The following is a 144,179-nucleotide window of genomic DNA, read 5'->3' as shown; positions in this document are numbered from 1 at the left end:
GAATAACAACAATTTAAGCTTTCCAAAGTTCAACCCAAAAACAGATGGAAAAAATCCAAAATTGGCATTAGAATTAACCTTTGGAAACAAGAGAGAGTTCATGCATGCTGTAATAACTCATGAAATTAGTCAAGGAAAATACATAAAGTGGAAAAAGAATGACAAGAAACGAGTTAGAGCAACTTGTACACACTCAGATTGCAACTGGGAGATTATGGCTTCAAGAATGCACAGGGATAGGGCATTTCAGATCAAGACATACAACGCCGATCATAAGTGTAAGGGATGGAACCATTCTAACAAAACCATCACTTCTTCCTATATTGCAAGAAGATATCTTGATGCCACTAGCAAGCACAGGAATTGGAACGTCAAAGAATTTAGAGATCATGTGAGTGTGGAGCTAAGAGCTCATGTGACATTAAATCAATGTAGAAGGGCTAAGCAAAAGGCGCTCAAAACTATTGATGGAGATCTAAATTCTCAATATAAGATATTGTGGAACTATTGTAATGAAATTGTGAGGACAAATCCGAATACTTCTATCTATATGAAGTTGGTTGAAAATGAGGTTCCTAATAAGCCGAATAGATTTCAGAGAATCTATATTTGCTTTGCAGGTTGTAAGGAGGGATTCAAGAGTGGCTGTAGAAAGATAGTTGGAGTGGATGGTTGTTGGCTTAAGGGTCCAATGTATGGGACTCAGTTATTGACAGCTGTCGGAATTGATCCTAATAACAATATCTTTCCAATAGCATATGCAGTTGTAGAGAAGGAAAGAACGGACTCATGGGCTTGGTTTTTGAATCATTTGAAGCGTGACTTAGAAATTGATGATGATTTTACTTGGACTTTCATGTCAGATAAGCAAAAAGGTCTGATTGAAGTATTTAATGAGGTGTTGCCATTTGTTAACCACAGATTTTGTGTGAGGCATTTGCATAATAACTTTAAGAGTGCGGGATTTAGTGGTATCTCGTTGAAGGATGCACTTTGGAAAGCCGCAAGGGCTTCAATAGAGAAATGGTTTGATATTTGAATGCTTGAGATCTTTGATTTAAACCTGAAGCTGCTAATTGGTTAAGAGAGAAATCACCTAGTGAATGGTCTAGATCTCACTTCTCCGAAAACGTGAAATCTGATATCCTACTTAATAACATGTGTGAATGTTTTAATGCAATGATTATTGAAGCTAGAGACAAGCCAATTATCACTCTATTGGAAAAGATAAGGTATCTTCTTATGGCTAGGATGCAGGCAAATAGGGATAAAAGCGCCAAATGGGACATCAATGATGTTTGTCCTAGGATAAAGGATATATTGAAGAAAAATCAAAAGACTGCAGCAGAGTTCATTCCTAGAAAATCTAATGAGTGGAACTATGAGATTATAGGGGCAAACATAAATAATAAGAGGGTTGTGGACTTGCTAAATAAGATATGCAACTGTAGAAAATGGGATTTGACAGGAATTCCTTGCAAGCATGCCATTGCTGCAATTTGGGCTAAAAAAGATGAGATTAATTCCTATGTCCATGATTGTTATAAGGTGGAAACATATAGAAGGGTCTATGACTTTGCTATTTTACCTATGAATGGACAGGATATGTGGCCAAAGTCAAATAACATTGCTCTACTGCCTCCCAAATTAGTAAGAACTAGCACTAAAGGAAGAAAGCAGACAAAAAGGAGAAAAGAACCAGATGAAGTAGGAGCAAGTAGAACTAAAATGAAAAGGAGACAGACTTCTTTGGATTGCAGCAAATGCCATAATACTGGCCATAACAGAAGAGCATGCAAACTATATGTTGTTCAACCGGATCTCCAAGTTAATGAGCCATCATCTTACGCTTCGGGCTCATCAACTCGCGCAAAGCTTCCGGTATCAATAAATTACAGTTGAGCTCCATTTTTAAGTTATGTTATGAAAAAAATTAATAATACTATGTATTTTGTATGCAGGTTAGAAGAGGACCTGCGGCGCGGAGACATATGCAATCAACGCAAGAATTTGACTGTTAATTATGTTGGTATCTGCTGAAATATAGCTACTATATTGGTTGTTTTGCTGCTGAAATGTCATGAGAATGCTGATTTTTGACTGCTGGAATGTTGTTTTTATTGCAGCTGAAATGCTATTTTTTTGTGGTTGGAATGCTCTTCTTTTTTTTTTTGCTGCTGGAATGTTGTTTTTTGTTGCCAAAACACTATTTTTTTTGTTGCTGGAATGCTGATTTTTGCTGCTGAATTCTTTCTGCTAAATGCTGAAACTTGCTGCTGGCGCGTTGTTTTTTAGCTGCTGAAATGCTATTTTTTTTTGGCTGCTGGAACGCTCCATTTTTCTATTGAAACACTATTGGAACACTATTTTTTTGCTGTTGGAACGCTGAAGTTCGCTGCTGAAATGCTAAAAGTTTTGTTACTGATGTGCTTATTTTTTGCTGCTGCGAGGCGCATTTCCCTGCTAATGGAGATGCTTGAAGTTTGCTTTTTTTTTTTTTTTTTTTTTTTGTCTATGATGATTGTTAGATTTGATTTACTGGACTTGAAATTGTAAAGATCTGTGAACTTCATTTTGAAACCTACAATGTTTAATGAATCAGTGATATTTAGTTTCAGCCAACTTTTGTCATCACTTCTACCTTTCTTTACTTTAAATTTAATATTAAAGATATTTTGAAATTCTGTTAGTTTTCTAACAGGATGTGAAGTTCTCTGTTAGTGAGACCAAAAGTGCTCAAGTTTTGCAAACGTAAAGGACATATAGTGCTCAAGGTTATATTTAGAGGACAAAGTTAAGCCTACCCCCAAAGATAAGGAATATTTTTAGCCAAAAACTTCTCTTTCCTCTATCCCTCACCTCTCTCTACCCACACACACCACACCTCTCCCTCTCCTCTCTACCCACACCACCAGCCCACCGCCCCACCAGCCCAAACACTCAACCCACTGCCTTTCCGACCACCGCCAGACCACCGTCGGCGGCGAAGCCAATTATTTTCAAGTACGTTTTTTTTTCCAATGTCATGAACACTTAGCAATGCATTTCAATCTCATGTTATTAGTTACATTACCTTATATATTTAGTAGATTTGATAACTTTATTTAGTGTTTAATATTTGTTTTAGGGTTTATATTATGTTTTTTTTTTTTTGGATTTTGAATTGAAATTGACTTAAATATTGATATTGAATGTTGTGTTGAAATATTGATATTGAATGAAATATTGATCTAATAGAATCTGTATATTCCTTCTTTCAGCTTTTCTTCTTATGGTTTTTTTTTTTTTAATACATTAAGATTAGAGCTTGGAACATGGAGGATGTGGGTGACAGCTAGATGATGAATTGTCCTGTTCCTTTTTTTCTCCTTCTTTATTTAAGCTAAAGTAGAAAAAAAAAAAACTCCAAGTGATATGAATCATTTAAAGTCTTTAAAAATTTAAAAATTTAAAGCAGTATCTTTTGGTTCATTAATTAGTTATGCCAGGATAATAATATAAAAATTATTACACTTAAATTAGTAATATTATGATTTCGGCAATTAATTTGATTTCATGCTATACCAAGTACAAGAGAATAGCTAAAATCAGTATAAGTTAGGGAAAATTACAAGTATAAAATCAATTGAGATAATCTTATAGTGACACAAATTGATTTGATTTTTTTCTTTGTATTTGGGCACCAACCAGTCTAATTTCACCTCAAATATCCCTCTAATTTTTACTTTTTTTTTATTTATTGTCTTTGTCTTTATACTCAAAATTCTTTCTTATGTTTTGGTCCAATCACTTATTTAACTCAACTAATTAAGTAGCAAATCAAATAATATTTCCAGCACTTAGCAATACCAAATCAGTTTTGGTACCACTATTATAATCAAACATGAGACTTTCAATAAGTCATGATGTAAAATTCAAAAATAAGTCTTGTCATGTATTCACAAAACAGTAGGCTTTATCATGAATTTAATTTTACCAATACTACTGTTCACAAGTCTATCAAAAGGGGTTGGACTACAAAGGTTAGCACAGATTTCTCCAATTTGCATACTAATTATTCTATTCAGTCTCATGCTTTAAGGAGAACACTTTACATTGGCCATGTTTTGGTCCAATTTTTGGACTGTTTTGGTGTATTTTTGGTCCAAGGAGATTTCCACAAATAGACATATTTAAAAGAAAGTACACATTTTTCTTCGTTAATCAATTACACAACGAACATTTGAATCACGATAGAGTAGTCAAAGTTCCAAAGTCTAAGCAACATTAGCCAAGATTAAGCATATATAATCTTCAGTCCTATACAATTTTACACCAAAATTTCATTCAGCAGCAGAGAGAATAGGTCATTTCCACCATTTCGAGTCTTAATGTATTGGAAAAATAGCAGAGACAAATTAAAGGCAGCTTCTAGGCCTCAGCACATGTGAAAGACTGAAAGCATGAAACTATTTATAACCTGTCACCAAAATAGAAAAGTCAATGATAGTTGTCCTCTTTTTATTTCAAAATGCATGTCTGCTTTGGCATTTTTCTCCTATAAAGCTTTCAGACAGCATTAACAATATGTTAGTTCCTATATTTATATGCTTATGATGTTGATATTTTGATAATGAGCTTCAGCAGGGTCACATGCTAGATTTTATGATGTTGAGACATGAATATTAGAACAAGGCGATAAATATACTTACCAAGTTACCACATACGTTGCGACTTATAATTATATATCAATGATGCGAGAATAACTTCCACTGTTGGCCAAATCTAAAAAGAAATAAACATAAGTGTCATCCAATGTAAACAAATAAACTATTTGCAATATCAATATAGAGCTCATTCAAACGAAATATTCTTACCAAGTTCAAATTGCTCCAAATGATCTAAATCTTCCTCGACTCCAACCCGGACGTGAGTCCTCTCGAATCCAATCTTGAGAGCACACAAGAGCTTGCACCAATTTGGGAGTCAATGAACTCCTAAATGAATCAAGAATACGCCCTCCCGTATTAAATGCACTCTCTGAAGCCACACTAGAAACGGGAATTGCTAACACATCACGAGCCATTTCAGCAAGAATAGGAAATCTAGGTGAGTTCATTTTCCACCAAGGCAAGATATCAGTACCATCACTTCCATTCTCACTTGCTTCACCTAGATACTTGTCTAACTCTATTTTAGCATCCAAACTACCACTCTCAGCTTTATGTTTCTTGAATTGTTGCGTAAATGTTGCAACTGATTTTTTAGATTGACTTTGATGACTACTTACACTTGGTGAGTCCAATGTGTTACCAGATGAAGATGATGAACTTTGAGACTTTTTTGAATGTTGTTTTGCATACTCATTAAACAAAGAAATCATGTACTTTTTCACATCACCTATTATTTTTTCTCCCTTTTCTTCTCCATACATGCTCACTAGTGCATAAGTAACATACTCATCCTTGTAGCGCGGATCCAAAATACAAGTAATAAAAATCATTTTATTCATCTTTTCCAGTTCACCCCAATATTTGTCAAATTTGTTTTTCATGTTGGTTGCCATTGAACTCAAATCAGAATCTTCATTTTCTATTAAACCTTTCAGAACATAATGAAGCTCACATATTTCAATAAAGTGAACATTTGATGTAACATAAAGAGAACCTGAGACCTTCAAGGTAAGTTCGTAGAAAGTTTCAAGAAATGTTACCATATGCCTTATATTTTCCCAATCAGTGCTTAAAAGTGAACCTGTAGATTTTCCATCTTCACAAACATGAGTAAGAAGATAATGCAACAATCCACGATCAAGAGCACCATAACTTACAAATGCATCCTCTAATTCTTGTGCCACTTTTAACATCAAATAGGTGGAGTTCCACCTAGTTGGAACATCTAGGCATAATGATTTCGTACATATTGTCTTTTCAAGTTCACAACATTCTTTAAACTTATTCAACCTTGCCGGGGATTGTCTAATGTATCTTACTACCTGTCTAACACGTTTCACAGAATCGCCCACTTCTTTCAAACCATCTTGAACAACAAGATTGAGAATGCGAGCCATACATCTCATATGAAGGTGATTACCGTCCATCATATTAGTTCCCCATTTACTAAATTGCTTAGACAATTCTTTCACTGCGATGTCATTTGAACTAGCATTATCAACTGTAACAGTGAAGACTTTTTCTAAACCCCAATCAAGTAAGCACTTTGAAATAACACATGTTATATCTTCACCTTTATGACTAGCAATTGGACAAAAGTTTATTATTCTTTTACGCATAGTCCAATCTTTATCGATATAGTGAATCGTGAGACATATATAATTAATTTTTTGCAATGAGGTCCATGTATCTGTAGTAAGACAAACTCTTTGTCGTGTTTCAGTCAAAAGTCTCTTCAGTTTGTGTTTCTCTTCAACATATAGGTCAAAACAATCCCTAGTTATTGTTTTACGGGAGGGAATGTGAAATTGAGGTTGCGCGCCATTCATGAAATTCTTAAAACTTTCCTTTTCAACAAAACGAAAAGGTAGTTCGTCAACGATTATCATCCTAGCTAAAGCAGCCCTACACAATTCCTGATCAAATTTCCAAGGGACAAACATTCCCTCACTCGACTTTTTACCACCTTGAATTTTTTGAAAGCCTAATAACCTTGGATTAGTTTCAAAATTATGGGGAAATTTTGAGCACCTACCCATATGATCATTCAATCCCGAGGTACAATTTTTAATCTTAAATTTTGGATATGGAAAAGCACTGTACTTACATTTTACAGTCAGTTCCTGATTAGGACCATAGATCTTTTTGAAATGATCCCATACAACAGATCTTTGCATTATGGATTTCCTTCTCTTTGAATCAGTTCCACTTGTAGCTGTGATTTCATTTGAACCCCAACTTTCATCTACTATAGCTTCAAGCTCTTCCATCTATATGAACAAAAATAATCAGCAAAATCATCAACAATTAAGCGAGAGAAAAGAAGAGAAACGGAGAAGAAGATTTAGAGTGAGAAATGGAGTTTACCTGGAATAATATATATTGGAAACACCAATTGAGCAGTGAAAGATCTCAGTCTTGAAAGTTCAAATTTTGTGTTATGGACCAAAGACGATTAAAGAGAAACAAAATAGAGAAGAGTGCTTTGGAAGTTTGATGACTTTCTATCTATCTCTGTAGACTTAAGTCTTAGACCTTGCACGAAATGAAAGGACTTTGCCATGACACAAAGCTACTGTGCCTAAGAAAATTTAGTACTTTTGGATAAAAGGTTAGCTTTGATAGTACAATTTTCTATCAGATACAAATTGGCATTAAATGAGATGTGATGTAATTTTTTCTACGAAATCTAGTCTATATATTTAGCAGTAGTAAATATAATATATACAGATTGTATATATGTAGTATAAACTTCGGTACGGTAGACGGTATCTCGGTATCCATTTTATAAATACCAAATACCGTACCGAATACCAAAGAAAATTTATATTCATACCAAATACCATAATATCAAAACCGCAGTATTAAAAACTTCGGTATCGGTATGGTATTCGGTATATACCGTACAGTGCCCACCCCTAATTAAGGTAGGAAAGTTATACTTTGAAATAAATTCTTTTACTAATCATATAAATTAAATATGGTTTAACAAGTTCAAAATTTATGCAATTTGTGTAGATGGAATCTCGTAGTTGGATGTATGGTAGAACTAATCCTGGTCGATTTGGGTTGAAGAATGAATTTGTAGCCGGCGTTTATGATTTTGTTGACTATGCTAAAACACTTGAGGATTTTACAATTCATGGTGTGGTTAGGTGTCCTTGTTCTAAATGTGAATGTATGAAATTAAAGACCCCAGAGATTGTTAGGCGACATCTAATGGAAAAAGATTTTAAAAGTAATTATACAGTTTTGACTAGTCATGGAGAAACGTGTAACAATTTGGGTGGATTTCAGAACTTTGTTGTCGGTGAAAGTAGTAGGATGGTAGAACCTAATGTCCAGAATTCTAGAATGTACGACATGGTTTAGGATGCTTATGGCATGAATTGGTGCTTTGAATCAGGTGGTCATGTTGAAGAACCTCCCAATGAAGAGGCCAGCCGTTTTTATAAAAAGTTAAAAAAAAAAAGCTAGTAAGGCCCTTACATGATGGTTCTACCCACTCTCAATTATCTATCGCTGGTAGACTATTGAGTATCAAAACAGATAAAAATGTTTCCCAAGGGGCAATGGATTCTGTGATTGACCTCATGCATGAATTGGTTGACCCGACTCTAGAGATATCCGATAATTACTATAAGGCAAAGATATTGGTATCTAAGTTGGGACTTCACGTATCTAACTTTTGCACATGATTGAACATGTCATCTTTATTAAATTTCCTGAATATTGTGCACGTCTACAATTAGGTAGTATATGTGAGTTAAGATTTCATTGTTTAGTAGGAGGAGTTAAATGAGAATCAAGTTTGCTAGTTGAATAAAATGGTGCATAACAAAACTGAAAAACATTGCTTTCCAGTTTATTCTTGGTCCTCACTAACTCTTGAATAATTAGTCTTGACAAAGAAATCTTGTGTATACTCATTCCTCCCCTTGTCTCTTTTTTGCAATCTCAGGAAGAACTATTATGTAAATGGTGCATGAATCATGGTACATAACATAAAACTGAAACACATTACTTTTTTAGTTGTTAATCTTGATTTGTTTGCAGGAGCTCCAGAGCGGTCAGGCAGTACCTCAAGATGAGATCTTCAAGATTACTCACACAAGGAAGGAAAAGAACGTCAATGGTACAGATTGATGGGTTGAGCCAAGGGCTGAGCGAACATGGGTAAGTCGTTAGTTAACAATAGTAATATATTTTTTGTACTAAATTAGACTATTAACATTGTATCGTTCAATTTTAGAACGAATTTCAACAACACTTTGGGGAGTTTTGAGCCACTCAGCCAAATAGCACGCCGATTACTGACGAGTTAATATAGCAACAGTGGATTGAGAAGGTTGCTCCCCCAACAAGGCATAGGACAGTTTATGGGATGGCTAATCGAGCCTTTCGTCGATACCCGTCTGCTCTTGAAGCCATAGGTGTTACTAATGATGGGGCAGTTGATCCTAAGGAGTATGAAGCTATGAAGCATCAAGTTGACCTGCTATCAAGAACACTTAATTCCTCGGAGGCCAGGACGTTGGGTATGCAAGCCCAGATTAATAGCTTACTTAATTCGCGGCCGTTTTCGATTCCCCTGTGTCCTGGGGATGCTCGTAGGTCACATCCCCCTAGCCAACCCTGACCTTCCCAAGGTAGACGACGTAGGTCACAAGCTGACATAAATCATACTCTTGTCGATGAGTCTAGTGGGGAGGATACGGATCATGTCTCTAACACCGAACGTTGATCTTTTTTATTAGTGTGCTTTTGGATTCTAATTCTGCTATGTTTAAATGGATATGTCTATTATGTTTAAGGGTTTGAATGTAGTTTTAATTTGAACTAGAAGTACTTTTAATTTTAAGATGTGTAAGTGTTTGAATGTAGTTTATGATGTTTAAGTGTGTGAATGTAGTTTATGATGTTTAAGTGTTTGAATTTGATTGTTTATAAGTGTTTGAATGGACAATGTTTAAGTGTTCAAGTGTTTGAACATTGTTTATGCTTGTTGTGTTGCATTGTTGATGAATTGGATGGCTGTTTTGGTTGATGAATTTGTTATTTGGAAATTGGCTAGTGGGCTGCCAAAAGCAGGCAAATGCTGGAAAAAATATTCCAGATTTTCGACCACAGGTGGTCAAAAATCAGCACAGATATTTCACAATTTCGACCATATGAGGTCCAAATTGTACCCAGAAAATACAATTTCAACCACGTGTGGTCGAAATTTAGCAACATTGTTGCCAGATTTCGACCACATGTAGTCGAAAATCTGGGCCCAATTTACAATTTCGACCACATGTGGTCGAAATTGTGAAAATAAATTTATTTTTATATTTAATATAAATAATGTTTTCGACTACACATAGTCGAAAAAGTTAAATATAATTTAATGTAAAAATAATTTTTTCGACCACAAAACAGTTTTTTCCTTAATTCGGGTAGAATGTGATTTCGACCATATGTGGTCGAAAAAAAATTCAACCAACCTGTTAGCGACCTACGCCTGTGGTCGAAAAATTGGTCGAAATAAAAGTTTTTTCGACCTTGTGTGGTCGAAATTTTTGATCGCAAATCCCTATTTTTTTAGTAGTGAGCAAGCTACCACAATATGTTATTTCCTTTTCTTCTCCCCCTATAAATCTTTGTAATATGTGAATCAAATATAAAGTCTATATTCTTCGAAAAATCTAGTGATACGATTTGATCCGTGGGGTGAACAATTTCAACGAAATTTTCACTTTCTTATTTTATAATATATGTTTAACTTTATTGTGTTCAACTTTTATATACTCAGAACTTAGGCTCAAAATGACTCCAATTTAAGAAAATCACATCAAGCACATGAATTAACCACTACTAAAAAAACAGGTTTTACCGACCTCAAAAAATGGCTATTTCCGACCTCATGAGGTCGTTTTGGCCAAAAACCGACCTCAAAATCAGGTCGGAAAATAGTGGGTCGGAATTATTACCGACCTCATGAGGTCGCAAAAAACCGACCTCATGAGGTCGGTAAAGTTTTTTTAGCCGGGTATTAATTAAATAAAATACCGACCTCATTAGGTCGGTAAATTATATTAATTATATAATGATATGATTTTACCGACCTCATGAGGTCGGTAATTTATATGAATATATGATATATTTTGCATAAAACCGACCTCATGAGGACGGTAATTTGCAATTTCTAGGAATATTATGCATAAAACCGACCTCATGAGGTCGGTAATTTGCATAATTTTGCAGAAAACCGACCTCATGAGGTCGGTAATTTGCAATTTCTGGGAATATTTTACAGAAAACCGACCTCATGAGGTCGGTAATTTTCCATATGAGGCCAGAATATGCAGGTTGTAGTTTCCATATGAACAACAAATTGATATACACAGATATACCAGTGGTATACATGGTACACAGATATGTTAGTTTGCCTCAATAGGATTAGTAAGGTAAAATTCTACAAAAGGGAAAAAATCATAAAACGTACCACTACACCGTCAAGATTGTCAAGTGCATTACCACTCTTAGATCTCTAAAATGTCGAAATGGCTCAAAAAATGTCTTCGTTGAGGTATCTGAAAGGAAACAAAAGAGAAAGAAACAACATAAGGATGCTTTTAAGAGGCTAAGGAGGAAAAATAAAGACGCACAAAAATGTAATTTCATAAAAGTTGCCAATTTCAAAACACTGATAGTATTCGAAAATCGAGTAATAAAGCTAAACCATTCCAGATAGATGTAACGACCCGTTTGGTCGTTGAGCACCTGTGAACTCGTTTTCGCTAAAATGCCCTTTTCGTAGTTTAAAGGGTATTCTTGACTTGCGGGGATTGGTGGCACAGTGATTTAATTGGCGGGTATTTTTTTTTAAATATTTTTTTATTTAATATGTGTGAATAGTTTATTTATAGGAATATGAGTTTCACACATATAAGGTCTAAGTTGGTAATTAAAGTATTTGGCGGAAGAACTATATTTTCCACAGATGGTTAAATGAATAAGTAAATTGTAGGAATTAATGGGAATATTTGCACATATATATAAGGCATGAGGTGAGAGTATTTATTTTATTTTATTTTGTTTGGATAATATGCTAATGGATTGGTGGACTAAAGTGAAATTGTTTGGTTATTAAATGGTAAAAGAAGTGGGTCAAGCCCATCATTCGTCTCTTTACGTCATGGGTATGTATTGAGATATAACTGAACTTTTGTTTTCTTTATACCTAGTCTGCTAATCAAAAAGAAAACCTACACATATTCGGCTAGGCTACAGAATAATAGTACTTCAAGAGAGAGGGACCACCATAGCATCAGGTAAGAGAATCTTAGTAATAAATCTAAATTTGGGTCTAGATTAATGCTTTGAGACAGCTCTCTTGGCTTTGAATATTATAATGTTTTATTGGTGGGGAAAGAAGTCAACTCCTACTTATTTGACATTTCATGATCTGTTTTGTTATTGGTATCATACATGGTCATATAAATTTCCTAGATTACATGAAGTGTGGAAAGCTTTCTTTTTATGAAATTTAATTTCAGGATCAATCCGTTGAATGTTTGGATACAGAAGTTGTGTAGCTTCTCCAATTAATTTGAGATTGAAATGTAGTTGATTGAATTTGTAAATCATGACTTCTCATTTCGGTTCAATAGTTTAAAGTTCCTGCATTAAGATATAAGAAAAGCATGTGATAAACTATTAAAATCAAGAACTCTTTTTACTGTTCAATGTCATCCTTTGAAATCTACATGACAAAGAAATCCATGACAAGTTTTAAATAAAATGAGTAGAAGTTTTATGAGAGAATAAAGTTGAATTGAAAAGTTCTACTTGGCAATCCGGTACTTAACCAGATTCCAATGTCTGCAGGTCCTTTTCCAGCATTCCCCAATAGAGAGACAGTTGGGTAAAAGTGGAGTGCTTGTACATTATGATCTAGAATGATTTCAATTTAACGTTTGTCTTAAATTGATAAGTTATTAGTGATTTATTAGTATTATAATATAGGAATTTGTAGTAGTTTATCCATAATTATTAAACATTGAAAGTTGATTAAACATTTTAAACCATCATTAGTCTTGTTCCACATAAATCAACACGTGTATTTTTGGACTAAGTAAGGTTAAGATTTGTGTTTGGAAAAAAAGAAGGGATGTTTGGGTTGCTGAAAGGTACCAACACGAAGTTTAGAGAAATATTACATATATATTTAATGCATTAGAGATGGTTGACTTTGCAATTTGAAGTTTTATTCTTTTTGTTAATTTTATATATATTGTGTAGATGTAATGGAATATTGAGTGTATTGGATTTTATGAAAACCTTCAAATCCATGGTATTTGAGTTGTGGAAAGTGAGAATTAAATTCTAAGTTAGGATTTAGACTCGTAATTAACGTAAGTTATATATTTGATAGACACTGTCCGTTTGGAAGCACTTCGGAAGGGAAAAGCTTTGGTGTGAGAGTTCGCGGCACCTGTTCAGCATTGAGGTAGGTTATGGTCTACTTTAGTTAGACTCTGATTAGAGAATCATATGTAGTTGTAGAAAGTGACGGGGATAGCATGATAGGCCTTCGGGCATGAAGTGGAGGTGAATTCCAATTAGGTTGATTTTGTCAGCTGTTATGTGGGCTTGTCGCCAAATGTGTTATTTCTGTGATTATCACTTGTTTGTATCTCCGTCACATACTAGTTCACTCATCACATGAAAAGGAATGGTAACATTGATAATTGAACAGTGGACAGTAATATGACTTGTACTTGTTGATTTATATTGGTGATATTGTTGAGACTGATATCATGCATGGCATGCTTTCCATATTATTGTTGTGATGATTGGTGAGGTGAGTGATTGAGAGACTCCGAGGTCTTTGCCAGAGATGGAGAGTGACAGAGAGACTCCGAGGTCTTTGCCGGAGATTGAGAGTGATTAATAGCCTCCGAGGTTTCTGCCGGAGAGCACGGGTGGTACATGGACTTCGCGGGTCCCCCATGGGTCATGGCTTTGAGGCACTGCCCTTAGCATGTGTGTACGAGAGTGGAGTGAGAGAGGTGACTGTTGCATTGCATTGCATTCATCCACTCATATATTTGACTGATCATTTGGTGAATTATATCTGTCTTGGTTGATTTCATGATCCCTTACACTTTACTTGTATATGATACGTGACCATACCTGTTTGCTCTATATGCTACTTGTTGGTTTCAACTTCTTCATGCGTTGTCTAATCATTGTCAGCCTATGATGCTTACCAGTACAAGTGTTGTACTGATACTACTCTTGCTGCACTTTTGTTGAGTGCAGACTACGATCCAGGTTCTAGTTTTACACCCCGTGGCTGATACGCGAGGGTGACATCTTTCAGTCATTCAGGGTGAGCTACTTGGTCATCCGTGTCCCTTGAAGGACCTCCTCTATTTATTTCTGTTTTTGTATTCGACAGACAATATGTAGCCTTCGGGTATTTTCAGACTTATATTCCGTACTATGTTAGCGCTCTTGTACCTTTTGACCAGATTTTGGGGTTGTCGTGACATTTCTAGTTTTGATAAGTATTTAAGACTTGATAACTTATTTTTATTTAATTTTCCGCTTATTTAACTTGTTATTAGTAATGTGGTTCGCCTACTCGGAGGGATAGTGTAGGTGCCACCACGACTCGCTAATTGGGTCGTGAAAAAAAGCGTTCTAAATGTTCCAAGGGGGCAGCAACATTAGGATTTAAATCGAGGAAGAAGATGTGGGGCAATTGGTGCAAGTGATTATAGGATCTGCCCTAACTATATTAAGGTAAGAATCCTCCTCTCCAAGATATATTTAAATTCGTCCAGGCCATAGGTAAATTGTGAGATGAGAAATACCGGATTAATGGCAGGAAATCGTATAACTTGTTGTTGTTGTCATTGATTATGTGTTAACAGTGAAGGAATCTTGATATTTAAAGCTGTAGTTGTTTATATGAAATTGTTGAGATATGAATTGGATTTTGTGGAATTATGAGGATTGTTATGGTGCTATGTTCTTATGGATTAGATGTACATAAGGTTGTTGGTGTTGTTGTTGTGATTTGGAACTAATTTGGAGTTCGCATGGGGTGAATTATTTAGAGGAGATGCCGCCCGAATTATATGATCCTTAGATAATGGGTGAAATTATTTTTCAATAAAATTCCAAATCTGCCCTTTGTGGGCCCAAGGCCACTTTTTTGAGTGCGTTTTTGGGTTTCGAATATAGGTATAGCAATATGGGCGCTCTTAGATTCGTATTCTAACGTAGATTATATATTTGATAGACTTTGTCCGTTCGGAAGCACTTCAGAAGGAAAAAGCTTTGGCGTGAAAGTTCGTGACACCTGTTCGGCATTGAGGTAGGTTACGGCTTACTTTATGTCTAGACTCCGGTTAGCAAAACGTATATAGATAGTAGTGGTTAACGGGAAAAGCATGATAGGTCTTCAAGTATGGTCTGGAGGTGAATTCCATCTAGGTTGGTATCGTCAGTTGTTATGTGGGCTTGTCGCCATTATTGCGATATTGTTATGTGGGTTGTCACCATGGTTGTGATTGCATGTACTTGATATAATTCCCTCTCTCTTGTTATCTCACTTGTCATATGGAAGAGGAAGGTTATTACTGAGAAATTGAATATTGAATTGCACTTCCTAGTATGAATCTATGGAACCTATGACTGCGGTGATTATTGAGGTTGATTTCATGCGAGGCATGCATCCCATATTCTATGTGTTATTTGATGTGATTATCACCTAGTTGTATCTTTATCACATACTAGCTCACTCACCTTATGAAAGGGAAGGGTAATATTGATGATGGAGCCATGGACAATAATATGACTTGTACTTGTTTATTGCACATTAATGATATAGTTGAAACTGATATCATGCATGACATGCTTCCATATTACTTTTATGTTGTCCTAATGGTGAGGAGAGTGATTGAGAGACTCCGAGGTCTTTGCTAGAGATTGAGAGTGACAGAGAGACTCCGAGGTCTTTGCCGGAGATTGAATATGATTGAGAGACTCCGAGGTCTTTGCCGGAGATTGAGAGTAATTGATAGCCTCCGAGGTTTCTGCCGGAGAGCACGAGTGGTACATAGACTTCGCGGGTCCCCATAGGTCATGACTATGAGGCATTGCCATAGCATGTGTGTACGAGAATGGAGCGTGAGAGGTGACTACTGCATTGCATAAAATTTACATAGCACGACATTGCATTGCATAGCACTCCATTTGAATTGCTATTCATGTCATTGCATGGCACATTCTCTGATTGATTCTTGATTTGTGAATTATTGAGTTGTTGTTTGTAAGTACTTATTTTAGAGGCTTAATGGACTCGAGGTTTAGAGATTTCCCCCTAGGCTTATAACCTGAGATATTGAAATCCCTTGTGACTATCATTATTGCAAGACTTTCATATGTGCTAGAGTTGTGACTGTGTTTGACTACTTATCTGCTTACTTGTTAGTCGCTTCTGGTTTATATGCGTGAACTAACCATTGTCGGCCTATGATACCTACGAGCTTTGTGTTGTGCTCATACTACTCTTGCTACACTCCTTGCTACTCGAAACGGTCGTGAGACTCCGAACATCACCTGAAAATAACTCTACACTCTACAAGGAGTGTAGCAAGAGTAGTATGAGCACAACACAAGGCTCGTAGCTATCATAGGCCGACAATGGTTAGTTCACGCATATAAACCAGAAGCGACTAACAAGTAAGCAGATAAGTAGTCAAACACAGTCACAACTCTAGCACATATAAAAGTCTTGCAGTAACGATAGTCACAAGGGATTTCAATATCTCAGGTTATAAGCTGAGGGGGAAATCTCTAAACCTCGAGTCCATTAAGCCTCTAAAATAAGTACTTACAAACAACAACTCAATAATTCACAAATCATGAATCAATGAGAGAATGTGACATGCAATGACATGAATAGCAATTCAAATGGAGTGATATGCAATGCAATGTCGTGCTATGTAAATGTTATGCAATGCAGTAGTCACCTCTCACGCTCCATTCTTGTACACACATGCTATGGCAATGCCTCATAGTCATGACCTATGGGGGACCCGCGAAGTCCATGTACCACTCGTGCTCTCCGGCAGAAACCTCGGAGGCTATCAATTACTCTCAATCTCCGGCAAAGACCTCGGAGTCTCTCAATCATATTCAATCTCCGGCAAAGACCTCAGAGTCTCTCTGTCACTCTCAATCTCCGGCAAAGACCTCGGAGTCTCTCAATCACTCTCCTCACCATTAGGACAACATAAAAGTAATATGGAAGCATGTCATGCATGATATCAGTTTCAACTATATCATTAATATGCAATAAACAAGTACAAGTCATATTATTGTCCATGGCTCCATCATCAATATTACCCTTCCCTTTTATAAGGTGAGTGAGCTAGTATGTGATAAAGATACAACTAGGTGATAATCACATCAAATAGCACATAGAATATGGGATGCATGCCTCGCATGAAATCAACCTCAATAATCACCGCAGTCATAGGTTCCATAGATTCATACTAGGAAGTGCAATTCAATATTCAATTTCTCAGCAATAACCTTCCTCTTCCATATGACAAGTGAGATAACAAGAGAGAGGGAATTATATCAAGTACATGCAATCACAACCATGGTGACAACCCACATAACAATATCGCAATAATGGCGACAAGGCCACATAACAACTGACGATACCAACCTAGATGGAATTCACCTCCACACCATGCCTGAAGACCTATCATGCTTTTCCCGTTAACCACTACTATCTATATACGTTTTACTAACCGGAGTCTAGACATAAAGTAAGCCGTAACCTACCTCAATGCCGAACAGGTGTCACGAACTTTCACGCCAAAGCTTTTTCCTTCTGAAGTGCTTCCGAACGGACAAAGTCTATCAAATATATAATCTACGTTAGAATACGAATCTAAGAGTGCCCATATTGCTATACCTATATTCGAAACCCAAAAACGCACTCCAAAAAGTGGCCTTGGGCCCACAAAGGGCAGATTTGGAATTTTGTTGAAAAATAATTTCACCCATTATCTAAGGATCATATAATTCGGGTGGCATCTCCTCTAAATAATTCACCCCATGCGAACTCCAAATTAGTTCCAAATCACAACAACAACACCAACAACCTTATGTACATCTAATTCATAAGAACATAGCACCATAACAATCCTCATAATTCCACAAAATCCAATTCATATCTCAACAATTTCATATAAACAACTACAGCTTTAAATATCAAGATTCTTTCACTCTTAACACATAATCAATGACAACAACAACAACAACAAGTTATGGGATTTCCTGCCATTAATCCGGTAGTTCTCATCTCACAATTTACCTATGGCCTGGACGAATTTAAATATATGTTGGAGAGGAGGATTCTTACCTTAATATAGTTAGGGCAGATCCTATAATCACTTGCACCAATTGCCCCACATCTTCTTCCTCGATTTAAATCCTAATGTTGCTGCCCCCTTGGAACATTTAGAACACTTTTATGGAATTAAAATTCCCTTTCTTTCACCATATTGGAGCTGGCCGTGAGCCTGGCAGCCATGGTTATTCATAATTCTTTCTCCAAATCAAGATGAAGATTAACAATTTAATTGTGTGGAGGAGGGCTGGACGTGAGCTTTCATGGGCTGCCATGGTTGTGAGCTTTAAGAGCTGCCATGGCCTTGAGTTGCCATGGCTTAGGAGCTTCTCTCTCTTTAAAAATATTTCAACGTTGCTGCTTAATCTTCTTAGGAACTAAATGTATAGTCCAAGAACTAAAAGGTCATTAATATTGTAAAATAGATGTTGCCTAGGATTTCTTAAGTGAATGATTAATTTTTAAGAGAAGTTGCTGCAAATACGTATGCTAGATGTGGAAGACTTAAAATCTGAAAGTGCTACCATATCATTGTGTCTCCTTTATTTGGACGTGGGGCCCACCACTAAAACATTCATAATAGTAAAGTTACTTTAAGATTGGCACCAAATCTATATATAATCAATGAGTCATTTCTACCTTATAGAATGGCTCCCACGAAAGTTCCCACTTATTCCCTTAATTTATTAGCTAATCCCTTTTTGTCTCCCACTAACTCATATATTATTACTACAAGTTGTTTTATTCCCTTAACTCTCGTGCAAGGAGAAAAAAGTTGCTGCATAATACCTTTGTAAGTGAATTAACTCACTTCTAATGAGATATGAAAAAGAATCTTCTCATAATGGAATGTGGGGTCTAATTCTTTAATTAACTTCAACAATACACCTATATTCTGAATATGCCACCTAAATATATAATACATGAGTCAATTGTTGCTGTCATTCTAAGGATCCACGTGGGTCAGCCACCTATCACTTATCACTCAACTTTTAATTAATTCATTTATCCCACTACAATACAATATTTAGCCAATTGCACACCTAGCCACTTTATTTACTTACTCACTAGTTCCTGCCACGCACAGGGTCATGATGTCCACCTTAATCATTAACCATAAGCTACTTATAGGTAATTAATCTCCTGTTAAAATTAAACATATAACCAATTATCCACTCCGTCAAATACCATATTTACCCACTTACACCTTATATGTGTGCAAATATTATTTCTATGAATAATCTATACACACACATTAAATACATATATTCTAAAATTTACACGTCAATTAAATAACCGAATCACCCGTTATCGCAAGCTATAGACACCAAAATTAGACCACGAAAAGGGTGTTTTAGGGATATTAGGCCTAAAAGTACTAAACGACCAAATGGGTCGTTACATCAGATACCAATTAAACAATCGCTCGTCCTCGAGCGACAAGAGAGAATGAACGCTGACGGTAACTAAAGAATCTTTAATAGGACAATGCGGGAAACCTCTACGGAATACGCCATAAACACTGCTCTCTCTCCTTACTAGCCAGAACTCCCTCTAACTTAGATAAAAGACCTAATTTTCATATTTCCAAATTCAAATCTTCCCCCATCCTCGGTTTCCAAATATAAGCACTGCTTTTGTCCAAATGTTCTAATCCTATATAACCAAACCTATGAACGTTATCGATAGGCCCCACAATTTTCCTTAGAACCACACCAACCTTAGACTAAGACACAAACCTTGCTCGCTCTGAACTGGTAAAGTATTCTGATTCCACTAACCCTTCTTTCACCCTTCTTAAATTTTCTTCGTACCACGATTTCTTAGGAACACATGAAGACCAACCTGAAACCACAACTTACTCTTGCCAAGAAAGACTCCTTGCTTTAGCGGAGCAACCTTAAGCGATCCCAACAAACTGATCCACTCATAACTGACCTTGCTAATTCTAAGTCTTACTCACACCTCCAAATCACAATGCAGGAAGCATACCACTGAATACTCCGCAGAGCCAAGTCCGTAGGACACCATCAGATCACCCTATAACCTCTTGCGACCATAGTACCTTAAATCATTACCAAGTACGAACGTAACCCATTAATTAAACCATACTTTAACTCAACGGAATCCACAAACCCACTTATCATGGATAAACCTCAATTTTCTACTTTAGAAATCCTGGATTAAAGTTTAAACTAGTTTAAACTAAGGAATTGAATCAAGGGGAAATACTTATATTATGGTTTAGACCTTACTCCATTGAAGGAACTTGGAGAATGCCTTTGAATTCTCCTAAGTCCAAGCTTTCAATATTATGAGAAACCCCAAAGCAACATTAATAACAAAAATGCCCAGCTGTTCCGCCTCGTTTCTCATGCCAACTGATCCCAAAACTCGCTTTTGATGCTTCCAACAGATTCCTTGTGAAATTTCACTCAAGTTAGGCTTTTGAATTACTCAATTTGACCTTATAATGAATGAGATATGGTGGTTTCAAGTTTTGGAAAGAATGCAGATTTTTAACACGAATTTCAGTAGCAATTTCGCAACTTTTAAGCAAAATTACACCAGAAAAAACAACAGTGAATTCCTTTAGTAAAATTGTCATATCTCCCTCATACAATGGCGAAACGCGAGGAGACTTGTTGCTACAGCTCCGAAATTACGATACGGATCTAACGGTTCAATCGAAACACGTTTCCCCAAAATAAATAATTTATCCAAATAATTGAATTCCAGAATTTTCATAGTGAAGCCTTCTTCCAAAGTGAATCAAATGATATCCGTTGACTTCAACTTTTGCAAGCAGGTCAAAATAAATACTACGGAGCTTCTAGAATGGACGATACGCCAAAAAGAGAATCGATTTTCAAAACGACTGATCGCTGCTCAAACCTGTTAATATTCTCATATTCTTTCGTCGAAGTACCCTTGCCAAAAATCCTTAATGGAAATAATTCCCCTTTTACCTTAGTTCATAAGTTCACTAACGTGATCACCGATATCTAAAAGTCTTTCACCATTAGTACTAGTCACACCATCATCATTCTGTTACCGTAAATAATTCCATTGACCCATGCCTAATTCGATAGTCCTCAAAAAGGTGCTCACATATGAATAACCAACCCTTACTTAACTATACCGAACCATACACATCTAACTAACCGTGTATTTTTTTTTTTTTTCGCTGGCCTTTGGTCAACCCTAAGTCATTGTATTCAAAATCAAAGAAATCCTTAAGATTTAACCTTTGCACAACTTTCCCCTAATTCTCATTCGAAAACTTAGATGCAGCACCCGATAATCCTTCAACTATACCTCCATTACCAACCCACTATGAAAATGCCCACGAATCAACACTCTTGGCTTCAACAATTCCTTCCCTCTATCATCACTAACCTCGAAGATGCTAAGTGAACCCACGAACACACTTTACAAGTGAATGAACACTACTATCTATTCCACTAGACTTCCCTTATCATAAGTAACACTGCAACCTGATTTCTATCAGAAAACGATTCCCGAAAGAACTCACAACCACTAATTCTATTATGCTATCACAATACTAATCAAATTTAAGCCAACTCCACATTTCATAGCCTATACAATATGCGCACACGCACACTTTGCAACTTAACTCATAAACGCGTCAATTACCAATTATTCCGTTCCTATAGTGGAGATTGATCTATCTGAGTATTTTTTTTTACGCCTTTGTCACATCATCACAATAACACTCTTACCAAAATACCATAAGAACTTTTACTTTGCTATACGCTTCCCAAAACCGATCATATCATCGAACAAATCGCTCTTATTAAGCCATAAATGCACCTTGCCCCTTTCGAGAAAACCCAATACTATAAATATGGAGATCCTATGACCCTATGAATCACCTCTCCCATCTCTTCAACCAACCTCACAATAACGAGCCTAATCACGACTCCACACAGCTGAAACCTCAAGTCATAGCTAGAAACCGAACTTAATCACGCATCTAAAATAGGACAACACAGCTCGTATTGTACCACAACATGTCGGAAACAACCGTTCGCTCAAGAATTTAAGGACGAGCTCCCATCACCCGGGAGAAGGTAAAACAGAGAAGTTCATATACCAATTGGGATCAACTAGATACCAATTTGAATGAAGTAGCACGAAATAATGAAAGAATCTGAAGTTTCCTAGATGTCCCATAGCCTCCCAATTATAAGTGTGGCGCGCAACGCACCCATAAGTAGGACTCTACTAGACATTGCTTTTGTACTTATAGACCGGGTAACCTAAGCTCTGATACCAACTTGTCACGACCCAAATCATGGATCATGCGGGCACCCACACTAACCCTCCCTGGTGGGCGAACCCTTCAGGTAACTACCTTAATTTGATACAACATGCGGAATAAATACTCTTATTATAAGAAATTCCCAAACCTGGTCTAGACTCATACAAGAGCTTCTAAGAAGTTTACAATTTGAAGTAGATAACAGATTCAAACTGGATACGACTTCTGTTTAAGGATAGAGAATAATAGAAATCTAAGAGACTCTGGGTTGCAAGATCTCAAATAGCTCACTCAAACGCCTTTGACGAATGCCTCGAAACGGTCGTGAGACTCCGAACATCACCTGAAAATAACTCTACAATCCACAAGGAGTGTAGCAAGAGTAGTATGAGCACAACACAAGGCTCGTAGGTATCATAGGCCGACAATGGTTAGTTCACGCATATAAACCAGAAGCGACTAACAAGTAAGCAGATAAGTAGTCAAACACAGTCACAACTCTAGCATATATGAAAGTCTTGCAGTAACGATAGTCACAAGGGATTTCAATATCTCAGGTTATAAGCCTAGGGGGAAATCTCTAAACCTCGAGTCCATTAAGCCTCTAAAATAAGTACTTACAAACAACAACTCAATAATTCACAAATCAAGAATCAATCAGAGAATGTGCCATGCAATGACATGAATAGCAATTCAAATGGAGTGATATGCAATGCAATGTCGTGCTATGTAAATGTTATGCAATGCAGTAGTCACCTCTCACGCTCCATTCTCGTACACACATGCTATGGCAATGCCTCATAGTCATGACCTATGGGGGACCCGCAAAGTCCATGTACCACTCGTGCTTTCCGGCAGAAACCTCGGAGGCTATCAATTACTCTCAATCTCCGGCAAAGACCTCGGAGTCTCTCAATCATATTCAATCTCCGGCAAAGACCTCGGAGTCTCTCTGTCACTCTCAATCTCCGGCAAAGACCTCGGAGTCTCTCAATCACTCTCCTCACCATTAGGACAACATAAAAGTAATATGGAAGCATGTCATGCATGATATCAGTTTCAACTATATCATTAATATGCAATAAACAAGTACAAGTCATATTATTGTCCATGGCTTCATCATCAATATTACCCTTCCCTTTCATAAGGTGAGTGAGCTAGTATGTGATAAAGATACAACTAGGTGATAATCATATCAAATAGCACATAGAATATGGGATGCATGCCTCGCATGAAATCAACCTCAATAATCACCGCAGTCATAGGTTCCATAGATTCATACTAGGAAGTGCAATTCAATATTCAATTTCTCAGCAATAACCTTCCTCTTCCATATGACAAGTGAGATAACAAGAGAGAGGGAATTATATCAAGTACATGCAATCACAACCATGGTGACAAGCCCACATAACAATATCGCAATAATGGCGACAAGCCCACATAACAACTGACGATACCAACCTAGATGGAATTCACCTCCACACCATGCCTGAAGACCTATCATGCTTTTCCCGTTAACCACTACTATCTATATACGTTTTGCTAACCGGAGTCTAGACATAAAGTAAGCCGTAACCTACCTCAATGCCGAACAGGTGTCACGAACTTTCACGCCAAAGCTTTTTCCTTCTGAAGTGCTTCCAAACGGACAAAGTCTATCAAATATATAATCTACGTTAGAATACGAATCTAAGAGCGTCCATATTGCTATACCTATATTCGAAACCCAAAAACGCACTCCAAAAAGTGGCCTTGGGCCCACAAAGGGCAGATTTGGAATTTTATTGAAAAATAATTTCATCCATTATCTAAGGATCATATAATTCGGGCGGCATCTCCTCTAAATAATTCACCCCATGCGAACTCCAAATTAGTTCCAAATCACAACAACAACACCAACAACCTTATGTACATCTAATCCATAAGAACATAGCACCATAAGAATCCTCATAAATATGTAACGACCCGTTTGGTCGTTTAGCACCTGTGAACTTGTTTTCGCTAAAATGCCCTTTTCGTAGTTTAAAGGGTATTCTTGACTTGCGGGGATTGGTGGCACGGTGATTTAATTGGCGGGTATTTTTTTTTTTTGAAATATCTTTTTATTTAATATGTGTGAATAGTTTATTTATAGGAATATGAGTTTCACACATATAAGGTCTAAGTTGGTAATTAAAGTATTTGGCGGAAGGACTATATTTTCCACAGGTGGTTAAATGAATAAGTAAATTGTAGGAATTAATGGGAATATTTGCACATATATATAAGGCATGAGGTGAGAGTATTTATTTTATTTTATTTTATTTGGATAATATGCTAATGGATTGGTAGACTAAAGTGAAATTATTTGGTTATTAAATGGTAAAAGAAGTGGGTCAAGCCGACCATTCCTCTCTTTACGTCATGGGTATGTATTGGGATATAACTGAACTTTTGTTTTCTTTATACCTAGTCTGCTAATCAAAAAGAAAGCCTACACATATTTGGCTAGGCTACAGAATAATAGTACTTCAAGAGAGAGGGACCACCATTGCATCAGGTAAGAGAATCTTAGTAATAAATCTAAATTTGGGTCTAGATTAATGCTTTGAGACAGCTCTCTTGGCTTTGAATATTATAATGTTTTATTGGTGGGGAAAGAAGTCAACTCCTACTTATTTGACATTTCATGATCTGTTTTGTTATTGGTATCATACATGGTCATATAAATTTCCTAGATTACATGAAGTGTGGAAAGCTTTCTTTTTATGAAATTTAATTTCAGGATCAATCCGTTGAATGTTTGGATACAGAAGTTGTGTAGCTTCTCCAATTAATTTGAGATTGAAATGTAGCTGATTGAATTTGTAAACCATGACTTCTCATTTCGGTTCAATAGTTTAAAGTTCCTGCATTAAGATATAAGAAAAGCATGTGATAAACTATTAAAATCAAGAACTCTTTTTACTGTCCAATGTCATCCTTTGAAATCTACATGACAAAGAAATCCATGACAAGTTTTAAATAAAATGAGTAGAAGTTTTATGAGAGAATAAAGTTGAATTGAAAAGTTCTACTTGGCAATCCGGTACTTAACCAGATTCCAATGTCTGCAGGTCCTTTTCCAGCATTCCCCAATAGAGAGACAGTTGGGTAAAAGTGGAGTGCTTGTACATTATGATCTAGAATGATTTCAATTTAACGTTTGTCTTAAATTGATAAGTTATTAGTGATTTATTAGTATTATAATATAGAAATTTGTAGTAGTTTATCCATAATTATTAAACATTGAAAGTTGATTAAATATTTTAAACCATCATTAGTCTTGTTCCACATAAATCAACACGTGTATTTTTGGACTAAGTAAGGTTAAGATTTGTGTTTGGAAAAAAAGAAGGGATGTTTGGGTTGCTGAAAGGTATCAACACGAAGTTTAGAGAAATATTACATATATATTTAATGCATTAGAGGTGGTTGACTTTGCAATTTGAAGTTTTATTCTTTTTGTTAATTTTATATATATATATATATAGTGTAGATGTAATGGAATATTGAGTGTATTGGATTTTATGAAAACCTTCAAATCCATAGTATTTGAGTTGTGGAAAGTGAGAATTAAATTCTAAGTTAGGATTTAGACTCGTAATTAACGTAAGTTATATATTTGATAGACACTGTCTGTTTGGAAGCACTTCGGAAGGGAAAAGCTTTGGTGTGAGAGTTCGCGGCACCTGTTCAGCATTGAGGTAGGTTATGGTCTACTTTAGTTAGACTCTGATTAGATAATCGTATGTAGTTGTAGAAAGTGATGGGGATAGCATGATAGGCCTTCGGGCATGAAGTGGAGGTGAATTCCAATTAGGTTGGTTTTGTCAGCTGTTATGTGGGCTTGTCGCCAAATGTGTTATTTCTGTGATTATCACTTGTTTGTATCTCTGTCACATACTAGTTCACTCATCACATGAAAATGAATGGTAACATTGATAATTGAACAGTGGACAGTGATATGACTTGTACTTGTTGATTTATATTGGTGATATTGTTGAGACTGATATCATGCATGGCATGCTTTCCATATTATTGTTGTGATGATTGGTGAGGTGAGTGATTGAGAGACTCCGAGGTCTTTGCCGGAGATGGAGAGTGACAGAGAGACTCCGAGGTCTTTGCCGGAGATTGAAAGTGATTAATAGCCTCCGAGGTTTCTGTCGGAGAGCACGGGTGGTACATGGACTTTGCGGGTCCCCCATGGGTCATGGCTTTGAGGCACTGCCCTTAGCATGTGTGTACGAGTGTGGAGTGAGAGAGGTGACTGTTGCATTGCATTGCATTCATCCACTCATATATTTGACTGATCATTTGGTGAATTATATCTGTCTTGGTTGATTTCATGATCCCTTACACTTTACTTGTATATGATACGTGACCATACCTGTTTGCTCTATATGCTACTTGTTGGTTTCAACTTCTTCATGCGTTATCTAATCATTGTCAGCCTATGATGCTTACCAGTACAAGTGTTGTACTGATACTACTCTTGCTGCACTTTTGTTGAGTGCAAACTACGATCCAGGTTCCAGTTCTACACCCCGTGGCTGATACGCGAGGGTGACATCTTTCAGTCATTCAGGGTGAGCTACTTGGTCATCCGTGGCCCTTGAAGGACCTCCTCTATTTATTTCTATTTTTGTATTCGACAGACAATGTGTAGCCTTCGGGTATTTTCAGACTTATATTCCGTACTATGTTAGCGCTCTTGTACCCTTTGACCAGATTTTGGGGTTGTCGTGACATTTCTAGTTTTAATAAGTATTTAAGACTTGATAACTTATTTTTATTTAAGTTTCCGCTTATTTAACTTGTTATTAGTAATGTGGTTCGCCTACTCGGAGGGATAGTGTAGGTGCCACCACGACTCGCTAATTGGGTCGTGAAGGAACCTATAAATAGGAAGTAAACAATCAGCTACTAATTTTAAACATGTAAAGAAAATATGTAAGTCTAAAAAAAATACTTACTAATTGCTATTAATCCTCATCCCCATCTCCATCTCCCTCTTCTGACCATTCTTCCTCATCAGTTGTTTCATTTCCATTATTACATTCGTTCACCTCTGCATTAATATCTTCTGCATTTATTTCTTCCAATATGTGTTCTGCATGCTCTAAATCATCTTCTAACTCATTGTCAACTGTTTGGTGAACAACTGATATGTCGTCATCCTGGAACGCAACAGGAAACACATTCTCCACTTCCACTCGACCCACAGGCTTGACTTTAATTACCACCCACCAAGCAGACTTATCTAGACGCAAGGGATAAGGAGCATAGTACATTTGTCTAACATTTTGTGCAATAATGAAAGGATCATAAGCCGCATACTCCCTCGTGTGATTTACTTCTATGATGTTATACTGCTTGAGTACCCTTGTACCTCTATTTGGGGTTGGATCAAACCACTTGCACCGAAAAAGTACAATTCGTTTTTTGTCACCACCAGAATATTCCAGTTCTAGGATCTCCTTAATTACACCATAATAATCGACCCCGGCTTGGTTTCCATCGCCACCTTTAACCCAAACCCCACTGTTTTTAGTTTTCGTATGCTTAGATCGTTCTTCGGTAGTAAATTTGAAACCATTTACCACATATTTGTCCATAGAATAGACCATACCGGGTCCCCAAGATATGTCCTTTAAAAGTTGGTCATGGTAACCATACTCTGTATTGTAAACCTATTAGTAGTTAAGAAATAGTAAGTTAGCAATAATATAATGCGCACTTTTTAAATTATATTAGCTTTGTGAAAAGGCCGTAACACTTACATAATTGTTAAACCACTTCCCAAACTGGTCGTACACTTTTTCAATGCCATTTAGATGCACAAAGTATCTGTCCGACAAAATGGAGTTTGAGTTAGTTGTTATGCTTTGTACTTGGATATTTAGTGCAAAATAATAATAACTTACTCATAATATCGTTGAACTTCCGGGCAATTTAGCAAGACATGTATCGATGCAGATTTAGACTCCATATCATCAAATTGTCTTGTACGTTTTTTTGAACCTGAACCCGGTTGATTGAAGATTGATAGTGGCTTCGCTAAAGCATCATTCTCACCTCCTTCATAATGCCGATTGGGTCTGTTTCGCAAGCATGGCACATCATTCCCAAAGTAGTAAGAACAGAAATGAGCTATTTCCTTAGCAAGGTAGGCTTCGCAAATTGATCCTTCAACTCTATGTTTCTGCTTGATACCCCGTTTAGACTTGCCAATAGTTCTGCATAATATTATTTTAAGCCTGATTTTTTAAAAATAAATTAGTAGAGAGAAATAAATAAAAATTTACACCTGTTACCTCTCGAAGGGATACATCCAACGACAATGAACTGGGCCTCCAAGTCGAGCTTCCTCCGCAAGGTGAATTGGAAGATGTTCCATCACATCGAAGAACCCCGGTGGAAGAATTTTCTCCAACTTACTTGTTATTACAGGAATATTCTGATGCATCCGATCCAGGTTGTCTACCCTCAATGTACTGGAACACAAGTCTTTGAAGAACAAACTAATTTCTGTCATAGGCTTCCAAATTCGGGCAGGCAAGCTACTAAATGCAATGGGGAGTAAAGTTTCCATGAAAACATGACAATCATGGCTTTTCATCCCATGTAACTTTCCTTGCGCCATATCAACACATTTTTCTAAATTTGATGCATACCCATCAGGCATCTTCAAGTTCTTAACCCATTCACAAATCTTTCGCTTATGATCCATTGTGAATGAATAACTAGTCTTAGGCTTGAAGACCCTGTTCCCTTTGTCCTGCAACCATAACTCTTTATGCATACAATATTCCTGTAAGTCCAATATTGCCTTTGGATTATCTTTTGTCTTGCCCTTGACATCCATTACTGTATTGAATAAATTATCAAAGTAATTTTTTTCAATGTGCATAACATCAAGATTATGTCGGAGAATATTATCCTTCCAATATGGTAACTCCCAAAATATGCTCTGTTTGGTCCAGTTATGTGCAAGCCCATACCCATCGAACTTGTACGGTGGTTCTTCAGTAACTTTTGGAAAGTTCTCAACCCTCTCCCAAATTTCCTCTCCTGAAAGTCTTGGAGGTGGATAGTTTCGTTCAATTTTGTTCTTCCTAAATGCATTTTTCATACTCCTAAACTCATGATCCATTGGCAAGAACTGACGGTGACAATCAAACCATGAATTATTATTTTTTGCCATGCTTTAAAGTGAACGATTTAGTATTGTCTATGCAGTAAGGACATGCTAACTTTCCAGCAGTCATCCACCCAGATAACATCCCGTAGGCAGGAGAATCATTAATAGTCCACATTAAAGTGGCCCGCAAATTAAAATTCTGCTTAAGAGAAACGTCAAACGTCTCAACCCTTTCTACCCACAACATTTTCAACTCATCAATCAAAGGTTGCAAGTATACATCAATCAAAACTTTTGGATTACGTGGGCCAGGAATGATGCAAGTAAGGAATATATATGGACTAGTCATACACAACTCAGGTGGAAGATTATATGGTGTTAAAAAAACAGGCCAGCAAGAATATGGTGTAGCAGAAACAGAATGTGGAGTGAATCCATCGGAACATAAACCCAACCTAATGTTTCGTGGTTCAGCTGCAAAGTCTGGATTGTGTCAAAATGTTTCCAAGCCTCTCCGTCTGATGGATGACACATAACACCAGGCGGCCTTCTATTTTCACTGTGCCATCTCATATGATGAGCGGAGCTATTTGATGCGTACAACCTCTTTAACCTTGGTGTAAAAGGTAAGTAATGCATCGCCTTAACGGAAACCCTCTTCCCGCTACGAGTCCGCTTAAAACGAGCTCTTCCACAAAACTTACAAGATTCTAGACCTTCGTCATCCTTATAGTATAACATGCATCCATTTTCACAACAATCAATTCTCATCGACGAGAGTCCTAACTTAGACACTAGTCTCTTTGCCTTATAGTAATTTTCAGGTATCTCTAAATTCGGGTCAACTAATTCATGTATAAGGCCAATCACAGCATCCATTGCACCTTGAGGAACATTCCAATCTGCTTTGATGCTTAATAATCTAACATCAATAGACAATTGAGAGTGGGGACTCCCGTCATATAAAGGCTGACTAGCCTTTTTCAACTGTTCAAAAAAACAACTAGCTTCTTCATTTGGAGCTTCTTCACCATGGTTACCGGATTCAAAATCGAAATGCATCCCATAAGCATCTTGAACCATGTCGTGCATTCTAGAATTTTGGACATTAGGTTCCACCACCCTACTACTTTCACCAACAACAAAGTCTTGAAATCTACCAAAACTACTATTCATTTCTCCATGACTAGTCCACACTGTATAATCTTTTTGAAAGCCGTCTTTATAGAGATGAAGCCTAACAATCTCTGGATTTTCTCGTAATTCCTACATTGACATTTCACATAAGGGCACCTAACCAAGCCATGACTTAGAAAAGTTTCAAGTGTCATTGCATAGCCAACAAAAGCATCGACACCATCTACAAATTCTTGCCTCATCCCCCCTCGGTTTTCGTTTGTCCTATTATACATCCAATTACGAGATTCCATCTACACAAATAACACCAAATTTGAAATTGTTAGGGAACAAATTCAATGTTTAATTTAATTCAATATTCAAAACCCAAATCACCAGTTGCCCTAATTAGCAAATTAAAGCTTCAGATTAGGAAAAACTAACTAGGACAATTTAATCTAAGAAAACTTCAAAATTAATTATCATTTATTTACCTTTTCCATCCTTTACCGACTAATCTTTTTGGAATAGTAAAGAACGTCATGATTCTGGACTTATTCTTGAATTTTCATAAAGAAAAGAATCATACTTGTAGACTACTTCGGTACTCCATTCTTTTCTTTACAATTCAACAACTTTAATATCCTTCATTAATTATTTTCTTTTTATATTTCTTTTTTTGTCGAAGTCCTACAAGAACTTTACTAATATGACAAAATGGTCTACTGTTTTGGCCAGTTAATGATGCCATCATGCCCCAAATAAAGTTGTACAAAACAATGGAAGACAAAAGACAGCAACATAACAATTACGGTGTTTCTAATTCCAAATTACATGATAAAAGACAGCAACATAACAATTATGGTGTTTCTAATTCCAAATTACATGACGAAAGACAGCAAGATAACAGTTACAGTGTTTCTAATTCCAAATTACATTAAGCATCAATTCAACAATTAAAATAGAGAAAGCACATTTTCAGATAGGAAAATACACTCCAGAAAGATTAAGGAGGCTCTCTACTAATCGTCAAAGCTGTCAATAGAGGCAGCAGCACAATGATCTCCTAAATCACTGAGAAAAGAAAAGGAAAAAAAAAATAAGGGAAAGACTAGGTCAATTCTAGCCAAGGCTTTAACATTTTAGTAAGAGTAACAAAAAAAGGGGAAGTAACTTTGGGAATTAAAATGAGAAAGGAAATTAGTGAATCAAAGGAGAAATTAGGGCTTACCTAGAAGATGGAAAATGAAGGTGGAGAGCATTGGAAAAAGAGAAGGGCGTGAGACATGGTTTCAAATGAAGTGACGAAAGTTTGATAGCGTAGAAAATGGGGGAGAGATCTGGAAGAAGTAGTCTTTTTCAGTTGGGTAGGGACGGCGGCGGCGTGGGGTGACCAGCAGGAATGGTGGTGACGTCGCCAGAGTTAGGGTTAGAGAGAGAGGGGGAGAGAACAGTGAGAGGAGAGAGGCAGAGACACGGGAACGAGTTTAACTGGGTCTGGGTGTATTTTAGTTGAGTGATTATACCGACCTCATGAGGTCGGTATATTTAATAATTTTATTTTTTATTTAAAATAAAGTTATAATATTTATCATGAAATAAATTCCCGACCTAGTGAGGTCGGTATATTATTTTTTCAAATTTTGGTACAATATTACCGACCTCATGAGGTCGGTTTTTTTTTCCGACCTCAACTGAGGTCGGTTTTTTGAGGTCGGGAAAACCTGTTTTTTAAGTAGTGAACAATTAAGTTGAGGTCGGTTTTTTGAGGTCGGGAAAACCTGTTTTTTTAGTAGTGAACAATTAATCGTATAGTTCAACACTTCCAAAATGGTCAAGTTGAACACATATGTAAAAAAATGCATGCAAGGTAAATGCAGGGTAAGAACTCTAGCTAGCCACTTTTCCCAGTAAGAACTCTCGCTAGCCACTTTTCCCTTTGAGTACAAACTCACAATATATTCCATTATTATAATTCCAAATTGTGTATTTTTTATAACTTTTGAAAGTGATACTCCATTTAACATGTTTTACTGGTGATGTTCAAAATGTTTATTTTTAATGCAAAAGTAGATATAGAACTAGCCATCTTTCAATGTTATCAGAAAATATTGATTAATTTTACCCTAAATTATAAAATGACTCGTTTAATTTCAGACAACCAACAGTAATTGAAAAATGGATATGACGAGGCGGAGGCGGCTCTTCGGCTTTATATTATAGCTTGGTTTATAATTCATGTTATTCCAGAGTTATTAATAACTTAAACGATCATTAAAATTGTGAAATAGCACATAAATTATTTTTAAATTTTTCGTACTAATAAAATCAACCAACTTAACCCAATATTTTTAAAAAGATATTTCAGATGAAAATTAACTTTTCACTGTCGTAAAGAAGACCTGGAATGCCTTGTCATTCACTAAACATGCAATTTCTCAAATAGTCAGCCAAATTACAAATTTACAAAGTTTTTATTTTATTCTTAAATAAATTCCGTGTCAACTTAATAATATTACAAAAAAATAAATCTTTCATCAAATTATTTTTTTTATTTGTTTCTCTAGTTAAAATATTCTCTCATTTATACACAGAAAACTTACTCAAAAATAGATAGTCAATAAATAAATAAAAAATTAACCAAGTAAAAAATGCAATGATTTAAGGAATAAAAGGCGTGTAAAATTTTACTTGGTAAAACACGGAAATTTTGGAATATGTTCATGTTAGTGGTGACTCACTTTTTTCTTTCATTTCATTTTCTTTTTGTTTTTTTAGGTAGATAGCTTAGACATAACAAACTAACAATATCTATCATCTTATTTTCTTTCTTAATAGGTACATGAGTATATCAACGTACAGTTTTATATATATATATTAACGGAATGGTTCTTCTCTTCCTATTTTCACATGAAGTAAGATTTTTTGTATATTCTAATGAGCCAATTGATGTCGTATTATTACGCCCCGTAACATGCATTGCTCCTAACATTTTTTGTCGCCTATGAAATTGGAGTCCGGAGCTAAAATGGGTTCATTTTGCAGTCATTAGACAAAAATGGTATGTTTTTTTTTTTTTTAGACTAAAATAGGCACTTCGTGATCTATGGAACGAAATAGGTGTTTTTTTTTTATTTATTTCGTGAATTAAATGAAGAAATTAATTTATTTATTTTTTTCTATGCATTTCGTGAATCAATTCACGAAATACCTCTTTTTTTTTTTATTTCGTGAATTAAAACGAAACTGAATAGCTTTTTTTTTTTTTTTTGCATTTCGTGATCTATGGAACGAAATAGGAGTTTTTTTTTTTTTTATATATTTCGTGAATTGAACGAAATAGGTGGTTTTTTTTTTCTTGCAATTCTTGAAATTAAAGAAAGAAACTTTTTTTTTTTTGCATTTCGTTGCCCAATTCACGAAATAGCCTATTATTTTTTTTTTTTGCATTTCGTGACACAATTCACGAAATAGGTGTGTTTTTTTTTTTTTTTGCATTTCGTTGCCCAATTCACGAAATAGCCTTTTTTGTTATTTCGTTTGGAAAATATATATATATATTTTTGCATTTCGTGTATTAATGAACGAAATAGGTTTATTTTTTTTTAATTTTTCTTTTTTTTGTATTTCGTGTATTAATGAAGGAAACTGATTTTTTTATTTTTTTTGCATTTCGTAATCTAATGAACGAAATAGGGTTTTTTTTTTTGTATTTTGTGAATAAAAAAACGAAATAGGAAATTATATATATATATATATATATATATATTTGTATTTCATTTATATAAAAACGAAATAGGAAAATAATTTATTTATTTTTCATTTATATACCAACGAAATGTTTTGTTTCATTTCGCAGGTATATAACGAATGTCACACCCCTTTTTAACCGGATTAAATTAGAAGTACGACATGTTGGTGATTCCTATTCTATTTATTTTAAGGAGTCGCCACCTAATTATTTATGGTGAATTAGGACACCTAAATTTATTAAATTTATTTTCTAAAGTTAACTCTGTTTAAGGTCTGCGATACTTAAGATTCTAGGTAAGGGTTCAATTAGTCTAAAGGGAAGGTATTAGGCATCCTTTAAGACCCATTAACAATGGTTGACCGATCGGACTTAAAATTTAATTAGGCTAAGTGTAAATGTAATGTTTAAATGTTTAAGAAAATATCTTATAAGTATTCCTAAAGTTATTTAAAGTAAAACTTGTAGAAAATAATAGTTGCATAAAGAGTTTAGTTAAAATAAACTAAAAGAAACAGGACATGTGATGTTTATATGTATTTGAAGAAAAGTGAGTTATGCCGACTCATAAATTAAAAGAGTTATTGTAAGATTAATGTTAAATAAATTTTAAAGGTTTCATATAAAGACTAATAGTTTAATATATATATATTGTGCTAAAGTTGTTTCAAACAAATATGTATTTCAAGTGTTGGAAAGGAATTAAAGTGAAAAAAATCTATCCGTTAAAATTAATTGGCTTTTATTTTTTAGAATAAGCTAACGTTAGTGTAAGATTTGTTACATTTTAAAACTTCTAAGATAGTAAGAGTGAATCTTGATTCTTTTAGCTTGAAAATATGTAGGCATACCATTTGAAAAAATCAATTACTCCAAGTAAATGTTACAGATACTATAAATAGTTTAGGAAATAGAAATGAATGTAATTTGTGGAATTAACTACCCATTACCAAACTAAAACCCCTAACGTCACTAAGGTTTACCTAAATTAGCAAACAAAATGTTAATCATACAATACACGTTAAATGCACATAAAAAAATAAAAAAATAGAGGAATAGGAATGATGCAAATGGGCTCATCCCATTAAAGAATGCTGTTGTCCGCTACTGTTGTTGTTCACGTTTATTGGGCTTTGGCCAAAATTTTATTTCCTTGTTTGGCTGTAGGTTGGCTGACTTGAAAGATAAATTGCGTTGGATTTTTAGCCCAACATCGAATGTGGGAGATGACGGGTCGCTTGGACTCGTATGCGATAGTCATGCATAATAATGAAAGAAAAAGAATTAGTGTCTAATCAATGAATAAAGTTAAACACGTAGAACATAAACAAAAAAAGGGATCAGTAGATTGCGTATATTCTGTGTATATCTGAAGTATACCTTGTGCATACATAAATACGCAACCTCACTGCCCTAACGGCATTAAAGCATTTATAACATATTAAGGCACACAATCTGCCCAGCAGTGGCAGTGGACATTGCAAGAAAAATTACATAAGATACTAAGGCAAACGGCATCTGCATTAGCAGTGGCAGTGAGCAACATTAACTACAAAACATGCTTAGAGGATAGCAGCTGCTAACATCGGTATTGAACTTCACCAAATTGGCCACGAAATACGCTTAAGACACAGCAAAACAGGGCAACATTCGAACGTAGGCAGAACCAACAGTGTAATGTTTGTCATACATAGACGTACATAAAGCTCGGACAGATGCAATAGCACATAATATTCAGAGTATACCTGGTCTATGGATGCTACTAAAAGAATCATAAATTGCTAACATATACATTTGGGCATTTAAGAACAGCAAGGAAACTGGGGACAAACACATATATAAACTGCACAACTATGGTCAGTACCAATGCATTACAGACCATTACATATTGCAAATGAGCTTACTAGCACATAAAACTTAGATGTTTAATAGCAGAGTGCAAGCAGTCCTAAGTATGCAAGAGAGATGCAGGAGGAGATGACAATGCAAAACTTTTGGATGCATAAAGATGGCACGAGAAATGGCCCTTTCAGTTAAAATTAATGAAGTGACAATAGTATGTGGAAATATGCAGAATTCATATGAGGCAAGCAAAGGAAGAGGCAACAAACAGTAGTGGCAGAATTAGTACAGGGGATTGATTAATTTAGGTTGTTAGCAAGGCAAGGCACAAGTAGCAATTGTAACATGTAAATTGGCAGAAATTTGAGAGTATAATATGATCTTAAGGTCCAAGGTAAACTGTAACAATCAAGCAACAAAATTACAGATAGCTCCTACTATCGCGACACAGCTCAAAACATATATAGAATTTAAAACACTAGAATTCATATTCAAACAACACACGTAGATCTTTTATAATATTGCTTAGGCAGAATTTTAATTCAGCAGAACCAAATTAGCTACTGAAAACCAGCAATCCCACAGTAACATGTCAAACACAATCAACATATATTTCTTCAGAACAAACATCTCTCAAAAAAAAAAAAAACAGCAGAGCCGAATTTCACTATGTGAATTTAAAATCACACATATGCATATTAGGACTGTTGGACATCCATTTATATTTTAAGGGATGCTTCAGAACCATTGAGGCCAAAACAGACCTATATCCCGTTGAGATAGACTTAACAAAGTTCAACTCGTATTGTAACTTGAAATCTGGATGTAAGTTAAAAGGCTATCTCAAAAAAAAAAAAAAAAAACCAACTCATAAGATCCCATTACTTCACTCTCAAAACTGATTTCACAATTTTGAAGCTGTGATTAAAACTGAATGCAGAGGGGATGGTTATTGAAGAAAACATGACGACTGAACGAAAGGGGGCTGCTGCCATCAAACAGCAGCTGAAACCATATTTGTTTTTTCACCAAGTCAACACGACATTTTGGTATACTAAAAGAACCCTTGTGCAGATATTTAGCTAAACATGTATTTAAAAATATGAAAAGATCATTTAAACTTAACATACAGTGCTCGGGCCAGTATTGATTTAGAATTCACAAACAATTTATTGATTCATCCATGCTTTAATACATATATAAATCTTCTCTATCAATTATATCGTAACAAACAGTCCTTATGTGTTACTACATGTTTTAATGATACACACAATATACCTAAGATATACACATCACGATGTGTATATCAGATGTATATCGAATGTATACCTTCTTCTTACCTTGGTAACCCACTGTATATCCTATGTATATTCGGTTTTAAATGTGTCCTAAGTCCTGGAAATTCAGTCTTAAGCATCCGAATTACAATAGACATCTTTCAAATTCAAATAGCGATTAATATCCTATCCTATCAGCTCCCAAACATCAAACAAATAACGCGACGACAATGAAACTACATAACCACTAAACATACAACAGAATAAACTAAGAATCTTAACCAAAATAGAAATTAAAGCTTATGAGTGATAAGGTATCGAAGTTTACCCCTTTTGTGTGCAATGAACTGAAGTCGTCGGGGCCTCGAATCTACGCTCGAAGACGACGAACAGAGGGTGCTCCGATTAAACTCGAAATTTCGATGGTATGAAAATATAGTGATTTAGAGTAATATCCGGCTAAAGTTCACCGGAAAATTGAAAATCGTGGTCGAAATATGGTGAGTGTCCCTAAACACTGAATCAATTCCCAAAATCTGAAAATCGATCCCCCTCCTTTCGGCCGAATTTCAAGAAAATGTTTTTTTAAACACAGTTGATGAAAACTGCTCGTTTCTCGGAAATTTGGGGTGGTTAAAACTTGTGTTTTGTCGGGAGATTTTATTTTCAGACCTTCCGCCTTTTTTCTTTTCTCCTTTAACAGAACAATTCGCCCCAGATTTATAGGGCTTCGTTTGGTTTAAGAAAAGAGAGGAGCGTATGAGAGAGACGAAGGAGCGGGGGACAGACGTGTGTGGAGGCGGCAGAGAACGTGGGGAACAGGGGAGTGTGGAGGTGCAGAGAGAAGTGGGGGGAACGTGAGGAGGGAGACGAAAGAGGGGGAAAGGAAAGGGGAAGAGGAGGGTGGCGGAGAAGGTGGGGAACATGGGAGTGTGGAGGTGCAGAGAGAAGTGGGGGGAACGTGAGGAGGGAGACGAAAGAGGGGGAAAGGAAAGGGGAAGAGGAGGGTGGCGGATGAAGAATGGAAAAGAGAAAGGGAAATTAGGTTTTTTGGGTTATAAGTTTGGGCCGGGTAGGTAATTTAGGATGGGCTGGACCGGGTCGGTTAGTTGGTGTAAGAATTGGGCTGGTCTGTTGAAAACACGGGTAATGGGCTGGTCCGTTTGGGCCATTAATTGGCTGAAAAATGTTGATCTCTTCTCCTCCATTTCAATTCTTTTTTGGGTTTCTAATTTAATAACTAGTACCATGTATACCAATTTAGTGGTAATATGTAAAAAAATAAAGTATAATTATTTAACGAATACCGAATCCTACGAAATAAAAATGATGACAAACCCTTTAAAAAAATTGTGATAAAGTAATGCTAGTAATGTTGATAGTAAAAATAGTGAAAATAAAGTGTTTAGCTTGTCAATAAAATTAGAAGTCCGTGTAAATAAATTGAAATAAAGGAGGGACAAAATTGGGTGTCAACAACGAAACCTCCCCCCCCCCCCCTTTGTTTTTACCCTTTTTCTGCTCTCCATATCGCTATGGTTTTAATTTTATTTTTTGTTCATTTCTGTTGGTTCAATCAGTTTCAGACGAGCATTGAATACTTGTCAAAATAATATCTTTTACATTTCGTGACTTAATCTGCGATTTTTTTTACTTTTCTTCATTTATAAATATTGTCCTATCTTTACTTATGGTATATCCTTAGTCTTTCAATTTTCTTTTATCCATCTCATATCTTTCATCTATTGTTTTCTCTTATCTGTTTCATATCGTTCAACTTTTATTTTTTCTCTCATATATTTCATAAAAAAAAAAAAAACACACCTATTTCGTGAATTGTGTCACGAAATGCAAAAAAAAAAAAAAAACAGTTTCTTTCTTTAATTTCAAGAATTGCAAAATAAAAAATAAAAAAAATAATAGGCTATTTCGTGAATTGGGCAACGAAATGCAAAAAACAAAAAACAGTTTCTTTCTTTAATTTCAAGAATTGCAAAAAAAAATAAAAAAAATAATAGGCTATTTCGTGAATTGGGCAACGAAATGCAAAAAAAAAAAAAAAAAAAAACAGTTTCTTTCTTTAATTTCAAGAATCGTAAAAAACAATAATAGGCTATTTCGTGAATTGGGCAACGAAATGCAAAAAAAAAAAAAAAAGTTTCTTTCTTTAATTTCAAGAATTGCAAAAAAAAACACCTATTTCGTGAATTGTGTCACGAAATGAAAAAAAAAAACAAAAAACCACCTATTTCGTTCAATTCACGAAATATAAAAAAAAAATAACTCCTATTTCGTTCCATAGATCACGAAATGCAAAAAAAAAAAAAAAAAAGGCTATTCAGTTTCGTTTTAATTCACGAAAAATAAAGAAAAAAAAAAGGTATTTCGTGAATTGATTCACGAAATGCATAGAAAAAAAATAATAAATTAATTTCTTCATTTAATTCACGAAATTAAAAAAAAAAACACCTATTTCGTTCCATAGATCACGAAGTGCCTATTTTGGTCTAAAAAAAAACATACCATTTTTGTCTAATGGCCGCAAAATGAACTCCGAACTCTATGAAATTGTGCAACTCAATAGGCTAGTATTATAGTATTTAATTAATATAATACTCCCTCTGTTTCAATTTATATGAACTCATTTGACTGGACACGACATTTAAGAAAGAGGGAAGACTTTCGAAACTTGTGGTTCAAAATAAGCCTTGAAAATTTGTGTGGCTGTAAATCATTCATAAAGTGAATTTATTTTTTCAAATTAGGAAAGAGGTCATTTATTTTTGCACAAACTAAAAAGGAAATAGATTCAAACAAATTGAAAGAGAGGAAGTGCTCTATTTTCATTTACTTAACTTTTTACTTATCTATCACGTCCATTTGTTGCTCCCAACTTTTTTTGAAGTTGTCGTATTTGCATAATTGTGCAATTGTAAGACCCCACTTAACACGGAAAAGGACAGGAAAATTAGTATAGTTTCAACATTTGATTAAAAAGGGAAAAGCCGAAAAGGATAGATATGCGAGAAAAAGATAGATTTATTTGTTTCCTTTCTAGAGCCCAAATTGCTTTAGTTTTTGGGGGCAGCGTAACAAGCAAGCAGGAAAGTGAAAGACATATATTCGAAAGAATGCGATTAGCTACATAATTCGTCGGTAATTTCCAGTTAATCCATCACTAAATAGCGTTTAGCTAATTGAACTTTTTTATAATCGGTCATTAATCCATAGTTAAATGGGATTAACATGAAATTTTTGTTGTTTAGCTACAAAAATTTATCCATTGCTAATTCCTTGTTTTCTAATAGTGAATTGTATTGGGTATACAATGATGAATGAAGGGATAAAAGTGTTGGTTTTTTTTTTTTTTTTTTTTAAATAAAGGGGTTGCAAATTGCATCAAAGATTTCGATCGAACTTCATATACAAGAAGTCTAAACAAGAACTCGAGACTTGAAATGAATCCAAGTTGAGATTCTTTCTCGGGACGTATGGAATAGCACACAAAAGACAATCTGGAAAGATAAAGACAAGATTTCAACAAAAAAAAAGCAATGAATGAGCTGTGATGGCTGGGGAAGCGGCAAGTAGAACCTTTTGTTCTCAGTTCGTGAAAATTATTTCTATCATTAACTAGCTCAGCTCGGTTAGTGAGCTTTTGTGTTCAAACCTTGAATTCAGACTTGATAATTATATATGAATCAATAAATTAATGCCACATATTTAACTAAAAAGCTTATATATTTCACATCATCTTCTACTAAAAAGAAAATAATTTTAGAGTAAAATTTAACGTTAAGGACAACTGTGATTAATGGGTAAAAGGAGCGCAATTTTGATCTATTTTAATTTACAAAAGGTCTTCTACGTAAGGAATAAGCGACCGCCTTCAACCTTACCATACACAATACGCCGCTTCTCTTATTTCAGTACTAGTAGAAATCAAATTCTTTTCCAGCACAAAATATCATTTCTAAAAATTCACTTTTGCGCTTAATAATATTTCAATAAATTTTTCCATAGAGTGCCACAAATAAACATTCATAGGCCTCCATAAGAATCTTACAATTTTCTGTTCCTGTTTTTACAAGGATTAAGAACCAACAATTTTGTGTCCACGCAGACGTTCCAGCCCAGTTACCTTACATGTACATATTGACCCAAAGCCATCCATGCAAAATGAAATACTATGGCCAGCTCCTATATTTAATTACAAGTACTGTATTTGTTTTATCATGCATGATTATACATGAATCAACAAGAATGATGGTAATATTTAAAATTGGTCTCGGTGTTAAATTAAAGTGCACAATCGTTAAGAATTAATATTAGTGATAGAAGAACTGATCTACTCCCTGCATTCCAATTTATGTAAAGGTGTTATTATTTGGGGAGTCAAACAATTAATTTTTTCTTTGACTATTGACTTGTAATACTTTTCCTTTAGTTCTCAAGTATGTAAATTTAAAAAAAAAAAAAATTGAAGAATCTATACCTGAATTGGTGATGAAAAAGTAAATGTTTTGACCCTCCTACTGTAAAGAGCTTCACATAAATTGGGATAGATGACATTTTTTTTAAAATATATTATTACATAGGGGTAGGGGAAGGGGAGGGCATTACAAAGTCGGAATCGAACCCTCACCAAAAAGGTGAAAGTTAAGGTAGCAAACTAACTGAGCTATTAAGATCCCCGGAGATTATAGATTTTGACATCTCAATGGGAGAGAGGGAGTATATTTTTTGTTCATGCATTTCTTTCGTGCCACAATTTCGAGCCCTTAAATAAAACATGCTAATCGTGAAATTAGATGCAAACATAGTAATATTAGAAAAACAAACGAATGCACGCCGTGTCTGGAAGGTGAGGGAAACGACAGTAATTTCATAAACACACGTTGTTCACATTAGAAGAATACTAAGGCACATCTTCTCTATAAATTCAAGGTTAACAAGAACGAAAAAAGCATCCAAAACAAATTAAAGTTCTTACCAAATTAGAAATAAAAAACAAAGATGAAGACTATTTTACTCTTGTTTTCTCTTGCATTCCTAATTCCTTTGTCTGCCTTGGCAACTTGCACCACTGATATTACTGATACAAACCAAGTATTACCAGTTATACGTGATACAGAGGGTAATCCCCTCTTGACAGGCAAGAGGTACTTTATACTTTCAGCTCTTTCTGGAGCTGGTGGTGGTGTACTGCTTGCTAATATAGGAGATCAAGAAGAAAAAACTTGTCCCACAGCTGTGGTGAAATCCCACAATGACCTTGACAATGGTATTCTTCAATTATGGAGTATTTTTTATTTCTCAGTTTATGTGTTTTCTTTTAGCCTGTTTAAAAAAATTAAAAAAAAAGTTAAAATTTTCATTCTATTCTAATTTGTCCCTGACTGCTTTGATTTGTTTTTCTTTAAGCCGAGGTCTATCAGAAACAGTTTCTCTATCGCTCGTGGTAGGGGTAAAGTCTACGTGCATTCTACCATTCTCAGACCCCACTTTGTGGGATTACACTGAATATGATGTTGTTGTTGTTGTATTCTATTCTTGATGAGATAATTAATAGTGCTTTTTCAAAGAATGTTTTGAGAGAGTAGCAATTTGTGTTTGGCTAAGTCATTTGAGAAGTGTTTTTGTTGATAGTTTGTTATTTGACCAATAGTTTTACAAAAGTGCTTTTAAGTTGTAAAGAAAAGGTTGTTACAGGTACATATTAATTTGGTAAAGATTGATTTTTGATATGTGTAATTTTATCCTTAAAATATCAAATGCATTTATTTTTAGAAGAAGCTATTTTTTCCAGCTCATGCTTAAAAGCTAAAAACTAGCTTCTACTATTACTTAAAAACACTTATTTTATTAATCAAAATCTTACCAAAACACATTTATTTTATAAAATAAGTATTTTTGTTAAACAAGTAAAAAGGGTATTTTTGCCTTCAAAAGCTTGGTCAAACAGGCTATAAGACTTGTTTTGGATCACAAATTTTAAAAGAATTCTCTTTCTTTCTTCAACTTTATCCCCAGTTAAACGATGTCACAAAAATTACGTCGGAAAATATATTAAATTGTGCAATATATAACACTAAAAGAAAAGTAATTTTTAGCGACCACTTCTAACGAAGAGATAGCAACCCAAAAAAATTTCGATCTTTAAATCAATTCTTAATTTAAGATAACGAGGAGATAAAATCCGGTTTTAATAGTATAATATCCGGTCGTTAAAACTAAAATAATAACGAAAAGGGCGCCATGTTCTCTCTGTTGTGATTTTCCCCAACCCACCATTCGCCATGGGCACCCAAAACATAAGGGTTCTTAGAATTACATGTTTTCCAATTATATAATTACTTCCAATGATCAGTTTGCAGGAGTAGACCCTTATTGTTGTTCGCTCTTTTTGACGGGACAAACTGTGAAAAGAGTAGATGGAAGGAGTATTAGTCAATTGACACTTTTATTACTTTAAACTTGTTGGGTTACCACAGAAGACGTTCTTGCTCGCAGTTGTTGCTCTTGTTCTGGCGTATCATATTCTCTTGCTAGGTACTTGTTACTTTTGATTTTATTTTGACGTTTTTTCTGCTCTTTTTTGTTTTTATGGTGTATGATATTCTACTCTCATGTGATAGTTCTTTTATTGCAGGGGTGCTTATGGCGGGTACCAGATGCTTTAGGTGTATGATATATTTTTTATGGTGTATCATTGATGTTCTTGGTTAGGATAAATTTCCTGTCTTTTATCAACTTTTTTCTTTTCGCAGAGTTTTTTCCCTTGTTTCACGTGTTGTGAACTGTAAGCTTTCCTACTATCCTCTGTTCGGTTGGTCTCGTGTAACTTTAGAGTAAAGACATGAAATTTAAATATTGTTTGTTTACTCTTTTTCTTTAAATTACTTGCTGTATATATAATGTAAATGACCATTTCAAGATACTGAGGTGGTTGTAAGGGTATTATCAGGAAAAAAGACTCTGATGAGCTTCACAAATTGAATTATACCATCCCTGAAAGAGCAAAAGAAAAATAAGCTCGACTTGCGAAGCCTTACATCTTTATCTACTATATTTTGGCCACGTGCTACCTGGAACAACTTTAAAAAAATGACTCGTTTGGATGCAAAAAATGACCTGCTAGGATCTGTTCACTGAAAAGAAATACTAAAAATAATCAGTCTGAAATATTCATGTTGATTTGGAGAGTTTTTATGTGTGTTTTTTAGCTTTTCCTAGGAGATGGAGTTTTAAGAAATCACACTACATGGGTCAGAAGGAACAAATTCAGATGGAATTGCTTTCAACATAAACACTGGTATATTGGCGAAAAAAGGTATGTCTTCCTTTATTTATATGTCAATGGTTTGTGGTGCCCCATGCTTTCTTTGTATACCTGGTTCATAGAAGAGCTACCAAGATGTTTTGTATATACAATTTAAAAGTTATTGTGTGAGATTCCAATGAATTTGCTTTAGTATGTGATTATGACTCCATTACTTGATCAATATACTCTTGAACTAAGTTTGAGATATTTTGAATAAATGTGAATATATAAGTGTATGATTTTCTGTATCACTGGTTTTAACACAATAGAGTCTTAGAAGAATCAATTGAATGTAAATCTTTCTAATAATCAGCAAAACAGATTCACCATTGGATTTTTCTACTACCACTACCAGTGCACAATGACACATGGTTTGAAATCATTTAGATAGTTCAATAGTAGATCTTACCCCCAGAATAATTAACTCACTTCTGACCAAATTTGCGTAGTAGTAGTAGCACTGGTGGTTCAAGAAACTTGACCATAAACTGTTGAGCTTCTGTGCAATCTGTAGACCTTCATTTACTGCTAGGTCCATGATCATTTGATCCAAATTATTTGGATGTCATTTATAATCTTTGAATTGAAACTGATAACCTTGCTTCTCTGGAACTATGTCGGACTAATTTGATCTTAATATCATTTTATGGCTTTGTAGTGATTTTGATTTTAAGACCAATCCGTGCTACATAAGTTTCACTTTGACTATGAATTATCTGATTTTATGTAGGTTTGGAGAACAAGGACATTAAAAAGAACAGGATAACTAATACGAACAAGCTAATACGTACCTAGTCCAAACAATTAGCTATTAGTTGGTTTATGGTGTACTTGAGAAAACCAATCATGTAAAGTAAATGAAAAGAAAGTTTGTTTTGAATGTGATTATTCGGTTTTCTTGTCCAAAGCCTTAATATCTTCTCCATATTAGTTTTTCTGTTTAGTTTATTATAAAACGTCCTCTAAATCCCAGTCCCGAATGGAGTCTGAATGTGAAGTCAACTTATACACAGAGCGTGGAGGTAAGATACACTCTTCACTAAAGTAATGCTTCATTTTCCTCCACCTTCTTTCTTCATCCTTTTCTCTCATCCTCATAGTTTAAAAGTTAAAAGAATGGCTTATTTATCGTATTTGATAAACTCGCTGGTAGTGCCTAATGATGTACCTGGAAGAGATCCAATCTGCAAAGCAGTACTATCAAATAGAATTACTTATTTGAATTTATAAGAAAATGCTACAATGCCTAAGAAAGTACATAACTATTAAACATGTCATTGTATTCGATAAAGAAATTCGTCTGAGAGATTTGTTCTTAAGACTGCAAAACCTTTTCTCAGGAACTCCTTATTCTTGCTGCCTAGCACAACCTTATTGCTCTAAATGCTCAATTTTCACAAGTTGACTACTTTGAGTTTTTTAACATTGACATTAAAATGCTTAGATGTCTTAATTTTCTTTTCTCACTTAAATGATGTGTCATGTATAATGTAGTGAATAGTTGTGTCTTTAGACCACTCTATTTAGATAAGCTGGCTCTAGGTTGTTATTCTTGGAGAAAATTGGGCAAAAAATAGGCCTTGATTTTGTAGAAAGAAAAAGAGAAGAAGGTCGCTATTAGGAGTTTTGTTATAAACTAACATAACTTTTTCTTTCAACAGATCAAGAATCGAAAGTCTGAAGAACTTATCCTTGAGGAAAGTGTAGCGCAAGTTGAAGAATACGGGAATGTATTTTCTGTTTTATTAGGATTTAAAAAGGAAAAAGATGTTTTCATTTGTACATGCTATAGGTGTTTTTTTCTCTTTTTTTCGGAAGTGACAAATGTGATGTCATACAATTTGGATGGATATGTATGACTTTTGTAATGTGATGTTTTAATTCCTTGTAATTATTTGTGAAAGGTATATGAATAATGATTATTCAATGAGATCAGGGTCAAAAACATACTCCAACTATCATTTTTTTTTTAGTTTCATACCTAAACTATTAGAAGGTTGAGAAAAATACCTAAATTATCACCTAAACTATCACTATCTAGTTTGCAAGACACATCTGAACTAAATATGTGAACTCACTCTCCAAAAGGCAAGTGAAGCTGAAATTTTTTCAAAAAAATTGTCCACATGGCATAAGTAATGCTATGGTGGCACCTACATGGAAATTAAAAAATAATATTTTTTTATAAAAAAAAAAACTGTATATTTTTTTAAAAAAAACTGCATTATTTTTTTAAAAAAAATCAGCATTTAAAAAAAACAAAATATGGATTTAAAAAAAAAATATCAAAAAATTTAGAAAATCAGAAAAAATGATTTAAAATGGAAAAGTTGATTTATTTATTTTTAAATGTGAAAACTAAATAATCAGTTTTTTTTTTTTTTTTAAAAAAAACTTTTCCATTTTCAAACTATTTTTTTTTCTATAATTTTTGATATTTATTTATAAAAATTAGTACTCCCTCTATTTCAATCTATGCGAACCAATTTCTTTTTTAGTCCGTGCCAAAATGAATGACTTCTTTCTTAATTTGGAAACAAATTCACTTTATGAAATGATTTATAACCACACAAATATTCAAGACTTAATTTGAACCACAAGTTTCAAAAGTCTTCACTCTTTCTTAAATGTTGTGCCCAATCAAATGGGTTCACATAAATTGAAACGAAGGGAGTATTATTTTTCAGTTTATTTTTAAAACAAATAGTTTTTTTTTAATTTCCATGTTGGTGCCATTGTGACATTATTTATTCACGTGGACAACACTTGACAACATTTTTATATAAAATGGAGAGTGTAGATCACATGCCATTCAAGAATAATTTGAAGTGTGTTTTGCAGACTAGATAGTGATAGTTTAGATAGTTTTCTTAACCTTCTGATAATTTAGGTATGAAACTAAAAAAAAAAAAGTGATAGTTGGTGTGTGTTTTATACTCTTATCTCTTATTCAATTTGTATTTAGATGTTTGTATGTATGATTACTAATTGGTTGTTGAAATTTAACAAACAAACGGTGAAATTAGAATTGATTGCCGAAAGCACTTACCATGACTGGATTTAGTGCCTCCATTAAAAGTTTTTTAACGACAGGAATGATGATTAGCGAAGGGAAAAACTGGTCGCTAAAAGGAGATATAACGACCGGAATTCTTGTCGTTGCTAAATGATTTTTAACGACCGGATTCAAATTCTGGTCGTAAACTTTAACATCGGGGCTTTTACCGACTGGTGACGACCGGAATAAATCCGGTCGTAATTGATATATAGTGACCGTATTAGGACTTTTAGCGACGGAATTTCCCCTCGTTAAAGGCCTTATTTCTTGCAGCATCTCAACTGAATATTTAAGCTATTAAAGATAGGGCACTTTTAATCATTCTAATAATATTTGTCTCAACAGGTAAAGCAGTCACCCCTAAAGATAACTGGAGGACCATTAGGGAGAACGCTGTGATAAACATCAAATTCGATCTTGACACTCATTCTTGTGCTAACCTAACCGTGTGGAAGATCGACAACTATCCTAAACCGGTGGAGCCATACACTACAAGCACAGGTAGGGGCAGAGGTAGAAGGGTGCAATTGAACCCCTTTGCATATATATATATTATTGAATTCTCTTGGCATTTTTTTTTTTTTTTGAATTATGATCTTATTTGAACTCTTGGCTCCATCATTGAGCACAGGTGCAGAGTTGGGAAATCCGCTAGACGTGAACAGCTGGTTTCAAATTTGGCCTCTCGTCAGCTCGATGTATAAGATAGTATTCTGTCCAGAGAAGTTCCATTGCGAAAATGTTGGCGTCTCAGGGAATAGTGTTGGATATTGGCGTTTGGCTCTCCAAGCTAATCCAAAGGCCTTTGTGTTCAAACGTGATAAGAGAATTGGGATGGAAATTGTGTAATTAATCTTCATAAGCTTTGGTTTTTATGCAAACTAAATAATGTAAAATATGTAATGCAGGGCTTATGTGCTCATGCATCCTAATGTTTCTTATTGATGAAAATAAAATAAATAATGTAACGCAAGCAGTGGCGGATCCAGAATTTTCACTCATGAGGTTTGAAAAAAACAACAAAAACTAAATATAAAAAACCATATTGTCCTTGGGGATCAAACCTAGGACGCTAGAGACAATTTTGAACATCCTGGACCGCTTGAGCTAACCTTTTGCATTTGTTTAGGGTGTTCAAAAGTTAATATATGTACATAAACACTAAAAATTTACCCTATATATACACTGTAATTTTTTGCCAAGGATGTTCTGGTAAATCGGTCCCTGAACGCAGGCTTAAGTGACTGTGCATGCTTTGTTGAATTTTTGATCAAAGTAATCCATTATTTAAACTAATTAACGAAAATAATACAGTTTTTTTAAAATTTTCAAAACTAGAATAAACGTATTTCACAGTAATGTTTTAGGCATTATTTTATTCAAAAATTCTAACGGACAAAACTAACGGTTGATGGAGTAAACGGAGGGTATAAAATGTTACTACCAATAACGTTTTCTTAATTCGTTACTCATAGTAACGTTTTAGGCCTAAAAAGTTACACTGAGTAACGACTCTATGGCAAAATTACACTTATTGCTAAAATCCTTCTGATTTGAGATTTTCTCAAGCTTCAGCCGGTATGGAAGATATTTTATGTTAAAAATAAAATATATTTTTTCAGAGAAGCTGTCATTATCATGCCGGGGAGACCCAAATACTAATTATAATGGGTAGAAAATGAATGAAATTGAAAAAACATAAAAGATCATCAGAAACTACATAAACACATTGCAAAAAATGTGCTATTTGTTTGTGCCTTTCATCAGTTTAGAATTGGCAACCTTTAATTCCATCGTTCCCTTCTTTAGACCAGTCCAACATGAATGGTATTGTTTGCTGTTAATTGAGATACTAATCTAAGTAGACCGTAGACATAAGCAAATAGCACATTTTCAGGTGAAAGGTAGTTATCTAATGAAAGGTACAAGCAAATAACACATTTTCTGCAACGTGTTTATGTAGTTTTTGATGATCTTTTATACTTCTTCATTTTCATTCATTTGCTACCCGTTATAATTAGTATTTGGGTCTCACCGGCATGATAGTGATAGCTTCTCTGAAAAAATATACTCCTGTACTTTTGATTTTAACATAAAATGTCTTCCATGTTGGCAGAAGTTTGAGAAAATCTCAAATCAGAAGGATTTTAGCGTTAAGTGTAATCTCACTATAGAGTCGTTACTCAGAGTAACGTTTTAAGCCTAAAACGTTATTGTGAGAAACGAATTACAAAAACATTACTGGTAGTAACGTTTTATACCCTCGGTTTACTCCATCAACCGTTCGTTTTGGCCGTTAGAATTTTTGAATAAAATAATACCTAAAACGTTACTGTGAAATACGTTTATTCTAGTTTTGAAAATTTTCAAAAAAACTATATTATTTTCGTTAATTGGTTTAAATAATGGATTACTTCAGTCAAAAATTCATGCTTTGTTCCATGAGATCACTAATGTTGTACCGTTACACTTCCTTAATTTCAATTTATGTGAACTAATTTGACCGGACACAAAGTTTAGGGAAAAAAAAAAACTTCTCAAATTTATATGTGGTCCGTCAATTTATTTGTGATGATTTCTTGGGTAGAGCTGAAAACCCGCCGTAATGGAGAAGTGGGGTGTAGTTTCTTTTGATAGGAAAAAGTAACCAAAACAACTTACAATATGACTAACTTTCGCTTATTATTGCGGCTTCTATTGTTTATATTTTGCTCTTCTGAGCTACAAGTTGTTAATTAATCCTTATATTATTAGAGGAAACTGGTATTTAATCTCTTTCATTGTTCTTTTGGGGAGTCTACTAATACCTTATGTTTATGTCTGCTTATGAAAATTATTCTGGTAGCTTTAGCAGTCAAATTTCACTATAGTAGAAAATTTATCTTTTGAAACAAGAAGGCGCAAAATTATTTGGTTTAGCGGAATAGCCTATTTTAAAAAAGTGATAGTTGTTTTCTTTTACAATATAGATACAATATAATAGTAGGTATGTCACTATATGTCCACTGATACATCGGACCTACAAATAAATACACCTGACATACAAAATACATATATACAACTTATTGCTCCTCTTCTCTCATCGAGTTTAAATTTGAAATTTCAACCAAAAATCAACTCTAATCTTCACTAAACTACCTTGAAATTGACATATAAACTTCGAAGGATATTCTCAATTAATCCTTTGCAACAACACCCAATCCAGACAAATAACAATTTAGCAAAACTTGATTTTCTAATTCAAAGCTTCGAAGCTTTTAATGGTTGTCAATGAGCATTTTATGGAGTTCATAGCTTTGAGTATGTTTGATTAGAAAGCGAGGAGGGAGAGAAAATGAGAAAGATTAGAGCCTAAAATGGGAAAAATTAGAGCCTAATCCTTCATTTTTTATATTATTTAATTTGCTATAATTAGTAAAATGTTGTTATATCAAATGTAGATACCCTAAATATTGTAACTAGGACTTAAAATAGCTTATCCGTATAAAATTCTCTATATAATTATTTGTGCGTAAAATTGAACGCATAAACTAAAAATTAAATAGTAAGGTAGAAAATGATCACCCATGAAACTTTATGAGAATAACCATAAATTAGTGTTGTTTGGGAAGAATCCCAAAATTCTTTAAAAGGATGTAGAGATGAATGGAACTATACCTTGGGGCTTGGGCTATGATTTGGAATAAGTCAAAGAGATACTTGGGTTGGACTAGTTACAGATTGGGCCCGTTTGAGCAAAGGTTTATAATTGATTCTCATTGATCAATGAAGTTCATCATTGAGCTTCAATGGATAAATTGCACATAACCTTCATTGTAGTTCAAATTTTGACTCATACGAAAATTTAGAGATTATGTACGAAATTCTTCAATAATTTGTAGCTAAATAGCCCTTAGCTAGTAGAACTTTTTTTATCATCAGTTGCCAATCCATCATTAAATAGGATCAGCAACAAACTTTTATTGTATAGCGATAAAAATTGTTGGTCGCTAATTCTAGTTCTTTTTGGTAGTGAATTGAATTGTTTCATTATAGACAGAATGGAATATTGCATGTACATAATAGACAATAACCAGTAAAAGGATCCAAGAACTTTGAAATTGAATAGCATATGGCCTTTTATTTCTTTCTCAAAGTATTACAAGTTTAAAAACAATCAAGATTTCACTCACCATATCTTTGACTTGCCATTAAACCTGTCAAGTGGGCTGGGCCTGGCCGTTTAAATGTGGGCCACACGGGGGCTGAGTTGGGGGCCGAGCTTGAGGAGGGAAAGGGGTGTTCGGCCCAGCCCTACCCGGATAGGGGGTACCTCGTGGCCTAATCGGGCCAGGGCGGGTTTTAGGAAGTGGGTCGGGTCGAGTTTTATTTTTTTTATTTTTTTCATTCTTATACTAAAATTAACATTTACATCGAATGATAAATTTGCTAAACTAAAAAAAAAAATGAGTTGTTGTCCAATTAAAGAAGCTAGTTGTTGTAAATGCAATTCAACTTCCAACAGATCAAACTTCAAATGGTAGTATCACAAATCTATATGCTCTGTATAATAGTATATAATTGTTATATGACGTAAGATTTATTTGGCTATTAGTTGCTAATTTTAGGTTCTTTTTCTTAAAAAATTGAAGTGGGTCGGGCCAGTGCCCCGATGGGCCATCACCCGGGCTCACTGGTGGTCGGGCTACCAGGCTGCCCACCTTGTCCAGCCCAGCCCCCTAATAAATCCAACCTAGCCCAGTCCCTTACCCCCTTAGCTAGGTCTATGATATGGTGAGAGAAATATTAGCTACAAATTAGTGAAGAAATATTGGAGAGATTTTAGGGGAAGAAATGAGAGAGAGGGGAAAATAGGAAACAAATATATGTGGGGGCTATTTTATGCCAACTTATTAAAATTTAGCTAATCTATGCCAATTAGGTCTAAGAGTTAGCACACCATGCCAAATTCCCTTTTAATTAGGAGAGTACCTAAGTTATTTGATGTAATGTTGATGAACTAAACTTTTAGATTTATATATGGGGTTGATATGCTCACCTTGTATGGGGAAAAATCAAATAAAATATTATTAAATTTTTTAATTTGGGTTAGAGTGTCACATTTCGGATGAGAAAATGAGATGTGATCTACTTTTGAGGTTGAGTAACGTCATATATATTTTCATTTTAAAGAAGTCTGAATATATGGATCATTCAAATTTCAATCCATTAATTACAATATTTTTTCTTTGGGATTTTGACGTTGAGAGTCAACCGGCCCAACACTCTAATAATAATTGTCCAATAATTTTTATCCTTACTTGGTATAATTGCATTTTTTTTACGTGGATTGCCCTTTAAAGGCGCTGGTCTTTAATTTTTGCTCCTTAAATTGCTAGTTTTTAATTTTTGTCATTCGCTTACAAAAGTGATTGAAAATACAAGGTCCTAGGTTGGAACACCCTCTCAGACAGAAAAAAAAAAAAAAAAAAATCGCAAGGCAAGACTTTCGCCAAACCTCTGTCTTAAGGACTAACATTTTCCCAAAATTAGGCCTATTCAGGCAAAAGTTAGGTCTATTCAGGCAAAAGTTAGGTCTTGGATGTCTGTCTTAAGGCCTAACTTTTGCCCAAAGAGTCCTAATTTTGCTACAAAAATTAAAGACCAGCAATTTGAGAGGCAAAAGTTAAAGATCACCCTTGAATAAGATGAGATAGCATTGTTCAAGCAATGTTTTTATAGTTTTTTTAACATCTACTCCCTCCGTTCACTTTTACTTGTCCACTTTGAACTTTCCACGCTGTTTAAAGAAATAATAAATGGAGTACATAATTTACCAATATACCCATATTAATTGATGCATATGTTTATTGGATTTGAAAAATGATTTGAAGTGAGTAATTAATACTATGGGTAAAACAGGAAAAAATAAATTGTCTTCTCTTGATATGCTAAAAGTGACCAGTAAAAGCGAAAGTATATTTTTAGGATAATGGACAAGTAAAAGTAAACGGAGAGAGTACAAGTAATGCTTAAATCTGGTAAGATTCTATACTCTCTCCGTCTCAAATTATTTGTCGTTTTTTTGGTTTACATGCTCCTTTAAGAAATATAAATTAGGAGGGGTACTTGACTAACTTTACCTTTATTTATGTCAAGTTATAATTTCTCCCCATTAAATATTTCTTCTATTTATGTGTCATCTCCATTAATGACAAAATTTTACTAAAGGTAAAACTGAGAAAAAATAATTAATTGTGTCTTGATCTTCGAAAACAACAAATAATTTGAAACAACTATTTTTAATAACCACGACAAATAATTTGAGACGGAGGGAATATTTTCTTAAAGAAATAAGCTTTTAAGAATTTGACATGTATATGGATAAAAATACAACAATTGGTATGTACTCCAATGGTAAAATTTCATGTCTGTTAAAGCAAGTCAGAGGAAAAGGGAGAACATTCCTAGTCCAAGTTCAGCACTAAATTTATCAAGATAATAAATGGAACAAACCTTTTCATTTCTGAGTACAAATTACTAAGGGTCTCTGCCATAAAAAAGATGCATAAATTTACTTTAGAGAATATGTATTCAACGCACATGTTAATGCAAATTGGTAAACACACACTTACCAATTAGTCTTGGTAATTAAGTTCAAAGTAGTTGTGACACACGAATTAAGTAGTCTTTTTGAAATAGAGAAGACACAAACTCCTAAAATTTTGACAGTTATGAAAGTGGAAGAAGACTAACCAATTTTCACCTATAAAATCAGAGTATTTGCTTCTGTTTCTCATTACAAATACTTGGCTACTACTTAATTAACAAAGAGATATAATGGCATCTACTGGTAAATGTTTAAACAAAATGGTTAATGGCACTGTTCTGCTTATGAAAAAGACACCGTTGGACCTTGGTTCATCCGAATTAGCTGCTGCACATCAAGGTTATGAAATTATTGGGCAGAAGGTCATCCTGCAGTTAATTAGTTCTGTCCATGGAGATCAAGGTATCAACTTTTTAGTTTTCCATAATTGTTAAGTACAGTCAAACCTCTAAAACAACATCGTTTGTTCCGATATTTTTTTGTTGCTATAGCGAAATGTTGTTATACATAACATACAATAATATAACATGAATATTTTTGTTCTATGGAAGACCTGGTTGTTATAGTAAAATGTTGTTGTAGAGAACATATATTAATATAACTTGAAAGATTTGAATCATGGAAAACATGGTTATTATGGTGAGATGTTGTTATAAAAGATGACTGTTATAGAGAGGTCAGTCTGTAGTGTTTGATGGTCTAGTTAAATGTGCGTGTATGCATTTTCTTGAATGTGTATCATTTTGTATTCTTGAAGGGAAAAAATTGAAAGGGAAACTTGGGAACCCTTCACATTTAGAAGATGAGAACAAATCAGGCAGCGACTCAAAGTACAGTGTGACATTTGAGTGGGATCATGAACGGCTTGGAGTTCCAGGAGCATTCATCATCAAGAACTCGAACCCAAGTGAATTTTTTCTCAAATCACTAACTCTTGAAGTTGCTGATCCAAATCAGGGAAGTTTGCACTTTGTTTGCAATTCTTGGGTTTATCCTGCTGAGAAGTACGAGTCCGACCGCATTTTCTTTGTGAATCAGGTACACGTAAAATGATATTAACTTTAGCCTTATAGTTCGCATGCTCTATCTTCTTTTTTGGATGAGAGTTATTTTTTAATGATTTGCAATAGGCTTGGCTTCCGAGTGAAACTCCAGCAGCATTGCGGTGGTACAGGGAAGATGAGTTGCTTCATTTGAGAGGAAATGGAACTAGAAAGCTTGAGGAATGGGACAGGGTTTATGACTATGATTGTTACAATGATCTTGGTGATCCCGACAATGATCCTCTTCTTGCCCGACCAGTCCTTGGTGGCTCGGCTGAGTATCCTTATCCACGAAGAGGAAGAACCGGAAGGTCACCATCAAAGACTGGTGATTAGTTTTTCCAAGAAGTACTAGCACTCTTTTTCTCACGTAGTTACTGATTTTTAATCCTTTTTGTAACTGCTTGGACAGATCCAAAGAGTGAAAGCCGGCTGCCCCAGATTGCAAGCTTTGCAATTTATGTCCCAAGGGATGAAAGATTTTCTCCCTTAAAGATGACAGATGTCCTTAGTAACACACAGAAAGCCATTGCACAGCTCTTTGCTTCTCAGGGAACCTTACTCTTAATGAATTTAACAACTTCGAGGATATAATGAAAGTTTATGAAGCAGGTGCTCCTGGATTTCTCAAGTATCCAACGCCACATGTCATTAGAGGTATATAGTGTCTTTTTTGCTTCATCCCTCTCTCCATGCACTTTTTTGCTGAAATGTCACACTTTCGAAACAGAGGAGAACTCTGCTTGGATGTCTGATGAAGAATTTGGAAGAGAAATGCTTGCTGGATTGAACCCCGTGTGCATAAGTGGCCTAAAAGTAAAAATTTCTTTGTTTTTTTTCAAGTCTTCTCTTGGTAAGTAATTTACGTTCTTTGCATGTTTGTTACAGGAGTTCCCTGCAACAAGCAAGCTGGATCCAAAAATTTATGGAGATCAAACAAGCAAAATTACTAGAGACCAAATGCAGAATCAGCTAGGTGGACTGACCATTGAGAAGGTAAGTGGCTGTTCACTACTTATTTTTTCCAAGTTTTGCGTGCAATGTAGGTTCCCCTGATCTGTGCTGAATAATTTTTAGGCCATAGAGGCGAACCGACTTTTCATTCTGAATTACCATGACATTGTGATGCCTTATGCGAGGAAACTTAACATGTCACCTTCAAAGATTTATGCCTCAAGGACCGTGCTCTTTCTGCAAGAGGACGGTACTTTGAAGCCACTGGCCATTGAACTAAGCTTGCCTCATCCTGATGGAGATCAATTTGGTGCCATCAGCAAAGTGTTCACTCCGGCTGAGACAGGTGTCGAGTATGCCTTATGGCAAATTGCAAAAGCATTTGTTGCAATCAATGACTCGGGAGTACACCAGCTCCTCAGCCACTGGTACCTCAACTTAGCTGGTATTCTTTAATTCTTGTCCGTTTTATTTCTTTGTAACATGTCTAATTTTGCTACTCAGGTTACATACTCATGCATCAGTTGAGCCTTTTGTGATAGCGACTCATAGGCAGCTTAGTGTGCTACATCCTATCTATAAGCTTTTGCATCCCCACTTCCGTGATACAATGCATATCAATGCCTTGGCTCGACAGGCTGTACTTAATGCTGGAGGTATTGTTGAGAAAACTGTTTTCCCTGGACCATTGTCAATGGAGTTGACTTCAATTGCTTATAGGGATTGGGTTTTCCCTGATCAAGCCCTACCTGCCGAACTTGTTAGTAGGTTAGGTCTGTCTGCTATGTAATGATTTCCAAAAGAAATAGTATGTTTTTTTTATTTATTTGTTGTGTTCGTTCAGAGGAGTTGCAGTTAAGGATCCTGCATCCAAACATGGTGTAAGCCTTCTGATTGAGGATTATCCTTATGCTGTGGATGGACTTGAAATCTGGTCAGCAATCAAAAGTTGGGTTCAGGAGTATACAAGTCTGTATTACGGATCAGATGACGTGGTTTTGAAAGACACTGAACTCCAAGCCTGGTGGAAGGAACTTCGTGAAGTAGGACATGGTGACAAGAAAGATGAGCCTTGGTGGCCTAAGATGCAAACACGTCAAGAACTGATTGACTCGTTGACTATCATTATCTGGATGGCATCTGCTCTTCATGCAGCTGTTAACTTCGGTCAGTACCCTTATGGAGGCTTTGCCCCAAATCGTCCTGGTATGAGCCGAAGACTAATTCCTGACCCTGGAACAATTGAGTTTGAAGAGCTAAAGATGAACCCCATAAAAGGATATCTGAAGACAATTACACCCCAGTTCCAGACTCTGATTGGAATATCTGCTCTCGAGGTTTTGTCAACACATACTTCAGATGAAATTTATCTTGGCCAGAGAGACGCCGCTGATTGGACCAAAGACAAAGAAGCACTGAAAGCTTTTGAAAAGTTTGGAAAGAATCTGACTCAAATTGAGGAAAACATTTCAATGATGAACAATGATATGGAGCTGAAGAACAGGACTGGGCCTGTGAAGATGCCATACAAATTGCTTTATCCTACTAGTGAACCAGGACTTACTGCCAAGGGAATTCCCAATAGTATTTCTATCTGATGTTACTTCCTATAATATTCTAGTGTTATCAACACTAGGTTTTAAAATTTAAGTATGATAGGCCTGCTAGCTAAGTCGGGTCTGTCAAACTATTGCTTAGCTTTAATATTAAACCAGCTTCAGCTCTGGTAATTTAATTATAATATGAGATATAATCTCTTATATTGTGAATTTATCCGTTACCTTTATCTATCTATGAACTTAAATGCAGCACCAACTAACTTTAGTTCCTCTCGCGTACCATGGTTGAGGTTTATCACATCCATCTTAACAAATAATAGTGAAAAGAAAAAAACTCTACTATAGTTATACAATACAAAGTCAACTAATGTGAAGTAAATAATCTAGTGAATGGAATGATTTATCCTTGTGAAACCTAGCTCATTTTTCTGTTCGATTGTTTATTCATCTCTTGATATTGTTACTTTTGGTTGTACTCATAATGCACTAGTTTAAAAAGTCAAAATCATGCTTTAGATGTTTGTATAGTTTACTTATGCTGGAAAAAGTTTACTGAAAAAGAAAAGCTTTGTGTCTATTAGGTGAAAGTTACAGCCCACTAATGTTGAAAATTCAGCTATAAAAAGTTTTGAAATGTTATGTCCTGCTCCACTTCTAATATTTTACAGTATAATCCATCCATTACTTTCTTCCACCTGGTCTAAAGTAAAGTCGTTCTAGTGAGATTTTGTTCCTTTTCAAACTTCTGCCTTAGAGTTTAGCTTACGGATTTGATCTCTGTCATCTTCTATGTATAGTTCAAGCTGTTTCGTAGCTTTAATAAGAAACCAGTTTCGGCTTTGGTAATATAATTATACTTATATATGATCTACTTGTGATTTTATTCGCTTCCTTCATTTGCTTATTAACTCTAATGCAGCACCAGCTTCAACATTAATTCTTCTCTGGTACCATTGTTGAGGTTTACCACATCGTTAACAAATAATAATGAAAAAATACATAATTTATTATTTCAAATATGAAGTAACTCATGCAATATAAATCATCCAGTCTTCTTATTTGGCTCATTAGTGAATAGAATGATTTATCCTCGGCTAACTTAACTCGATCAACTTGTTGTTGAACTTCAAGGAAATTCCACTTGTTCTACAAAAGGATGATCATGAGAGATACCCCTACAAGTAGCTAAATAGCTCTGTCAACTTTTAGTTATAATTGGGTCGCATGCTGCTTTGTGTTTCGTAGAGTTAGATCTAATTACTTTTCGATTCAATTCTCAAACTTCAATTTGTAATTGATGTATGTGTCCCCAGTTTGTGTAAGTATAATTAAAGAATTTTCATTACTACAAGTTAGATGTTTGTGTGGATTTGTAGCATTGCTTTTTTGTTTGTCGGTGGCTTTGATATTTAACTCAGATAATTGGGGTATTAACTACTATTATTGGTTCATGTTGGTGATTGATTGGTGTTGTAACTTACACTTTCATACACTACTAGAAAAAATTGAATTACATGGGAATTTTACCTGGGAATCTTTTCCGCATGTAATTCCTGCGGATTTTCATGCGAAAATCTAAAAATTCCTAATTTCTAGAATATTTATCTGCGGATACGATTTCCCCAGGTAAATCTACGAGTAAATTTAGCGCCAAATTATTACCAGGGGATTTTTATGGAAAAATAATCCCCAAGTATCATTTTTGTCGGTAATTCTATAGGTAAACAACCAAAAATCTAAAAAAAAAAAAATCTTTGTGAACTCGTAGGAAAATCCCCAGGTATTGGTACTTGTAGATTTACATGGGGATTTTTTTTTTTGGGAGGAATTTACCTGGGGATTTTATCATATAGGGAATTACTTGAGGATTATGTTCCTGCGAATTTAGCTTGTGATTGTTTCTAGGGGATTTACCAAGGAGTTTTATTACCTAGGGAATTACTTAGGAATTTTATTACTGCGAATTTAGCTTGTGATTGTTTCTAGGGGATTTACCAAGGAATTTTATTACTTAGGAATTTTATTGCTGCGAATTTAGATGAGAATTATAACTTGGAGATGTACCTGGGGATTTTATTACCTAAGAAATTACTTGAGAATTTCATTAATGTGAGTTAGCTGGGGATTATTTCTTGGAGATTTACCTGGGAGTTTTATTACCATAGAAATTACTTGGGGATTTATTGCTGTGAATTTAGCTGGAAATTATTCATTAGAGATTTAAGAAATTATGTATTTTTAGACGTTACAAAAATTAGTGATTGTATACAAATTAAATAATTTACCCGCGGATACGATTTTGGATTTCCAAGTGGATTTTCAAGTGGTCCTTTTGTTTGAAGATATCATTTGCTCAAATAGAACATTAAAGTATATATCAAGGATTACCAATTCAAAAAATACATAAGCTTATTCACTTTTATGTTAGAATGAACAAAATAGTAATTAAAGGAGAGCGGCTATGCATGCCCCCTTTCGAAAACCATTTCAGTCATTCCGTGTTACATCTTCCATTAAGAGATCAGAATTTATGACTTTCCTTATGCTTCCTGCAGATTCTGTCATCTTCTATTGATCAACCATAAGGCACTGAAGTTTTATTACCATAGAGATTACTTGGGGATTTGATTGCTGTAAATAAATTTCTTGAGGATTTTATTGTTGTGAATAAACTCTCACGTAATTAATTTCTTGGGATTTTAAGTGGATTTTCAAGTGGTCCTTTTGTTTGAAGTGGATTTTGGATTTTCAAGTGGACCTCTTGTTTGGATTTTCAAGTGATCCTTTTATTTGGATTTTCAAGTGGTACTTTTATTTGAAGATATCATTTGCTCAAATAGAACATTAAAAATATATATCAAGGATTACCAATTCAAAAAGTACATAAGCTTATCCACTTTTATGTTAGAATGAACAAAATAGTAATTAACGCATGCCCCCGTTTAGAGATTTAAGAAATCATATATTTTTAGAAGTTACAAAAATTCGTGATTGTATACAAATTAAATAATTTACCTGCGGATACGATTTTGAATTTTCAAGTGGTCCTTTTGTTTGGATTTTCGAGTGGTCATTTTGTTTGAAGATATCATTTGCTCAAATAGAACATTAAAGTATATATCAAGGATTACCAATTCAAAAAGTATATAAGCTTATCCACTTTTATGTTAGAATGAACAAAATTAAAGGGGGGCGGATACGCATGCCCCCTTTTGAAAACTATTTCAGCCATTCCGTGTTACATTTTCCATTAAGAAATTAGAATTTATGACTTTCCTTATGCTTCCTACAGATCCCGTCATCTTCTATTGATCAACCCTAAGGCACTGAGGTTTTATCACCATAGAAATTACTTGGCAATTTTATTGTTGTTAATAACTCCCAGGTAAATTTCTTGGAGATTTACCTGGGAGTTTTATTACCATAGAAATTACTTGGGGATTTTACTGCTGTGAATTTAGTTGGAAATTATTCATTAAAAATTTAAGAAATTATATATTTTTAGAAGTTATAAAAATTAGTAATTGTATACAAATTAAATAATTTACCTTGCGGATACGATTTTGGATTTTCAATTGGTCCTTTTGTTTGAGGTGGTCCTTTTGTTTGGATTTTCAAGTGATCCTTTTGTTTGGATTTTCTAGTGGTCCTTTTGGATTTTCAAGTGGTATTTTTGTTTGGATTTTCAAGTGGCCCTTTTGTTTGAAGATATCATTCAAATAGAACATTAAAGTATATATCAAGGATTACCAATTAAAAAAGTACATAAGCTTATCCACTTTTATGTTAGAATGAACAAAATAGTAACTAAAGGGGAGCGACTACGCATGCCCCTTTTGAAAACCATTTCAGTCATTCCGTGTTACATCTTCCATTAAGAGATCAGAATTTATGACTTTCCTTATGCTTCTTGCGGATCCCTTCATCTTCTGTTGATCAACCATAAGGCACTGAAGTTTTATTACCATAGAGATTACTTCAGAATTTTATTGCTGTGAATAAATTTCTTGGATATTTTATTGCTGCGAATAAACTTCCAAGTAAATTTCTTGGGAGTTTAAGTGGATTTTCCAGTGGTCCTTTTGTTTGGATTTTCAAGTGGTCCTTTTGGATTTTCAAGTGGTTCTTTTGTTTGAAGATATCATTCAAATAGAACATTAAAGTATATATCAAGGATTATCAATTCTAAAAGTGCTTAAGCTTATCCACTTTTATGTTAGAATGAACAAAATAGTAATTATTAAAGTCTTTCTAATTTTTATAAGAAATGAACTGATGTAAGGGGGGCAGCTACCCATGCCCCCATTTAGAGATTTAAGAAAATATATATTTTTAGAAATTACGAAAATTAGTGATAATATACAAATTAAATAATTTACCTGCGGATACGATTTTGAATTTTCTGTAACGACCCGTTTGGCCGTTTTGAGCTTTTGACTTCTTTTCCCTAATATACCCTTTCTGTAGTTTTAAAAGGTATTCTTGACTTGCAAAAATCGGTTGCACGATGATTTAATTGGCGGGAAAATTTTGAAATATATTTATTTAATGTGTGTGAATAGTTTATTCATAGGAGTATGAGTTTCACCCATATAAGGTACAAGTTAGTAAATAAAGTATTTGATGGAATGACTATATTTTAAAGTATAAGTTGATGAATAATGTAATTGACTAAGTGGATCAATTGCTAACTTATACATAGTGGCTTATTAAAAAGGTTATTTTGGACAATTATTTAGTTAGTAATTAATAGGCCAGGTCCACAACTCTTTTAACACCATAGGTTACACGGCCCATATACAAGAATGATTTAAGTTAATAGGTTTGGACATTTTTTTAGTATTAGCACAAAAACCTTGAGACATCTACTCAAAACCTACGACGAAGAGGAGAAATTGAGTGCCTCAGGTTAGAATCTGGATAAAAGCATTAGTTTGACTTGAATTTATTGCTATGAAATATCTCTATTGCCACTGATTATTTGTCACGACCCAAATCATGGATCATGCGGGCACCCACACTAACCCTCCCTGGTGGGCGAACCCTTCAGGTAACAACCTTAATTAGATACAACATGCGGAATAAATACTTTTAGTATAAGAAATTCCCAAAACCTGGTCTAGAATCATACAGGAGCTTCTAAGAAGTTTACAATTTGAAGTAGGTAACAGACTCAAACTGGATACGACTTCTGTTTAAGGATAGAGAACAACAGAAATCTAAGGAGAGTTTCTGGGTTGCAAGATCTCAAATAGCTCACCTAAACGCCAATCACGAACGCCTCGAAACGGTCGTGAGACTCCAAACATCACCTGAAAATAACTCTACACTCCACAAGGAGTGTAGCAAGAGTAGTATGAGTACAACACAAGGCTCGTAGGTATCATAGGCCGACAATGGTTAGTTCACGCATATAAACAAGAAGCAACTAACAAGTAAGCAGATAAGTAATCAAACACAGTCCCAACTCTAGCACATATGAAAGTCTAGCGGTACGATAGTCGCAAGGGATTTCAAATCTTAGGTTATAAGCCTAGGGGAAAATCTCCAAACCTCGAGTGCATCAAGTCTCTAAAATAATTACTTACAACAATAACTCAATAATTCACAAATTAAAATCAATCAGAGAATGTGCCATGCAATGACATGAATAGCAATTCAAATGGAGTGTTTTGCAATGCAATGTCGTGTTATGTAAATGTTATGCAATGCAGTAGTCACCTCTTACGCTCCACTCTCGTACACACATGCTATGGCAATGCCTCATAGTCATGACCCATGGGGGACCCGCGAAGTCCATGTACCACTCGTGCTCTCCGGCAGAAACCTCGGAGGCTATCAATTTCTCTCAATCTCCGGCAAAGACCTCGGAATCTCTCAATCATATTCAATCTCCGGCAAAGACCTCGGAGTCTCTCTGTCACTCTCAATCTCCGGCAAAGACCTCGGAGTCTCTCTGTCACTCTCAATCTCCGGCAAAGACCTCAGAGTCTCTCAATCACTCTCCTCACCATTAGGAAAACATAAAAGTAATATGGAAGCATGTCATGCATGATATCAGTCTCAACTATATCACCAATATGCAATAAACAAGTACAAGTCATATTATTGTCCATGGCTCAATAATCAATATTTCCCTTCCCTTTCATAAGGTGAGTGAGCTAGTATGTGATAAAGATACAACTAGGTGATAATTACATCAAATAACATATAAAATATGGGATGCATGCCTCGCATGAAATCAACCTCAATAATCACCGCAGTCATAGGTTTCGTAGATTCATACTAGGAAGTGTAATTCAATATTCAGTTTCTCAGTAATAACCTTCCTCTTCCATATGACCAGTGAGATCACAAGAGAGAGGAAATTATATCAAGTACATGAAATCACAATACAGTGACAAGCTCATATAACGATATCGCAATAATGGCGACAAGCCCACATAATAGTATCACAATAATGGCGACAAGCCCACGTAACAGCTGACAATATCAACCTAGATGGAATTTACCTCCACACCATGCCTGAAGACCTTTCATGCTTTCCCCGTCAATCACTACTATCTACATACGTTTTGCTAACCGGAGTCTAGACATAAAGTAAACCGTAACCTACCTCAATGCCGAACAGGTGTCACAAACTTTCACGCCAAAGCTTTTTCCTTCTGAAGTGCTTCCGAACAGACAAGGTCTTATGTGCCAAGAAATATTCTTCTTCCACCTTACTTCACTTCGAAGAAAGCCCGAACTCAACAACACGACAAAACAAACGACGAGATCGAAGCGGTGAGCGAAACCCGTCATAAAATTATATAACGTTGCTGCTTGCTTAATATTTTAAGTACTGAGCCTAATGTTTATGGAGTAGTACGTTGCTGCTCACTTCTTTTTCATTTGTTGCTCAAGAGAAAGAAAATTGAAATAAAGTCACTGCCTATTTTCTAGTGTGGCCGACGTTAGAATGTTTGGAAAAGGAAGTTGCAGCATATTTCCTTCTCAAATCTTTGGTTCAGCCAAAGTGAGATATATGTGTATATTTTCTATTAATGGGTAGTGGGGACCGCACATGTGAAACATAATTAGTTTCCCCCAAGGTTCCACACAGGACTAATAATGATCCTAGTCAAAAGTTGCCTCATTTTTATTTAAATGGTGCTACTCTTTTTTTTTAATTGTTTATTCCTCCACTCTTAGTACTACTAAATATTTAAACAACTTCCTTTGCCTTCTCTGGAAAAGCAAACACTAGAATCCACATTCCTCTACTCAATAATCCTCTTACCAATGAATTTGAAGGACCATGAAAGAGATGACTTGTCTCTAATCTTTTGCTAGCCACCAAAGCAACGGTGCACCCACACTAAAATCATTATCCAAAATAATCTTTTTACTCAACCATTTTGTTTTATTTAAAAATTATCCACTCCGTCAAATACCATATTTACCCACTTACGCCTTATATGTGTGCAAATAATATTTCTATGAATAAACTATTCTCACACATTAAATACATATGTTCTAAAATTTACTCGTCAATTAAATAACCGAATCACCCGTTATCGCAAGCTATAGACAGCAAGATTAGACCACGAAAAGGGTGTTTTAGGGATATTAGGCCTAAAAGTGCTAAACGACCAAATGTGTCGTTACATTATTATTATTATTATTATTATTATTATTATTATTATTATTATTATTATTATTATTATTATTATATTTGCTACTAGAATGAAGTTAATACCTAATATTAATCGGAAACAAATTGCTGGTGCTTGGTTCCTTTAAGTTGGGAAATAAATTTGTAGATATCTATTATGGTTTAATGATGACCAAATGATTAGAATGGATGTATTTAAATGAAAAAGTTTGGCTGCCATAATATTTGATGTAGAGAAATCACTGGGCATTGAACGTATATATGCCCAATTTATAAATTTCATTTCTTTTGGACTAATTTAGTGACCAAATCCACAGTACTCCTCACGTTTCCTCTAAATGGGTATGACTTAATGTTAAAAAGGATCTACGGAAACAGAATGGATGCTGGTTTTTTTTTTTTTGTGTTGACGTTTTCTATAGCAAGTCTAGGAAAACTGAAGGGGTTATACGCATCAGGTCATTTAAGCATTAGGATAATTATGTCTGTTGGTTTAGTAAGAACCGCTGTTGAAACAAATTGTTTGTGCTTTGTTAGCGGCATTAAGAGAGCAAATGGATTGATAATTGGTTTCTTTGCTTAGTAATTTTGCTTGCCCGATTGTGGATAAAGAGAGGCAGAAGGTTGGTTTGTTTATGGAATGGAACGAGAAAGTAGAGTAAAAGTCTGCTAATGTGAAATTTCAGAACTACGAGAAGATCGGGAACATTCAGAGACGCTCAGGAAAGGAAAGACGACTTTGTGAGTTCGTTGGCTCGACTTTGAGGTAGGTTACGGTTTACCTCATAGTGAGACTTCGATTAGCGAAGCATATGTTTAGATGATATTGTTGGAGAATGCATGTAAGCCTTCGGGTGCGAAGTTGGGATGGATATTGTCTTAGGTTGAGCCTTGTATGATTTGGGGCTAGCCACCTCGTTGTGTTGCTAACTCATCTTGATCTATTTATTTGTTGGCTCGTTGACACGTTGAGATATTGATAATTGTGACTAGTGATAGTTCATGGCCATGATATTGCGGTACTTTACTTAATTGATATTGAGATGAGAATGGTGATTCCATTATGGCTTATTGTCTAGCCTTATTACTGATATTACTTGTATGCCATGTGTGGTACCGTTTCGGATTGAATTGGTTGTTAACATTACATTTCATCATACTCATATGCACTTCCATGATACATTGATATATGCATGGTTATGGCACTAATGATGATATGTGAGAGAGTGTAGCCTCCGAGGTCCTTGCCGGAGAGCGTAAAAGAGAGATGAGTGTTTGTTGCCCGAGCTTTCTTGCCGGGAACGATGGAGTGTCCGATGCCCGAGGTCTTTGTTGGGATCGTGAGAATGTGCTCGTGATCCGAGGTTATATTCCGGAGCGAGTGGTACATGGACTTCGCGGGTCCCCCATGGGTCATAATTGCCGAGACGTGGAGTTACTCCGTCCGGGACATGTTGTACAAAGCTGCATATGCATTGCATTCATCCTACATACATTATTGCATTGCATTGTATCTTGGTTCCTGTTGATTGTTGTGATACTACTGTGATGTACTGATTCAGATTGATTATACTGAACCTTGGCACAAATGGGTTTAGATGCTATAACATAAAAGATGACTTGTTCTGTGGATATGGATTCATGTTGACTTGTACTTGTTGGTTTATGTGTTTATCTTGTTTGTTGTCTTTATATACGTTAGCTAGTCTTAGTCGGCCTATGATACCTACCAGTACTTGTTGTTTGTACTGACCTGCACTTGCTGCATTCTTTTATGAATGAAGAGTACCAGCTGAGATCGACTTCTACTCTTCGTGGCTAATATTCGAGGATTGCTGATTCGAGCCCTTCAGGGTGAGCATGAGGACGTTCGCTGCCCGAAGACTCTTTTTATCATTATGTCTTTATTTTCATTCTGAGACATGATCTTTGAGGCTACTATGTATTATTTTGATTCAGACTTGTAGTATTTAGTTAGATGCTCTTGTATGACCAGACCAGATACTGGGGTGGATTTCATTTACTTCTGCATTTTTTTTATATATTATGATTGTGAGACTTACGCTATTTTCTCTTATTTGTGAATGTTGAGTTAAGGGTTCGCCTGGCCGACTTGAAAAAGGTAGGTGCTCACATGACCTAGGCAAAAATGGGTCGTGACATTTTCAAGTGGTCCTTTTGTTTGGATTTTCAAGTCGTCCTTTTGGATTTTCAAGAGGTCCTTTTGTTTGAATTTTCAAGTCGTCCTTTTGGATTTTCAAGAGGTCCTTTTGTTTGAATATTCAAGTGATCCTTTTGTTTGAAGATATCATTTGCTCGAATCGAATATTAAAGTATATATCAAGGATTACCAATTCAAAAAGTACATAAGCTTATCCACTTTTATGTTAGAATGAACAAAATAGTAATTAAAGGGGGGCGGCTACACATGCCCCCTTTTGAAAACCATTTCAGCCATTCCGTGTTACGTCTTGCATTAAGCGATCAGAATTTATCACTTTCCTTATGCTTCCTGCATGTCCCGTCATCTTCTATTGATCAACCATAAGGCACTGAAGTTTTATTACCATAGAAATTACTTAGGGATTTTATTGTTGTGAATAAACTCCCAGGTAAATTTCTTGGAGATTTATTACCATAGAATTACTTGGAGATTTTATTGCTGTGAATTTAGTTGAAAATTATTCATTAGAAATTTAAGAAATTATATATTTTTAGAAGTTAGAAAAATTAATGATTCAATACAAATTAAATAATTTACCTTGCGGATACAATTTTGGATTTTCAAGTGGTCCTTCTATTTGGATTTTCTAGTGGTCCGTTTGGATTTTCAAGTTGTCCTTTTGTTTGGATTTTCAAGTGGTCCTTTTGTTTGAAGATATCATTTGCTCAAATAGAACATTAAAGCATCTCTCAAGGATTATCAATTCAAAAAGTACATATAACACGTGTGTTTCATTTGAAGCAGAAGGGATTGTTAACTCAATTAGTTGTATTGTTGGAAGTCATCCGAAATTCCCAAAATGCCCTTGTTGGTTCTACGCCATTCCAAGCCCAAAGTACAACTTTTGTAAGCTGTGTTCGTCCACCCAAAGTGTCATTTCTAATATATAGTAAAGTAAAGTTTAAGAGTTTCAAAAGATATATATTCTAAAAAAACTATTTTTTGATCAAATAAATTTTTTCAACTAAAATAATTATCCTTTTTAATTCCATAAAAAGTAAATACGTTATAATTCTAATTTATCTATTTTAATATACTTAATTATGGATATACCTCACATGAGATGTAAGCATATGATTTTCATAATATATATATAAAAAAAAAAATTAAATGCATAAGGTGTATTCAAAATTAAATCATATTATAAAAACGTTTAGTGTCATTAACACAAAAAATTATAGAAAGAAATGAATATTTTTACCTCTTTGATTTAATAGACGAGAGAGAATAATGTGGTACTTCTTGTACCACATCTGGCAAAAACAACAAGAACTTGCGGTTTATTAGGAACAACTACCGATATATCTAAGAAGATAACTGGCACGTACACATCTTCTAAGAGTTAAAACTTGCTACCAAGGTTGGGTAATGGTGTTTACTATATACAGTTGGGTGTATTGTAGTCAACTGTACATTGTAGTCAAGCAAATATGGACAAATTAAATTATGAATTAAAATGAAAAATTTAAAGATGGGTTAATAAATTAAGAATTAAATAATGTCTACGACAAATTAGACATGGATAAATCAAATTAAAATAATTAATCCTCTCTTCCACAATTTTGCCAAGAAATTCCTTGTGGATTACCTAGGATTTTTTCATGCGGATTTACTTGTGAAGCAAATATGGACAAATTAAATTATGAATTAAAATGACAAATTTAAAGATGGGTTAATAAATTAAGAATTAAATAATGTCTACGACAAATTAGACATGGATAAATCAAATTAAAATAATTAATCCTCTCTTCCACAATTTTGCCAAGAAATTCCTTGTGGATTACTTAGGATTTTTTCATGCGGATTTACTTGTGAAGCAAATATGGACAAATTAAATTATGAATTAAAATGACAAATTTAAAGATGGGTTAATAAATTAAGAATTAAATAATGTCTACGACAAATTAGACATGGATAAATCAAATTAAAATAATTAATCCTCTCTTCCACAATTTTTCCAAGAAATTCCTTGTGGATTACCTAGGATTTTTTCATGCGGATTTACTTGTGAAAAAATTCGCAAGAAAATTCCTTTTTTCATGATCTTTTACCAAATTATTTTCCGAACAGTTAGTATTTTTGGCAAGAAATTCCGCAAGTAACTTACTGCAAAATCAAAATCCCCAAGTAAATTAGCTGGGGACTTTTAAATCCTCAGGTAATAATTACCCAAGAGCTTTTTTCCAACGGATTTTGTGTGGCCGAAAAATTCGCAAGAAACTTATTTACCTGCGAATATTTCTTCAAAATCAAAAAGAAAATCCCCATGTAATCTGAGTTTTTCTAGTAATGACAAGTACCTACTTTGACTTCTAAAAAGGCTCAGGACCTTCTATCTTATGTCATTAAAAGAGAGTTCCTTGCTTTAATTTGTCTTTGAATACCAGCAAATTTTTTATATGTTCTCACCTATAATTTCTTTAGTTGAAGTAAAAAGAGGATTTAAGCTAAGTTGCCGGTGAATTAACTAATAAATGATTATGTAAACTGCAAACCAGATAGACTTAAAAATTAAGAACTACAGATCATATTATTAATAGATCTGAAAACCAAAGGTTATTCAAGGTAAAAGGACCACAGTTCCCGTTGTTGTTCAACAGCAAGGTGACATCTTGTACTGAGTAAACCATTTCAAGAACTGCCACATGACTCTGAATGCCCTGCCTTCAAAAGGGGCTTTCAAAAACAGCTCGCTCGATATCCTGCAAGATTAAAATAAAAATAAAAAAATAGGATGATTTTTTGTAGTCCAAGAACTGGATTTTCTATAAGGTTGAATCAAGGGGCAGAACCACAGTGGCGGTTATGTGTTCAGCAAAACCTAGTAACTTTGGCTCAAACCTTGTATTTGTGTTAAACAATCATATGTAAAAATATGTCGAGTCTGAACAGAGACGGATCTAGGATTTGAAGGTGGCGGGTGCCACAATTTTCTTCAATATACATCTTGTTAGGAACGTATATTTGGGTCGGTCCATCTCTTTTTAATTTATTTGAGTCAACTTAATAGGTTTTTTTTTTTTTTTAATTTGCAAATATGAAAATTACATTTTAAAAATCAAGAAACGAACATAATTAACATCTTAAATAAGGAATCACACTCATTAATACCCATTAACAACAGAAGTAAAATCAACTTTTTCATCAAGGACCTTGCATCTCTTATGTATATTAAAAAATGACTTTGCACAAGTAAAATAACATCTTCAATACGGGAATTACACCAATCAAAATAAGAAAAATAATAGAAAAAATCTTCAATAGGTAAATACTCCCCATAAGTAAATGTAGAATTAGATAAACTACAAAGTTCTAAAAAATAAATCATAAATTTCATGTTTTTTGTAAGCAGTGCCTACAAAATTTCCATCACAATTTAAGTAGTAAAGTGATTTAAATTGAATTTAACAATTATAGAATAACATAAATTTTTATAATACTCCCTCCGTCCATTTTTATTTGTCTATTATACTAAAAATATATATCCACTTTTACTTGTAAGTTATATAGTTGGGAAAATCAAGACATAATTTACCATTTTATACTTATTATTAAGTACTCCAATTCATTTATCATTTTATTTATTGCTTATTAAGAGTGTCTCAGGTGAAAAACCTCTCTCCTCTCTCCTTGTTTGGCGCACGGTAGGGTGATTCTAACCTACGCCTCCACCGGAGATGGCGAGAGGACGACCTCGCAAAGATGAAAACAAGAATCAGGTACAGAACAACAAGATACTCGAGAATTTGCAAAGAGATTTGGCCATCGCGTGCTCACAATCCCCAATTCGAAGCAAGACGGTAGCGAAAGAGGGCAGTAAAAACCAAGCAAACACTATGACGGGAAGTGCTACCACGGGTGGAAAGGCGACTGCAACAACTGGTTCAGTCAGTACCCCTACGGTAACGGTTGGTCAAGGTGAAGCGAACACCGGCGGCAACACTACAGTTACTACCTCGATAGCGGTGAACTGTGGTCTGGGTCCTACAGGTTCCACACCAGAAAAACAAGTGGAATCAGATCCACAACCTATCAACCCTGAGAAGAAGACATGGGCTACTCTTTTTAGCAATAAACTAGCAGCACGTGGACAGTGTTTGAAATTTATTGCTCCGCAGATTCAAAATGGGGAGAAGGTTGCTCAACTTCAGATGGTTGATGTTGCCAAAGAAATAGAAAAATGGAAACGCGCTATAATACTATATGTGGTTGGAGACGCTCCTTCAATTGGTGCAATAGATAGGTTCTTATCTGCGCAAGGGAATTTCTCCGCCAAACCGAAGATCTTCTATCACAACGAGGGGTATTTCATTGTGCGCTTTGCTACTATTGAAGATTGCAATGAGGTATTACTGTCTGGTCCTCATACATTGAATAACAAACCTGTTATTGTGAAGGCATGGTCTCCCGTATTTGACTTCACCACTGAGGTTCTCAAGACAATTCCCTTATGGATTAAACTCCATAATCTGCCTTTAAGCTGCTGGGGTACTGAGTCCTTAAGTCGTATTGGGAGCACAATTGGTACACCGTTATATGCTGATGATTGTACGTCGAGGTTGGAAAGGATTTCGTTTGCAAGGATGCTAATAGAGGTGGACATCACCAGGCCACTTTCGAGCAAGGTGAAAGTGCAGGACCCTATGGGACATACCTTTCAGCAAATTGTCACATACGACTGGAAACCTGAATATTGCCAAACCTGCTTGATGTTGGGGCATAATTGCCATCCCAAGATAGCACCCAAGCAGTAAATTCAACAGGCCCCAAAACAGCCAGCAATAACACAGCCAAATCATGGCCAAAAGGGCAAAAAGAAGTCTACCAGGCAGGAATGGCATGACAAAGCAACTGCCCAGTCCAATATCACAGTAACTGTCCAGAATGTGGATAAAGAAAATTGCTCTGTGGAAGAGGGATGGCAAGAAGTTTGTGGCAAGTCGGCTAATAAGAATGGTAAGACTGTTGAATCTCAGGACAAAATGGCTATTGGTAATGGTTTTAACCCATTAAGGGATGAGACAAGGGGAAATGACTTGCTGCCTTGTAGCTCAAATAGTGGACAACGTGAACGTAGAGAGGGGCTTCCCAATCATAACCCTACGCATTCCCTATGAAAGTGGTTGCTTGGAATGTAAGGGGTTTGAATAAGGTGTATAAGCACAAGGAGATGAAGGTGTTTATGAGAGAAAATAAAGTCGATGTGATGGCCATCACAGAACACAGAGTTAATGAGAGTGGTGCCGATGCTATAATTGCCAAACTGTTTCCAGGATGGAATTGGTTTTCCAATGCATCACCAAACAACAAAGTTCGAATATGGCTTGTATGGAACCCGAATACAATTAATGTTCAGGTTTTAGTAAGCCATGCTCAATGCATACATAGTTTTCTGAAATGTTGCACGAGTAGTTTGGCATTTCATTTTACTGCCGTGTATGGGAAACATACTATTGTTGATAGATGCGAAATGTGGAGTGAACTAGGAGGTATATCTTCTTCTCAGCATGGACCTTGGCTGATTATGGGTGATTTCAACTCTATACTACATACTGAGGACAGAATGAATGGATCAGAAGTGCAGGAAGCTGAGGTTAGGGACTTCAAACAATTCCTAACTAACAATAGTATGGCTGAACTACAATCCTTTGGCAGAGACTATACATGGACTAATGGGCATGTCATGAGCATTATTGATAAGGTCATAGTTAATGCAGATTGGATGACAAGTATGCCCAATATACACGTACAACTCATGGAACCTCATTTTTCAGATCACTCCCCACTACTCATTGATTTTGGTAATGGATCTCACTCTGGTCCAAAACCATTCAAGTTCTTAAATTGTCTGGCAAAGCATCATGAGTTCCTTAATCTAGTTGCAGAGAAGTGGCTGATCCCTGTCAATGCTGTCCATTTAGAAGGTGTTTGGCTGAAACTAAAACATGTTAAACAGGGGCTCAAACAGCTCAATATGACAGAATTTGCTGGGGTGACGGAGAAGATAGCCAATATTAGAAACAATTTGAGGAACATACAAGCTCAAATGAGAGATCATAGCCTGGTTGAAGAGTTGTTTCAGGAAGAGAAGACTCTCAGAACTCAACTAGAGAATTGGAGCAAAGTCGAGGAAAGCATCTACAGACAAAAGTCTAGAATTCAGTGGTTACAGCTTGGTGATTCCAACTCAGCTTATTTCCATGCTAGCATGAAGGGGAGAATAGCCCAGAATCACATTAACTCCTTAACTGGACAAGATGGATCTATTATTCAAACCCCCGAGGGCATTAAGGAAGAAATTATACACTTTTACAAGCAATTACTTGGCTCTTCCAGTAGCTCTCTGGCCACTATTCAGCCAGACATCCTCAAATTGGGACATATACTTACTAGACAACAACAAATTGCTTTGATCAATCCGTTTACTGCTGAAGATATATACAGAGCATTGATGGACATCGAAGATTCTAAGGCTCCTGGCTGTGATGGACTAAACTCTCACTTTTTCAAGAAAGCATGGCCAGTAGTAGGTGAGGAGATTACTCAGGCGATTCTACATTTCTTTGAGACTAATACTATGCATCTGCCCCTAAACTGCACTTCAGTGGCCTTAATCCCAAAAATTAAGAATCCTTCATCTATAAAAGAGTACAGACCCATATCATGCTGTAATACGGTGTACAAGATTATCTCTAAACTGTTGACTGGGAGAATGCAGGGAATTATGGACTGGTTGATTGATAGCAGCCAGGTAGCTTTTGTTCCTGGTAGAGTGATGTCCGACAATATTTTGCTTGCGCATGAGTTAGTGAAGGGCTATGGAAGGAAAGGTATTTCACCTAGATGCATGCTCAAGATAGACATGCAAAAGGCATACGACTCAGTGGAATGGACTTTTCTTGAACAAGTTCTTATCGGATTGAATTTTCCTCAGAAATTCATTACCTGGATTATGGTATGTGTCAAGACTGTCTCATATTCCATCACAATAAATGGTACTCCTACTCCCCCCTTTAAAGCCAAGAAAGGTGTTCGACAAGGAGATCCCATGTCACCGTTTTTGTTTGTTCTTGCCATGGAATACCTTAATAGGTTGTTGAAGACTCTAACAAACAAGAATGGCTTCAAACACCACCCTAGGTGTGTGAAGTTTGGCATCATTCAAATTGGATTTGCCGATGACCTCTTACTGTTTAGTAAGGGCGATGCTAGATCAGTCTCACTGCTTTTTGATTATTTCAAGCTGTTTTCTGATGCCTCAGGCCTCATAGCTAATTCGGGGAAAAGTTCTATATATTTTGGTGGTGTGCCTGAAGAGGTTCAGCAGGAGACACTCCATATACTAGGCTTCTCGGTTGGTACTATTCCATTTAGATACCTAGGTGTGCCCCTCAGTTCTAAACGACTCTCCGTCATGCAGTGCCAACCTCTCATGGATAAAATGCTAGGCAGAATCACAACTTGGACTGCCAGGTTCCTCTCTTATGCTGGCAGGCTTCAGCTAATTAAAAGTGTATTGGTGGCTATTCAGTCATTTTGGTCTCAAATCTTCATTCTACCAAAGAAAGTATTGGAAAAAATTGTAGCAACTTGCAGAAGCTACTTATGGACAGACGGTAAGGACATCTCAAGAAAGGCCATGATATCGTGGGATACTTTATGTCTTCCTAAGACTGTGGGGGGACTAAACATTACCGATTGCATGATATGGAATAGGGCTGCCATACTTAAACATTACTGGAATTTATGCCTAAAAAAAGACAAGCTTTGGATTAAGTGGGTGCATATTTACTATGTAAAAGATAGACCAGTTTGGGAAACAGAGGCTAAACAATCATCTTGGATGATTAACAAGATTATCAAGGCCGAGAAGTATCTAATAGAAGCAGGTATAACCCCCGACACCTTGCTGCATACACCCACATACTCCATGCGACACACATACAACATGCTAAGGGGTGTCTTACCAAAGGTTTGGTGGCGGAAAATGACATGCAACAATGCTGGCTGTCCTAGATGGGTATTTGTGCTTTATCTCATAATTCAAGGCAAGCTTTATACTAGGGATAGATTGCTAAAATGGGGCATGATCAACGACCAAACCTGCCCAATATGCGAAGCTACGGAGGAATCAATTCAGCACCTCTTCTTTGAATGTCCTACCTCTTCTTATATCTGGTGCAAAATTCTTAAATGGCAAGGATATACTAGACAGGCAATGAGCTGGCAAAATGAGCTGCAATGGGCTGTGAACTTTGCTGCAAACAAGGGCTCGAAGGCAGAGGTATATAGGATGGCGTTGGCAGCCACTGTCTACTACATTTGGCAGCTCAGAAATAACAAAGTCTTTCAGAATCCATCCAGGACTGGTGATCAAGTTGTGAGGCTAATTATACAGGACGTTCTCTGTCGAGCAAATACCTTTCCTAGGCTGGCTAGAATGATGGTCACTCTCAATTTTTATCCCTAGCTGTCTAGATAGTATAGGTGATATTTTGGTAGTGTTTGATTTCAAAGGTAGAAGTTGTTGCTAGGTGTTGTTGACGTTCTGCTAAGACTAAAACTGGGGCTGTCCAGTTTTAGAGGGTATGGTTTGGTTGTACATATTATTTCCCTGGTAATAAAATCCTTAATTACCAAAAAAAAGAGTGTCTCAGGTCAAATATAGACAAGTAAACATGGACGGAGGGAGTAATAAACAAAAGAAATTATTCAAAAAAAATAAAAATTAAATTTTGATCTCAATCCAAAATTCCCATTGAGACCCAAGTTTTTCGATTTAAATACTCACAGATTTGAGATTAAGAGAAATACTTAATTTAAGGGATTTTAAAGTTTCTATTTGTGTGTTCTCGCTAGAGATCACAGATAAAATAATAGAAAAGAGGAAAATCAATATAAATAATAAAAATATAAATACAAAATTGGGAGGGCCGAAAAGGGAATTACTGGTACAAAGGAAGTAAAAAGCCCAAAGAAAAACAGAAGTCGGAAAATGTTCAAAATAGATTCAAACTTGTGTCTATCAACCGTGTCACCTCTGTCTAATTCACAACTGGGGGTGGCAAGATCAAATATTTAACCTAATTTAAGCAAATTACAATATAAGTATATAAAAAATTTATTAATTGAGGGGGTGCCATGCCACCCCCATCGTAAAGGGTGGATCCGCCCCTGAGTCTGAAAACAAGTCCATAGTTGAAAGGAAGTAGTCTGGATCAAAGTATTCATCTGTGATGCTCCTGCATATCGAATCTCCAAAGCTTGCTCTCCAATATTATCTGTAAATGTTGGTTTAGCTGGCAGATTGCACTGCTACGAGTTTATAGTGATAGTACAAATTTTCATGGTCTTAGGTGTAATTTTACGTGAAATGGAATCCAAATTCTAGTACAACCAGGAAACCATGGAAATGTGTCTCTGATATAAAAACATTTACAATGCTGATATTTCATCCTCACATTATTGTTTTAAAATCATATGTTACGTGCAGCATGCATCGTCAACTGCTTACATCAATTATCAATTTCTAGGATGCAGTTTCCTCACATTTTTACATCAAGAAACAATCAATTTCATTATGGATTTCATTACATCAGCTTCGAAATACCAATCTGGAAGTCAGGCAATGGGCCTAAATGGCCTAAATCGCTAGTTGACCTAACAAAAAGTTCATATCTTTCATTTGTATTTCTCTAGTATATTTTTAAATCAACCGCGTCAAAAAAAAACTATAGCTCAGTAATTGTTGAAAATTGATTTTATTAACTTCAGTCAACAGAAACTAAAAACATGTTGTTATAGTTTGACCTACCTTCAATCATTTTCACTCAGTATCTCATCAAAAGCAAGATTTGCATCTCTTTCATCCTCCTCATTAATATACGTGCTGAGATTGTTCCGGCAAACAAAAAACTTTTAAAATCGCAAAAAAGAGAGAGAGAGAGAGAGAGAGGGGGGGGGGGGGGGGGGGAAGACATGAAACCAACATAAACATGAGCAATTACAACAACATCTAAGTAGCAAGAGACTAGTATTAACCAAAAAAAAAAAAGTTTATAGAAGTAGCAAGAGTCTAGTATTAACAAAGTATTTTAGTTTATACAAGATTTGGGTTTATATCGATGTTTATATTTATTAAATTGGGAGGAGAGCTGCGGTTCTAGTTTCTTCCAATTATATAGCATTTCTATATCATTCAAGCTCAAAGTATGTTTTATCACAAAGATAAGATTGATTAGAGCATAACAACACTTTTATTTCAAATCAAACTAACAACATCAATTTTTTTTTCTTTCAATTCAATATATTTTATAGTTCAACTTAAATCTATCAACAAAAATAGTATTATCTAGAACTGTAAATAATTTATATGCAAAGAAAGTTCAGTATAGGTACACCATGAACTTTTATCTAGCTTCTAATGTAATTTTCTATTTTTGATTTAAGGTAAATGCTTCCATGATACCTGCAACAAAACAACACATACATAAAACTCAAATTATATATGGTGGCAACTTAAGTGAATAAATCTAGACTTCCCTGTTAAAAGATAAGTCTGCCTTATCAATGAAAATGGCAATATATACTGATCTTCATGCAGTAGAATTCATTCTGGCCAGCACTCATTCTCTCTCTTAATCTTTTCTCTGACTTCTCTCTAAAAAGGCATGACTTTTATTGAAATAAGTGGGCAAACTAATGCCCATCCACCAGTGATCCCACCTGACCCACCAAATAATTTAACCCCAAATAGTACTTACAACCCCAACGTTAACATTGAAGTCCCAATCAACACCACCAACAGTCAAATTACAGGTGAATCAACCACCACCAACAATCCAAACATGGCGGAAACAACTAATTCCTCCTATAAGAACAACAATCAAGAAGATACAAACAACAATGAAGCTGAATTCTTGAAACATTTTGAAGAAGGTGGTGAAGAACAAACTCAATCTCCAAAAGAGGATTATGTTGAGGTTTCTACCACAGATGAAGAAGAAGCTGCTGATAACAACCAATCCAAACACCTAAAATCAAAATACGAGAAACCCACTCATGCCCCTGCAAAACCAAAAGAAGCTTTCCCGAAAATTTCTTCGAATTTTGATAACCCCAAGCAGTCCATCACCCACAAAGAAGACACTGTAATGGGAGCCAAAACCAAAGAGGAAATCAAGATCGTGAAAACTAACCCAGTGTTGAACAAAAAAACCGACGAACAAGTGATATGTAAACCAACTTTTGCTGCTACAGTGGGGATGAAAATTGCAGAGGAGGCCAAAGACATCACTCCGGTGGAAATAAAATATGGGACTCACCTCGGTAAACCAGCTGTTTTCTTTAATGCGCAAGATTATTTCGTTAATCTTGCTGAACAATGTAAACTCACTATAGTTGGAAAATTCATTAAAGGAAAACCGTCTATGGAAGAAATTAGGACGGTTTTTAGAACTAGATACCATCTCAAAGAACCTGTGAAAGTAGCTTACTTTGACAAAAAACATGTGTATTTGGACCAGACTCATAGGGAAGACAGTAGTAACAACAAGAAGATACAGGGCAAGGAGATCCAAGAAAAGGTCCCAACTCAACAACAAAAACAGGATATAACACAAGGAATGAAAGAAACCAACGACAATAACAAAGGGAGGACACAAAAACAGCAAATTCAAGAGCAGCAGGAAACAGTTCACCTTAATACAAAAGCTGAAAATACAAGGAAAGCAAAATCTAAAGAAAATACCAACAACAATGCGGAGGTTAGGAGACAACATCAAGATATCACCAACAACACCAAGAACAATATGTTTCAAAAGGAGGGGCACAGGGTCAGTAGCATCAATAACAATACCAACAACTATCAAAATGAGGGAGACAAAAGGACACAAGACAGTAGCAGAGCTGACAAATACAGAATTAATCACAAGGAATTGGAAGAGGAGAAGAACAACAACAACATGAGCAAGAGAAAGATCAAAAGAATAGAAAAGCAAAAAAGAAAAAACATCAGGGACGTTAGTGAGATGAAGAAAAGTGAAGAACACAGTGAATCAGAATCGGAGGGACAAATAATTAAACAACATCAGGACAAATACAAAAGGGAGGGGAACAAAAACACAGAACAAGGCAGAAATAACATCACAGAGGAAGACATGGATGACATTCTCAGTGATGAGTATGAGGATGACATAGGACAAAGAGAAGAGGAGTCATATTATAATTCAGCTACTGATTCAGAAGAGGATGAAGGCCAAAAAGACTCTGACAGTGATGCAGTTACAGATAGTCTATCGGAAGCTTTTACTGACTACCATCCAACAGATGAAGTTGATGAGGCTTTTGGAGATATAACTGATAGGGTCAACTTATCACCAAGAGGGGAAACATCAACATATAGAGGCAGAGGGGGAAGAAGTTACAAATATGCAGGAATCTCAACTAGGAGGGTTAAGGCTATCTCAGATATCAAATGATCAGTGCTCTATCGTGGAATATCAGAGGCATGAAATCTATGGGTGCCTTTGAAAGACTAAATCAACTCAAAAGACAATATAAAATCACTTTCATGACTCTTCAGGAACCTTTCTGCAGAAACACCAAAATTGACAAATGTAGAAGGGGTTTGGGGTATCAATTTGCATATGCCAATTGCTCTAACAAGATATGGATCCTTTGTGATGAATTCTTGGAGTGTAACATTATACATGACACTGAGCAACATCTCACATGCACTATCAACACTGGTAATGGGAAAATTACAGTCACTGCTGTGTATGCCAAGTGTGAGGCTAACTTAAGGGAGGAGCTTTGGGATGAGTTGAGAAACATGGCTAGTAGTTGTAATAACCCCTGGATGGTGATTGGGGACTTCAACTGTATTATAGATCCTAACGAAAAAAGAGGGGGTAATCAACACAGAATGTCTGAGAGCATGCCTTTAATTAATTGCATGATGGATTGTGAATTAGCAGATGCAGGTTTTATAGGCTCAAAGTTTACTTGGTGTAATGGTTGGGCCCCAAGAGAGAGAATCTGGAAGAGATTGGATAGGGCATTGATAAATCAACAATGGAGTCAACAATATAACATCACCACTATTACCCATCTAGTGAGGACAGGGTCTGACCATGCCCCTCTTCTGATAACAGTGTCTAACAATAACAATGTCCCTCCAAAATACTTCAAATTTCTGAATTTGTGGGTGGATGAACCAGGTTTCATGGATGTTGTTCCAAATGCTTGGAATATAGAGACTGAAGGTAGTAAAATGTGGCAGTTTCATGCGAAACTCAAAAACACTACCAAAAATCTATCTTGGTGGTCCAGGAATTGCATTGGAGATATATTCAATAACACCAAGGAAAAGGAGAAAATGGTGGCTGAGCTGGAAGATCAGTGTCAGCAAAACAATAATGAAGAAAACAGGATGAAGCTTAATCAGGCTAATGCCAACTTGATCAGGCATTATAAAGTGGAAGAAGCCTTTTGGAAACAAAAATCTAGTATCAAGTGGCACAATGAAGGTGACTTGAATACTAGATTCTTCCACTCTGTTATGGCTTCCAAGAAAAACAGGCTTCTACTCACCAAAATCAAGAATGATGAAGGAAACTGGATAGAAGGAGTCAATGACTTAGCCAAGGAAGCCATTATGTTCTTTGAGAAACAGTTCACTAGAGAGAACATTGTTATGGAGGATTCTATTTTAAGCTGTTTACCAAGGGTGATTGATCCAGGAGATAATGAGGAGCTGTGCAAACTTCCTACTCTTCAAGAGATTAAAGAAGTGGTTTTTAGCATGAACTCAGATAGCTCACCTGGACCAGATGGAGTGAATGGGACCTTTTACAAGAAGTGTTGGGATATTATTGCAACTGACTTGTATGAGATGATACTGGAGTTTTTTTCTGGCAGTGACATACCAAGATCCATATCCCACTCTTGCCTGATTCTTATTCCTAAAGTCAAGCAACCACAGAAGCTCGATGAATTTAGACCTATCAGTCTAAGCAACTTTTCATGCAAGATTATATCCAAGATTTTAAACAACAGGCTAATCCCATACATGAATAAGATCATCTCCCCCAATCAAACTGGTTTCATCAGGGGAAGGTCAATAACTGAAAATATTATTCTGACTCAAGAGATGGCTCACAACATGAAGGGTAAATATCCTAATGACAATGTGATATTAAAGCTGGATATGGCAAAAGCTTATGACAGAGTGTCATGGGACTATTTGATTAAGGCTATGAAGCAGATGGGGTTCTCTGAAACCTGGACTAGTATGATATGGAGGCTGATATCCAACAACTGGTACTCTATCAATATTAATGGAACTAGACATGGCTTTTTCAAATCCAGCAGAGGTCTCAAACAAGGAGATCCCCTATCCCCTTCACTTTTTGTAATTGGAGCTGAGCTACTGACAAGGCTCCTTGATGGTCTTGTTAATCAAGATTTTATTCCTTTCCAGGTGGATAAGAACAGTCCTACTATGACTCATCTATGCTATGCAGATGATACTATCTTGTTTTCATCTGGTGATCCTCTTTCTCTAGCTATGATGATGAACAAGTTGGATATTTATGAGAGGATTTCGGGACAGCAAATAAACAAAAGCAAATCTGGATTTATCATCCATCCCAAAGCTAATGATAACTTCAAAAATAATGTAAGAGTTGTTACTGGATTCTCCCATATCAAGCTCCCTTTTACATATCTGGGAAGCCCTATCTTTGTTGGAAGGAAGAAGATTTGTTACTTCAATGACATGGTAGTGAGAGCTACACGCAAAGTAATGGGATGGCACACCAAGACCCTCAGCATCGGAGGCAAAGCAGTGATGATCAAATCTGTTCTATCATCCTTGCCTCTTCACATCCTTTCAGTCATGCAACCTCCTAAGACTACAATTAAGCAAATAGAGATGGTGATGGCAAATTTCTTCTGGGGAGATACTAATGGTAAACACAAGCACCATTGGATCAAATGGAATGAACTATGCTATCCTACTTTGGAGGGTGGAGCAGGATTTAAAAGCATTCAAAGTTTTTGTGATGCCTTTTCTGCCAAGAATTGGTGGAACTTCAGAACGGGGAATTCTCTTCTCAAACAATTCCTGGAAGCTAAATATTGCAAAAGGATGCACCCGGTTGCCAGGAAAAGCAAGCCTGACCAGTCTCAAACTTGGAGAAGGCTCATGAATATTAAAGATAGATGTGAACCTCATATGATTTGGAGTATAGGTGAAGGAAATCTATCCTTTTGGTGGGATAACTGGACAGGGAAAGGTTCCTTGGCCAAATATCTTCATCTTCCTACTAAATCCAAGAAAACCAGAGTTATGGACTTCATGATTGAAGGAGAATGGTACATGAGCAAGCTTAGATCTGAGCTTCCGGTTAACATTGTTGATGAAATCATGAAAATTAAAATTCATAATGGGCAAGTAGACATGATCAATTGGACTGCTGAACCTAATGGCAAGTTCACTTGCAAGTCTGCTAGCAAAGTATTGAGAAATGCTAGAAATACCACCATGACGGCTCAAAAAATCTGGCATCCAAAGATTCCTTTTAAAGTAGCCTTTTTTATGATGAAGCTACTAAAGGGAAGGATCCCTACAGATGAAAAAGTGAGGAAATTTAAGGTGCATGGCCCTTCGATGTGTAATTGTTGCAAGTCTAAAAAGGAGGAGAATATCCAACATCTGTTTGTGGAAGGAGAAATTGCTCATCTATGGAAGAAATTCGGTGACTCTTGTGGAATCAAACTCCACAATGGATCCATCAGAACTATTGCAGTACAATGGTGGCTGGCTAAGACAAAGAACAAAATTCAACAAACCATGTATCAATGCTTACCAATTATCATGTGTTGGGAGATATGGAAGAGCAGATGCACCGCAAGATTTGAAGGGATTAAGGCTACTAAACACATAATTGCAGACCAAGTGATCAGACTGATGATCCTCATCCTCAACAAGCAATTCCCTAGCCTCAATTTCAGAGGTAGCTGGCAAGATCTATGTAGCAAGATTGATAGAGCTAAGCCTATGATAACTACCAAGATCATCAAATGGCAAAAACCACCTGATAACACTCATAAGTTGAATACTGATGGATGCTCAAAAGGGAATCCAGGAGAGGCAGCAGGAGGAGGAATTCTTAGAGATCATCAAGGTAATATGAAAATGGCCTTCTACTCTTACTATGGCAAGTGTAGCAATAACATGGCAGAGGGTCGGGCTATTCTTAATGGGCTTCAGTGGTGTGTTAGTAATAACTATCATGTGGTTATCATAGAATCGGACTCTCTGATGATGGTGAACATGATAAATGGGAAAAACAATACCATGTGGCAAGTTCATGACATTGTTATGCAGATTAGAAAAATCATGGAGAATGGCAATTTTCAGATCCAACACTGCTTCAGAGAAGCAAATGAAGTTGCTGACTTAATAGCAAACATTGGAGTTATGGAGAAACATGAAACCTTCTTCACAGAGACTTTTTCTTTGCCTAGACAAGTGAAAGCTGCTTTCAGGAATGACAGAGAAGGCATCCCTAATTTCAGGATCAGAATAAAAAAAGGGCACTTCAATTTCTTGACATGAGTAGCTGGGTTTATTTCTACTTCCTTACCTTATGGGTACATGCTAGGCACTTAGCTTATGATATATACTTTTATATAGGCAGTCCAAAAAGTTGTAACAATAGCATAGGGCACATTTTGTTCAAGGATGAATTATTTATTCTCATTATCCCTCACAGAGGAAAGGACTATCTTCCCCCTCTTGTACTCTTATTGCAGATGAAATGAACTGGTAGGGGTCTGCCTAACCCCCCACCACTGAGGTGGCTTAATTAAAAAAAAAAAAAATGCAGTAGAATTTGATCTATGCAAAAGAGAATTTCAGAATTAAAAATTCAATTGAATGAAACAGAAAAAGATATAAAGAAAAGTTAAAGTAATAACACAATGCATACCTTCCAAAATTATTTCTGCGTAACTTTTAACATGGTTTACATATCTTGTATCTCGACTCTATTGCTTATTTTAGTACATGAAAACAGAACCATTGGAACTATAAGCGATAAAGGTGATTGGGAAGTTAGGGAAATGGGAAGTAAGAGATATGTGGGTGAGGGGGGTTGGTTTAGGTAAATTTGTTTGGGTCTTTTTCTTCCTTATCCCTTTTTTTTTCTCTTTTAAAATAACAGATATGCTATCTTTTCAACAAATTTTCACCATAAATGTATGTAAAGCTGTGAATTGTGATGACCTAAACATAAGTTTTTTTTTTTATATGTCAATTCAAATGAATAAATAAATAAATTAACACAACCAGTTGTAATAATCCTAGGCCACACTCCCTTTTATTTAAAGAATAAAATATAGTTGTTCTTATTGAAATGTGAATGGTTATTCACCTTAAAACCTCCAAAAAAGAGAGTCCAACGTGCCTTGGATTATGCAGAGTTACCAGTTACTACAATTCAATTTAAAAAAATTCCAGAAATTTAAATCAAATTCTAAATTTTAAAATTCAAAAGTTATATTAATTACAAAGATAGTTAGCTTTGTCCAAATATATAACAATTGCCTTCTATTTGAGATGCCACTTGGACTTTTTAAAATTAGTTAATAGAATTGGTTTTCTGTCCTAAAATTATACATGTGTCAAGATCTAGTTAAGCCACTTATCACAATCCTATGACAAACTATTCTCTTTTTAATAATATATAAATCATTAATATACGTGCTTATATTATTCCTACAAACAAAAAACTTTTTAGAATCGAAAAGAAAAGAAGTTACATGAAACCAACATAAACATAACCAATTAGAACCAAATCTAAGTGGCAAGAGTCTAGTATTAACAAATAAAAAAAAAAAAGTTTATAGAAGTAGCAAGAGTAGTATTAACAAAGTATTTGAGTTTATAGAAGATTTAGGTTTATATCTATGTTTATATTTTTTAAAATTGGGAGGAGAGTTGCGGTTCTAGTTTCTTCCTATTATATAGCATTTCTATATCATTCACGTTCCAAAATTTAATTTGTCAGCTCAAAGTATGTTTTATCATAAATATAAGATTGATTAGAGTATAACAACACTTTTATTTCAAATAAAACTAACAACATCAACATTTTTTTTTCTTTCAATTCAATATATTTTATAGTTCAACTTAAATCTATCAACAAAAATAGTATTATCTAGATATGTAAATAATTTATATTCAAAGAACTTTCAGTATAGGTACATCGTGAACTTTTATCAAGCTTCTGATGTAATTTTCTGTTTTTGGTTTAAGGCATTTGCTTCCATGATACCTGCAACAAAACAACACATACATAAAACTCAAATTATATATGGTGGAAACTTAAGTGAATAAATCTAGACTTCCCTGTTAAAAGATAAGTCTGCCTCATCAATGAAAATGGCAACATATACTGATTTTCATGCTGTAGAATTTGATCTACGTAAAAGAGAATTTCATAATTGAAAATTTAATTGAATGAAACCGAAAAAGATATAAAGAAAAATTGAAGTAATAACACAATACATACCTTCCAAAATTATTTCTGTGTAACTTTTAACATGGTTTACATATCTTGTATCTCGACTCTATTCCTTATTTTAGTACATGAAAACAGAAACAGTAGAACTATAAGCAATAAAGGTGATTGGGAAGTCAGGGAAATGGGAAGTTAGGGATACGTGGGTGAGGGGGTTGGTTTGGGTTAATTTCTTTTGGTCTTTTCTTCCTTATCCTTTTGTTTTTTTGTTTGATTTTTTAAAATAGCAGATGTGCTGTCCTTTCAACATATTTTCACCCTAAAAGTATGTAAAGATGTGAATTGTGATGACCCAAAAGTACTTTTGTTTTTTATTTTTTATATGTCAATTCAAATGAATAAATAAATAAATTAACATAACAACTTGTAATAATCCTAGGCCACACTCCCTTCTATTTAAAGAATAAAATATAGTTGTTCTTATTGAAATGTGAATGGTTATTCACCTGAAAACCTCCAAAAAAGAGAGTCCAACGTGCCTTGGATAATGCACGGTTACCAGTTACCACAATTCAACTTAAAATAATTCCAATGAAATTTAAATCAAATTCAAAATTTATATTAATTACAAGGGTAGTTAGCTCTGTCCAAATATATAACACTTGCCTTCTATTTGAGATGCCACTTGGATTTTTTTAATATTAGTTATTATAATTGGTTTTCTATCCTAAAATTTTACATGTGTCAAGATCTACTTAAGTCACTTGTCACAATCATATGACAAACTATCCTCTTTTTAATAATATATAGATCATTAATATACGTGCTCAGATTATTCCTACAAACAAAAATCTTTTTAAAATCTAAAAAAAAAGAAGTTACATGAAACCAACATAAACATAGCCAAATCTAAGTAGCAAGAGTCTAGTATTAACAAAAAAAAAAAGACTTTATAGAAGTAGCAAGAGTAGTATTAACAAAGTATTTTAGTTTATAGAAGATTTGGGTTTATATCTATGTTTATATATTTAAAATTGGGAGGAGAGCTGCAGTTCTAGTTTCTTCCTATTATATAGCATTTCTATATCATTCACGTTCAAAAATTTAATTTGTCAGCTCAGAGTATGTTTTATCACAAAGATAAGATTGATTAGAGTATAACAACACTTTTATTTCAAATAAAACTAACAACATAAACATTTTTTTTTCTTTCAATTCAATATATTTTATAGTTCAAATTAAATCTATCTACAAAAATAGTATTATCTAGATATGTAAATAATTTATATGCAAAGAACTTTCAGTATAGGTACATCGTGAACTTTTATCTAGCTTCTGATGTAATTTTCTATTTTTAGTTTAAGGTAATTGCTTCCATGATACCTGCAACAAAACAACACATACATAAACTCAAATTATATATGGTGGAAACTTAAGTGAATAAATCTAGACTTCCCTGTTAAAAGATAAGTCTGCCTTATCAATGAAAATGGCAACATATACTGATCTTCATGCTGTAGAATTTGATCTATGCAAAAGAGAATTTCAGAATTGAAAATTCAATTGAATGAAACAGAAAAATATATAAAGAAAAATTGAAGTAATAACACAATACATACCTTCCAAAATTATTTCTGCGTAACTTTTAACATATTTACATATCTTGTATCTCGACTCTATTCCTTATTTTATTTAGTACATGAAAACAAAAACAGTGGAACTATAAGCAATAAAGGTGATTGGGAAGTTTGGGAAATGGGAAGTTAGGGATACGTGGGTGAGGGGGTTGGTTTGGGTTAATTTCTTTTGGTCTTTTCTTTCTTATCCTTTTGTTTTTTTGTTTGATTTTTTAAAATAGCAGATGTTCTGTCCTTTCAACATATTTTCACCCTAAAAGTATGTAAAGATGTGAATTGTGATGACCCGAAGGTACTTTTTATATTTTTTTTATATGTCAATTCAAAGGAATAAATAAATAAATTAACATAACAACTTGTAATAATCCTAGGCCACACTCCCTTCTATTTAAAGAATAAAATATAGTTGTTTTTATTGAAATGTGAATGGCTATTCAGCTGAAAACCTCCAAAAAAGAGAGTCCAACGTGCCTTGGATCATGCACGATTACCAGTTACCACAATTCAATTTAAAATTATTCCAGTGAAATTTAAATCAAATTCAAAATTGTAAAATTGAAAAGTTATATTAATTACGAGGGTAGTTAGCTCTGTCCAAATATATAACACTTGTCTTCTATTTGAGATGCCACTTGGATTTTTTTTCAATATTAGTTGTTAGAATTGGTTTTTTGTCCTAAAATTATACACGTAGTCAAGATCTACTTAAGCCACTTGTCACAATCCTATGACAAACTATTCTCTTTTTAATAACATATAGATCATTAATATATGTGCTGAGATTATTCCTATAAAATTGAAAAAAAAAATGACATGAAACCAACATAAACATAAAATTAGAACCAAAGCTAAGTAGCAAGAGTCTAGTATTAAAAAAAAAAATGTTAGTTTATAGAAGTAGCAAGAGTGTAGTATTAACAAAGTATTTTAGTCTATAGAAGATTTGGATTTATATCTATGTTTATATTTTCTAAATTGGTAGGAGAGCTGTTGTTCTAGTTTCTTCCTATTATATAGCATTTCTCTATCATTCAAGTTCAAAAATTTAATTTGTCAGCTCAAAGTATGTTTTATCACAAAGATAAGATTGATTAGAGCATAACAACACTTTTATTTCAAATCAAACTAACACCATCATTTTATTTTTCTTTCAATTCAATATATTTTATAGTTCAACTTAAATCTATCAACAAAATAGTATTATCTAGATATGTAAATAATTTATATGCAAAGAAGGTTCATTATAGATACATCATGGACTTTTATCTAGCTTCTGATGTAATTTTCTATTTTTTGTTTAAGGTAATTGCTTCCATGATACCTGCAACAAAACAACACAAACATAAAACTCAAATTATATATTGTGGCAGCTTAAGTGAATAAATCTAGACTTCCCTTTTAAAAGATAAGTCTGCCTTATCAATGAAAATGACAACATATACTGATCTTCATGCTATAGAATTTGATCTATGCAAAAGAGAATTTCAGAACTAAAAATTCAATTAAATGAAACAGAAAAAAGATATAAAGAAAAATTAAAGTAATAACATAATACATATCTTCCAAAATTATTTCTGCGTTACTTTTAACATGGTTTACATATCTTGTATCTCGACCCTATTCCTTATTTTAGTACATGAAAACAAAAACAATGGAACTATAAGCAGTAAAGCATATCATTCAAGTCCTTCCAATTATATAGCATTTCTATATCATTCAAGTTCAAAATTTTAATTTGTCAGCTCAAAGTATGTTTTATCACAAAGATAAGATTGATTAGAGCATAACAACACTTTTATTTCAAATCAAACTAACAACATCAACTTTGTTTTCTTTCAATTCAATATACTTTATAGTTCAACTTAAATCTATCAACAAAAATAGTATTATCTAGAACTATAAATAATTTATATGCAAAGAACGTTCAGTATAAGTACATCGTGAACTTTTATCTAACTTCTAATGTAATTTTCTATTTTTGATTTAAGGTAAATGCTTCCGTGATACCTGCAACAAAACAACACATACATAAAACTCAAATTATATATGGTGGCAACTTAAGTGAATAAATCTAGACTTCCCTGTTAAAAGATAAGTCTGCCTTATCAATGAAAATGGCAACATACATTGATCTTCATGCTGTAGAATTTGATCTATGCAAAAGAGAATTTCAGAATTGAAAATTCAATTGAATGAAACAGAAAAACATATAAAGAAAAATTAAAGTAATAACACAATGCATAAATTCCAAAATTATTTCTGCGTAAGGGATACGTGGGTGAGGGGGTTGGTTTAGGTAAATTTCTTTCGGTCTTTTTCTTCGTTATCCTTTTTTTATTTGTTTATTTTTTTAAAATAACAGATTTGCTATCTTTTCAACAAAACTTCACCATAAATGTATGTAAAGCTGTGAATTGTGATGACCTAAACATAAGTTTTATATTTTTTTATATGTCAATTCAAATGAATAAATAAATAAATTAACATAACCACTTGTAATAATTCTAGGCTACACTCCCTGTTATTTAAAGAATCAAATATAGTTGTTCTTATTGAAATGTGAATAGTTATTCACCTTAAAACCTCCAAAAAAGAGAGTCCAACGTGCCTTGGATTATGCAGAGTTACCAGTTACTACAATTCAATTTAAAAAAATTCCAGAAATTTAAATCAAATTCTAAATTTTAAAATTCAAAAGTTATATTAATTACAAAGATAGTTAGCTTTGTCCAAATATATAACAATTGCCTTCTATTTGAGATGCCACTTGGACTTTTTAAAATTAGTTAATAGAATTGGTTTTCTGTCCTAAAATTATACATGTGTCAAGATCTACTTAAGCCACTTGTCACAATCCTATGACAAACTATCCTCTTTTTAATAATACATAGATCATTAATATACGTGCTTATATTATTCCTACAAACAAAAAACTTTTTAGAATCGAAAAGAAAAGAAGTTACATGAAACCAACATAAACATAACCAATTAGAACCAAATCTAAGTGGCAAGAGTCTAGTATTAACAAACAAAAAAAAAAAAAATAGTTTATAGAAGTAGCAAGAGTAGTATTAACAAAGTATTTGAGTTTATAGAAGATTTAGGTTTATATCTATGTTTATATTTTTTTAAATTGGGAGGAGAGTTGCGGTTCTAGTTTCTTCCTATTATATAGCATTTCTATATTATTCACGTTCCAAAATTTAATTTGTCAGCTCAAAGTATGTTTTATCACAAAGATAAGATTGATTAGAGTATAAAAACACTTTTATTTCAAATAAAACTAACAACATCAACATTTTTTTTTCTTTCAATTCAATATATTTTATAGTTCAACTTAAATCTATCAACAAAAATAGTATTATCTAGATATGTAAATAATTTATATTCAAAGAACTTTCAGTATAGGTACATCGTGAACTTTTATCAAGCTTCTGATGTAATTTTCTGTTTTTGGTTTAAGGTATTTGCTTCCATGATACCTGCAACAAAACAACACATACATAAAACTCAAATTATATATGGTGGAAACTTAAGTGAATAAATCTAGACTTCCCTGTTAAAAGATAAGTCTGCCTCATCAATGAAAATAGCAACATATACTGATTTTCATGCTGTAGAATTTGATCTACGTAAAAGAGAATTTCATAATTGAAAATTCAATTGAATGAAACCGAAAATGATATAAAGAAAAATTGAAGTAATAACACAATACATACCTTCCAAAATTATTTCTGTGTAACTTTTAACATGGTTTACATATCTTGTATCTCGACTCTATTCCTTATTTTAGTACATGAAAACAGAAACAGTAGAACTATAAGCAATAAAGGTGATTGGGAAGTCAGGGAAATGGGAAGTTAGGGATACGTGGGTGAGGGGGTTGGTTTGGGTTAATTTCTTTTGGTCTTTTCTTCCTTATCCTTTTGTTTTTTTGTTTGATTTTTTAAAATAGCAGATGTGCTGTCCTTTCAACATATTTTCACCCTAAAAGTATGTAAAGATGTGAATTGTGATGACCCAAAAGTACTTTTTTTTATTTTTTATATGTCAATTCAAATGAATAAATAAATAAATTAACATAACAACTTGTAATAATCCTAGGCCACACTCCCTTCTATTTAAAGAATAAAATATAGTTGTTCTTATTGAAATGTGAATGGTTATTCACCTGAAAACCTCCAAAAAAGAGAGTCCAACGTGCCTTGGATAATGCACGGTTACCAGTTACCACAATTCAATTTAAAATAATTCCAATGAAATTTAAATCAAATTCAAAATTTTAAAATTGAAAAGTTATATTAATTACAAGGGTTGTTAGCTCTGTGCAAATATATAACACTTGCCTTGTATTTGAGATGCCACTTGGATTTTTTTTAATATTAGTTATTAGAATTGGTTTTTTGTCCTAAAATTATACACGTGTTAAGATCTACTTAAGCCACTTGTCACAATCCTATGGTAAACTATCCACTTTTTAATAATATATAGATCATTAATATACGTGCTCAGATTATTCCTACAAACAAAAAACTTTTTAAAATCGAAAAGAAAAGAAGTTAAATGAAACCAACATAAACATAACCAATTAGAACCAAATCTAAGTAGCAAGAGTCTAGTATTAACAAAGTATTTTAGTTTATAGAAGTAGCAAGAGTAGTATTAACAAAGTATTTTAGTTTATAGAAGATTTGGGTTTATATCTATGTTTATATATTTAAAATTGGGAGGAGAGCTGCAGTTCTAGTTTCTTCCTATTATATAGCATTTCTATATCATTCAAGTTCAAAAATTTAATTTTTCAGTTGAAAGTATGTTTTATCCCAAAGATAAGATTGATTAGAGCATAACAACATTTTTATTTCAAATCAAACTAACAACATCAACTTTTTTTTCTTTCAATTCAATATATTTTATAGTTCAACTTAAATCTATCAACAAAAATAGTATTATCTAGATATGTAAATAATTTATATGCAAAGAACTTTCAGTATAGATACATCGTGAACTTTTATCTAGCTTCTGATGTAATTTTCTATTTTTTTGTTTAAGGTAATTGCTTCCATGATACCTGCAACAAAACAACACATACATAAAACTCAAATTATATATGGTGGCAACTTAAGTGAATAAATCTAGACTTACCTGTTAAAAGATAAGTCTGCCTTATCAATGAAAATGGCAACATACATTGATCTTCATGCTGTAGAATTTGATCTATGCAAAAGAGAATTTCAGAACTAAAAATTCAATTGAATGAAACAGAAAAAGATATAAAGAAAAATTAAAGTAATAACACAATATATACCTTCCAAAATTATTTATGCGTAACTTTTAACATGGTCTACATATTATGTATCTCGACCCTATTCCTTATTTTAGTACATGAAAACAAAAACAGTGAAACTATAAGCGATAAAGGTGATTGGGAAGTTAGGGAAATGAGAAGTTAGGTACACATGGGTGAGGTTGTTGGTTTGGGTTAATTCCTTTTGGTCTTTTTCTTCGTTATCTTTTTTTTTTTTTTTGGTTTTGTTTTTTAAAATAACAGATGTGCAATCCTTTCAGCAAAATTTCATCTTAAATTTATGTAAAGCTGTGAATTGTGATGACCCAAACGTAAGTTTTTATAGTTTTTTATATGTCAATTCAAATGAATAAATAAATAAATTAGCATAATCCTAGGCCACACTCCCTTCTATTTAAAGAATAAAATATAGTTGTCATTATTGAAATGTGAATGAATGGTTATTCACCTGAAAACCTCCAAAAAAGAAAGTACAACGTGCCTTGGATTATGCACGGTTACCAGTTACCACAATTCAATTTAAAATTATTCCAGTGAAATTTAAATCAAATACAAAATTTTAAAATTCAAAAGTTATATTAATTACAAAGGTAGTTAGCTTTGTCCAAATATATCACACTTGCCTTCTAGTTGAGATGCCACTTGGATTTTTTAAAAATTAGATATTAGAGTAGGTTTTTTTCCTAAAATTATACATGTGTCAAGATCTACTTAAGCCACTTGTCACAATCCTGTGGCAAACTATCCTCTTTTTACTAATATAAATATAAATGGTTTGATAACTCAATAGGATTGGTGAACCAACCACAACCTTGAAATATTCATCTCTATATGTTAAATCATAAGCTTTGCACTCTAGTTCTTGACCATTTGTTAGTATAAGTTATTCAATTTTACATTTTTATCGCCGTTAATAATCACAATCACTTCTCAGAGAAAAATACTCGATTAGTGTAATTAGTAGGTGTTTAAGTCTGATAACCATTGATTATAAGTCTTTGTAGGTCTGATAACAGCAATCGCGGTGCCTTGTGCGCAAATGCGCTGTCCAATTTTCCTCCAGGTCTTTATTCTTCCAATTATGTAGCACCAAGAATTATTTTTGCAAAACTTTCTTAAATGGGACAAACTATAAACAGTAGTTTCAAATGATCATATTTGTGAAAATCTTATGAGTGTTTTTGTACTGACTTGATCAACAAATTGGAGTCTACTCCAATTTTGCACAGGAACTATTAATTTTTTTTTTTTTTTTTTTACAACTCGTATTGGATTGGCAGAATTGGTACAATCTATGAAAGAGGTCGATAAGTCTTCATGCTCCTCAAGAAAAACGAAATTGAAAAAAGTTTTCTACCAGTGTATGTTGAGAAGCCATGGCCCTCCCTGCTCAAATTCTCGATATTTTCCAGCAACTTGCTGAAATTAACATTGAAATACAAAATGTGAAAAATTATCTCGAAATATTTGAATAATGTTAAATGGTTTCTAGAGGCATCTTTTCACCGTGAACCCCACCGCTATTGATGACCGAGTGGAAGCTTTTGATGTCATTTTCTGACCCGTAACATCTGTTCTTCCTAATTTTCTTTAACATCTTCGAAAAATTGTGCAATTGAATAGAGTTGCAATCATAGACACCCTGTTATTTGGATACTTGTGCAATCATAGACACCCTATTATTTGGAATTTGTGGACGTTAATGAATTGGCGATAAATCATGTAGGGCTGCAAGGTTAATCTTTTTTGGTCTATTACAGATCCCACAACCTCTTTTGATATTTTTGGCCCAAAAACGTGCCATTTAGGCGCCATCCACATCCCTATGAAAAAACTTGTATCCGTGCTACCACCAAATATGTTACTCACTCCCTTTTTTTGGATGCCAGTGGATTCTTAATCTGATGGTTCATTGAGACCAAGAGATGTTTTTTGTTCAAGTGGTAAATTAATATTCATTTTCATTTACCATATGTTCTCTTCGTTTATCGTTTAAGAAATACTCATATCATTTCAAATTAGGCGTAACATTTTACTTTGATACAATTTTATGGTTGTAGTGGTAAATATTGTCATATCAGCTAGGAAGTTGTTTGTTTGTTTGTTTTTTTTTTTTTTTTTTTTTTGTGATAGAGGTGATTACGATCTGTGTACTATTTTGTAGCGAAAGATATATATGTTTGTCTTTACGCATTTATTTCATGCCACGATTCCGAGCCCTGTAATAAATTTGGAACTGATGATCAAAGACGCTAACATATAAAATTAGGAAAAAAACAATAATGTCATAAAAATGGAAAAGGTTCAAAAATACCTCTGATCTATTTGAAATAAGTCAATTTTGTTCTCCATTACGTTTTGAGCTCAAAAAATGCCCTCGCAGTTACTGTTTTGGTTCAAAAATGCCCTTCAACTAATAAAATAGCTCAAAAATACCCTTCTTACTAACGGATACTCAAACCAAGGGCAAATGAGCCAATTTTGCCCTTGCACTATTCGAAATGAGGCAGTTTTACCTTCCATTTAAAGTTCAGGAGAAGTGCTCTTAATTATAAAGACTTGAGCACAAACTTGTATCGAAGATTAGTATAAGATCACTTTGACTATTCTATATTATAATTCTTATACAATGCAAAATTATGTTTTATATAAATTTGAATTACCAATATTAATTTTTCAACTAAATATTTACTCGATTGTTTCCTTTCAAAATTATTATACCGACCCTCAACTAATATTTACTCGATTGTTTCCTTTAGAAATTATTATACCGACCCTCAACTAATATTTACTCGATTGTTTCCTTTAGAAATTATTATACCGACCCTCAACTGAAACTTGGGATGAGTTAAAGTAACAATAAGCAGTATAACGTTCTAAGGTATAATTGACACTACTAAAACATAGTCAAAAACCAACGGCCAAAACTAACGGCCCCCATCAGTTTTAAAATCGACGCAACACGGTCCGTCGGTTTACATTACGTCGCTTTTCGAAAATCGACGGACAACGTCAGTTTCCTATTTTATTTATTTATTTATTTATTTATTTTCCTTCAATATTTTATATTTAAAAAGAAATAATATAAATTTTATTAAAAATTGACGGATTGCGTCGATTATATATTTAATTTATATATTTTTTTTAAGAAAAACGACGCAGTCCTTCGGTTTTCCGGAAATTATACAGAAATAATTTTCAGAAACCCGACGGACTGCATTGGTTTGTCCGTCGATTTTCTGGAAAAAAAACCAGCAGTAAATTGCTGCATTTTCTGCAGCCACACCAGCACAAAACCAGCTCAAATCCAACACTAAAATCCTTCCAAATCAATTATAAAAGAGCTACAACACATAAAATCACCATAAGTAACAATCAAACACTATCTAAACACATCAAATACGATCTAAAAAGACCATCAAAGTTCAAAATAATCAAATGATTCCACCAAGAGTACCATTAACTAGTTCTACATAGTTTTAACATAAGTCCATAAAGCATAAAACATAAGTCCATTATGAAGTCCAAACTAAGGCATCTCTTCATCCGTTGTTCGGACTACGAATTCACCGTCCTCATCATCTTCTGGTTTAGAGGTCGGGGGAGAAGGGGGCACACCAAATCGTCCACATGCAATTTGGCTTTTAACTTGTGCCTGGAGCGATTCGAGGTTCACTTTCATTGCCCTACTTTCCGCAACTCTTTGTGCCTCGGTCCGAGCTAATTTCTAATTAAGTTGTTCTATTTGTTGTGCCATAGTTGTGACATGAACACCATTAACTAGGGGTGGGCGTTCGGTTTTTCGGTTTGGTTTTATGAAACTTCAGTTTGGCTATCTCGGGTTCAATTTTTTGAAAGTGGACACCGAACACCGAACCCAACTAGTTCGGTTCGGTTCTTTCAGTTTCGATTTTTTAAAGTTCGGTTCGGTTCGGTTTCGGTTTTTTCAATTCGGTTTTTTTTATATGATATTAGAAGCGATTCCCTTGACACTAATTCATATTCTCAAAAGCAATAAAACATAAAACTGATAAATTGAAATCAAAATCAAACAAATAGGATATACAAGAATAGAAAAATATAACCATGATATAGGATTACAAGGTGTTATATACATACCGTAAGAATAATTAAGAAAACACATAAAGGACATACATTAATCCTAAAGACACATCCTAGTTGCCTTCCTTAACGTATTTGATTTTCTCAACTGAAGTAGAAAATTAGGGATCCAAATGCAAAAGAGGGCTTGTTACAATTGGTTTTTTTGGCTTTAAACTTAATGGGCCTGGACTATTTTAATATTTTTGGGTAATGTATTAAATTTCGGTGTGTGTTCGATTTTTCGGTTCGGTTTTATCAAACTTCGGTTCGGATATTTCGGTTTCGATTTTTTGAAGGTGGACACCAAACACCGAACCAAACTAGTTCGGTTCGGTTCGGTTTGGTTCGATTTTCGATATTTATGCCCAGCCCTACCATTAACTCCCTCAGCCTGTCGATAAGACCCTTTACCTCGCAATCCTGACTTAATGAGACTTAAGTTGTTCCTTAGGCCTTGAGCATACGCTCTACTCTTTTGTACTCGGCCTTGAGCATACGCTCTACTCTTTTGTACTCCCCCAACTACTCTACACCAAAATCCTGTCTCTAATACCGGTGGAGGACAACTCGGCTAGCCTTCAGGCTAAGTTTGGTTGTACTGCTCCATTTGTTGCCTAAATTGATTATGTATATTTAAAAATGAAAGTTAGTAAATAACGAATATATCATATTTAGACATATATAATTACTTAAATAGTAAAATTATCACTTACATAAGAATTCTCAGCCCTGTTCTCGGCCCATTTGATCAGATCTGATTCTGACTTCTTCTTTTCTGTGTGGGTCCTTAGGAATAGCTCATCCTGAGTTGAAATTTGTCCCGTCGCCTTATTCTACAAACAAAAAAAAAGTTAAAGATATAATTAATTACTTAATAATGACATAATCAAGATGGTGGCCCTAGCTCTAATGGCTCGAAGACTAAGACCATACTCCCGGTGATGACCTGATCTGTGCGGTGGTGACGTTCCCTTCATAGGTCACCCAGCACGAACCCAGGAGCCTTGCGGGGGCAAGCTCAAAACTAGCTGGAAGTTCTGTGCCAGGTCATAGAAACCGCTGAAGAGTAACTCGCCGGTTCGGCAACAAATTTGAAAGGGAATTGAAGAACGACTGGAACACCACTCGCCTGGAAATATTCTATCTTTGAAAGTGTGTTCCTGAGCTTCGATACTCCTTATCGTTAGTTATCTTGCTTTCTCTCCTATACAGAGACTGGTCTTGAGGTCGAGATTGCATCATCACCCGGAGGGACAGATAAACATATAAGCTGTGACCTTTCTTGGCAAGGTGGTTTACAAGGCCACAATTTAAGATCTTACCGGCTCGTACCCCGACACTTGCATCCTCGAGATTTCACACCCTAATACCGGGGGAGGGGGGAGGGCAAGTGTTCAATGAGGTCTCCCAGAGGACGATTCCAAATAGACTGGGACTGTTAGCAATCGCTGCACTTGCCTGGTCCCCGTTTTGCTGTCATTTGTTTAAAAACCTCGGGAGGATATTATGTACCAATAGGACGATTCGTCCCTCATAATCGCAGAAATGAAATAAAAATCTCCACTTATTTTCGATTATTATTAACAAGGCCTTCCTTGCTTAAATTTATGAAAAGGTTCGGGGAAAAATCAGACTCGGAAGCCATATGGCTCTGCAAATTTCTTCTACTACATAACATGGCTATAGAGCCTCTGAGTGTGAAAGTTCCATGAACCTTTGTGCCATTAAATGGGGTTGAGACATCCTCCCCATCAGTACTGAAAATTGAAGGCCCTCCTTCATTCTGAATTGGATGATGAGATCCCTAATATCTCGAGAGTGTTTCCGGAAGTGACATCCCCGAATTGGGTTAGGAATGATGACCTCAAACACAAAACGCAAAAATATAGGCGTACACCAGTCATCATGCCTCAACTTAAACAAAACACACTCGAGTATTACTATAGTTTCGATAGACGGGCGTAGTGGTCACGCCTCAACGGTTAAGTGCAAAATAAAAAGCCAACAGGTCATTTTACGATCACAATTGTTGCAAAAACAAAGCTTATATAAAATCATAGAAGTTAAGACTGAAAAGAGCAAACTTGTGATCGTCATTAAACGGGGAGCAAAAAAAGCTTATATACAAAAATGCTTAAGGGCACGCAGGCCTAAAAAATTCCAAAAGAATGAAGCACGAGAGTTCAAAACTAAAAATTAAAAAAGGGACACAGGCCCTAAAGTATCCACTAAGAAACAACGTGAAGTATCCACTAAGAAACAACCTAAAAATCCGCAACAACGACAGGTAGTTATCTTCCAAAGGGATGCCAGATAAAGCCTCCGAACCAACGTCTAGTGGCTCAAGACTTACAAAGCTAAGGCACTCCATCATGAAAATTATTCATATCCGCCACAGCTGCGCCCAAATCCACCTTTGTATCTATCAGAGGGGAAGAAAGCTGCGCCTAAATCCACCTCCGCATCTATCAGAGTCGAAGAAACATCAATCCTTCCCTCCTCGATGCCTTGTAAAACATTGTGCCGGGTCTAGAGGACGGCATGATTCAGAAGCAGGGAGGCTCTCTGTCGGTCGGCCTTTCGATTTTGAGCGGATACTCACGAGCGTTGTTCCATTGCTCTGATAGAGGGCTGCGAATGGGATCGTGAAGGCAGTCGGTACATATCATCACAAACCATTTGGACCATGCCCGGTCGTGCCTCAGCACTAGTAATGAGGCCTCGAAAACTGTCGAAGTGACCCCTATCTGCTCTCGTATGCTTGCAAGATAAGGTCAAAAGATTTAAATGAAGATGTGGACGATGAAAACATTGCGAAAGATGAGGTTTAGAAGGTAACAATGCTAGGCTTGCACAAAGGTGATGAGTGAGAATAAATATGGGAAATGTGGGTGTGATCACCAGCTTAAATAACCAGTGAAAGTAATCATTAGCCTCGGGGAACGAAGTGGCGTTCCGAGTCAGTCAAGCGTCAATCGGCATCTCTAAAAGAGTGCCATCGAATAAGTCACTGGATGCATTAAATGCCAACCTGACGAAACATCTGATCAAGGGAAAAGATGTAATGCCTCGATTCCCATGAAAATTTTGAGGAAAGAGCGAACTGTTCCACTTCCCAGGCTCATGAAATGAAGGGCCCAAAAAGTGGGGGACTATCTATATTGGGTAAAAGATGACACCAGGTGAGTTGGCATATCCAGAGACCACAACGACTCGGGCACATATTATAGCTGTCTCCCTTTTTTTTTTTTTTGAAATCCCGTCTCATCCACCCACTCCAGTCAGAGCGCCATAATGCACGTGGGCATGATGACATCCGCATAGTCTTGTCATCATGACTTGTAGGGTAGGATAGCCTAGTGTGGGTCTTTATATACAAAAGGCTGAGGATAAAAGAGGGTCAGGCAAGACTTGGGACTTCCCCCACCACTTTGTAATACTGTCACTAGATTATTAATGGAGAGATTCATGGAAGATAGTCCGGGGGCATTCTTTAGGTCAATTTATGTTATTCTTATTCCTTATTCGTTGTGTTTATACTTGTCATTACTCCGAAATGGACTCACAGATAAGAGTTCTCGGGATCGGATACGACTCACTTGTCATCTAACCCTTAGAAGAAAAAAAAAAATCTCTAACTGATTTTTTGGTCAAACCCGATTTCACTAGAAAACGTTTTCTACCAGTGAATATCGAGAAGCCACGATCGTCCTGCTCTAATTCTCGACATTACCCAGCGACTTGCTGAAATTAACATTAGAATACAAAATATTTGAAATTATCTTCAATACTCAAATAATGTTAAATGGTTTCCTGACGCATCTTCACTCCATGAACCTGCCTGCTATTGAAGCCCGAATGGAGGGTTTGGATGTCGTGTTTTAAGCCGTAACATCCGTTCTTCCTATTTTTTCTTGTTATCTTTAAACAATTGTGCAATTGAATAGACTATGATTAAACTGAAAGGGATAGTTGTACAATTATAGAGTACTTAACAAGACTTTATTTCCAATTTATTAGCTATTTACTTTCTGACTAGTTTAACTATATATAAACATGTAAGTGAACAATTCTGAGATGTAGCAAAGCATTTCAGTCAAACTTCTCTATAATGACAGCGTTTGTTCGAAAATGTCGTAGCTACCATAGTGAGGTGTTGTTATATATGTATACTTTCATTTGATGTTTAGATCTCATTTAGCTGTTATAAATAAAAGAACGCAAAAACTTATTTTCTGTAAGTTTTATAACTAGTTGTACCGTACCGATAAATAATTAAAATCTAAGGACCATATGCATTTAAAATTAATTAAAAATTTAAATATTTCAAGTTTGACGTAAGAATTCTACAATTATAGGTTGTTAAGTAAATTCTAGTCTCTTAGTGGTAATATAACACTTGAATTAGATTTTTGTTCAAACTTTCAGCAAAAAGGAATTCAATAGCTTTTCCCTTGATGATTATCGTAAATATTTTCATATTTTATTTTTATACATAATATATTTCTTACAAAATTTATTGCACAATATTTGAGTATGACTGTTATAGAGATGTAATTAAAGAGTATACCACTATAATGAATGTCACTGTTGTTATAGGTATAATGTGGTTATAAAGAAGTTAAATATGACATGAAAAATCAGTTCCGAAGAAAATCAGGCCGTTATACTGAAATGCTATTATAACGAATGACAATTATAGAGAGATTTGACTGTACCATACAATTTAAAAGGAATCTTAGTAATAGTAGAGAGGAGTCTTAATAATTTTCAGATCCGTCTGATTTATCATCATTTTACGGTCCAAATGAAGAAGTACTCATACTTGCGCGGAATTTTATATTATTGGATTTATATAGGTTTACTGTTTTATGTGAAAACCTGGTTGTGCAAAATAATTGACCGTATCTGAGATTATTCATTGAAATTGCCATATAAATATCATTGTTAATATAGAAATTGCATGGTTTAGTTTATTGTATTTTTCTTGGTAAAATCTCTTGTTTTTGTAATGGATCTATATTTCTCAACGTCATCAAACCTGTTAACCACTAACTTGAGAGGAATTTAAACTTTAGAATATCGCATATTCGTAGAAGAAAAAACGCATTAATATAATGTTCTAGTATCATCATTTACTTTATTTTATTTAAGGAGACGCCGGCTTGATAGTTAAAATATATATATATAGCTTGATGTTGAGAAATTTTAGTCTTTTATTAATGACCGTGCATTTGGTTTGCCCAAATGTATCCGTGCTACCACCAAATATGTTACTCGGATGCCAGCGGATTCGATGTTAATCTGATGGTTCATTGAGACCAAGAGATGATTTATGTTCAAGTGAAAATTACGTAATATTCGTTTTCATTTAATATATGTTTCTTCGCAAACTAGGTGTGCCATTTACTTTGCTACACTTTTTATGGTTGTAGTGGTAAATAATTTGTCGTATCAGATCAAAAGAATTAGTCGTTTGTGATAGAAGTGATTATGATCTGTGTACTATTTTGCAGCGAAAGTTATATATTTGTCTTTGGGTGAATTTTCACCCTCCAATTTTGAATTAAAGATCAAACTCCTTCCTTAACTATGAACGATAATCATTCTCCTCCCTTTCTCTTATGCAATGTCTATTTTACTCTTGACATTTTTACTCCTTCATCTATGTAATATCTTTTATATATATATATATATATATATATATATATATATATATATATATATATATATATATATATATATATATTTTTTTTTTTTTTTTAAAAAAATAAACTATTTTATTACATAGGGAGTAGGGGAAGGGGAAATGGGAGAGGAGATTACACTATAGGGATTTGAACCCTCACCAACAAAGTGAAAGTTCAGGTAACCAACCAACTGAGCTACTAGATCCCTACTAAAATTTATTATTTTAAACTAGGTATGTATAGGTATTTTTTTTATTATTGAAATTCATGTTACAAGTAGAATAATCCTTTTATGAATTTATCACAAAATCTAACGTTATTTTTTATGCTTGATGTTTTAATATTGTATGGATTAAGTATATATTATGTATGTACATGCATGAGCCCGCACGCACACACATATTACCTATTATTTTATATATATATATATATATATATATATATATATATATATATATATATATATATATGTATACTTAAGTTTTACTTCTCTGTTATTCTCTGTTGTCAATATGCAAACGAGTTTTGGTTGTCATTATTGGAATATTTTAATTTATAATTTAAAATTCATTTATAATATAAATAGATAATCTTTTAGGAATTTGTATAGAACATACTTGTATTTTTATTAATTATCTTGTATTACCTGCATTGAAATATATTTATAAAGTTATCATTGCCTGTTATTTATATTTGTATAAATAGATATCAGAATTTTGATTATGATTAATAAAAAAAATCTTATTCTTCTCATTTATTTCATTATAGAATGACATTAAATTATAGAGTTAACTAGTATTTCTCACTTTTTTTTTCTATCTCGAAAATAATATTTAATTTCTTAAAAGAAAATTTGTTACATAGATTAAAGAGATAAAAAAAATCATGATTTTAAAAAAGAAAAAGAAAGACAAGTTGATAATGTAAGGGTAGAATAGGAATTTAAGAAAGTCAATTAGGATAAAGGGGGAAGAATGACTATTGTTCAAAATTGAGAGGGGAGTTTGATTTTTAAAGCAAAATTGGGAGCCATTTGTCTTTACGCATTTATTTCGTGCCACTATTTCAATTTAATAAATTTAGAACTTATAATCAAAGACGCTAACACATAAAATTAGGAAAAAGACAATAATGTCATCAAAACGCGTTGTACACATAGGAAGAGAAATCATGGCAAATCTTCTCTATAAATTCAAGGTTAGTAAGAAAGAATAAAGCATCCAAAACAATTTGAAGTTCGTATTTCAAACCCAATTAGAAACCAAAAAAGCAACGATGAAGATCATGTTGCTCTTGTTTTCCCTAGCATTCCTTTTTAGCTTAACAACTTCCACAAATGATGCTCCAAACCAGCTATCGAGTGTTGTCCGCGATACAGATGGTCGTCCCCTCAAGAGCAATACTAGGTACTCCATTCATGCAGCTTGTTGGGGAGAAGGCGGCGGAGGTCTACTGCTTTTTAATCTTGGAGATCAAGAACAAGATCGTTGTCCCACATCGGTGGTGCAAACCCTTACTGACACCTACAATGGTCTTGGAGCCTACATCAAGCCTAAAGATAGCAAACAAGACAAGATTCAGGAATCCTCCCCGGTAAACATCAAGTTCAATCCTCGTGGTTCTTTATGTGATGACTGGACTGTGTTGAAGGTCGACAGCTACCCTGAACCCGCGGATAAGTACACCATAAGCACAGGTGCAAAGTTGGGAAATCCCCTTGACCAGAACAGCTGGTTTCAGATTAAGTCTCTTGGTGGCTCGGCCTACAAGCTAGTCTTCTGTCCCCATGACGAGGAGAATTGCAAGGATGTTGGCCTCGTCGATCAACGTGGATATAGGCGTTTGGCTATTACAGAGGATGCCTGGCCCTTTGTGTTCATAAAGGAGGCCAGTAAATATGGAAAGGCCCTTTCCGACGAATAACCACTTCGCATATGCTTTATAAAAACTAAATAGTGCAAAATATGTAATGCAAGGCCTGAGTCCCCTGCATGTCGTGTTTTTCGGGATGTAAGAATAAATAATGTAACTCAGGCCTAATAAGTACGTGCCCTATGTATGCTTATTAATTCCCTGGAATACTAATATTGCACTATTAATTTTATTATTATATCTTTGCTGCTTATTTTTTACGCTTCGATCTCCATAAACGCTACAAAATAAAAAGGAAAAACATTTATATAACTTTAACGTCAATATATGTACTGCGATCGCACATGATCTTAACGAAATTTTCAGGCTTTCCGAGATCAGGAGTTGTAACAATGATGCATGTAGTTGCCTCCTCGACTTAGACGCACACAACAAGCTTTGTAAGGCCTATTATTCGAACTTAGTTCTCCAACTTTAATATGTAATGCAAGGCCTGAGTCCCCTGCATGTCGTGTTTTTCGGGATGTAAGAATAAATAATGTAACTCAGGCCTAATAAGTACGTGCCCTATGTATGCTTATTAATTCCCTGGAATACTAATATTGCACTATTAATTTTATTATTATATCTTTGCTGTTTATTTTTTACACTTCGATCTCCATAAACCCTACAAAATAAAAAGGAAAAACATTTATATAACTTTAACGTCAATATATGTACTGCAGTTGCACATGATCTTAACGAAATTTTCAGGCTTTCCGAGATCAGGAGTTGTAACAATGGTGCCTGTAGTTGCCTCCTCGACTTAGACGCACACAACAAGCTTAGTAAGGCCTATTATTTGAACTTAGTTCTCCAACTTTAACCCATTTCAAACCAACCCACCAACACACTATTTCGATCGAGATGTCTTGAAGTTGGGCTATCAATAATTCTTTAAAAGTCAACTGAACCAAACAGTATCAAATCGTTTTGAGTTTAACTAATATCCACCGACAGCGTAAAAAAATTTTTACACTAGGTAATTTGATCGGCAATAACCTGTTACCAATTTTTACCGTTCTAACTTTCAGTTTTTCTATTATTTTCTTGTTTTTTATTTTTTAAACCGTACTCCTTCCGTAATCCTCTTTCTCTTCTATTCGAACTCTTCTGTATTTGCGTCTATCCTATCCCCTCTCTCCCAATTTTTCATCTATTACTTCATATCTAACCCGTTAAAATATTCAAACTTAACCCTTCCAATTAAAAGTATGTTCTTATAATAGCGACAAATTAGAATCTGTAGTTAAATGTTGTAAGTTGACTATATTTAATTGTGACCTTAGTTTTTGTCACTATAATATAAATAATGAGTGACAAATAATTTATTGTCTCTAATCAACCTGCGACTTAGTGACAAAAAGTTTTGTCACAAAATATGCAACGTTTTAAATAGTGATGACTTCTAATTTGTTGTTGAATAAATTCCACTATTTGCGATGAAAAAAATTCATAGCTAAATAGAAATGATCTTTGGCTACGACTGTTTATGGCGTGACAAGTGACAAATACTTTTCCAAGTGCTCTTCATAGGAACCAGAAAGACGAAACCATAGAATAATGTGGTAACGACAGGGGCGGCTCAATAAAATTTGTGGCCTAAAGACAAATCTTAATTAGAGACCTTAAACTTAATTTTTAACAAAATTCATATATACTTTTATTTGAATTTAGTCTTCTAATTTTTTAGATAGAAAGTCATTAATTATTTTAATCAAATAATTAATTAAAATCAATGACAATATATTCAGTACACTTAATATATCTTTATTTGAGAAGTTTTTGATATTAGGTAAGACGTTATGAAATTTAATTTTAAAATATTGGTTCTATTAAGTTAACAATATACAAAATTGTACTATAAACAAATTGTGTAGATCAACTATTCGCTGATATTATACAAACAAATACTTTGATTCTATAATCTCAAAGGACTTACTCTCTGACTTATGAATAAATCAAATGTAACAAAGAAAAAATAATTGTTAAAAAAAATTGAAACTAGAAATTGAACTCATTTTAAACAGGATAAATGAATTGATGTATGAGGAGGAGTGAAAAAAAAAGAGAAGTAAATGCACTAATTAATAAAAGATAAAAAATTATTTTAATTTTCTCACTTACTCAAAAAATTTAAACCAAATGCAAAAAAAAAAAAAAAAAAAAAAACTTAAAATTTAAAACCTTCTAATAAAATAGATAAATATAAAATTTTGGGGCCTAAAGCTAAAGCTTTAGCGGCTTTATGTTTTGGCTGACCCTGGGTAACGACATCTACATTCTATGATAAGGCAAGTGTTAATGCAAACATAAAGCATAATGTGAAGCGAGGTTGTGATTCCACAAAGAGAAATTATTTGAAGATAACATGGACTTGCAAGCCTATACTTGGTTAAGGTGTTTAATGTTTTATGTATCTTTAATTAAATATTTACCACGAATGTGAAAATCGAAATATATCAGAAAACACTGATGAAAGAAATTAACCAACTATGATTTCAAATAATTATGATAAAGGCACTATAGTAGTCAATAATTGTACACACCGAAGCGTGATTTTAATCTTTTCAGCGTCGGTGGATTCTCAAGATGTCACGCCCCAAACCCGACCCTGAATATAACAAGCATCCGATGCTGTGGATAACACCGGAAGCACCTTATGAATCAAAATGCATCATGTTCCTTTTTAATAATCCTTCGTCAATTACTTCAACAAGTTATCCATAGCAAGTTAACTGATAATCACCATTATAAAATGACATCAGCAGAAGTGTAATATAAATTCATCATCAAGAAACATAGCAATACTCAATGAGTCAACAATGACTTCAACGACTATCCACCATAATAACGTCTATCTATGAAGCTTCTAAGATAATGAAATAAATGTCTAACTCATCGTGATGCAACCCGGAAACTAAAATACGTAAGATAAAGATACAATGGTGCCCTACGAACAATCATGTGGGCCCACCGAATAGTCTCAAAAGCAGCAAGTTCTCATAAGTCGCACGTGTCTAGTGAACCTGCTCTTATGTGTTACCTAACACACCATAAAAAACAATAATGGTATGCATGAGTACCCAATGCCGGAGTACTGGATACTCAGGGAATGTCTAAGGGGAAATAGTTAATAAAACCAAAGTAAGGTAGTAAAAGCAATAAAACAATATCAAAAGAACGGTTCAAACTCCAAAGAATAAGTAAGCAATAAACTAGGGAAATCACCAATAAGAGTCAACATACAAGAAGATATCAAATTTCACAACACATTTGAAACTTCAGTCATCCCATAACGGGCAAAACGTGTTCATTGGAAGAGTTTAATTCATTTAAGGTTCGATGTGGGCTTGACCCTATACGCGCATGACCTTTTTCAATTGTCATCTTTTAGTTCGAAAACAAGTTCAACAAAGAACAATCACCAACCTATGGTTTTAACTTACACAAACAATCAAGGAAGGATTCTCAAATACAAACATGCTTTCACAATATAAACGTACTTCAAAAGTAGACATACTTGAAAAGACGATTTTTTAAATATAGAAATACCTCAAATCCCACTCAAACGTAATTCCCAAGGTTTTACAATTACACTATAATGGTTTTAGATGAGAAAGATTAGAGCTTTAATCTAATTCTACCCATATACCCCCTTCATAAAAAAAAAAACTTGGGTTTTCATGTCTAGAACGTGTTCTTGAACACTTCATGAATCATTCATGGATTCTAATCCCATAGGATAACTTACACTAGTCTAAACCATTTCAATAAAAAAATTCAAGTATTATACCTTTTTGAAGGAATCGCATATGCCCCCAAGCGTCCCTTCTTCCTCTCTTTCTTGGGTTTCAAGAATCTAGGGTTTTCTGAAAATAAATTAGTGCTAATTCTTGTTTCGTTGATATAGTTTAATCATAAGATGATTAGAAACTCACCTTGTAAGGTTTGGAGAAGTTATATGGTCTTTTATCCTCAAAAAGTCGACCAAGAGTGAAGTGGGTTTGGAAATTTCAAGAAAATCATGTTCTTATACAAAACTTTCTGGTTGAGTATGCGACAATGTGTATGCGGTCGCATCTCCAGTTTGCGGCCGCATGCGGGCCACAGTATGAATGAAAATTCGCTCTAGAAACTTTCAAAATTTGGCCAATATGCGACGTCGCATCCTGAATTTGCGACATCGAATTCTGAGTTTGCGGTCGCATCTCAGCTGGCGTCCCAGACAGGCTTCAGTAAAACGGGCATAACTATTTGCTCACAACTCCGTTTAAGCTCCACCTTATATCGTTGGAAATGTATTTCAAAGATCTGAAACTTCTACTCAAGGAAGTATTCCTAAATGCTCAACGGATTTTCACAAAATTGGCCTACAAATCAGACCTACCAAAACTTAAATGAGTTTGAGAACTCTTACGAACTTTACTACTTGGTCTTGATTTTAAATCAACTATTTCCATCTAAACTTATCTTGATAGGACTTCATATGCCTAACATGTCACATTACTTCTCATTTAATACATTCACACCTAACTAGGATTTACGGAGTGTTACATTATCCCCCCCCCCCCCCCCCCTCAAGATCATTCGTTCCCGAATGAAAGTCATAGCTTAAGATATTCACTAAGCCTCAAGCTATATCAAACAAACTCAGTCAATACTCTAACAATAACCATATGGTCCTCATAGGGAACTCCTTACAACTACTCCAAACAAGCCTATGCATGAAATGTGGTATTTACACTTTTAGCCTCAACCATCACAAACATTTGACAATCAGAAGATTCAACACATACCTGGAATAGGGAACAAGTGAGGGTATCTCTTCTTCATGTCCTCATGCACTTCCCAAGTCGCTTCTTCGATATTATGGTTTCGCCACAGGACTTTAACTGAAGTTATATCTTTTGTTCTCAACCTCCTAACTTGTCGATCCAAGATCTGTACCGGTTCTTCTTCATAAGACAACCCTTTATTGATTTCAATCTCATCATGAGTCAAGACATGATAAGGATCAGGTTTATACAACCTCAACATCGAAATGTGAAACACAGGATGCACCATGGCCATCTCAGATGGTAACTTCAACTCATAAGCCACTTTCCCAATTCTCCTAACAATCTCATAAAGGCCATCGAAACGAGGACTAAGCTTGCCTTTTCTACCAAATCGCATTAATCCCTTCATCAGTGACACTTTCAAGAATACCTTGTCACCAATATAAAACTCTAGCTCACAACGCCTCATGTCCGTATAAGACTTTTGTCGACTCTAAGCTGTCTTGATTCAGTGCACAATGAGGTTCACCTTCTCGATTGCTTCGTGAACTGAGTCGAGACCCAACAACTGTGATTCGGTTGGTTCAAACGACCCAATTGGAGATCTACAATGCCTCTTATATAGTGCTTCATACAGAGCTATCTGAATACTCGCTTGGTAACTATTATTGTAAGAAAACTCCACAAGAAGTAGATGTTCATCCTAATTACCTCCAAAATCAATTGCCCAAGCCCATAACATGTCTTCTAGAGTTTGTATAGTTCTTTCTGCCTGTCCGTCTATCTAAGGATGAAAGGTAGTGCTCAAGTTCACTCGAGTTCCCAAAACCTTCTTGGAATGACTTCCAGAAATGTGCAGTGGATTGAGTATCTCTGTCAAATATTATAGATGTCGGAATCCCATGTAATCTAATGATTCAAATACAACTTGGCGTAATGTGCCGTAGTATCTGCTGTCTTCATAGGAAGGAAATGTGCAGATTTGGTGAGTCTATCCACGATCACCCAAATAGAATCGAACTTGGTCTTTGTGCGGGGTAAACCCACGAAAAAATTCATATTAATTATTTCCCACTTCCATTGGGGAATCTCAATGTTTTGAGCCAATCCACTAGGCCTTTGGTGTTCGGCCTTCGCCTGCTGACAGTTCAAACACTTAGTGACAAAGTTAGAGATATCTACCTTCATACTCTTCCACCAATAGTGATGTTTTTTTTTATATAAATCTTGGTGGATCCCGGATGCACAGAATAGTTGGAACGATGAGCTTCCACCATCAATTCTTGTCGGAGGCCATCAAAATTAGGGACACATAAGCGTCCTTGCAATCACAGAACGTCGTTATCAGCACCAACGATGAATAAAGTGTACTCACCATTTTCCACCCCGCCTGGCAGCTTCACCAAAAGTCCATCTTCATATTGCTTGGACTTAATTCTCTCCACAATATCGGATCGCACTTGCATAATTCCCACTCACTCCCCATTTTCATTTTCATCAAGTCGAACCCCAAGACTAACAAGTTTTTGAATTTCCTTTCCCATCGGCATATCCTGAGCACGCAGATATGCTAACATGCCTATAGATTTCAGCTCAAAGCATCAGTAACAACAATCACTTTACCAGGGTGATACAAGATATTCAAGTCGTAATCTTCAAAAACTCTAACCATCTTCTCTGTATGAGATTCAATTCTCACTGCTTGAAGATGTATTGCAAGCTCTTGTGATCAGTGAAGAAATCACAGTGCTCACTACATAAGTAATGACGCCAAATCTTTACAGTAAAAATCATAGCAGCCAATTCTAAATCATGAGTTGGATAATTCTTTTCATGCTTCTTCAACTGTCGCGAAGCATAGGGGATCACCTTACTATTCTGCATCAACACACAACCTAAACCAATCTTGGAATTATTACAATAAACTACATAGCCACCAGACCCTGAAGGTAAAGTCAAAACAGGAGCCGAAGTCAATCTCACCTTAAGCTCTTGAAAGCTCTTTTCACAGGCTTCAGACTACTGAAACTTAGCAGTCTTCAGAGTCAATTTCGTCAATAATGAGGCTATCAATGAGAAACCCTCCACAAACTTCTGATAGTAACTTGCCAAACCCAAAAAGCTACGAATATTCGTCGCACTCGTGGGTTTCGGCCAGTCTTTGATTGCCGAAATTTTATGAGGGTCAACCTTAATACCTTCGCTAGACACCACGTGGCCTAAGAAAGCCACTGAGTTAAGCCAGAACTCACACTTAGAAAATTTTACATAAAGCTTATTCTCCTCAAACATTGTTAAGGTTATTCTCAAGTGATCTGCATGTTCCTCATGGCTCTTCGAATACACCAAAATATCATTAATTAAGACAATAATGAAACGATCAAGAAAAGGTTTGAACACGAATTCATCAGATCCATAAATGCAGCAGGTGCATTAGTCAGACCAAAAGACATCACAAAAAATTCAAAGTGTCCATAACAAGTACGAAAAGCTATTTTTGGAATATCCTGCTCTTTTATTTTCAGTTGATGATACCCAGGCCTCAAGTCAATCTTTGAAATGAATTTAACACCCTGAATTTGGTCGAACAGATCATCTATCCTAGGCAAAAGATACTTATTCTTAATGGCCAACTTATTAAGCTGACGATAATCAACACACATTCTAAGAGATCCATCTTTCTTTCTAACAAACAGGACCGGAGCACCCTAAGGTGAGGTACTTAGTCTAACAAAACCTTTATCGAACAAGTCCTTCAATTGATTTTTCAATTCTCGTAGCTCCGCCGGAGCCATATGATACGGTGGAATAGAGATCGGTTGAGTATCGGGAATCACATCAATCCCAAAATCAATAACTCTATCCGGTGGGATACCCGGAAGATCTTCTGGAAACACTTTGGGATATTCATTAACTATAGGGACAGATGCGAATTTGGGTACTACGGCTTGAGTGTTGTTGACAACAACTAGATGATAAATGCACCCTTTCGAGATCAGCTTATGAGCCTTAAGATAAGAAATAAACCTACCTCAAGGCTTAGAAATTTCACCTTTCCACACAATAACTGGTTCATTAGGAAATTCAAAACGAACTAACTTGTGCCGGCAATCCAAGTTTGCATAACACGCGGACAACCAATCCATATCAAAATCTACTATCTCTAGCCTATATAAGTCAGTTATAGTCTCACGACCTTTAATTACAACTACACAGTTTCTATAAACTCTAGAAGTGATATGGGGAACACCAGCAGGGGTATCCACAGAGAAAGGTTCTAACAATAGTTCGGGCTCTACCCCAAAATCAAGAGAAAAACATGGTGTCACATAAGAGAGATTTGAGCTCGAATCAATTAATGAATACCCATCAAAAGAGCAAATAGTGAGAATACTTGTGACCATAGCATCTAAGGCTTTAGCTACCTCTTTACGAGTCAAGCCATATAGTCGTGCTTGTCCCACATTAGCAGTGTTAGAAAAGGCTTTATCTTTTCCGTTACCCCGAGCATTAGGAGCGTTATTAGCATTATCAGCAGGTTGATTTTTAGCATTAGCAGGAGCAGATGAATTATTTCTCTGGCCAGAAGAGTTAGCCATTTCACGAAGCCACTTCCTACAATCCTTCTTGATATGACCCTTTATTCCACAATAGTAACAAATACGATCCTTCCAACCGGATGAATGTTGGCTATTACACTGCTAGAATCTACTCTAATTATTATTTCTCTAACCCTGTCTAGCAGACAGAACACTAGCACTGGAATAAGCGCCAAACTGAGCAGGTGCAGATTCTTTGCCCTCTATTATACGAACCACTAAAACCACCATCAGATCAGGCCTTCTTATTTTGTTCCCTCTCTAACCTCTCTTCACCCTTCCAATTCTCTTGTTGTTCGGCGAACCCAACCAAGGATAAAAATGTACAAGTAGGAGACATAGCAGCACACGCAGAATTAATACGTTGCACCAAACCACACACAAATTGGCTCAATTTATGTTTTTCAATTGGAATCACAAATATTACATCCCTTGCCAGACGAGTAAACTTTAAACTATAGTCACGAACAGACATAGTGCCCTGCTCAAGCTTCTCAAATTTAGTAGCCATAGCAAACCACTTCTCGCTAGACAAGAATCTCCCCATAAATGCTTCCTCGAACTCAACCCAAGTAGGAGCCGGAGCATTACTACACCGCTCTGCCTCCCATAATTCAAACCAAGCATGAGCAGCATCTTTCAGCTGGTAGGCCGTGAATTCCATGGCTTCAGAACCATGGGCACTCATTCCTTGCAGAGCCTTGAAAGTGCCATCCATAAAGTATTGAGGATCATCATCTTCCCACGAACCAAAGAACTTGGGCAGATTCAGCCCCAAAAAATGCTTAAGTCTTCCTCCACCACCAAGTGTTGGATCTGCAGCCTCACGTTGTTGTTGGGCTAGGAGAAGGGTGGTAAGCATCTGGATAGCATTCTGCAACGATCCATTATCAGCTACGCCTATAGCCTAAGCAGGTGGTGCTGGCGGTAGTGCTTGGTTTTTCATTGTTGTTCTCAACCTCAACATTGGCCTCAATAGTGGTGCGGTTAGTGACATTAGCGGCTCGCCCGCCAGATGTTGAATCAGAAGCACCATTGCTTCCTTGATTAGTAGCTCCAGCACGAGTTATAACCATTTCTGCGAGGCACGAATTAACGAACACGTCAGAACGATCATAACGGAAGTTCAAGCTCTATAGCACAATCTGGAATAAAGAAGAATGAGAAACACTTGAAAATGCCCTGGAAGTCTTTCGATCATACAGGTGATTAGGCTCCACAAGGAAGACTCCACTAGACACAGCTCTGTTGACAGCTAATTTTTGACCTCTCATAATTTATTTTTATTGCTCAAAGTACTTGAATATTAAATGGGCATATATGTTTTGAAAATCAAGATGGTTTTATAAACTATGCATATAATATTTTACCTTTATGGTTTGGTAAACTAATTTCTGTTGGAAATTATTTTACAGCAATTAATGATGCATTTTACTAATTTCAACCAGGAAATAGGGTAAAATAACTATTTATTTAATTGTTCAAATTATCAGAAATTAATCAGCAAATATTTACGCCATTTTAATTCAAGGAAATTGATTGATTGAAATAAATAATCATTTTTGCCCCCAAAATTTTAATTTCTGCATACTCTATTTTATATGGACAATTATCAAATTAATTATAATTTAGATAATTAATTATGGTTATATTTGTAAATTACTTAGTATCTGTCTAATTATGGCTGTAATTGAAATAATCAATTAGTTAGTCAAATAGGACCTTAATTGAAATAACAAAATTCATGTTTTAATTCAATTAAGGCCATACTTTTAAATCCAATACATTTTTGTGAAAATCAGTTGTGTTTTTAAATTAATTGATTGTTTAATTTTAATTAAAATATATCAATCCCTTTATTTTATTTTATTTACCTACTCATCAGTTTGCATTTTTGTCCCTTATATATATATATATATATATCATGTGTGTGTGTGTGTGTGTGTGTGCAAGGTCAGGCCACTTTTTTTTTTATGGACCGAGTCTGGCCCAACAAGACCAGACCCTGCCCAGCTATCAATTAAAGAGGGAAAAGCCCTTTCCTTTTTCATTTCTCAGCCAAACAGGCCCATCTCCTCCTCTCCCCTCCCCTCCCCTTTCTCTTCATAACCCTAGCGCCTCCATGGAGGCGGTGGACCCGCGACTGCGTCACCTTTTCATTTGTGGCAAGATTTCAGACGTACTATGCTTTATCAAGTCTGGTATGGCCGTTTTGAGTAATGCATTTAATGTTTTGCATATTTGCAATCACATGTTGTCCAAACACGGTATATTTCACCTTTTTTGTTTAGTTTTTAGTCAATCCAATTGTAAAAACTCTGTGAATATTTAATTACTTTTGGTTGTTTGTGAATTTGAATCTTGGGTTGCTATTAGTTCATGAGGAATTGATAAGATCGATATTTTAGGGATCAAATCTGACCTTTCATCTGTGTATTCACTTTCTTAGCCATTGATTTGATTTATGATGGCTTGTTATTGTTAAAATCTGAAGAGTTCCACATCGTTTGGACTTAGGGTTTTATAATTTAGGGGTTCTATTTATAGAACCGCAACTTTTCAAACGGGAGAGGACTTTTATTCAAAGATAGAGATATATTCATGAAAAAAAGGACTTGATTATCTAGTTTTGGCAACTTTGCTTTGAAACTGTGATCTTGAGTCCTAAGTTAAAAATTTTGAGTCTCTTCTCTGTTTTGTGGTTGAGTTGTGAGGTGAAAAAAGAGATAAAAACTTCTAATTTCAAATACTCGACTAGGGCTACACATCAACGAGGTAATCTTTTTATTTATTATATTTTTCAGTCATATACATTTCAGTTGTTTGTATGAGTTGGCATTTGATGTTTGTGGTTGTTTAGAATGTCTTTAGTCTTGTAATGATAGTTTGTTGTAGTTTAATACTGTTTCACATGGTTTTGTGGTTATTTTGCCTCTGTGCACTTACTTGTTGACTATGTAGGCCTTAGGAGCTTCCTAATGAGTCATTTCATTAGATTATGAATCACTAATCACTAATTTATGAAGAAAATATGTTTTAGTCATTATCTTGAAGTTATCTTGTTAAGCTATGGTCTTTCTTGGTCTGAGATGTGATCTGTGTTGTTCAAAACGGTTTCGTCATGAGTTTATTGAGTCTAAAGTTCTTAACTTGGTTGAGTTTATTTAGTTCTAAGTTAATCATGAATGATAAAGCTCAAAACCTGTTTAATTATGTCATATTTACCTTTGTATCTTGTTGATGAACTGTCTAAACATATTAGACATAGATGTGCTGGGATTTAGATCACACTAACTAGCTAATATTCCCTTTGATTAAGAAGTGATGACTTGAGTTATAATCTGCTTGTCCCTTTTTTATGAAATAAGTTTGTTTGGATAAGATTCAACCTTGAAAATTGTAGCATTTAACTAAGTCTAAATCACCTACTATTAAATGAAGCAGCATGCATTGATTAGTCTGTTAAACACCTTAGCTTGTGGATTCTGTTGGCTTTAAATGTAACTAAGTATGACATTGTTTATGGTGTTGAACCTGAATTACTTTTTAGTTCATAAGCTTGAGAAGTACATATCATTTGAGTCTAAAAAGGAGAAAGGTTTGGTACTGTCACATGATATTAAGTAAGGATGAGGTTTATTACCTAACTAAATGTTTAAAAGGGGTAGTAGATAGGATTGACTATATGATGGATTCAATGTTATTGGTCATACCATGTTTAAAGTTCATCACCTTATTTGATTGTTATGAGTCTCATTTAATAGGTTTGGAGTATTTTATCATGTTTAAGAACTGGTCCTGTCTGATGTTTGATTCACCTTAGCTCCTGAATAGTTGTTATGTCTTTTTTCTTGTCTGAATCCAGTTTTTGTGCTCTTTGTCTGATTCACTCAACATTTTAAAGATAAATGAATATGCAATGTTTTTCAGATTAAGTCCTATTTTTCAAAAAAGGGGTTTGAAGACTAATACAGAACTTTGTTTAAAAAACTAAAATCATCTTGTTCTTCTTTTTGGAACACTGCTTAAGATGAAGTATTTAATCTTAGCTTATCTAGCCATTTCTTATTTCACTTGGCCTTGTGCTTGTTTGCATTCTTCTTTTACAAGAGTCTTAAAAAGGAAGAGGGGTTTCGCATTGAAGTTGATCTGTCTGGATTTTCAAAATATGCTTCAGATTCTATTTTGTTTCTTTGTGTTAAGAATTTGTGTTTTGGCACAAGTGTTTCCTAGTCCTTTACAAAGGATAATTAGATGGATATCAGGGCAGTCCACTTGAGTACATTAAGGCTTATTAAGTAAATATAACAGTCCTACTTTCTCATGTTGACAAATGGAATATTGATTTTAAAAGAACTTGGCCTTTATTGAAAATGAACAAATTCTGGGGATTACAACTTATTTGATGATCTGTGTGTGACACCTCATGGCTATTAATTGTTTCTCCTTGAAGATTAATCATTCATTACTTAAATTCACTTGTATGTTTTATGGTGTTTGTTTGGAGAATGCCTCTTTGAATTAGTTAAGTGCTGATACTATTGGACATATTGGTTCTGTATTCATAATTGTGGTTCATCTTCTACTTTTGACTTGACTGAGTAATAGAAATACTTAAACCTTGCATAGGTCCTGTTTCAACTTAATAGGATATAATAATGTATCTAAATCTGTTAAAATACCTGCCTAGACATATGAATTAGGTGGCTGTTTTTGTTGATGCCCTTTACACACTTCATTTCCCAAAGTACTGTGAGCCTAACACATAAGTGGAGAGGCAAAACAACACTTGGGGATGAAGCTCAAACCCTCCCTAGTGTCTACCATGCCTGGGGTTCTTGAAAACCCCTTGGATCTTGTGTGGCATTACGAACAAAGGGGGCAAGACCTTTCCCTTTTTGAGCTGTTTTTTATCTCTCCATAGGTGTGTAAAATCATGGTATGTAGGCTAGTGAATGTAAAGGATCATTAGTTTAGTTTTGTTCATTTAGTTTTTGCTTAAGAGATTTACCTCATAAACTTGCCTGTTTGCTCTTTGGTTCTGGGCTTTAATTCTGTTACTGATTGGCTCACATGAGTTTAAAAGAAGTCTTTAATAATTTTTCCCCTCATCTCTTCCTAGTGCATTATTTTTCTTCCATGAATATTGGGTAGTATGCCAAAGTATACAGAGAACATACACTCTATATCCTCATAGACATAAGGCTGAATGTATCTATGTATACTTAAAGCATATCATTTGTATAAAAATTCGATGATTGGCTGTTGCAAGCTTATTTGATTTTGGGCCTATTCTCTCTCTATTTGATGTTAGGCTTTCCTCTTTGATGTTGAGTATGATCAGTGCTTGGCCTAATGTGTTTTGACTTTGCTAAGTTTAGCCTGGATTAGTTTTCTTCTCAAATTATTTCTATCTTCCTAGTTATATATTCCTGCCTAACTTTCAATGTATTTGAACATGAATTGTGTATACTCTAATTCTAATATACTTAGACACTTACTAATCTTTATCCCTTTGTGCTATGTGATTCAACCTGGGCCATTTAGGCCACCTTTCTATTAAACCTATTGGGCCAGAGGCCCAACCACTCTTTTTGATCGAGTCCGCTGAAGAATTGGAAATAGAAGCTAAAATTATTTGAAGGCCCAACTATCGGTGAAAATAGTTTACTGATGGGCTTGGTAGGTCCAGCAGCCTGAATTTCTTCCTTTATTTTTCATATGTGTTCATGAATGTGTATTTGTAAAACTGTTGCAAAAAATATTGGAACCCTGTGCATGTATAGAACCTAGGAAATCAACGTTTAATGCCTTAAGAAAGTCGTCAAACCTTTTTTTCTTTAAAAAAAAAAAAACTGGGATAACGAGCAATTTTTTTTCACATGGTAAATCAAACTTAGATAAAAAAATTCCAAATTATTTCAAGTACCACTGTTTTGGCGAAAAATGTAAAAACTGGGATTTTTTCTAAGATCAAAAGAAAAGAGTAATGGCCAAATGTCTTTTTTCTTCAAAAAAAAAAAGGCAAAATAGTGAAGCTTTTGGTACTTCATTTGTGACTCTAAAGGCAATTGTTTGACGTTTTTCTGGAACTAAAACTATGATGAAATAAGTTCTCGGCAAAGCTCAGGAAATTGCTTTTGGTTTGGACGTTTGGAAAAGAATTGGTACGTTTCAAAAAAAAAAAAAATGGAAACGGGTCGTAACCAAAAAAATTCTGATAAGGAAGATAAGGGTTGATTTGGGCCTGGAAGCCCAAAAATAAAGAGATTAAAAACAAAAGGAGTTACACTTGGACCAAACGGAGGTATGATGGATTTTTGGATTGTGGAAATGGTTAGACTTTATGGGCTTTAATAAAAATGATTTGGACCTAAAAAGACTTTTTTTTATATACTTATATATATACCTATGTATAAATATAGGCGAATACTCCATATTTTCTTAAAAAAATAAAAAATCCGTAAGAACTAAACTCATCTTATTAGGATTAGAATAGTAGCGACTCTACTCGGAGAAATCCCGGGTGCGTCGGATTTTCAAAACCCAAAACCCCTTTTTTAAGGGGAATTTTTTCCAATTTTTTCTTGAAATTATGATATAAAATGAAATGACATTTTGCGAAAAATTAAACACTTTTGAATAAATAAATACACTAATCACACATTGAAGCTCATAGGTCAACCGTATTATACGGATCTTTAATATTAGGGTGCCTAAAACCTTCCCTAGGGGATCACCAGAACCCTTACCTCGAACTTTGGTCCAAAAGTTTTTTACTTATTCTTGCAAAAATATTTAAACCCGATTTTCCTAGTTTTCCATAATAAATTAGGTGGTGACTTTAAAAAAATACTAAATCCAATTAGATCACCAACAACCTCGTAGTAACTTTTATGCCTTACCTGCGTAAAATGCAACCGTAACAATCTCCACAGACATAGACAAATCCTAGGACACATTTAAACCTAGGCTCTAATATCAAGCTTGTCACGCCCCAAACCCGACCATGGACATAACAGGCATTTGATGCTATGGATAACACCAGAAGCATCTTATGAATCAAAACACATCATGTTCCTTTTTAATAATCCTTCGTCAATTACTTCAACAAGTTATCTATAGCTAGTTAGCTCATAATCACCATTATAAAATGACATCAGCGGAAGTCTAATATAAAAGCATCATCAAGAAATGTAGCAATACTCAATGAGTCAACAATTACTTCAACAACTACCCACCATAATAACGTCTATCTATGGAGCTTCTAAGATAATGAAATAAATGTCGAACTCATCGGGATGCAACTCGGAAAATAAAATATGTAAAATAAAGATAGAATGGTGCCCCACGAACAATCATGAGGGCTCACCGAATAGTCTCAAAAGCAGCAAGTTCTCCTAAGTCGCATGTGTCTCGCGAGCCTGCTCTTCTGTGTTACATAACACACCATAAAAAACAATAATGATATGCTTGAGTACTTGGTACTCAGTAAGTGGCTAAGGGACAATAGTTAATAAAACAAAAGTAAGGTAGTAAAATCAATAAAAAGATATCAAAAGAACAGTTCAAACTCCAGAGAATAAGTAAGCCAATAAACTAGGGAAATCACCAATAAGAGTCAATATACATGAAGATATCAAGTTCCACTTATGTTACCGTTCACATCATTATGTGTCATTTACGAACTCAAGGTTTCCACAAGCCACTCCCATGCAACAAAGATACGAAACAAGCCACTCACAGACAAATCAATCAATCGATACTCCGAGCTAGAAAACCACGGAGGCTAATCATCTTCTGGACTAGCATAGCAATAGATGCACCGGGATACACCCCTCGGAGGTCAATCATCCTCTGGACTGATACAGTAATAATCGTATCGATACATTAGGATCCATAATGCTAATCATCCTCGGGACTAGCACAACCTGCCCATACAGGCTCAAACACAAACAATTACAATCATGGCATATAATCGAATCATAAATCATGACTTATAGCCGAATTCACTTCGCAGAACATCTTCTCACAATAGAGGTATTTAATGTCACATTCTGTTTAGAAATCATGTTCAAATCATCTATTCAATTTCACAACACATTTGAAATTTCAGTCTTTTAGAAATAAGATCAATCATCCCATAACAGGCAAAACGTGTTTATTGGAAGAGTTTAATTCATTTAAGGTTCGATGCGGGCTTAACCCTACACGCGCATGAACTTGTTCAATTGTCATCTTTTAGTTCAACAAAGAACAACCACCAAACTAGGGTTTAACTTGTACAAACAATCAAGGAAGGATTCTCAAATACAAACATGCTTTCACAATATAAACGTACTTCACAGGTAGGCATATTTGAAAAGACGAGTTTTGAAAAATAGACATACCTTAATCCCGCTCAAACGTAATTTCCAAGGTTCTACAATCACACTACAATGGTTTTAGATGAGAAAGATTAGAGCTTTAATCTAATTCTACCCATACACCCCTTTATAGAAAAACTAGAGTTTTCATGTCTAGAACGTGTTCTTGAACACTTCATGAATCATTCATGGATTCTAATCCCATAGGATAACTTACACTAGTCTAAACCCTTTCAATAATATTAGAAAAGTCAAGAATCATACCTTTTTGAAGGAACCTCAAAGGCCCCCAAACATCCCTTCTTCTTCTCTTTCTTGGGTTTCAAGAATCTAGGGTTTTTGGAAGATGAACTAGTGTTAATTCTTGTAACATTGATATAGTTTAATCATAAGATGATTACGAATTCACCTTGTAAGGTTTGGAGAAGTTTTAGGGTCTTTTATCTGTAACACCCCGTACCTTTAACGAAAGTTTTGACCACGATCCTAGACTTAGAACATCAGATAAAGAATGTGGGAATTGAATTTTTTCCGTTCAGTTGTGATATGGTGGTTTACGCCCATGAATAGTGGTCGTATTACAATTTACGACCATGAACAGTGCCCGTAAACTGAGACCAAGAATTTCTGAACATTCTGGAATTTGACATTTTGAGGTCATATGATTAAATACGGACCGTATTTCACTTTACAGCCCGTATTTAAAAACGTGTTTGGAATTTGGAAAAACTTCCTGGATTAAAGTTGTAGAGAATTGAAATACCTTTCCAACGGTATCTTACGGGGGTCAAACGGACATCTGTGCAAAGAGTTATGGCCATTTTACTGAAGAGATGCAGTGCAGTCCATATGGCAGAATACGGACCGTATTGCAGTTTACGGCCCGTAAACTGAAATACGGCCAGTATTTTGCTAGACGTAAAGTGCAAAGTTCCAAAACACTATATATTCGTCCATATCAGTTCAACTCATTATTTTTCATTCCTTCAAGCCCTAGAACGACTTCCTACCCTCTTCCATCATCAAGAACACCAAGGTAAGCCTACTCAAATTATTCCAACTCAATTCTAACACCTATCCTTGTAATCTAAACAAGAAATTATCATTCTAAAACTAGGGTTTTCAAGAAAACCCATCTCAAGGTTCAAGAATTCAAGATTTTGGAAATCTTCTTCAAAGCTCAAGTCTTTAATTCAAGTTTTGGAGCAATTAAGGTATGTAGAACTTCCATCCACATGAGGGAATCTCTACGTTCTTCCCCATGCTCCGTTTCTTGATATCCATGAAGTTCAAACCCTAGGGCATTAAACCCAACATATTGGTAGCCCGTATTTATATATTTATGTACATGAATTTTGTATCTATATTCGTTATTGTATTCCTAATATTCCATTACGGTTATTAGGAACCCTAGCTTAATCCATGAATCATGAATTCTTCCTCATGTATTCTCATTATGCTTATATGAAACTTTATGATTTTATGTAGCAAGTTACAAGCATGTTTTCAAGTCAATTATATATATATATAATTATGAACTATTGTTATTACTCATGAATCAAGAACATGTTTGCAAGACTATGACAAGTTATCTCATGAAACCATATTACAAGATATTTCATGAAACCACGTTTACAAGTTATTTCGTGAAATCATGATTACAAGTTATTTACAAGTTATTTCACGAAAATCATGGGCTTCTTAGCCAACTATATTATGTTCATGTTTTTGGGAATTGCTTAGTTAACCGAGAAGGCTCAGATAGCCTGAAACTACGTAGCCACCGTAGGATAAGGGTTGTCAGCAAGGAGGCAACACCTTCATTATGCAGTTTGGATCCTTACATGCTTATTATTACTTAAATCTCATATCCCTGGCAAGGTTGTGAGTGTTCTGCTGGTAGGACGCAAGTACCAGACCATGTTGTCGATTATACTATAGCATTCCCCACGATACAAAGTAGTTTTACATACAAGTATTTCTATTGATTACTGTTTTAAGACTTCACTCACGTTTCATGTTCAGGTTCAAGTTACATTCAGTTTCAGTTCATATCCTATATCTATGTTGTGCCATGTTCTTCATTTCAGCAGGTTTTACATACTAGTACTATTCACCATGTACTAACGTCTCTTTTTCCCGGGGCCTGCACTTCACGGTGCAGATACCGGTTTTCAGGAGCATACATCTGCGCAGTAGGATCACTTCAGATATCAGCTTATTGGTGAGCCCCACTTCTCTCGGGGTTCAACCTGGAGTTTGCATTAGTATTTAGTTTATGGTAGTCCAGGGCCATGTCCTGGTAGTTAGTATTCAGACATGTTTTAGAGGTTTCATAGACATATGTTAGTTCACAGAGTCAGTTATGCTTTTATGTTTGCAAACTATTGTGTTTCCATGATATTTCATGCTATGAGATAATTTCAAGACTTTATTCCGCAAATTACATTTTCATGATTTATTTAAATTGCATCATATAAATTGTATTGTTTTGATGCCCATGTTGACAAGCAAGCCATGAGGTTCGCTCGGACACATGCAAGCAAGGCCCGAGTGCCGTGTTACGCCCAGGCCATGGTTCGGGGCGTGACATTATCCTCAAAAAGTTGGCCAAGAATGAAGTGGGTTTGGAAATTTCATGAAAATCACGTTCTTACACAAAATTTTCCCGGTTGAGTATGCTACGATGAGTTTGCGATCGCATCTCGAGTTTGTTGCCACATACGGGCCGCATTATAAATGAAAATTCACTCCATAAACTTTCAAAATTTGGCCAAAATGCGACTCGCATCCTGAGTTTGCGGCGTCGCATTCTGAGTTTGCGGTCGTATCTCAGCCGGCATCCCATACAGGCTTCAGTAAAACAGGCATAACGTTTTTCTCACAAGTTCGTTCAAGCTCCACTTTATATTGTTGGAAAGGTATTTCAATGATATACAACTTATATTAGAGGAAGTTTTCCCAAATCCTCAACGAATTTTCATGCAATTGGCCTACAAGGATGACCTACTGAAACTTAGACGAGTTTGAGAACTCTTACGAACTTCACTACTTGGTCTTGATCTTAAATTAACTATGTCTATCCAAAATCATCTTGATAGGACTTCATATGCCTAAAATGTCATATTACTTCTCATTTAGTACATTCACACCTGACTCGGATTTACGTAGTGTTACACAAGATTCACTACAAATTTTAATACCCTCAAAGTCCTTTCGAACTTCAAACTGAGGATATAGCGAAGCATTACCTAACATAGGCAGAGTAGATGAAAAAGATGTTCAAATTATTCTAGACTAAAATATAATAAAACATTGAACTATAAGAAAGAGTCCAGACCCTGATGAAGGCCTCATTTGTTTGCACTTAATGGAGGTCTGAATCTAAATGGTTCAGACCTTAGGCCATTAAGTGCATTTGTTTACATTAAGATCTAACCACTTATTTGGTCTGAATAGGTCTTAATCATTAAGATCTTGAATAGTCTTATTATCATTAAAAGGTATTTCTGTATGTATAATTTTTACCACCCACTCCACTCTCCCAATCCCACCCACCTTCTCCAACTATACCCCTACCCACCGCCACCCCACCTCCACTCACCACCTCAGCACTCGACCACCACTCTACACCCCTCCAACCCCAACCCCACCACCCACCCCGCCCCACCTACCACCAACCCACCCCACGCTACCACTACTAACAACATCTGCCATCACAACCATCACTATTAACCACCATCGCCTTGTAGCGACCTGTTTAGTCGTTATTGCTTTTTCAATGCATTTGACCCTTTCCCGAGATTTTTTAGCTCATATTTGATTCTAGGGGACCCTTGACACGCTTCTCGAGGTCTTTGGATATGATTTGGGTGACTTTGTGGGAAATTTTAGCTTAAAGCGAAAAGAGTTGACTCAAAGTTGACTTTTGGGTAAACGGACCTTTTTTAAGAATCCGTCGATTTGAAAGGTCTGGATGGTCTTTTAGAACTTGTGTGTATATTTAGTTCGGTTCCCAATACACTCAGGTGCATTTTGGGACACGGGTTGGGAAGTTGGTTATGAGGTATCGGGAGTTGACTCAGTCAACGAGACATTCGTTGGGAATTCGGATGCCATGAGTGCGTTCCTAGCGTATGTCTATGTATGTCTGCATATATGGTTTGTGAACAGATGGTCTAGGGTAATAGTCAGAATTTCGGGTTGAGTGATGAAACTTGGGAAATTCTGGTGTCCGGTGTCCGACTTTAGCGGCATCAGGACCGCAGTAGCAGTGGCCCTGCCACTGTGGCATCCTTGTATATCTTGGGTAGGAACATAGAAGCGGTCTAATGACCGCAGAAGCGGGTGACAGGCAATTAGATTCATTAAATGTGTGTTAAAAGCTCTAAGTCCTTCATTCAATACCACTCCAAAAATAGAACTATTGAGAGCAGTTCAAGGCATTGCTTGGGGAAAAATCATTGTGGTAAGTCCTTCCATCTTCATTGCTATTCCATATTCCATTAATCACCTTAGGAATCCATTAAACATGCTAATTTCCTTAAGAAATGGTTAATTGAAAGAGGATTTTGTGGGTTCTTCATTCTAGGCTACTAAATCTTAATCTATTGATTGGGTTAGCTTCATTAAGCATGAAATTGATGATTAGAAACTATTATTCCATGAGTCCTTCCTTACTAGTGTGTAATTTATGAAATTGGAAGTTAGGGTTTGTACCCAAATTTGGGGTTTTTCCTACACTCCGAATTTAAGTGATTTATGAGTTCTTCTAGATTCTAATTGATGGGAATTGATCACCTAGAGTATTATTTTCATGTTGAGATCTATAGATTCCTAATTTCATAGTTTTAGTTCATAAACCCCATTCCATATGTTGGGATTTGGGTTTTGAAATAGAAGTAAAGGTTGAATGATGTTTCTTCTTGATTCTAATTTCATGATACGGATATGATTAGACTTCCATTGTCTCGAGGCTCAAAGGAAGGGCATGACTAAGGTTTGACTATTGGATACTTTGTTGTTCGGCTTTCCAGGTTGGTTACGGTTTACCTTATGGTGAGACTTCGATTAGCGAAACGTATGTTTAGATGATATTGTCGAAGAATGCATGTAAACCTTCGGGTATGAAGTTGGGTCGATATTGTTTTGGGTTGAGCCTTGTTGTTTGATTTGGGGGTTAGCCACCCCGTTGCGTTGTTGACTTGTCTTGTTCTATTTACTTATTGGCTCGTTGCCATGTTGAGACATCGGATATTGGTAATTAGTAATATAACATGGCTATGATATTGCGGTATTTTACTTGATGGATATTAAGATGAGAATTGTGATTATATTGTGGCTTATTGTGTAGCCTTATTATTGATATTACTTGTGTGCTATGTGCGGTACTATTTGGGATTGAATTTGTTGTTGATATTACACTGCATCGTATTCATACTCATTTCCATGTTACATTGATATTGCATTGTTATGGTACTGATGATGATAAGTGAGAGAGTGTAGCCTCCGAGGTCTTTGCCGGAGAGCGTAAAAGAGAGATGAGAGTCCATGATCCTAGGTCATTTACTGAAGCAGAATGAGTGTACGTTGCCCGAGGTCTCTTGCCTGGAATGAATGAGTGCTCGATGCTCGAGGTCTCTTGCCGGGATCGAGAGAGTGTTCATCACCGAGGTCATTTTCGGGATGAGTGGTACATAGACTTCGTGGGTCCCTATGGGTCATGATCGCCGAGACTTAAAAGTATTTCGTCCAGGACATGTTGTACAAAGACTGCATATGCATTGCATTCATCACTCATACATTATTGCATTGCATTGTACCCCTTGGTTTTCTGTGATATGATAGTAATAGTCTGGTTCGAAATGGTTATAATGAGACTTGGCACAGTTGAGTTTAGCTGCTATTACATAGGTGATGACTTATTTTGATATGAATGGGATATACTGGTTCGGAATGGTTCGACTGATAGTTGGTGCAGTTGGGTTTAGATGTTATAACATAGGTGATGAGTGGTACTGTGGATATCGATTCGTGTGTACTTGTACCTTGTTGTTTTACGTGTTTATCTTGCTTTGTTGTCTTTATATATGTTAGCTAGTCTTAGTCGGCCTTTGATACCTACCAGTACTTGTTGTTTGTACTGACCTGCACTTGCTGCATTTTTTTTTATGAATGCAGAGTACCAGGATGGATCTTCTTCTACCCCTAATGGCTGATATTCGGGGATTGCTGATTCGAGTCTCTTTAGGGTGAGCATGAGGATGTTCGCCGCCCAAAGACTCTTCCTATTATTATGTCTTACTTCCATTCTGAGACATGATTTTGAGACTATTTATGTATTATTACTCAGACTTATAGTATTTAGTTTAGATGCTCTTGTATGACTAGACCAGATACTGGGGTGGATTTCATTTACTTCTGCTCTTATTTATATTATATCAGTGAGACTTACGTTATTTCACTTTCTTCCGCTATTTTCTATCATTTGTGAATGTTGGGTTAAGGGTTCGCCTACCGAGGTGAGAAAGGTAGGTGCCCACACGACTTAGTGAAATGGGATCGTGACACGCCCCCACCCATCCATTTACAATTGTCAACCCTCCCCCCCCCCCCCCCACCCACACCATCCACCCCACCCACTCTCCGCACCTCCAACCCTACCATACCACTACTAACCACCTCTGCCATCACAACCACCACCCTCAGGCACAAAACCCCCACCACCACTGTCAACCACTACCACCTTCACCCTCCCAACCCCACTACAAAGCATCTCCACCATCACTAATATCAACCACCTCACCATCACAATTATCACGACCACCATCACTACAAAACATCTCCACCCTCCTTAGCAAACTTAAATGTTTCATTTCTTATCAAATAATAATTTTATTAATTATACACACACACACACACACACTTACTTAAAAATGTTTAAAAAAATACATTATGCACATTTAGATGTTGAAAAACAAACAGTCTTAATCACTCAGTGTTCAGATCTAGAGACAACATCTTAATCATTCAGATAGGCATTCAGATTCGGATGTCTTAATCTTAATGAAAACAAATGAGGCCCAGATCCAACCGTACATCCCCAAGTGACGACAAACAAAGAGCATGACTATGTCGGCAATGCCACTAATCAGCATTTACACCTCTATATTATGGAAATCCTACACTTACACCCTCTGTAAGGTATATCCAAAACTAAATATATTGAAATATAATTATTAAAAGATAAATTAGAATCATAAATAGAAACTTTTTTTAATGTAATTTTAAGATAATTTTGAAGTGAAAGAACAAATATACAAACTAAAATAAAAATAATATAATAAAATATTATAATTAATAAAGATACAAATAACTTCCATGTTAAAGTGATTAATTTGTGTTCATTTCTTATTTATAAAGTTACATGTTTCAAAAAATTCTTTGTTTTAATCAAATGCGTGAATAAAGATATCCAACAAAACTTTTTTTGTATCTTTTTTATGAAATTTCATAAATTTAAAGGCATAAAACTTCTTATGTTATAATTTTAATTTGCTTTTGAATGTTATATTTACTTTATGCATATTCTTCATAGGAAGTGTAAGTGTAGGATTTCTATAGTATTGGGCCTATAAGTGTTTAATTTTTAAATGTGTATCCAGCGGACTGTTTTGTAAACATGGCCTAAGTATCTATAGCCAAAAGCTGTCAACAAGGACCACTGATACGCTCAAATTACACCTGTTAATGGCGTAAAACGAACGTTGTCAAATATAGTAACCCAAACGAGGTTGGGGTCGAATCCCACAGGGAATATGGAGAGAAAAAGGTACTAATTATATGCGATACTCATCTTTAAAGGCTTTAATCCTATTCCTAGCATCTTAAAAAGGAGATTTGGTTTGTATTCGCTACTTTTGAAGTAATTGAAATTTGTTTAGATTGGAAGAACCAAAGTTGTGTCACCGCAATGATCAGATGTTATGCTATGGGTGTCAATATGATATATTTCTAATGGGTCGCGATTATGCATGCACTTAATCTCTAATACACTTTCTAATATTTCCCAATAGTTAGAAAGTATTTCTTTTCATGATTTTCCCAAATGCAGAAAAGTTATAAATAAGGTTGATTAAATATGCCAAGTAGAACTCATCTTATTCCTAAGCGAGTTCATTAAATGAGGGTTAGAGCCCTGAGTCCTTGTTATATTATTTCAAATCACACCCTAGTTCATCCTTCCGAATAAACTAGGGTTTGTGCATGAACAAATGTTTGCAACCATTTGTAGAACAATAAATAAGAGAAATAATAAAATACATCACAGCCCATTATACATATATGCAATGTTAGATACCTATTACATAGCACCCATCATTTTGGGTCCACAACTCTGATTAAAGAGACTACTCACACATTTTGGTCTCAAAAGTGGTAAGCAATAAATGAGACATAAAACTTACAAATGTAATAAAGATGGTGGAATATAGAATCTTGTGTCTTCACTAAACACCAAAGGGAGAGTATTCAATGCTCACCAACCAATGGGACTTTTTAGTTGAGTATCATAAAAGCTGAATATTCAAAATGACCTAAAATGTTCTTTAAATAGGCTCCAAAAACGCACAGCAAAAACTGACAAAATTGCCCCCCCCCGATAGAAAGGTCGACGGACCGTCGATCGTTCGACGATCCGTCGATTGCTTCGTCGTCTGTAACTTCAGCCCTGTGTACCATTTGACGGTGCCGTCGATCAATTCGACGCTTCGTCGAGTAGTCCGTATTTTTCTCCTCTGTTGAGAGGTCCTGCTTGACGACGCAAACGACGAACCGTCGATCTGTTTGACGCTTCGTCGATTCCTCCGTCCTTTGTCGTCCTCAACTTTGTCCTCTCTGGAAAATTATGCTTTTTGACTATTCAAAGGACGGTTCGTCGATTGATCGACGGACCGTCGATTTTCATTTCTGGCCAATTCTTCTGTTGTTCTTTGATTTTTGCTTTTGGGCCACTGTTTTCCTAAAACACAACAAAAACATATTAAATAGAACCAGACTTACTTGAAAACAACCAAAATTCATAGTAAAAAGGCGTCGAATGTGCCACAAATCCGCGGCACATCAACCACCCCTCAAAAGCGTTCCCATAAATGATTTTGACAACACTTTCCAAGTGTGGCCTAAAGTTAGTGTGGCCTTAGGCCATTTGTTGTTTTCGAAATATTAGAGAGTCAATTAGTGATCGTATGCATACCATCCAATGACCCATTAGAAAAATATCATTATTAACACCTATAGTATTACATTTAATTAAATGGGGCACAACCTTGATTTCTCTTTCCACTTGTTAAATCTTAAGTCAAAATAGCAATTAGAAATATCAGACTCTTTTACAACTTACCGGAATAGGACTACGACTGAAGCCAAGTATCACACTACTAGAAGTAACCTTTCACACCTTATTCCTTGTGGGATCTGATCCCAACCTAGTTGGGTTACTATATTTGACAATGATCGCTTTACACCATTTATTTGGGTGTAATTTGAGCATATTACCAAAGTCTAAATTTCACTATCTTTTTTTGTTGGAGTGGCATCCACCTTGAAAGTGTATGAAGTTTCCCTTAATGCGAGAGTTTCAACTGGTTTAGAGCTCCCAAATTGAAGCGTGATCATTCCTTGTTCAATCTCTGGAGATGCAATATAAGGCCTACGTCTTCAAGTTTCTCACATTGGGACCTTCAGGTGGCCAGGAGAAGCACTAACATGGTTTTTTTCAGCGATGTCTTTGGCATCAATGATCATTTTTTCATGTCTAACTAATCCCATTATCTTCTCTTTCAAGTTGAAGCATTATTCAGTTGGAGGAATGATGATTGATGGAATTGCCAATACTTGTGATCATTGACTTTATTGACTTCTTTAGGTCGTTTTGATGCAGAAAGTCCAATAACCATCTTGATTAGCAACTCGTAAAGAACGGAAGGGACATCAGGAAAATGGTAAGATTTTTCTTCTAACTCCTTCAAGGCTGAATGATGCTTTTCTTTTGGGGGATGTTAACTTGTAACTTTTTCCTTGATTTTTTGTTTAGTGGGTACTTTTACTAATATTTCTCCTACCACTATGGTTTCTTCAGTTTAGTGCTTCGATGATCGCTTGAATTCTTTTTCTTCATTCCTTGGATTAAAAACAAATGAAGCCTTTCCATGGGCCATAATACTCAATTCCATGTCATGTGCTTGTGTTGCCAATTCTTCAAAAGTTTGTGGATTAAGACTTTAGAGAATGTATGCAAGACCATAATGCATTCCTTGGATGTACATCTCAACAACAAATGTTTCTGAGAGGAGATCTTTGCAATCCAAACTCAATGCTCGCCAACACTTGATGTAGTAAATCATTGGTTCGTCCTTTCATTGCTTAGTGGCTGTCAACTCTATTATGCTTACAGTTTGACGTGTACTATAAAAACAATTGAGGAATTCCTTTTCAAGTTGCTTCCAACTATCAATTGATTCTCACTCAACATCGATGCACCAATCAAAGGCATTTTCCTTCAGCAAGCGAACAAACTGTTTGACACGATGATCTCCGTATGTACTAGCATTGCTACCAGTCTCCACAAAATGTGTTGCGTGCTGTCTTGGGTTACCTTTGCCTTCGAATTGTTGCAACTTTGGTGGTTGATATCAAATCAGCATAGGTAGACAATCGATTCTTTTGGTGTAAGGTTTAGACTAGTACAATGAGCTTTGTGATGGTCTCCCATATTGAACCCTGATGGTGTTTGTTATCATGTCTTGCAGTTGTTGGACAGACAACGTCACAACTGAAGCAACTTGATTTGTACTTTGAGTGTTGGACAAATTTGTGGCAGATTTAACATCTTTTTCTCATGGTGTTGGGTTGTGACTTGAATCACCAATGCTGCAAGATTCCAATTTGTTCATCAGATGGGCTATTTGAATATCTTTGTCCTTCACGGATTTCTTCAGCGCCTTAATAGTTTTCTAAGGCCATCACAACATTAGATCTCACAATTTGTAGATCTGATTTGTGAGATAAAGAGATGCGTTGGTCCCACTGGGCATGCCAAAAATTTGTTCGCGATAAATTTTGCTAGCAGAAAATAAATAGCTGCAATCACAAAACAAATATGAGAGAATTTTTTTTATTGATATTTTGTGAGTACAACAGATGAGGGTACATCAGATGAGAGAAAACAGTAGTATCTTTTTAATCTAATCTCTGTGTTGTTCACCTTGATTCGAGGGTCAATGTAATGTTTTTCTGGAATGAAGGATGGACTTCTTTATAGATTTAATTAGAGAAATTCACTGCTAAAGTATAAAAAAACCACGATTCAGCACTTTTGAATTTCCTCCGAACTTCTTCCAAACACACCGAAACTCATTCAGCACCTCCCGGACACAAACAAAATATGCATTTCAGTGATAAAATACGCTATGAACCTGCTCACGCACTCAAAATACCGAACTTGGGTCACCTTGACCCGATGTTAACCTTGGTCAATTCTAATTTATTTACTTAACTAGTTTCTCAACCAAAGATCCAAATCAGACTCGAGCCCTTCGGGATCTAAACCAACTACTCGACTAAGTAATACATCACGTTTTGGACCTCATGGAATCGACAAAACGCCGATTCGAATTCATTAACCTCCGATGTTGACTTTGATCAAACCTTTCCATTTCTTTAATTTAATAACTTCCAATTTAGATTTTCTTCTCCAATACTCACTAGATTGTCTCGTGAAGTGTGCTACCCATCCTCTCTAGTTACAAATACTATTTTAAAGCTATAGGAAATGGTCTCACTACTAAAAAATTTCCAAATTGGAAAACCGACTCACTGCGTCGGATTTTTTTATTTCTATTTTTTTAATTTTTTAATTAGAAAACCGACGGACGACGTCGGTTTTTTGGCAGAATTTTGAAAATATATTTTCGCCAAAAATAAAATCAACGACCCAGGTCGGTTTTATTAAAAAATAATAATAATTAATATAAAACCGACGGACAACTTCGGTTTTATTTTTAAAAATATTTTAAATAATTTGCAATTCATTATGTTTTTTAAAAAATTAATAATTTTTTTTTAAGAAACCGAAGGACAGAGTCGGTTTTTATTTTTTTATTTTTTGTCAAATACTGATCAACATTTTAAAAAAATCGACGAACAGGGTCGGTTTTGTCCGTCGGTTTTTTTTTAAACAAAATGGCCAGACGGGTTTATTTCTCATTTCTCCTCCTCTTCCCAAACAAAACTCCCCATTCCCCTAAAAACCCTACCCCCCGCCCTCCGCCCAGCCCTGCCGTCTGCGCAGACCACCCCCACCTACCCCAGACTCGTTTTTAACTTAATAAATTGAGGTTAGTTTCTTTTAAAATAGGACTTTTAAAATTCTTTCAATTTTAGTTTTATTTGTAGATTTTAGGCCTAATGTTAGTCTATTTAGATTTGTTAAATATCATTTGCAATGTTATTAATGTTGAATTTTTGAAAGAAATGTAAACTTTATTAGACTAGCTTACCTTTTTTTTTTTTTTTTTTTTTTTTTTTTTGCTTGAGATTGTGCTATATTTTATGTTCATTTGTCAATGTATTTGTGTTAGCTTAGTTATCATTGTTTGTAATATTGTTGATGTTGAATATGTGCAAAAATTTAATTATTTGACTAGTTTTTTTTTTTTGTTGGATTGTGCTTTTTGTTAGAATCCATAAGTTATTAAAAGTTTTATTGATCATTAAAAATTAGAATTGGTTGATATTGTGCTTTTCAAAGTTAGAATTGTTAAGTTATAGTATTTCTATAACCTCAAAACTAAAATGTAGACTTTATTTCACTAGATTTACTTTTCAATTTTTAGAATTGGTTGGGATTGTGCTTTTCAAGATTATAATTATTAAGTTATGTTAGAATTATTGAGTTATAATATTTTTATAACCTCAAAACTAAAATGTAGACTTTATTTGACTAGATTTACTTTTCAATTTTTAGAATTAAAGTTAGAATTCATAAGTTATTAAAGTTAGAATTGTTATTGAGAATTCAAAGTTAGAAGTGGTTGGGATTGTGCTTTTCAAGATTAGAATTGTTAAGTTATAATATTTTTATAACCTCTAAACTAAAATGTAGACTTTATTTGATTAGATTTACTTTTCAATTTTTGGAATTAAAGTTAGAATCCATAAGTTATGGTTGTTGGTGAAAGTACTGTGTCGCAATAATATAGTCATGTCCAATATGATAGAGTTAATGATATGGTTAATGATGCTTTTGGTGTACAGTCTGGGTTTGAACCTGAGCAAAATTTTGAGGAACCTCCTAATGAAGAAGCAATGCGCTTCTATCAAGAATTAGAAGAGGCTAGTCATCCACTTTAGGTAGGGAGTCAGCATTCTAAGTTGTCTGTTGCAGTTAGAATGATTAACGTCAAATCAGATTGGACTGTTGCTGAAGCTACTATGGACTCAATGATTAAGCTTGTAGGGGAACTAGTTAGTCCGGAATTCAACATACCTAAGAGTTACTATGAAGCAAAGATATTGGTTTCCAAATTAGGATTGTCGTATGATAGAATTCATTGTTGTCCAAACGGTTGTATGTTGTTCTATAAACAATATGCTGATTTAAATAAATGTAAATTATGTGGACATGCGCGTGATAAGCGAACACCTAGTGGGAAGATGGTTCCAATTAAGGCGATGCATTATTTACCTAATCATACTTAGGTTAAAGAGGTTGTTTGCATCGCTGAGTTCTGCTCCTCACATGAGATGGCATAGCGAAAATAGAAGGACACCTGGTGTTATGTGTCATCCATCGGATGGAGAAGCATGGAAACATTTTGACCGAACTTATCCTGATTTTGCTAGTGAACCAAGAAACATTCATTTGGGTTTGTGTGTGGATGGTTTCACACCATACTCTGTTTCGGCTGCACCTTATTCTTGTTGGCCTGTATTTCTTACTCCATATAATCTACCGCCTGAGATGTGTATGATAAGCCCCTACATATTCCTAAATTGTGTTATCCCTGGTCCTCGTAATCCAAAAGTTTTGATTGATGTCTATCTACAACCTTTGATTGATGAATTAAAACAATTATGGTGTGAAGGTGTAGTGACATGTGATGTATCAACTAAAAGCAATTTCAATATGCGTGCTTCTTTAATGTGGACTATTAACGATTTTCCTGCGTATGGAATGTTGTCTGGTCGGATGACTGCTGGAAAGCTTGCTTGTCCTTATTGCATGGAAAATAGTAAAGCTTTCACTTTAAAACATGGCCACAAAAATTCATGGTTTGATTGTCATCGTCAGTTCTTGCCTATGGATCACCAATTCAGGAAAATGAAACAAGCATTTAGAAAGAATAAAACTGAAAATGATCCCCTACCTCGAACATTGTCAGGAGAAAAAATTTGGGGGAGGGTTTGTCACTTGCATAAGGTCACAGAAGTTGCCCCTTATAGACTACCTGGTTATGGTGTTGAACATAATTGGACTAAACAGAGCATATTCTGGGAGTTACCGTATTGGAAGGATAATCTTCTACGACATAATCTTGATGTGATGCATATTGAAAAAAATTACTTTCATCCAATCCAAAGAGGTACAAGGGTGAATCGTCAACATAACGTAATTAAAGTCAAACACACAAGACAATACAATCGCTATGATCCCTTTACAATTGCACAAAATGCTAAGCAAGTGTATTATGCTCCATATCCTTTGCGTAGGGATAAGGATGATTGGTGGGTGGTTATAAAGACATATCCTGTGGGGAGGATTGAGGTCGATAATGCATTAGATATGGTGTATCAAAATGATGTACCATTTGTTCATCAAACGGTGGATGCAGAGTTAGGAAATAGTCTGGAACATCCTCAACACATATTAGAAGAAGTTGATGAAGATGATGTAACTATCATAGAAAATGTTGAGGAAGAATTGACCGACGGACCTGAAACAAGCAATGGGGAAGAATCATCTGATGAAAATGAAACAAGCGAGGATGAGTGGGAGGATGACTAGTTGCATGTTAGTTTATTTTATACTTGATAATAACACAATTCTATACTTGTTAAATTTTTATTCTAACATTATTAACTTTCTGTATGCAGATGTCATCAGGTGGCAGTGATCAAGGTAAAGGTAGAGGTAGAGGTAAAGGTAGAGGTGGGGGTGGAGGTGGAGGTACTAGTAAGAAAAAAGATAAGAGATCTATAGATCCTACAGCTACTAGTAGCCAGTCTATTCCCTCTGCTCTACATATGCAGTCTACTCCACCTCCTTTTTTTTATGCCTGGCTCTTCTATGCAGGCCCAGTATGGTCAGTAGGTCTTTCAGCCGGCACCACCTCAGCCTGCATCATTTACCCATCGTACTTTTATACCTACACCTATGTATTCCCCACCACGTGACAGATCTCCTAGCACGTTGGCCACTTTGTCTCCTTCTTCTTCTCCAAGTGGTACACCTCCCAGTGTATCTAATTTGCACCTTAGAGATAGTAGCTCTGAGCCTGAGTTACTACCATCCAGCCAGTCTCAGAACCATCTTCATTCTCCTGCACCAGTTCCTGTACAGGCACCAGTATATCATGGTTTACAGCAGGGAGATAGAAATTCGATCGGTCAGGTTTTCATCGTGCCTGAGAGAGTTGGGTAAGATTGTCTTTTATTAAGTTTTCCTAAAGTTTTTTTCATCTTAATCTTATATGCGTTGAATTTTTTAACTGCGGGTACTATCCAGATCACGAAACTACAAAAGCCTTGCTGGATGTTGTTCGGAGGCTTTATAGCAATCGGTTTTATACTTCATGGGGTGAAATCCCATATGATACTCGACAGGCTATGCTTAGAGAGTTTAATGTATGCATCTTATTATACATTTCGTAACTTGAATTTACTTTTCTATAAATCATCTAACATTAGCCATTTGATTTGCAGATGTATTGTACATGGGATCCAATGGGCAATGATAGGGTTGCTGCGAACTTTGAGCGGAAGAGGAGTGCAAGGTTGTCTGATTGGTTTTCGAGGGATAGAAGGTATATGAGGAAGCCCCAATGGCTAAACGCGCAACAGTAGGAGGAACTTAAGGCATATTGGCGAAATCCTGAGTTTATCGCCAAGTCTGAGCAAGCAAAGGTTGCCCGTGCGTCCAGAAAGGTGGCTCTTTGCACACTGCGGATGCAAGAAGTGAGGGGCACGTGGCTAGGACAATGGTAAGTAGTTTTATACTTTTAAAGTTACCTACGATCAATATATCATTATTGAGTTATTAATTTTATCTTTAACTTTTTTTTTGGCAGAAAAAGGCTACGGGACAGATGCCGACTCAGGAACAGTTATTCCTAAAGACCCACATAAAAAAGAAGAAGCAGGAGTCGAATCCGATCGTATGGGTTGAGGACAGGGCTCGTGATTCCTACGTAAGTGATAATTTTATTATTTAAGTAATATTATATAAGTTTAATTATGATATATTCTTTATATACTAAGTTTCATTTTTTTAATATACAGACGCAATTTATGGATGATATGAACCAGTACAACCAAACTCATCCTGAGCAGCCGAGCCGTCCTCCACCAGAATTAGAGATAGATTTTTGGTGTAGAGCAGTTGGGGGAGTACAAAAGGGTAGAGCCTGCGGTCTAGGCCCAAGGAACAACTTAAGTCGCCTTCGGTCAGGATTGCGAGGTGAAGGGTCTTCTTGACAAGCCAAGGGAGTTGATGGTGTTTAGGTCGCAGCTATGGCGCAACAAATCACTGAACTTAATAGGAAATTAGCTGAGACTAAAGAAAAAAGAGTTGAGGAAAGTAACTCCATGAAAGCGAACCTTGAATCGCTCATGGCACAAGTCAAAAGCCACATTGCATGTGGACAACTTAGTGTGCCCCCTTCTCCCCTCCCCCCCCCCCCCCCCCCCCCCCCCCCCCCCCCCCGATCCAGAAGATGATGATGCAGATGATGATGACGGTGATTACGTAGCCCAGACACCGGATGATCAGTTGTAGTAGTTTGGATTTAATAATGGACTTATGTTTTATGGGCTTATGTTAAAACTAGTGAATGCTACTTTTGGTTGGATATTTAAATATTTTTGAATTTTGAAGGTTTATTTAGATCGTATTTGATGTGTTTTATTATTACTTAGGGTGATTTTATGTGTTGTAGCTCTTTTAGAATTGATTTGGAGCATTTTAATGCTAGTTTTGAGCAGCTTTTGGTATTGGTTTTTGTGCAGGTGTGGTTGTAGAAAATGCAACAATTGCATGTAGGAAATTTTCGAGAAAACCGATTGAAAACTGACTCAGTCCGTCAGTTTTCTGGAAATTTATTCTTAAAATTTTCAAGAAAACCGACGCATTGTGTCAGTTTTTTATTTAAAATAAATAAATAAATAAAAAAAAAACCTTTCATAAAATTTATATTATTTTTATTTAAGATAAAAAAATCAGAAATTAAAAAAACCGACGCAGTCCGTCAGTTTTTTTATTTTTTTTTAATTATTGGATAAAAACCGATGGACCACGTAAGCGACGCAGTCCGTCGTAAAAAACAGATGCGGTCCATCGGTTTTCAAAAAGCGACGCTATGTAAGCCGACGGACCGTAAAGGATCGGTTACCCATTGGTTTCATTGGAAAACCGACGCGGTCCATCGGTTTTTGACAGTTTTTTAGTAGTGTCTATTAGGAAAAATGACTCCAAAAGCTCAAAACAACCTAGCGGGTCGTTCAATTTCTAATACGTTAAGGGTATTTTTATTCAACAGATAAAAGGAGGTGCAAATTTGATCCAATAGGTGGAAGGGGAACATCTTTTAGCTATTTTTATTTTCAGTACGTTAGGGATATTTTTGACCCTATTCCATAGATACTTTTTAAAGAAATGAGCTTGTCTACTTCTCATTTTAAGATAAGATCAAATACTCATACCGTCTCAATTTATGTGATACTTTTCGCTTCTCGAGATTCAAACCGTGCTTATTTTAACCATCATCTTAAAGTGTATTTATTCATTTGCATCATATAATGTTTTTCGTATAATTTTTAAATATCTAAATTTTTTATTTTAAATTATTAGTTAATTTAGTTCAATTTAGCTTCAAAGATTAGTGAAATTGACTCTAGATAAACGAAAATTATAACATAAATTGAGACGGGGAGTAATTAAATATGACAGATCTAAGAGTAAAAACATGCATGGTTGGTTGAAAAAAAGTTGGTTTCAAGCACCCACTTAGTAAATTGCAGGACATAATACTTCGGAGTTTTTTTGTTTTTTGTTTTATTGTGGTAAATAGTTAGGAGCTGTCAATATCTAGTACGTACGTATAAAATACATTTTTTTATGTGCGCTATATACCGACAACTCATGAACAAAAACATCTCATCAGGGCCATACCTCTTTACTTTTGGTTTTAACTCTTTTTCACTTTTTTTTTTCCGTCCTTTTGCATTATTTTCTAATACAGTGTTTGTATTATTTCAAGTTTTCATCTTATAGAACACACTTTTTATTTGTTCTATAAGTTATTCTAATAACTGATTTAGAGAAAAAGAAAAATAAAAGTTATACTCCCTCTGTTTCAATTTGTTTGAACCTATTTCCTTTTTAGTCCGTGTCAAAATGAATGATCTCTTTCCTAATTTGGATACAAATTCAATTTATGAATGATTTACAGCCACACAAATTTTCAAGGCTTATTTTGAACCACAGGTTTCAAAAGTCTTCCCTCTTTCTTAAATGTCGTGCCCAGTCAAATGGGTTCATATAAATTGAAACGGAGGGAGTATTAAAAAAAGGTAAACGAATGTTTACCATATCAATTTTCTTTTTTCTTTAATTGTATAGAAAATAAATAAAGAAAAGGAGCAAAAAGAGTTAATGAAATTAGATTATGAAAAAAAAAGAAAAGAAAAAAAGAATTAAATGAAAATCGAAAAATAAATAAAAAAAGGAAAAAGGAAAGAAAATATAAAATTAAAAAAACTAAAAGAAAGAAGCCAAATTGAGTATGGAATAGGATAAATCAACAAAAAACGAAAGAAAATAACTCACAATATACTACAATGAAAGAAAATAACTCACAACGTATATACTACACTACTATTTCACATTTCCAATGCATGAAGAATCGTGTGGGAATATGGGTAAATAGTTTGGTGCTGTGGGCATTTATACAGTTTGGCTATGTTGGTTGCATTCAATCTGGAAAGAGAGGAATGGCATCAGATTTCAAAAGAAAATTTATCAAAGTGACAGGGTGTGTAGGGAGATTGCAGTACATATCCATATACAAGGCAGTGCACTATCTAGGGGGCAAGCTCCATTACTCCTCCTGAATACCATGCCATGAAGATTGTTGGGCTGATGTTATTTGGAAACCAATTTGCAGTCCTTCTGATTTGATAATGATAGTTTGCTCTATAGATTTTAGTTAGGCTGCTTGTAAGGTGAGTCTTGGTCTGTTTATTTTTTTGAGAGACAGGTGGTCTGTCCTGTCTAGCTTTGTAACTATTACTTTTGGTATTAATAAAATCGTTATTTATCAAAACAAATTCAACCCATTTTCCCCCATCCAAAGTCAGCTTATGACCTCACCCCCTTGACACTCTTGATCCAGAAGGAGAATCTTAGTAGTTGAATTAATTAACTATTTAAATTTTGATCTTGTTAGTGAAGGTTCCATTCCACTTTTTAATCCTCTTCCCTATATATAATTGAAAATATATTTCAAAACAAATTATGATCCTAGACATACCGTGAAAATCTAGAAGTGACAGATACACTCCACCAACAAGAAATAACAAATATCGACAAGCAAAACAATAGAAAAAGGACAAGCCTCCCCACTATGAACGGATAATGATACTGGAGAAAGGACATGTTTCACATGCATTGAGAGTTAATCAGGTGGTAAGTACCCTTCACGTTCAGCCCCAACCTAAGATCGTGGTTTCGAGTCACCGGGGAGTAAAAAAGAAGGAAGCTACTGGGGAAGGCATTAAAAAGGAGAAAGAAGAAGAAGAAGCACGTAAAAATAATTGAAAGAATTAATAAAACGTTTCTTTGTATCATTTTCTAGATTTCCCTCTGTTTGTTTGTTGGACTTACAATGACCCAAGGAGGAGTAAATTATCGTATCGATTTTTTGTGCTACGAAACATAGTGATAATTTGTGTATTTATGAAACGTAGCAACAGTTTATCTCAAAATGTAAAGGATACACTACTGTATGTGTCCAAACAAAATACATTGTATCTCCGCGCAAGCACATATGCCTACACCTTCAAGAGGCACAAACACCATCTGCAACATGGAAAAAAGCACTAAATTACCAAGGGATAGCCATTGACTCTAAACAGGAATGCAAACGGAAAGGGGGTGGGGGAAGGTTTCTATGCAATAGAGGACCCTTCCCTAGTTTAGAGAGCTCAAGGTGGCTCAAAATACCAACCAAAGTGTTTACTTTTCTTGAACTTGAACGATGCTAAGTGTAGCTTGTCCATCCTCAGAGGTCCTCTGGTGGTTTCTAATAAGTCCTTCCCAAAGAACATCTCATAAGAATTTGGATTTGCAGCTGCAAGCTTGGCTAATGCATCTGCAACTGCATTGGCTTCCCTATAACAGTATGTAACCTCAATATGATAATTTTGAATTTTCCTTTGTGCTTCTTCAATTGCTTTCTTAGATTCCATGGCATTGATGTAAACTGATATAGATCCATTAATATAAGCATTTCTTTTACTTATGTTTGTTGCGAAATCTATCTCTTCCTCTCCTTCCCCTCCATTATTATTATTATTATTATTTTTAAACATCCGATCAATTCATAGTCCTCGTTCTTGGGCTGAGAGCCATTTATTAAAAGAGTCAAAAAGTAAATAGTTAGAATAGTAAAATTTTCAGCTACCTTTTAGCTGCTTTTATAATAAAGTATTATTTTGTACAATGGAGTCCCAATAATTAGGTGTGATAATGATTATCCACATATTCTGTATAGTTCAATTATGAATTCAAAGAAAATGTTAAGTTAATGTTTTAATTAATTTTGAAACATTTGATCTGATAAAAGTTTTCAAACTAAATGAATGTGAATTTGAAGATACATTCTTCATTTAGTATTTACGTTTTAGGTTCTTGAAAGTTGCATGTATTTTAAGAAAAATTCATGAACCTATTTTAAATCCTATTTAATGAAAACTTTTATGTTATGTAATTTTTATCCTATAAATAGTGTTTCATTCTTTTGGAAAAGGCAAGCACTTCAAGAAAACAATTTCCCCTTAAAACTTTAGAGAGACATTGATCATAAGGTAAAATCACCAATTCAAGAATAGAAGAGCAACTTTCTTGAATAATACTTGTTGTGGCTTAGTTGAATCCTGAAGATAGAGTTGTTATTTATTCTTCCGTTTGCTCGTGGGAGAGACTCCAACTATCTTCAAGAAATGTCTTAACGTGCCTCTAAGCCAAGCAAGTTTATTTTGGATTTCTTTTATTATTATCATCCTTGTTCTAACAATTTGAAGATAGTTGTCTTCTATGGCTACTACATCAACATTGAATGGTGTTCCATCTCTGCCTAATCCTAATTTTGAAATATTCGATGGCAAAGACTTTCCTAGATGGCGTGGAAAGATGGAATTCTTTTTAAGACGGTTGAAGTTGGCATATGTTCTTGAACAACCTTGTCCTAATGCTCCTGGTTATGAGGTAGCAACTGACGAGGCTACTTTGATTAAAGAACAAATTGCCAAGTGGAAAGATGATGATTATTTATGTAAGAATTATATTCTTGGAGGAAGGTCCAACAAATTTTATGATCAATATTATACCAAGTGCAAATTTGCTAAGGATATTTGGGACACTCTCCAAAATATCTATTTGGCGGAAGAGGCGAGTTCAAAGAAATTTCTTGTTTCAAACTATATGGAGTTCAAAATGATTGATGATAAGTCAATCACTGAACAAGTGCAAGAATTCCAACTTATAGCTAATAAAATTGCTATCTCTGGAATTGCTCTTGATGAAAACTTTCATGTTGGTGCTATTGTCTCGAAACTTCCTTCCTCTTGGAAAGAATACAGAAGCAAACTCTTACACAAAAAAGAAGATTTGACTCTTGAGCAATTGTTGCAGCATTTGCAAATTGAACAAGAGACTCGATATCGTGACAATAATATTTTGAAGGAACCCGTCATGAAAGCTCATGTGGTTGAAGAAAAATCAACCAAGAAGGAATCTGTTAATAAGAAAATTCCGAAGGCAAAGAGAAGTACAAATT

At 35.0% G+C, this 144,179-nt stretch overlaps 3 protein-coding genes, 3 long non-coding RNA genes and 1 pseudogene across 7 annotated transcripts; 6 read left to right on the top strand and 1 right to left on the bottom strand.

Moving 5' to 3' along the window:
* Nucleotides 1-1,158: 1,158 nt before the first annotated feature.
* LOC132601804 (uncharacterized) lies at nucleotides 1,159-1,902 on the top strand. The gene has a single exon (XM_060314867.1). It carries the CDS (start codon nucleotides 1,159-1,161, stop codon nucleotides 1,900-1,902), a length of 744 nt encoding a protein of 247 aa, XP_060170850.1.
* Nucleotides 1,903-42,498: 40,596 nt separating this feature from the next.
* LOC132603932 (uncharacterized) lies at nucleotides 42,499-46,809 on the top strand. The gene is made up of 3 exons (XR_009568584.1): nucleotides 42,499-44,066; nucleotides 44,167-44,847; nucleotides 46,500-46,809. It is a non-coding gene; the product is annotated as an uncharacterized LOC132603932 (long non-coding RNA).
* Nucleotides 46,810-47,888: 1,079 nt separating this feature from the next.
* Nucleotides 47,889-48,745, top strand: LOC132601803 (21 kDa seed protein-like). The gene is made up of 3 exons (XM_060314864.1): nucleotides 47,889-47,916; nucleotides 48,242-48,397; nucleotides 48,528-48,745. The coding sequence occupies exons 1-3, from the start codon at nucleotides 47,889-47,891 to the stop codon at nucleotides 48,743-48,745; spliced, it is 402 nt and encodes a 133-aa protein (XP_060170847.1).
* A 5,912-nt stretch (nucleotides 48,746-54,657) lies between these two features.
* On the top strand, nucleotides 54,658-58,252 carry LOC132603931 (probable linoleate 9S-lipoxygenase 5; annotated as a pseudogene).
* A 4,621-nt stretch (nucleotides 58,253-62,873) lies between these two features.
* LOC132602473 (uncharacterized) lies at nucleotides 62,874-67,738 on the top strand. Its single transcript, XR_009567796.1, has 3 exons — nucleotides 62,874-62,949; nucleotides 66,385-66,464; nucleotides 67,483-67,738. It is a non-coding gene; the product is annotated as an uncharacterized LOC132602473 (long non-coding RNA).
* Nucleotides 67,739-76,855: 9,117 nt separating this feature from the next.
* On the bottom strand, nucleotides 76,856-87,335 carry LOC132603930 (uncharacterized). 2 transcript variants are annotated; one of them, XR_009568583.1, is made up of 3 exons: nucleotides 86,504-87,335; nucleotides 84,920-86,266; nucleotides 76,856-77,203 (listed from the first exon to the last, which is right to left on the bottom strand). It is a non-coding gene; the product is annotated as an uncharacterized LOC132603930 (long non-coding RNA). The 2 variants fall into 2 exon arrangements; XR_009568582.1 differs by lacking the exon at nucleotides 76,856-77,203 and adding an exon at nucleotides 77,898-78,390.
* A 17,062-nt stretch (nucleotides 87,336-104,397) lies between these two features.
* On the top strand, nucleotides 104,398-105,301 carry LOC132603929 (21 kDa seed protein-like). The gene has a single exon (XM_060317235.1). The coding sequence runs from the start codon at nucleotides 104,467-104,469 to the stop codon at nucleotides 105,112-105,114; it is 648 nt and encodes a 215-aa protein (XP_060173218.1). The 5' UTR covers nucleotides 104,398-104,466; the 3' UTR covers nucleotides 105,115-105,301.
* Nucleotides 105,302-144,179: the final 38,878 nt, after the last annotated feature.

Source organism: Lycium barbarum, chromosome 7, assembly GCF_019175385.1.
Source record: "Lycium barbarum isolate Lr01 chromosome 7, ASM1917538v2, whole genome shotgun sequence".
NCBI classification, from domain to species: Eukaryota; Viridiplantae; Streptophyta; class Magnoliopsida; order Solanales; family Solanaceae; genus Lycium; species Lycium barbarum.
Note: the sequence above shows the minus strand (reverse complement) of the source record. Positions and strands in the feature narration are given on the sequence as shown.

What these genes read in the sequence shown, in the direction of transcription:
- LOC132601804 (XM_060314867.1), top strand. Translation starts at nt 1,159, where the DNA reads ATGTGTGAATGTTTTAATGCAATGATTATTGAAGCTAGAGACAAGCCA.
- LOC132601803 (XM_060314864.1), top strand. Translation starts at nt 47,889, where the DNA reads ATGACTGGATTTAGTGCCTCCATTAAAA. An exon ending in ATTTAGTGCCTCCATTAAAA is followed by an intron (nt 47,917 to 48,241) that starts GTTTTTTAACGA and finishes TTGTCTCAACAG; the next exon opens with GTAAAGCAGTCACCCCTAAA. An exon ending in GCCATACACTACAAGCACAG is followed by an intron (nt 48,398 to 48,527) that starts GTAGGGGCAGAG and finishes CATTGAGCACAG; the next exon opens with GTGCAGAGTTGGGAAATCCG.
- LOC132603929 (XM_060317235.1), top strand. Translation starts at nt 104,467, where the DNA reads ATGAAGATCATGTTGCTCTTGTTTTCCCTAGCATTCCTTTTTAGCTTA.